This window comes from Aegilops tauschii, chromosome 3, assembly GCF_002575655.3.
Source record: "Aegilops tauschii subsp. strangulata cultivar AL8/78 chromosome 3, Aet v6.0, whole genome shotgun sequence".
Lineage (NCBI taxonomy): Eukaryota > Viridiplantae > Streptophyta > Magnoliopsida > Poales > Poaceae > Aegilops > Aegilops tauschii.
The window spans coordinates 546,257,169-546,401,347 of record NC_053037.3 but is presented as its reverse complement, the minus strand read 5'-3'; the positions used below and the strand labels follow the sequence as shown (position 1 = coordinate 546,401,347).

Below are 144,179 nucleotides of genomic sequence, written 5' to 3'. Positions count from 1 at the left end.
TTTGGATGCACCGGCGAAGTTTGCACCAACTCTCGAGGTGAGAAAGGGCAATGCACGGTACCGAAGAGGCTAGCAATGATGGAAGGGTGAGAGTGCGTATAATCTATGGACTCAACATTAGTCATAAAGAACTCACATACTTATTGCAACAATCTATTAGTCATCGAAACAAAGTACTACGCGCATGCTCCTAGGGGGATAGATTGGTAGGAAAAGACCATCGCTCGTCCCCGACCGCCACTCATAAGGAAGACAATCAATAAATAAATCATGCTCCGACTTCATCACATAACGGTTCACCATACGTGCATGCTACGGGAATCACAAACTTCAACACAAGTATTTCTACAATCCACAACTACCCACTAGCATGACTCTAATATCACCATCTTTATATCGCAAAACTATTGCAAGGAATCAAACATATCATATTCAGTGATCTACAAGTTTTATGTAGGATTTTATGACTAACCATGTGAATGACCAATTCCTGTCAACTCTCTAAATAGATATAAGTGAAGCAAGAGAGTTTAATTCTTTCTACAAAAGATATGCCCACGCTCTAACAGATATAAGTGAAATGTAAAGAGAAACATGCAATCCAAACTTCAAATGATATAAGTGAAGCACATGAAGCATTCTATAAAGCAATACTCAAAAGATATAAGTGAAGTGCAAAGAGCATTCTTATAAATCAACCAAGGACTATCTCATACCAGCATGGTGCATAAAAGAAAAATTAAAACTAAATGCAAAAGTCGCTCCAAGATTGCACATATCGCATGAACGAAACGAATCCGAAAACATACCGATACTTGTTGAAGAAAGAGGGGATGCCTTCCAGGGCATCCCCAAGCTTAGACGCTGGAGTCTCCTTGAATATTTACTTGGGGTGCCTTGGGCATCCCCAAGCTTGAGCTCTTGCCTCTCCTTATTCTCCTCACATCGAGACCTTCTCGATCATCGAACACTTCATCCACACAAAACTTCAACAGAAAACTTGGTAAGATCCGTTAGTATAATAAAGCAAATCACTACTCTAAGTACTGTTGCAAACCAATTCATATTTTGTTTTTGCATTGTGTATACTGTAGTATAACTTTTTCATGGCTTAATCCACTGATATAAATCAATAGTTTCATCAAAACAAGCAAACTATGCATCAAAAACAGAATCTGTCTAAAACAGAACAGTCTGTAATAATCAGAACATTCACCATACTTCTGATACTTGAAAAATTCTGCCAAAATTAGGAAAAATAAAAATCAGAACCATTTGACGTTCCAGTGAAAAATTAAAAATCGCGCACTACAGCCAAAGTTTCGGTCCTGCACCGCACAAACCAATAAGCATTGTAAACATCCTAAAGGCAAACCTTGACACATTATTTTTATAATACAATGGAATTGTACAAGGGGATAATTATTTTTATTGAAAAGTTTCTGTAATCAAGATTCACAAAGTTTCCCGTGAGCATGAACAAAGTTCAAGGCTAGCTCCCACTTTAACAATGCTCGTCTTTCTCACTTTCGCTCTTCTTTTTGAAAAAGTTTTAGGTTCCCCTCTTTATTTTTATTTTGTTTTTGAACTATATAAAAGCACACAACAGAAATAAATGACTCTCTAAAACTTCCGGGTTGTCTCCCTGGCAGTGCTTTCTTTAAAGCCATTAAGCTAGGCATATAGTGCTCAAGTAGTGAATCCACCCGGATCCCAAGGTATATCAAAGCCAATTTTAATTAGAAATGATTTGGCATTTAATAGTGAGCATAAAGCAACATATATCAAGCAATGACGAAGTCTAACTCTCTTCCTATGCATCGGCATGTCATAAAAGAACAATTCATGCACATATAGTAAAGGCCAATGCATAGTATAAACAGTTTCTTGCAATTTTATCGTGTTGGAAACATGGAGGGGCGGAGATGTAGTTCCTCTCTCATAATAATTACAAGTAGGAGCAGCAAGCACATGCATATTATATTCATCAAAATTATCATGTGCAACGGTAAAAGGCAACCCATCAATATAATCCTTAGTAAAAGCAAACTTCTCCGATATAGTGTAGTTTGGAGAATTCAAAAAGATAATAGGACTATTATGTGTGGGTGCAATAGCAACAATTTCATGTTTAACATAAGGAACTATAGCAAGTTCATCTCCATAAGCATCATTCATATTGGCATCATGGCCACAAGCATAGCAAGCATCACCAAAAAGGGATATTTCAAGAGAATCAACGGGATCATAACAATCATCATAGCAATGATCCTTCGGTAAGCATGAAGGGAAATTAAACAATGTATGAGTTGAAGAGTTACTCTCATTAGAAGGTGGGCACGGGTAGCTAATCCGCTCTTCCTCCTTTTGTTCTTCACTCTCCTCGTCATCTTTTTCATCCAATGAGCTCACAGTTTCATCAATTTCTTCTTCCATAGACTCCTGCAAAATATTAGTCTCTTCTTGGATGGCGGAGACTTTCTCAATAAATGCATCAATATCGGAATTGAATTCATAATTGGCATAGCAATATTTAAGGATAGCTAAATTTTCAGTGAAGGTCTAGAGTAAACTGCCTAGCTCAAAGATATAAGTGAAGCACATAGAGTATTCTAATAAATTCACGATTCGTGTGTGTCCCTCTCAAAAGATGTGTACATCAAGGATGATTGTGTTAAACTAAAAAGTAAAGACTCATATCATACAAGACGCTCCAAGCAAAACACATATCATGTGGTGAATAAAAATATAGCCTCAAGTAAATTTACCGATGGAACGAAGACGAAAGAGGGGATGCCGTCCGGGGCATCCCCAAGCTTAGATTCTTGGTTGTACTTGAATATTACCTTGGTGTGCCTTGGGCATCCCCAAGCTTAGGCTATTGCCACTCCTTATTCCATAGTCCATCAAATCTTTACCCAAAAATTGAAAACTTCACAACACAAAACTAAATAGAAAACTCATGAGATCCGTTAGTATAATAAAATAAATCACCACTTTAGGTACTATTGTGAACTCATTCTAAATTGACATTGGTGTAATATCTACTGTATTCCAACTTCTCCATGGTTCCTACCCCCTGATACTACCCATAGATTCATCAAAATAAGCAAACAACACATAGAAAATAGAATCTATCAAAAACAGAATAGTCTGTAGTAATCTGTAAACTTAGTATACTTCTGTAACCCCAATCAATCTTGTGTAAAACATTCAAGAATTTATCACGTTGCAGCAGCTCAAATCAATTATGTTACTGGGCGCAAAGGTTTCTGTTTTTCAGCAAGATCAAATCAACTATCACCATAGATCATCCCAAAGGTCTTACTTAGCTCAAACACTAATTAAAACACCAAAACACAATTACTACAGAGGTAATAATGTGTATTTATTGAAAAACAGAACCAAAAATAAAAAACATAAAAATAATTGGGTTGCCTCCCAACAAGCGCTATTGTTTAACGCCCCTAACTAGGCATAAAACATAGATCTAGGTATTGTCATCTTTGGTATTAAATCCAGAAGTAGCCCTCATAATAGATTCATATGGCAACTTAATATTCTTTCTTGGAAAGTGTTCCATGCCCTTCCTTAACGGAAATTGAAATCTAATGTTTCCTTCTTTCATATCAATAATTGGACCAATTGTTCTAAGGAAAGGTCTACCAAGACTAATAGGACACGTAGGGTTGCAATCTATATCAAGCACAATAAAATCTATGGGCACATAATTCCTATTTGCAACAATAAGAATATCATTAATCCTTCCCATAGGTTTCTTAATAGTGGAATCCGCTAGATGCAAATTCAAAGAACAATCATCAAGTTTATGGAAACCTAGCACATCACATAAAGTTTTCGGAATAGTGGAAACACTAGCACCCAAATCACACAAAGCATAGCACTCATAATCTTTAATTTTAATATTAATAGTAGCTTCCCACTCATCATAAAGCTTTCTAGGGGTCGAAACTTCCAACTCAAGTTTTTCTTCAAAAAAATTCATCATAGCATCAACGATATGTTTAGTAAAAGCTTTATTTTGATTATAAGCATGAGGTGAATTCAGCATGCATTGCAACAAGGAAATACAATATATCAAAGAACAATTATCATAATTAAAATCCTTGAAATCCAAAAGAGTGGGTTCATCGCTACTTAAAGTTTTGACCTCTCCAATCCCACTTTTATCAAAATTTTCATTAAGATCTTTAAACTCCGAATCATTGGGACGCCTTCTAGCTAAAGTTGACTCATCTCCAATCCCATCTTTATCAATATTTATATTAGAAAACAAAGATTCAATAGGAGTCACACCAATCACTTTAATATCTTCATCATTATTTTCGCAAAAACTAGAAAAACACGCTTTTACAAACCAATCTCGCTTAGCACGCATCCTAGCGGTTCTTTCTTTACACTCATCAATAGAAATTTTAATAGCTTTCAGGGATTCATTAATATCATGCTTGGGTGGCAGAGATCTAATTTTCAAAGAGTCAATCTCAAGAGAAATTCTATCAACGTTCCTAGCCAAATCATCAATCTTGAGCAATTTTTCTTCAACCATAGCATTGAAAACTTTTTGGGAATTAATGAAATATTTAATATTTTTCCCAAGATCTGAGGGTGTTTTAGTAATTCCCATAGGAATTGTTGTAGGAAGTACCATAATTATTAGAGGAATTACTAGGAAACGACCTAGGGTTGAAATTACCTCTATATGCGTTATTACCAAAATTGTTCCTACCAACAAAATTCACATCCATAGATTCATTATTATTCTCAATCAAAGTGGACAAAGGCATATCATTAGGATCAATAGGAGAACTCTTATTAGCAATCAATTTGATAAGTTCATCCATCTTTCCACTCAAACTGTTAATTTCTTCAATCGCATGCACTTTTTTACTAGTGGAAGATCTTTCGGTATGCCATTGAGAGTAATTAGCCATAATATTATCTAGGAGTTTAGTAGCTTCTACTGATGTAATTTCCATAAAAGTACCTCCCGCGGTGGAATCCAAAGATTCTAGAGGCAAAATTCAATCCGGCATAAATTTTTTGTATGATTATCCATAAACTTAAACCATTAGTAGGCATTTTCTTATCATCAATTTCATCCTCTCCCAAGATTGTGCAACATGTTCATGATCAAGTTGCTTAAAATTCATTATATCATTCCTAAGGGAGATAATCTTAGCGGGAGGAAAATATTTGGAAATAAAATCATCTTTACACTTATTCCATGAATCAATACTATTTTTAGGCAAAGATGAAAACCAAGTTTTAGCATGATCTCGTAGAGAGAACGGAAATAGCTTCAATTTAACAATATCATTATCCACATCTTTTTTCTTTTGCATATCACACAACTCAACGAAAGTATTTAGATGGGATGCGGCATATTCACTAGGAAGGCGGAAAATTGCTCTTTCATAACAAGATTCAACAAAGCAGCATTAATTTCGTAAGATTCTGCACTAATGGCGGGAGCAATCGGACTACTAATAAAATCATTATTATTAGTGTTCGAAAAGTCACATAACTTGGTATTTTCTCGAGACATCGTGACAAGCCAAGCAATCTAGCACACGAGCAAACAAAGAGCAAACGAAAAGACGAACGAAAGAAGGGCGAATAAAAAGGAAAATATTTTTGTGTTTTTCTGAAAACGTTTTAGAAGTGGGGGAGAGAAAAACGAGAGACAAATGGCAAATAATATAAGTGCAAGAGATGAGAGTTTATGGTGGGTACTTGGTAGGCTTGATGTAGAACCTCCCCGGCAACGGCGCCAGAAATTCTTCCTGCTACTTCTTGAGCTTGCGTTGATTTTTCCCTTGAAGAGGAAATGGTGATGCAACAAAGTAGAGATAAGTATTTCCCTCAGTTAAGAACCAAGGTATCAATCCAGTAGGAGGCACAAGCAAGTCTCCAATCTATGCACCTGCACAAACTAACAAACACTTGCACACAACGCGAAAAAGGGGTTGTCAAACCCTTCATGGCCACGAACGAGAGTGAGATCTAAAAGAGATAGGTATAAAATATAAATAAAAGAACAAACTAAAGTAAATATTAATAAATTGCAGCAAGGTATTTTTGGGTTTTTTGGTTTATAGATCCGAAAATATATGATGGAAAATAGACCTGGGGGCCATAGGTTTCACCAGAGGCTTCTCTCTTGAAAGAAAACATACGGTGGGTAAACAAATTACTGTCGAGCAATTGATAGAAAAACGCAAAGTTATGACGATATCCAAGGCAATGATTATGAATATAGGCATCACGTCTGTGTCAAGTAGACCGACTCCTGCCTGCATCTACTACTATTACTCCACACATCAACCGCTATCCAGCATGCATCTAGAGTGTTAAGTTCATAAGAACGGAGTAACGCCTTAAGTAAGGTGACATGATGTAGAGGGATAAACTCAAGCAATATCATGAAAACCCCATCTTTTTATCCTTGATGGCAACAATACAATACGTGCCTCGCTACCCATACTTTGTCACTGGGTGAGGACACCGCAAGATTGAACCCAAAACTAAGCACCTCTCCCGTTGCAAGAAGAACCAATCTAGTTGGCCAAACCAAACCGATAATTGGAAGAGAAATACAAAGATATTTAATCATGCATAAAAGAGTTCAGAGAAGACTCAAATAATATTCATAGATAATCTGATCATAAATCCACAATTCATCGGATCTCGACAAACACACCGCAAAAGAATATTACATCGGATAGAACTCCAAGAACATCGAGGAGAACATTGTATTGAAGATCAAAGAGAGAGAAGAAGCCATCTAGCTACTAGCTATGGACCCGTAGGTCTGTGGTAAACTACTCACGCTTCATCGGAAGGGCAGCAAGGTTGATGTAGATGCCCTTCGTGATCGAATCCCCCTCCGGCAGGGTGCCAGAAAAGGCCCCAAGATGGGATCTCACAGTAACAGAGGCTTGGGGCGGCGGAAAAGTATTTTGGTGGATGCTTCTGGTGGTTTGCAAATATTTGGGAATTTATAGTGCAAGAATTAGGGTTGGAGGACTCCCGAGGGGCCCACAAGCTCTCAGGGCGCCCCCCAGGGGCGCGCCTGGCAGGCTTGTGGCCTCCTCGGGCATCTTCTGACCCCTCTCCAAGCTCCGTGGATGTCTTCTGGTCCAAGAAAAATCATCGTAAAGTTTTATTCTGTTTGGACTCCGTTTGATATTCCTTTTCTGTAAAACTCAAAAACAAGGAAAAAACAGAAACTGGCACTGGGCTCTAGGTTAATAAGTTAGTCCCAAAAGTAATATAAAATAGCATATTGATGCATATAAAACATCCAAAACAGATAATAGCATGGAACAATAAAAAATTATAGATACGTTGGAGACGTATCAATGGACAATTGATGGGAGTGCTCAACACAAAGGAAGACTTTTGTGGATCCATGGCGAGGTTGGCATGACAACTAGAAGATGGTGGGGAAACGCGACAAGTCAACAAGGGAACAGATGACGGAGGCGACATCAGGACAGATGGTGCAAGCTCACACGAATGAAGGAAGGAAATAAAAGAGAGCGCATCGCAGTAGCCTTTTCTAAAACTTACATGGATAAGGCAATATTTTCAACCATGAGCATAAAAAAAGTACCATGAACCCAACCCTAATAAGACTAGTTGTATGGTTCACTATTTCCCTTTATCTCCTTCCTCATGCTTTGTCCTTGCGCCCACTTGAGAGTCACTAGGGCCTACCCGGCCCAATCCCCGTCCGATGACAATGCCGATCGACTTCAGGATCTCTTTGTGTATAGTATTGGGGTAATTGTGTTTGTTACGTTTGGCCTTGTGTTGTGGTCTCACTCTATGCCGATGGAATTCCTTCCATAGGAGCTCGCAGACAGTGACCGATGGTCATCGTTGTCGTCTTCTACTTTGCCTCCATGGTGGAGAAATGGGAGCGGCACCGAATCAGGTGGAATCCCCCTCAATGAGATCGCGATGGCCCATGGAGTAGCTTTTGTGTGATACGCATGCTCTTTCCTTATTGAAATGGTGACGGTTGGAGCAACACTGGAGAGCCCCAAATGGATTTGCTCCGCCGGTGCCTTGCCTCATCGGATCCGAACTTCCGATGATATTAGGACAATTCCCTTGTCTAGAGAAGACACTTCGACTTCTCTTCCAGTTGTAAGTTATTTCGATGAGGAGAAGTGGTGAAGATGATGCACATGGGGATAGTGTGTTCCATCGACAGTGGACTTGGAAAAACCATGGCGCCCATGGTGGCGGGTCAGTTCTCTTTGGCGATTCATTGAATCTTATGGCTGAAGGGAGGCCCCTCTTATTCCTCCCAGCCATGGTGGCACAGGAGGTCATGCAACTTTTGTGCAATATTTTCTCTTTGCCTCCTTGCATAAACCAAGGACTTGTTTTACAGAAAGGCCAAAGCGGAAGTATCCAATGGTCTCAGCTCCAATTGCACATGAACTGGATTTAAAAAAAATCAAAAGTATGAAAAAAGTTCAAGTTATGTAACAAACATGACTTAGCATAATATTCGTGTGAATTTTTTTGTGAAGGAATAACTTCCGCTAGCTTTCTCTTTCCTCCTTCACAAGAAAATATCCCAAACTTTCCTCTTCATCCTATCGGAGCCGCCGCCGGTCCACCCCATCTCTGATGGCCTTTGGGCCATGGAAGAGGATCTCGATGCCCCGCTGGTGGGAGGCACCCCATTCTCGTTCTTGTTAGGTTCAGTGTCTTGGTTGGGGCTGTGTGGCGACGGTGATGTCCCTCGGTAGGACTAATGTCTCCCATGTTCAATCCCCACCCCGATGATGTGTCTAGCATCGTTGGATGGCATGTGGAGGTGTGTCTCCATCGGATCTCGCGTGATTCGGTCGGTGCTGGTCTTCGGTGGATCTATTTGGATCCGGTGTTTGTTCGTCTTGGTTTTGGTGTTTACAAGTTTGATGCTTTTGACCTACGACTTTCTTCATCGACGATGGTTGTTGCTCTAGTGCGCTGATCCTACAGAGCCTTAGCTTGCTGCTCTAGTGCGCTGGTCCTACAGAGCCTTAGCACGACGACTTCCCGACTGTCTACTACAACAAGATTTGCCTGGCTCCAACGAGGGAGGGGCGATGACGGCGGTGCACCTTCGGCTCGCTCCAGTGCTTCCAAACGTCGCTAGGTGGTCCACGGATCTGGTTGTAATTTTTATTTACCTCTGAAGATGAATAGATTGAAAGTTTCTTACAAAAAAAGGAAAACAAACAAGTTGGTCCTATATAAAAGTTACTATTCACAATATTTTGACTTGCATTTTTTTGCGGAGAATACCATGAGAGTCATTCCTCCATGAAACTTTTCACACAAGTATTACGCTAGACCATTTTTATTACAGTACATAAAAGTTTCAGATTTTTTTGACTATTTTTCATTTTTAAATTGTTTTTTCGAATCGGATGCATTGGCCTCACGTTCCAAAGATCTGCATTCTAGGCCAAAGGCCATATATTACAAACACATCCTTACAGAAAATAAAAAATACATCCAATGTTTCTGTTGGATTTTAGTTGTAAGATGTCTTGTACCACCACTTTATAAGTACATGTTAAAGAAACAAACGAACCAACCTGTGGTTGAATAGTTAGAAGGACAATGGTATCCACATTCCAGCAGAGTTCAAGTCCTAGCCTTGACATTGATGCTCGCATTATTTCTGAATTTATTTTAGGCTTCCGGCAATGTTCGTTCAGTGGGAGAAGACGTTCCAGTCAACTGCGAGGCATCTGTGGTGACTTTGTAAAATCTCAAGATGCTATGCTGGCTCAATTGGTCGGAGGAGTTCATAAGGGTGAGCGTATGCTCGTGTATGTGAGCGACTTCAATTGTATTGTGTCAAAAAATAAAGACCAGGCGTTTTCCCTATGAACTAATGCACACACGCTTTACCCCTATAAAAAATACAAGCACCAATGTTTGGTCTAGAAGTTGAACCCTGATGTAATGAGATACCACAGTTTCGCTAACCATCTAGCTACATGTTGGTCCGCAGATTCTTAACAAACCAAACAACATTATGTTGGGGAACGTAGCAATAATTCAAAATTTTCCTACGAGTCACCAAGATCAATCTAGGAGATGCTAGCAACGAGAGAGAGGGAGTGCATCTTCATACCCTTCAAGATCGCTAAGCGGAAGCGTTACAAGAACGCGGTTGATGGAGTCGTACTCGCGGCGATTCAAATCGCGGAAGATCCGATCTAGCGCCGAACGGACGGCGCCTCCGCGTTCAACATCCGTACAGCCCGGGGACGTCTCCTCCTTCTTGATCCAGCAAGGGGAGAGGAGAAGTTGAGGGAGAACTCCAGCAGCACGACGGCGTGGTGGCAATGGAGCTCGTGGTTCTCCGGCAGAGCTTCGCTAAGCACTACGCAGGAGGAGGAGGAGTTGGAGGAGGAGAGGGCTGCGCCAGGCCAGGGGTGCGGCTGCCCTCCCACCCCTCCACTATATATAGGGGCAAGGGAGAGGGGGGCCGGCCCCTTAGATCCCATCTGGTGGGAGGGGCGGCGGCCAGGGAGGGTTGCTTGCCCCCCAAGTCAAGGGGGGCGCCCCCTCCAGGGTTTCCCCCAACCCTAGGCGCATGGGCCCTAGGGGGAGGTTGGTTCCCAGCCCACTTAGGGGCTGGTTCCCTTCCACCTACAGCCCATAAGGCCCTCCGGGGCAGGTGGACCCTCCCGGTGGACCCCCGGAACCCCTTCGGTGGCCCCAGTACAATACCGGCATACCCCCGAATACTTCCGGTGACCGTATGATGACTTCCCATATATAAATCTTTACCTCCGGACCATTCCTAAACTCCTCATGACGTCCGGGATCCTATCCGGGACTCCGAACAACCTTCGGTAACCACATACTATTTCCCATAACAACTCTAGCGTCACCGAACCTTAAGTGTGTAGACCCTACGGGTTCGGGAACCATGCAGACATGACCGAGACATCTCTCCGGCCAATAACCAATAGCGGGATCTGGATACCCATATTGGCTCCCACATGTTCCACGATGATCTCATCGGATGAACCACGATGTCGCGGATTCAATCAATCCCGTATACAATTCCCTTTGTCAATCGGTATGTTACTTGCCCGAGATTCGATCGTCGGTATCCCAATACCTCGTTCAATCTCGTTACCGGCAAGTCACTTTACTCGTTCCGTAATGCATGATCCCGTGACTAACTACTTAGTCACATTGAGCTCATTATGATGATGCATTACCGAGTGGGCCCAGAGATACCTCTCCGTCATACGGAGTGACAAATCCCAGTCTCGATTCGTGCCAACCCAACAGACACTTTCGGAGATACCTGTAATGTACCTTTATAGCCACCCAGTTACGTTGTGACGTTTGGTACACCTAAAGCATCCCTACGGTATCCGGGAGTTGCACAATCTCATGGTCTAAGGAAATGCTTGACATTAGAAAAGCTCTTAGCAAACGAACTACACGATCTTGTGCTATGCTTAGGATTGGGTCTTGTCCATCACATCATTCTCCTAATGATGTGATCCCGTTATCAATGACATCCAATGTCCATGGTCAGGAAACCATAACCATATATTGATCAACGAGCTAGTCAACTAGAGGCTTACTAGGGACATGTTGTGGTCTATGTATTCACACATGTATTACGGTTTCCAGTTAATACAATTATAGCATGAACAATAGACAATTATCATGAACAAGGAAATACAATAATAACCATTTTATTATTGCCTCTAGGGCATATTTCCAACAGTCTCCCACTTGCACTAGAGTCAATAATCTAGTTCACATCACTATGTGATTGTAATGAATCCAACACCCATGGGGTTTGTTCATATCTCGCTTGTGAGAGAGGTTATTAGTCAACGGGTCTGCAACATTCAGATCTGTGTGTGCTTTACAAATCTCTATGTCATCTTGTAGATGCAGCTACCACGCGCTACTTGGAGTTATTCCAAATAACTGCTCTACTATACGAATCCGGTTTACTACTCAGAGTCATCCGAATTAGTGTCAAAGTTTGCATCGACGTAACCCTTTACGACGAACTCCTTTTCCACCTCCATAATCGAGAAAATTCCTTAGTCCACTAGATACTAAGGATAAGTTCGACCGCTGTCATGTGATCCCTTCCTGGATCACTATTGTACCCCTTGACTAACTCATGGCAAGGCACACTTCAGGTGCGGTACACAGCATAGCATATTGTAGAGCCTACGTCTAAAGCATAGGGGACGACCTTCGTCCTTTCTCTCTCTTCTGCCGTGGTCAGGTCTTGAGTCTTACTCAATACTCACACCTTGTAACACAACCAAGAACTCCTTCTTTGCTGATCTATTTTGAACTCTTCAAAATCTTGTCACGGTATGTATTCATTTGAAAGTACTATTAAGCGTGTTTTGATCTATCCTTATAGATCTTGATGATCAATGTTCAAGTAGCTTAATCCAGTTTTTCCATTGAAAAACACTTTTCAAATAACCCTGGATGCTTTCCAGAAATTCTACATCATTTCTGATCAACAGTATGTTAATAACATATACTCATCAAAAATTCTATAGTGCTCCCACTCACTTCTTTGGAAATATAAATTTCTCATAAACTTTGTATAAACCCAAAATCTTTGATCATCTCATCAAAGCGTACATTCCAACTCCGAGATGCTTACTCCAGTCCTTAGAAGGATTGCTGGAGCTTTGCATACTTGTTAGCATCTTTCAGGATTGACAAAACCTTCTGGTTGTATCACATACAACCTTTCCTCAAGAAAATCATCGAGGAAACAATGTTTTGACATCCTATCTGCAAGATTTCATAAATAATGCAGTAACTGCTAATATAATTCCAACAGACTCTTAGCATCGCTACGAGTGAGAAAGTCTCATCGCAGTCAACTCCTTGAACTTGCCGGAAAACATCTTAACGACAAGTCGAGCTTTCTTAATGGTGACATTTACCATCATTGTCCGTCTTCCTTTTAAAATCCATCTGCACCCAACAGCCTTACTACCATCAAGTAGTTCTTCCAAAGTCTATACTTTGGTTTTATACATGGATCCTCTCTCGGATTTTATGGCCTCGAGCTATTCGTCAGAATCCGGGCCCACCATCGCTTCTCCATAGCTCGTAGGTTCATTGTTGTCTAGCAACATGACTTCCAAGACAGGATTACGTACCACTCTGAAGTAGTACGCATCCTTGTCGTCCTACGAGGTTTGGTAGTGACTTGATCCGAAGTTTCATGATCACTATCATAAGCTTCCACTTCAATTGGTGTAGGTGCCACAGGAACAACTTCCTGTGCCCTGCTACACACACTAGTTGAAGTGACAGTTCAATAACCTCATCAAGTCTCCACCATCCTCCCACTCAATTCTTTCGAGAGAAACTTTTCCTCGAGAAAGGACCCGTTTCTAGAAACAATCACTTTTGCTTCCGGATCTGAAATAGGAGGTATACCCAACTGTTTTGGGTATTCTATGAAGATGCATTTATCCACTTTGGGTTCGAGCTTATCAGCCTGAAACTTTTTCACATAAGCGTCGCAGCCCCAAACTTTTAAGAAACGACAGCTTAGGTTTCTCTAAACCATAGTTCATACGGTGTCGTCTCAACGGAATTGCGTGGTGCCCTATTTAAAGTGAATGCGGTTGTCTCTAATGCCTAACCCATAAACGATAGTGTAATTCGATAAGAGACATCATGGTATGCACCATATCCAATAGGGTGCAATTATGACGTTCGGGCACACCATCACACTATGGTGTTCCAAGCGGTATTAGTTGTGAAACAATTTCCACAATGTCTTAATTGTGTGCCAAACTCGTAACTCAGATATCTCTATGATCATATCATAGACATTTTATCCTCTTGTCACGACGATCTTCAACTTCACTCTGAAATTACTTGAACCTTTCAATAATTCAGACTTGTGTATCATCAAGTAAATATTCTCAGCATCTACTCAAATCATCTGTGAAGTAAGAACATAATGATATCCACTGTGTGCCTCAGCAGTCATTGGACTGCACACATCAAATGTATTACTTCCAACAAGTTGCTCTCTTGTTCTATCTCACTGAAAACGAGGCCTTTCAGTCATCTTGCCCATGTGGTATGATTTGCATGTCTCAAGTGATTCAAAATCAAGTGAGTCCAAACGATCCATCTGTATGGACTTTCTTCATGCATATATACTAATAGACATGGTTCGCATGTCTCAATCTTTTCAAAAACGAGTGAGTCCAAAGATCCATCAACATGGAGCTTCTTCATGCGTTCTATACCAATATGACTCAAGTGGCAGTGCCACAAGTATGTGGTACTATCATTACTATCTTATATCTTTTGGCATGAACATGTGTATCACTACGATCGAGATTCAATAAACCATTCATTTTAGGTGCAAGACCATTGAAGGTATCATTCAAATAGACAGAGTAACCATTATTCTCCTTCAATGAATAACCGTATTGCAATAAACATAATCCAATCATGTCTATGCTCAACGCAAACACCAAATAACAATTATTTAGGTTTAACACCAATCTCGATGGTAGAGGGAGCATGCGATGCTTGATCACATCAACCTTGGAAACACTTCCAACACATATCGTCATCTCACCTTTAGCTACTCTCCGTTTATTCCGTAGCCTTTTATTTCGAGTTACCAACACTTAGCAACTGAACCGGTATCTAATACCCTGGTGCTACTAGGAGTACTAGTAAAGTACACATTAATATAATGTATATCCAATATACTTCTGTCGACCTTGCCTGCCTTCTCATCTACTAAGTATCTAGGGTAGTTCTGCTTCAGTGACCGTTCCCCTCATTACAGAAGCACTTAGTCTCGGGTTTGGGTTCAACCTTGGGTTTCTTCACTAGAGCAGCAACTGATTTGCCGTTTCATGAAGTATCCCTTCTTTCCCTTGCCCTTCTTGAAACTAGTGGTTTTACTAACCATCAATAATTGATGCTCCTACTTGATTTCTACTTTCGCGGTGTCAAACATCGCGAGTCGCTCAAGGATCATCATGTCTATCCCTGATATGTTATAGTTCATCACGAAGCTCTAATAGCTTGGTGGCAGTGACTATGGAGAACCATCACTATCTCATCTGGAAGATTAACTCCCACTCTATTCAAGCGATTGTAGTACTCAGACAACCTGAGCACATGCTCAACGATTGAGCTTTTCTCCCTTAGTTTGCAGGCTTAAGAAACTTGTCAGAGGTCTCATACCTCTTGACGTGGGCACTAGTCTGAAATCCCAATTTCAGTCTTTGGAACATCTCATATGTTCTGCGACGTTTCAAAAACGTCTTTGGCGCCTCAATTCTAAACCGTTAGCATTACGCACTGAACTATCACGTAGTCATCAAAACGTGTATGTCAGATGTTCGCAACATCTACAAACGACGCTCGAGGTTCAGCACACCGAGCGGTGCATTAGGGACATAAGCCTTCTGTGCAGCAATGAGGACAATCCTCAGTTTACGGACCCAGTCCGCATAATTGCTACTATCAACTTTCAACTAACTTTTCTCTAGGAACATATCTTAAACAGTAGAACTAAAGCGTAAGCTATGACATAATTTGCAAAGACATTTTGACTATGTTCATGATAATTAAGTTCATCTAATCAAATTATTTAATGAACTCCCACTCAGATAGACATCCCTCTAGTCATCTAAGTGATACATGATCCGAGTCAACTAGGCCGTGTCCGATCATCACGTGAGACGGACTAGTCATCATCGGTGAACATCTCCATGTTGATCGTATCTACTATACGACTCATGTTTGACCTTTCGGTCTCTTGTGTTCCGAGGCCATGTCTGTACATGCTAGGCTCGTCAAGTCAACCTAAGTGTTTCACATGTGTAAATCTGGCTTACACCCGTTGTATGCGAACGTTAGAATCTATCACACCCGATCATCACGTGGTGCTTCGAAACAAAGAAACTTCACAACGGTGTACAGTTAGGGGGAACACGTCTCTTGAAATTTTAGTGAGCGATCATCTTATTTATGCTACCGTCGTTCTAAGCAAATAAGATGTAAACATGACAAACATCACATGCAAATCATAAAGTGACATGATATGGCCAATATCATCTTGCGCCTTTGATCTCCATCTTCGTGGCGCGGCATGATCACCTTCGTCACCGGCATGACACCATGATCTCCATCATCGTGTCTTCATGAATTTGTCTCGCCAACTATTACTTCTACTACTATGGCTAACGGTTAGCAATAAAGTAAAGTAATTACATGGCGTTTTCATTGACACGCAGGTCATACAATAAATTAAGACAACTCCTATGGCTCCTGCCGGTTGTCATACTCATCGACATGCAAGTCGTGATTCCTATTACAAGAACATGATCAATCTCATACATCACATATATAATTCATCACATCCTTTTGGCCATATCACATCACATAGCATACCCTGCAAAAACAAGTTAGACGTCCTCTAATTGTTGTTGCATGTTTTACGTGGCTGCTATGGGTTTCTAGCAAGAACGTTTCTTACCTACGCAAAAGCCACAACGGTGATATGCCAATTGCTATTTACCCTTCATAAGGACCCTCTTCATCGAATCCGATCCGACTAAAGTGGGAGAGACAGACACCCGCTAGCCACCTTATGCATCAAGTGCATGTCAGTCGGTGGAACCTGTCTCACGTAAGAGTACGTGTAAGGTCGGTCCGGGCCGCTTCATCCCACAATGCCGCCGAATCAAGATAAGACTAGTAACGGTAAGCAAATTGAAGAAATCATCGCCCACAACTACTTTGTGTTCTACTCGTGCATAGAATCTACGCATAGACCTAGCTCATGATGCCACTGTTGGGGAACGTAGCAATAATTCAAAATTTTCCTACGAGTCACCAAGATCAATCTAGGAGATGCTAGCAACGAGAGAGAGGGAGTGCATCTTCATACCCTTGAAGATCGCTAAGCGGAAGCGTTACAAGAACGCGGTTGATGGAGTCGTACTCGCGGCGATTCAAATCGCGGAAGATTCGATCTAGCGCCGAACGGACGGCGCCTCCGAGTTCAACACACGTACAGCCCGGGGACGTCTCCTCCTTCTTGATCCAGCAAGGGGAGAGGAGAAGTTGAGGGAGAACTCCAGCAGCACGACGGCGTGGTGGCAATGGAGCTCGTGGTTCTCCGGCAGAGCTTCGCTAAGCACTACGGAGGAGGAGGAGGAGTTGGAGGAGGAGAGGGCTGCGCCAGGCCAGGGGTGCGGCTGCCCTCCCACCCCTCCACTATATGTAGGGGAAAGGGAGAGGGGGGCCGGCCCCTTAGATCCCATCTGGTGGGAGGGGCGGCGGCCAGGGAGGCTGGCTTGCCCCCCAAGTCAAGGGGGGCGCCCCCTCCAGGGTTTCCCCCAACCCTAGGCGCATGGGCCCTAGGGGGAGGTTGGTGCCCAGCCCACTTAGGGGCTGGTTCCCTTGCACCTACAGCCCATAAGGCCCTTCGGGGCAGGTGGACCCTCCCGGTGGACCCCCGGAACCCCTTCGGTGGCCCCGGTACAATACCGGCATACCTCCGAATACTTCCGGTGACCGTATGATGACTTCCCATATATAAATCTTTACCTCCGGACCATTCCGGAACTCCTCGTGACGTCCGGGATCCTATCCGGGACTCTGAACAACCTTCGGTAACCACATACTATTTCCCATAACAACTCTAGCGTCACCGAACCTTAAGTGTGTAGACCCTACGGGTTCGGGAACCATGCAGACATGACCGAGACATCTCTCCGGCCAATAACCAATAGCGGGATCTGGATACCCATATTGGCTCCCACATGTTCCACGATGATCTCATCGGATGAACCACGATGTCGGGGATTCAATCATTCCCGTATACAATTCCCTTTGTCAATCGGTATGTTACTTGCCCGAGATTCGATCTTCGGTATCCCAATACCTCGTGTGAAAGCTGAATAAAACTGTTGCTTATTGATGATTTGGTGCGGCATACAAGAGTATATAAGAGGGTACAAACCGACTTGGGGTAGGGGTACAAAACTGACTTGGACTAGAAGTCGTATACCATAATGACTACTCTAACATCCCCCCGCAGTATCAACGGCAGGCTCGACGACGTTGAGACTGAAACAGATATCTTGAAACGGCTTAGTAGGCAGTGCCTTGGTGAAAATGTCAGCAAACTGAGCCGTAGAGGGAACATGAAGCACCCGAACCTGACCAAGAGCAACCTTTTCATGAACAAAATGAATATCAATCTCAATATGCTTTGTGCGTCGGTGTTGAACTGGATTGCTGGTCATGTAGAGTGCTGATATGTTGTCACAGTAGACAATAGTGGCCTGCTCAATAGGCCTATGTAGCTCGGAGAGTAACTGCCTAATCCAGATTGTATCTGCAACGGCATGTGCCACAGCGCGATACTCAGCCTCGGCCGACGAACGTGGGACTGTAACCTGTCTTTTCGAAGACCAAGAAATCAAATTGTTACCAAGAAAAACACAAAAACCGGAAGTGGACCTTCGAGTGTCAGGACAACCAGCCCAGTCTGCATCAGAGTATGCGGTAAGCGAGTTTGGAGAAGAATTATTGAGGTGGAGACCATGATTGAGAGTTCCTTTTAAATACCGAAGAATGCGTTTAACATGATTATAGTGAGGAACCCGGGGATCATGCATATAGAGACATGCTTGTTGAACAACAAAAGAGATTTCAGGACGAGTAATGGTGAGATATTGGAGAGTACCTGTTAGGCTACGATAGAGAGTAGGATCGGAAAAGGGTTCACCGGTAGCCAAAAGTTTAAAACTAGTATCGACAGGAGTGCGAGATGATTGACAGTCAAGCATACCAGCACGATTAAGAAGATCAAGAATATACTGGCGTTGGGAAAGAAAAAGGCTGGAGGAATCTCGAACAACAGCAATGCCTAAGAAATGATGAAGGAGTCCTAGGTCAGTCATAGCAAATTCAGATCTAAGAAGAGAGACAATATGATCTAAGAACTTTTGAGAGGAGGCGGTAAGAATGATATCATCTACATAGAGAAGTAAATAGGCAGTGTCAGAAGTTTGATGATACACAAAAAGAGAGGTGTCGGAGAGAGATGGAGTGAAGCCTATTGTTTGAATGAAGGAGGAGAAGCGTTGAAACCAAGCTCGTGGGGCCTGTTTAAGACCGTAGAGAGATTTCTGAAGAAGACATACATGAGTTGGAAAGGATGGATTTTCAAAACCTAGAGGTTGCTGGCAGTAGACAGTTTCTTGAAGGGAACCATGGAGGAAAGCATTTTTCACATCAAGTTGGTGAATGGGCCATGAAGAGGAGACAACAACACTAAGAACGGTGCGAATGGTGCTAGGTTTAACAACAGGAGAGAAGGTTTCTTCGTAATCAATTCCTTGTTGCTGAGAAAAGCCACGACAAACCCACCTGGCTTTATATCGTGAGAGGCTCCCATTGGAGTGGAACTTTTGGCGAAAAATCCATTTGCCAGAAACAATATTTGTATTGGGAGGACGAGGAACAAGTTGCCAGGTGTTGTTTTGAAGTAAAGCATTATATTCTTCTTGCATGGCAGCAGCCCAATTGGGATCAAGTAGAGCAGTTTTGTAATTCTTTGGAAGAGAAGTGAGAGATACGGAGGTATGAAGGTTTAGGCGGTCTTGGGGTTGATGAAATCCTGATTTGGCCCTAGTACGCATGCGATGATCATTAATCGGGGCTGCTGTAGGAATAGCACGAGGGGGTAAGGTGGTTACTGGTGAGTCCGGCGCAGCGGAAGAGTCGGACGAAGGAGTAGGGCTGGGTGGTGGAGTGGGAGTAGGGCTGGGTGGTGGAGTGGGAGGAGGGGCCGGGGGTGTTGGGGAGGGAGCAGGGGTCGGGGGTGTTGGGGACGTCTCGGGTGGGGTGAGTGTATGGTTGGATTGGCTATGGTGGGTGTTAATGGTGGTGGTGATAAGTTGTGTTCGGCAGGTAGGGGAGTATATAGTTGGAAAGGACGGGGAGAGGGGGTGTTTGCGGAGCTAGGGGTGTTGGATGGTGTAGTAGTGCGTTGTGAGAAAGGAAAAATGTGCTCAGCAAACGTGACATGACGAGAGACATGAACGTGTCCGGTGTGAAGGTCGAGACAGCGATAGCCTTTGTGCTCGTCAGAGAAGCCGAGAAAAGCACATGGGATAGAGCGTGGTGACAATTTATTTGCAGAAGTGGCGTAGGCATTGGGAAAACAGAGACAGCCGAAAACACGAACCGTGGAGTAGTCGGGGTGGGAAAGAAAGAGGGAATAATAGGGAGTAGTGTTGGGTTTAGTTTTAGAAGGTCGAATATTTAGAAGGAAGGTGGCCATGTGTAGGGCTTCAGCCCAAAACTTGGGAGGCATAGATGATTGAATGAGGAGAGTGCGAACTATATCATTGAGGGTGCGAAGAGAGCGTTCTGCTTTACCATTTTGAGGGGAGGTGTAGGGACATGAGAACCTAAGCAGGATGCCATGTTGTAAGAAGAAAGTACGATTTTTAATGTTATCAAACTCGCGACCATTGTCACATTGGATAAAGCGAATTGGGAGGAAGAAGTGAACAGACACATAGCGTTGAAAATTAAGGAAAAGAGAATGGACCTCGGATTTGTTGCGTAGAGGAAAAGTCCAGACAAAGTGGGTGAAATCATCTAGGATAACAAGGTAGTATTTAAAACCCGAAACACTTGCAATGGGAGAGGTCCATAAATCACAATGTATTAATTCAAAGGGATAAGTGCTCCAAGAACTAGAGGAACTAAAGGGAAGACGCACATGTTTGCCTAATTGACAAGACTCGCAAAACACAGAATTATGAGAGTCCCTATTACATGGTATGGTAAATTCACTAAGCATAGAAGCTAAGACGGCGGGGTTGGGATGGCCCAAGCAACGATGCCAGAGATCGACGGAGGCCAGCATGGATGTTGGAGGGGTGGCGGCAGGAACTCCATTAAGAGAATAAAGATCACCGGAGCTCTTGAAGCGAGCGATCTCGGCCTTGGTCAGGTAATCCTTCATAGATAGACCAAAAGGGTCAAATTCAGCCGAAACTAGATTGTCGCAAGTAAATTGGCGAACAGAGATAAGATTTTTAATGAGGGCGGGTGCAGCTAGAACATCGCGAAGTAAAAGAGGTTTGGTGGAAGAGGGAAGTTGAGCCTGACCAACACAATATATAGGAATAGATGATCCATCCCCAAGGATAATGGAAGGGAAAGGAGATTTAGTGCAAGAAGATAACCAATTACTAGATGCAGACATATGACTAGAGGCCCCTGAATCAAAGATCCAATCCGTACCTGAGTTTCCTTGTGCAGCAAAGTTATTCATGGCCTGGAGAAAGGCAGCTTGATCCCAGCTCGGCGTCGCAGGTGAGGGTGGCGTCGGAAGCAGTGCCGACGGATACGATGGTGAAGGCAGTAGGGCCGGCTGGGGAGTGTAGTAGGCATTGGCCGGCTGTGGTGGGGGTGGCGTCGGGAGCAGGGCCGACTGAGGTGTGTAGTAGGCGCCGCCGTCGGTGCTGTAATGACCATAAGGAGCATACGTCGGGGCGGCGTGATAGGCATTGGCCGGCTGTCGGGGGTTGAGAACCCCGGGAGCACCAATAGGCGGCCGAAGGCCGGGTTGCCAGGCACCTGAGTATGTCGGCGGAGCACCGAGGGTGGACGGAGCGGACCAGGACATGGGCCATGCTTGAACAAGCCCCGTCCAAGGATCATGAGGAGGCCGCCATGCAACCGCAGATGGAGCACTGGTGGGTGGTGCAGGACTCGGTGCTGGTGATGTCGTAGGCGGAACCGAACGAGTTGGCGGCGGCCTGTAGATAGGGTTTTTGCCGCGGTAGTTCGGACTAGGACGCCAGCCTGGGGGCGGTTCAACAAATGACGATGCGGACGGCCCGACGGCAGGAGCCGGCCTGGAAGGCGGCGCTGGTGTAGACGACAGAGGAGGACGAGCCGCAGCATGAAAGACCTTGGGGCGAGAGTCCTTGCGAGCTTGTGTTTCCGCCGCGAGTTGTAGCAAGGAACGTACTTCAGCGAAGGTAGGAGGGGGCCGTATCATCGGTATGAACGAGGCTTGCTTGTCAAAGTCTTCGCTGAGGCCGACGACGACGATATTGATTAGCTGTGAGTCGCTAACTGTATCGCCGAGTTCGCGGAGCTCATCGCCAATGATCTTAACGCGCTGGCAGAACAGGTTCACCGGGGCGTCTCCTTGCACCATATTGCGAAGCTCGGTGTGGAGAGCGTTTTTCCGAGCGTCGGTGTTCCTTTGGAAGAGCTGACGGAGGGAGTGCCAGATGCTGGCAGCGGTGGCGCCGTCGTGATCGAGCATGTTGAAGATCTCGGTGGTGATGCGGGTGTAGAACCACTGGACGATCGCGAGATCGTCTTTCAACCATTGCGGATCGTCGGGGCGGGGAAGACAGTTGGCGGCGACATGCGAGCGCAGGTTGCAGCGGCCGAGGTGGAGATCGAAGAGATGTCTCCAATGGTAGTAGTTGTGGGCGGCGAGATCAAGAACTATGGGGATGTAGGGGCTGACGTCGGAGATTGTGTCAGCAAGAGATATTGGTGCGGCGAGGATGGGTGCAGGGTAGTTTTGTGGAGCTATGGTGAGGGCCGAGAGAGAAGCGGCCGCGGCGTTGGCAGCCTTGGCGATGAGTGCGGCCCGGCGCTCGAAGTAGCCGGGCGGCGGCGGCGGTGGTGGCGTTGGCGGAGCCATACCCTAAATCCTGGGACCGGTATCTGATACCATGAAAGCTGAATAAAACTGTTGCTTATTGATGATTTGGTGCGGCATACAAGAGTATATAAGAGGGTACAAACCGACTTGGGGTAGGGGTACAAAACTGACTTGGACTAGAAGTCGTATACCATAATGACTACTCTAACAGTTACCGGCAAGTCACTTTACTCGTTCCGTAATGCATGATCCCGTGACTAACTACTTAGTCACATTGAGCTCATTATGATGATGCATTACCGAGTGGACCCAGAGATACCTCTCCGTCATACGGAGTGACAAATCCCAGTCTCGATTTGTGCCAACCCAACAGACACTTTCGGAGATACCTGTAATGTACCTTTATAGCCACCCAGTTACGTTGTGACGTTTGGTACACCCAAAGCATTTCTACGGTATCCGGGAGTTGCACAATCTCATGGTCTAAGGAAATGCTTGACATTAGAAAAGCTCTTAGCAAACGAACTACACGATCTTGTGCTATGCTTAGGATTGGGTCTTGTCCATCACATCATTCTCCTAATGATGTGATCCCGTTATCAATGACATCCAATGTCCATGGTCAGGAAACCATAACCATCTATTGATCAACGAGCTAGTCAACTAGAGGCTTACTAGGAACATGTTGTGGTCTATATATTCACACATGTATTACGGTTTTCAGTTAATACAATTATAGCATGAACAATAGACAATTATTATGAATAACCATTTTATTATTGCCTTTAGGGCATATTTCCAACACACTAGGCGGTCAACTCACATGCCACTGAGACCAGGCTCCGTCAAACCACACACGCCCATGACAGGCGCGTCCCGTGACGGGCACATCAGCTCGAAATGGAAGACTAGGAAGAGGATCAGAGGGATAATTAACAACCGGATCAGTGCAATACACGCCATCATATGGCATCTGGTCTACTCGCTTTGTCCACCACCAGTATTGTTTCTGTGCTATAAATTGATTGATATACGCTGTGTTGCACATGGCCTCGTGCTAGCTGCCGCTATTGTTCGTTTCCCGTTGTACGTAGTAGCAACATCGCATTTGTTCCCCCGGATCAAGTGCGAGCGAATCATTGACGACGAAAGGATAATGCGTAATTTTGCCGTGCTGTCTCCCTTGGCCGGTGCGGCCCTCCTCCAGAGATTGCGTTGGTTTCATTCCCTGGTCATGTCGTGTCATGTCATGTGCTTGATTCGTGTCTCTCGCCACTGAATCTTTGATCTGTAGGGTGCCACGTAGGTTAGCGAATGATGGAGACGTCGGGTGGCTTGAATGTCTGGGTTAAAACATAAAAGGTTGGACTAAAATCTTTTGGCTGATCACTGGCTTTTTATCGTAGGGATCGGATCTGATTCGTTCCGCAAACTACACTAGGCAGTGCGTCCTCCATGCACCTCAATCTTTTCGACAAACTGACTTTATTTGAGGTCACGTTTTTCAAGTCCCGAATTTCAGAGGTACGTCTTGCACGTTCGCGCATTGGATCTGGGATTCTATCATCCCTCTCAAAGATGGGATTTTTCTATGGCTCGCTTTTTGGGGCGACTCAACACACGGGACAATATGACAAAGAAGAGATGGTTTTCTGCTGCTTCTCATCCTGATTGTGATATCTGCCCGGCCACTGAATCCATCAGTCACATAGTTCTGTGTTGCGCGCCGGCTGATGCAGTTTGGAGCAAGTTGAATATGGCCAGTCATGCCTCCTGCTCCCCGGACATTCTGGAGTTTGTGCAACAACTACATTTCCGCTGGCCTTCTGTCAGGAAAGTGCATGTTCTTTTTGCTGCCTGTGCTGTTACGCTATGGCACACCAGAAATGACAGGGTTTTTCATCTCAACCGCTGGTCACCTTCTTACACCAGACAATATGCAGTCCAACTCTTATCCCTTTGGATGAATAGGGCTATGCGCACGAGGGATAAAGAGTCTCTAGTTTTCTGGGTGCATCAACTTAGTTTCTAGCATAGATACTTAACATATGCCATGTAATTTCTTCTAACACCCCCCCCCCCTCTGTTCTTCTTTTCGAAGGCAACTTATGGCCTCTGCATCACGGTGCGTAACATAAGTTTCATGTAATTGACCTTTTCGGTCATCAGGCTGTGGCCTGTTTTGAAATGCATAAGGTAGAACATGATCTATCTTTTATTTCAGAAAAAAAGTCCTGAAAACAACCTCATGCAGAAATGTAGGACTGCGTACAATAGATCGAAAGTGGTCGGACCCTTCCCTAGACCTTGTGCAAGCGGGAGCTACGTGCACCGAGCTGCCCTTTAATCTGGTTTTGTTTGACTGATTAAACATAGTACGTTGGGTTGAACAAATTGCAACTAAAACATACACCAAAGATCGATGAAAAAAGATTGAGAAATGTATCAAGGTTCTTCGAAGTCGGACAACACTAGCTACTTTTTACTTTTATATAGTACATCTCAACTTTTCCATGACTCGGATGGAAAGACTCCATGAGAAATATGTTTTGAGCTGCCCATGGTGATAGCCGTTGAACACTTCGTGGTCGAGGGCACACCCCTTACATGGCAAGTCATCGGACTGCGGATTCATCACCAAACTGTCGACGAAGAAGAGGGAACACACAAGACTGAAATGAGAGGACCCGTCATCGAAACTTACTTGACACCATCATCGCCACCGATGAGAAGGGACGAAGCGGCAACCGACAATTAGAGGGTCTTGAAGCCGTCAATCTGTGCAATAAAAACACCATGGGCTCTTCGGTGCCATGCATATCAGCCACGATGGTCACACCAGGATGGAGATCGAGACGTGAGACCTGTATTTTGTGCAGTGTCATCCGCACTGTCGAGACGCCCTCGCCAAGGGTACAAAAACCAAACATAACTAAAAGAGCTGAGGAGAATTGGCGAACACGAGAGGAACACACACAGATTGTCTCAAACCTCCTCTCATAGGTAGGGTTAGGACTCAACGAGCGCTTTCCCACATGCATCTCAACTTGTATCATTTGTTAATATTTTGGTTCTTCTCTCGCCCCCCCCCCCTCGAGAGGTGAAGCAGGGAAGGGAGAGAATGAAGGGGTAGGCTGGCTGTTGGTGAAAAACCTTGACACGTCTATCAACGACAACCAATAGCATGTCCCAAGGATAACCACATTGAATGGGTAATATGGCTTCCATATAGCTTAGATGGACACTCGATTGGAGCGCGGACACTAAGTAAAATTGTTGTGAATGGAGGAAACATAGGGTGAAGACAACATTGAAATATTTCTTGAAACTAAATTTTAAAACAATGGGCGAGCCAACAAGGAAACATAGGGTGGAGGTGGCGCGCCGGAGGGTGAACGAAGATTGAAGAAGTAAACTAGTTTATTTTATTTATTTTTCGACTTTTGAGCAAACTAGTCGGAAGAGGGCAAGTGCGCATCACAAATAGCTTAGTTAAAAAAAATTATTAGACGACGGATAAGAAGTATTTTCTCCCCTAAACCTAGACGGATAGGGCAAGCTTGGCTCTCCAGACTTCATCGGAGACCCCGTGGATTCGCCTTTCCAATGCCTGCCGCTTCAGTAGCCGGTGGCGGGGAGGAGAATCCTGGTGCCTCCGCTCTAGTTAATAGTTTAGGTTAGGTTTTTTTAGTACTTGCAGGTGTGGTGCTCGGGCTGATGGCGGCGCTTTTTCTTTGAATTTGTTTTCCGGGCTTCGATCCTCCTTGAGTTCGTCCCTTTGGACGTAGTCGACAGAGCACTGACGTAAATTCCTGCTGACTCCTTGGGACAGTGTCAGGTGCTTCTGATCTATACAAGGGTTAAGAGGCGACGTATGTGGCTCCAGGGCGCTGGTCCTTAGGGGCACGTGCACCAAGACTTTCCGATTGTCATCGACAAGGTCAAGCAGCTCAGGTAGAGGAGCGGCGACATCGGTGGCTCGTACTGGCGGCAGTAGTGATCGTCCGGTGGTCTCAAAAGTTCGATGTAATTTTATTATGTTTGAGCCTGATGAATTTTTTTATAATAGATTCGATCCTTTCCGGGAAAAAAAGACGACGGTTTAGAAAATATCTTTGTCATGACACGAGCTTTACCTTTTAACTAACAGCGAGACTGGAAAGTTGTACAATAAACCAAATAACAAGGTTTTGAGTTAGCGTCGAACGGTGAATTCACAATCACAAGGCGGCCACGTCAAAGCAAACACGCTCAGCATAGACACCGGAGAGCGGAGACACGCAGTCATATGACATATGGTCTCCTCCTCGCTAATCGACGACTGATAATACGCTGTTCGCACATGGCCCGGTGCTCGTGGTATTGTTTGCTCCTGCGTTTTTCTATATCGCATTTGCTCCCCCCACGCCGGATCAAGTGCGGGCAAAGTATCGACGACAACAGGATCCTGCGTAATTCGCTCTGTCGTCCCCGTTCCACTCCACAGATTGCGTTGGCTTCCTCTCGTTTCGTCTCCGTGGTCGTGTCGTGTCGTGCTCCTGCCATGTGTCCGCCTCGTGTCCGCGCCCTTTGGATCTCTGCACCCGCGCTTGGATGATTGGATCTCCGGGCAGAGTGACACGGCAAAGGTGAAAGATGCCCTGCAAGCCTCAAAGCAACATGAGACCAGGACAACGACGACTTTGGGGTTCAGTTGGACTGTAATGTAAAGGAAAAGGACAGGCTCTCGGTGTGAACAGCAGAACACGTCCACCAAGTGCACGGGTTCATTGCTAATGGTCTACTATACAAGAAGCTTCTGCAAAGCGGGGAACCTCGTTCAGAACTGCAGATCGGGTCAGCGATCCCAGCAAAAGACTAAAAAAAGAAAGGACAGACGACATTTCGTGCCATCACAAAGACATGTTGCATCTCCAATTCTCCATGGAACGTAAAAAAGGCACTAGTGGCGAGTCAATGAGATATGCAGGCGATGATGATGGTCCTGATCGATGCCGATGCTCCTCTGGAGCGTCCAAGCTTTTATATTTTAGTTTTCAGCTGCCCCTTTCGGTGCTCTAAAGTCACAGAACAAAACATGTATAAGGTATGCAAGTTTTAACTTGTTTTGTTTATAATATAGAGCAATGCTACACCAACCTAGCGATCCATACGTAATTAACGTAAAAGCTTACGTGGCCTTAGTTGGTTAGAGGAAGGGGGCGGCGGAAGGATTAGTTAGGGAAGTGTCGTAAGAGTGCGTACGCATTTTACGTAGGTGTAGCATTTTTGTATAATATATATAATCCCAACCACCCGGTGAAAGTTTCTCACGGGAAGCCTGACACCCCTCTAAAGTTTAGGGGTGTCCCGCCCAGGCAAATCCTATTTGACGCCCGCAGGTGTCAAAAGGACGAGCCTTCGCTGAAGCAAGTCGCCACTTGGGCCGTACCATGTACGGATTTGGTTCGTTGTTGTTTCCTTGTTTCTTGCGTTTTTTTCTTTTTCTTCTATGATTTTTTGCTTCCAGTTTTTTCACTGTTTTGACCGGGTTTCAGTTGTTTTGTTCCGTTTTTTTTATTTTTCAGCTCCTTTTTTCCTTTCATTTTCTTTTTTTACGTTTCCTTTTTTATTTTCAGTTTCTGTTCTTCTTCTCATTAATTTATATTATATAAAAAGCTCACCATGTGTTACAAAAATCTTCAACGTATTAAGAAAATGTTCATCGTATATTGTGAAATAGTTGACCTTGCACTATAAAAATGTTTATCATATATTACAAAAATGTTCATTGTATATTATTAAAGTGTTCAACGTATATTAGAAAATGTTCATTGTGTATTTAATTTTTTTATCATATATTAAGAAATTGTTCAACATATACTATAAAATGCCCATTTTAGTATTTTAAATTTGTTCAGTATATTTTAAAATTTGTTCAACGTATATTATAAAAATGTTGAACGTTTTTTAAAGGATTTACCGCTATATTTTCTACTTCAAGCTGGGTGCTGCATTAAAAATGTTAGAGGTAATTAGGTTGGCTGGCTAGCGTCAGTGGAATCTAGCTTGACGACGGAGGTTCAACCCCACGGATGTGTTTCATCTTTTTTCGAATTTTCGATCACATCGTGATGATTGTGCCGGCCCGTGTGTGCGTCGCTACAGCGAAGTCGCAACGATCGACGCACACGGGTGGCGTATAGAGGAGCTCTCCCCCACCCATATATCTTGTGTTCAGCGAGTCCGAGGGAACACTCACTGAAGAGAAGACAAAGATGGCCGGCCCAGGAGCGCGGGAGGCCACAACCTCCATTTTCTATTTTTGTACCTTTTCTACTTTCGTTTTTTGTTTTTATTTTACTTTTGTTTATGATTTAAAAAAATAAAAATATTTAAAAAATTCTAGGAAAAAAACATTTGAAAAATATTGACCAAGCATTTGAAAAATGTTAAATGTATATAGAGAAAATGATTATCACGTATACCAAATATATATATATATATATATATATATATATATATATATATATATATATATATATATATATATATATATATATATATATATATATATATATATATATGTGTGTGTGTGTGTGTGTGTGTGTGTGTGTGTGTGTGTGTGTGTGTGTGTGTGTGTGTTTAGAAAATTTGAACGTATATTTTAAAATGGTAGTCAAGCATTCGTTTTTTGAACAAGTATTTGAAAAATGTTGATCAAGCATTTGAAAAATGTTAAATGTGTATAGAAAGAAAATTGACCATCCAAATGTTGATTTGTTACTCATGTATATATAAAAAAATTTAATCTAGCATTTGAGAAAATTTTGAACAAGTATTTGAATTTTTTTGATCAAGCATTTGAAAAATATTAAATGTGTATAGAAAAAATGTTGACCATGTATTAAAAAATGATGCTATTTTTTATCATGTATATAAACAATGTAATCGAGCATTTGAAAAATAAATATTGAACAATTATTTGAAAAATGTTAATCAAGCATTCGGAAAATGTTAAATGTGTATAAGAAATGTTGACTATGTGTTTAAAAAATGTTAATATTGCGTTCAGGAAATTTTAATCAAGCATTTGAAACAATATTAAATGTGCATAGAAAAAAATGTTGACCTTGTATTACAAAATATATTTCATATTTGGAAAATGTTAATCAAGCATTTGAAAAAGTTTAAAAGCATGTACAGGAAAAATGTTGACCATGAATTCCAATAATATTAATATTGTATTTGAAAAATGTTAATGAAGCATTTATAAATGTTAAAACTGTGCATAGAAAAAATATTGACCATGTATTAGAAAAATGTTAAATTTGTATTGTAAAAATGTTGAACGTCTATTAGAAAAATGTTGTTGACATATAAAACAATGTACAATGAAAAGCAAAAGAAACAAAAAAAGAAAAAAAACAAAATAAACCTAAGGAAAAATAAAAAGAAAATAAAACCATATAAAAAATGAAGAAAGAATGAAAAAACGAAGAAGAAAAAAAGAAAGAAACAAAAGGAAACAAAAAAGCATTGGAAACCAAGAAAGAAAGAAAACCAAAGAATAAAAGAAGGAAAATGAGTAAGAGAAGAAAAAAACTGATAAAAACAATGAAAGAAACAAAGGAAAGTAAAAAAAGTCGGAGAAGAAATAAGAAAACCAAACAAAAAACAAAAGTACAGTGAAAAGGAAAAAACCCAGAGAAAACTGAATAAAAATGGAGGGGGAAAAGCAGTAAAAGCAGTAAAAGAAATGAACTAGTGTAAAAACCAGCTCTTTTCCGTTCTAATAGGTCGCGCCCTAGATATTACGCACCAACTTTGTCGTATTGGCTAGCAGTGCCTCGTAGCAATGAGGAGATCCCAGGATCGATCCCTCACGCGCACCCATTTTTAACTCTTTTTCCCCAAAAATATGCTCTAGTGGGTCGGCCCGTTACTGTAGCCTTGTAGCCTCGACACGAGAGATCCATCTATCTCGCTTAATGCGAGATATAGCTCCCGCATTCGTTTTGTAGCACCTCGCTAGACAAGTGGGCGAGAAGGCTGGGGGCCTTGATGCGAGAGATCCATCTGTCTCGCTTAATGCGAGATATAGCTCCCCCATTCGTTCTGTAGCACCTTGCTAGACAAGTGGGCGAGAAGGCTGGGGCAATATGAGATATGTGGGTCATGTACCTATAATGATATTATTATGTTTTGTGTGAAGCAGGGCCCACCACAATAGCTTGTCACTGGGCGTGTTGCCATATTGCCTGGGCAGGCACACCCTAACCAAATCCTTGAAAATTTAATAGTAATAGCATCTACAAACGGAGCCCCCGAATCCGTCCCAAACGCTCAAGCGGGCTACCAGGTCAGTGCCTAGACGTGAAATTGCAACCCAACCATACACACTACCAGGTCAATAGCAACCCCATACCCGATCCATATATGGGACGCCCGGATGCGCCCGTCATGTAGGACTGGCCGCTAGGGCCCACACACTTAACCGTGTAAACCAGCGGTCCGACGAGCGCCTCCTTTGTTCATTGGTGAGGATGCATTCATGGTTCCGCATGGCACTACCCCAGCGTGCCGCCCAAGGAACCAAGTCCGGCTATTCAAGCCGTACGGTGGCAGCCTAACCCTAATCCGCCCCATTTCTTCCGCCTTCTCCCCTCCGCCGCCAGCACTTCCAAACTGTCCGCCACTAGCCATGCTGAGGCGCTGATCACCACCTACGCCATGCTTACCCCAGAGCGCTGGCTACAACTGCTAGAGGAGATCTGGGCCAGGTGTGAGGCTCGGATCATAGTCAGCTTGTGTGACGCCCCCGATTTGATCGTACACTAATCATGCACGCAAATGTGTACGATCAAGATCAGGGACTCACGGGAAGATATCACAACACAACTCTAAAACATAAATAAGTCATACAAGCATCATAATACAAGCCAGGGGCCTCGAGGGCTCGAATACAAGTGCTCGATCATAGACGAGTCAGCGGAAGCAACAATATCTGAGTACAGACATAAGTTAAACAAGTTTGCCTTAAGAAGGCTAGCACAAACTGGGATACAGATCGAACGAGACGCAGGCCTCCTGCCTGGGATCCTCCTAACTACTCCTGGTCGTCGTCAGCGGGCTGCACGTAGTAGTAGGCACCTCCAGTGTCGTAGGAGTCGTCGTCGACGGTGGCGTCTGGCTCCTGGACTCCAGCATCTGGTTGCGACAACCAGGTAGAAAGGAAAGGGGGAAACGAGGGAGAGAAGCAACCGTGAGTACTCATCCAAAGTACTCGCAAGCAAGGAGCTACACTACATATGCATGGGTATATGTGTAAAGGGCCATATCGGTGGACTGAACTGCAGAAAGCCAGAATAAGAGGGGGATAGCTAGTCCTGTCGAAGACTACGCTTCTGGCAGCCTCCATCTTGCAGCATGTAGAAGAGAGTAGATTGAAGTCCTCCAAGTAGCATCGCATAGCATAATCCTACCCGGCGATCCCCTCCTCGTCGCCCTGTTAGAGAGCGATCACCGGGTTGTATCTGGCACTTGGAAGGGTGTATTTTATTAAGTATCCGGTTCTAGTTGTCATAAGGTCAAGGTACAACTCCGGGTCGTCCTTTTACCGAGGGACACGGCTATTCGAATAGATAAACTTCCCTGCAGGGGTGCACCACATAACCCAACACGCTCGATCCCATTTGGCCGGACACACTTTTCTGGGTCATGCCCGGCCTCGTAAGATCAACACGTCGCAGCCCCACCTAGGCTCAACAGAGAGGTCAGCACGCCGGTCTAAACCCTATGCGCGCAGGGGTTTGGGCCCATCGCCCTATGCACACGTGCACGTTGCGTACGCGGCCGAAAGCAGACCTAGCCCCCTTAATACAAGCGCGAGCTTACGGTCCAATGCGGCGCGCGCCACTCAGTCGCTGACGTCAAAAAGAGCTTCGGCTGATACCACGACGCCGGGATACCCATAACTACTCCCGCGTGGATGGTTAGTGCGTATAGACCAAATGGCCAGACTCAGATCAAATACCAAGAACTCGTTAAGCGTGTTATTTTGAAGTAACCGCGGACGCCGTCTAGGGCCAGGCCCACCTCTCGCCTAGGTGGTCTCAACCTGCCCTGTCGCTCCGCCACAAAGATCCACTTGCGGGTACTCCTACGAGCCGACCCGACTTTAGTCATCACATGTGTCATGTATATAGTATATAAGTATATACCCGTGATCACCGCCCAAGTGATCACGGCCCGATAGTATAGCACAGCAGACGGACAAGAATGTAGGACCACTGATGGAAAACTAGCATCCTATACTAAGCATGTAGGATTGCAGGTAAAGGTAACAATAGTAGAAACAAGGACAGGCTATGCATCAGGATAGGATTAACGGAAAGCAGTAACATGCTACACTACTCTAATGCAAGCAGTATAGAGAAGAATAGGCGATATCTGGTGATCAAGGGGGGGCTTGCCTGGTTGCTCTAGCAAGTAGGAGGGGTCGTCAACTCCGTAGTCGAACTGGGCAGCAGCAGCGTCGGTCTCGTAGTCTACCGGAGAGAAGAGAGGGGAAGAAACAGTAAATACAATGCAAACATAAGCATGACGATGCTTGGCATGACAATGAGCGGTGCTAGGTGTGCCCTAACGCGGCAGTAGGTGGTACCGGCGAAGGGGGGAACATCCAGGAAAGTATTCCCGATGTTTCGCGTTTTCGGACAGATGAAACGGAGGGGGAAAGTTGCGTGTTCAATAGGTTAGGGAGGTGTGGTGGACGAACGGGCTGCGTATCCGGATTTGTCTCGTCGTTCTGAGCAACTTTCATGTACAAAGTATTTTCATCTGAGCAACGGTTTATTTTATATTGATTTTAAAAGAATTTATTAATTTCTGGAATTTATTTAATTATTTAATATATACATTATCCGAAACAGTGTTGCGATGACATCAGCATGACATCATGCTGACGGCAGCAGTCATCTGGCACGTGGGTCCCACATGTCATAGACTGATTAGGGTAATTAGGGTTAACTAATTAATTAACTAATAATTAAACTAATTAATTAAATTAGATTAATCTAAACAGGGTTAATTAACTAATTAATTAACTAATTAATTAATTATTTTTATTTTATTTTTATTTTTACTTATTTATTAATTTTTATTAATTAATTTTATTTTTTTAAATCATTGATTTGTTCTGTGGGCTGGGCCCATGTGTCATAGGGCCCGGGGGGGGGCACTGGCTCAGTGGTCAGTGGCCCATAGGCCAAAGCGGTTCGGGCGCAACGAGCACCAGGAGTGGGTGCTCGCTCGCAGGGAGCGCGGCGGGGCGAGGCTAGTGTCCAGGACGGCCTGCCGGCGGCGGGCACGGCCGCGCGTGGAGGGGGAGGGACCGTGGCCGAGCCAGAAGGGCGCGAGCGCGTAGAGGGAGAGCGGGGGAGCGAAGAGGGCGCGGGGTGAGCAGGTGGGCGGCCACGCGCGAGGCGCGAACGACGCGGGCGTGCGTCGAGCGCGGCAAGGACGGCGAGGCCGGGGTGGACGAGGGAGTAGCGGGAAAACGCGGCGACGGGCGTGCACGGGGCGCAGGCGTGCGGTGGTCGCGGCGACGAGCACGCGCGCAGCACGGGAAGGCGGGCAGGCGTGAGGGAGAGGGGAGGAAGCGGGGCACGGCGTAGGGCTCGGGTGGAGCTGCGGGAGCACGCAGGCGAGCGAGTCCCGTCGAGGGCGACTCCGGCGTGGGGTCAGAGAGGGAGATGAGGGTGGCGCTCACAGGGGTTGCAGGGGACTGGGCAGCGGGGCTCAAGGTGGGGGACGGGGACGACGGCGACGAGGAGAAGCAGGCCGGTCGGGAGGAGGAGGCAGGCCGGCGAGGACGCGCTCCGGCGAGGTCCGGTGTCGGCGGTCGTCGCGGGGCGCGGTGGTCTCCTCCTCGATCCCGATCCAAATCGGGGGAGAGGGGGGAGATATTTCGTGTGGGGAGGGGAGTGTCGGTGGGGGGGTTCGGGGTCCAGGGGGGTTAAGGGAAAAGGGTGGGCTGGCCGGCTGGGCCTGGGGGGTTGGCCCAGTTGGGCCACGGTCAAGTGGGAGCGGGGCTCCTTTTCCCTTTTTTTGTTAGCTTTCTTTTCTTTTTATTTATTTTCTTTTCTGTTTTACATCATTTTAAAATATTTAGGCATTTTCTAAAAATGTGTTTACTTCACCATAATTAACTATGCCTTATTTGGCACCCACCGAACATTTTAGTTTTGACTTCTGAAAACTTTGGGTGTTTGCCACTATTTAGAATTTAAATTTTGGAACGGTTTCGAATCATTGTGAGGTTAGCAACAGTAATAGAGGTGACGTGGCATGATTAGCGTGGGATTACTGTAGCATGATTATCCGGGCGTTACAAATCTCCTCCACTACAAGAAATCTCGTCCCGAGATTTAGGAGGTAGATGGAAACAGTGCGGGGTATTCATCACGCAGGCGATCCTCGCGTTCCCAAGTGGCCTCATCTTCAGAATGGTGCGACCACTAGACTTTGAGAAACTTGATCGCCTTCTGACATGTGCGGCGTTCAGCTTGGTCGAGAATGCGGACCGGATGCTCCTTATAGGAGAGGTCCTGCTGCAATTCGAGCACTTCATGATCCACTGCTCGGATTGGGTCCTTGAAGCAACGGCGGAGCTGTGACACATGGAACACATCGTGAACCTGAGAAAGGTTCGGCGGTAGCTCCAGTTGGTATGCCACTTTTCCACGCCTTTCGAGAATAGTGAAAGGGCCAATATATCGAGGAGCTAGTTTGCCCTTGATTCCGAAGCGGTGAGCACCCTTCATTGGTGTGACTCGAAGATAAGCCTTTTCGCCAGGTTGATAGACCATGTCTTTATGATGACGGTCATACTGACTCTTCTGACGTGACTGAGCAGTCTTGAGATTCTCACGAATAATGCGGACTTGTTCTTCGGCATGTTGGATAATATCCGGACCGAAGAGTGGACGTTCCCCTGTTTCTGACCAGTTCAGAGGGGTTCGGCACTTTCGTCCATATAACACTTCGAAGGGGGCCATCTTCAGACTAGCTTGATAGCTATTATTATAAGAGAACTCAGCATACGGGAGAGATTCCTCCCATTTCTTGCCGAAGGAAATAACACAAGCTCGAAGCATGTCTTCGAGAACTTGGTTGACGCGTTCAAATTGCCCTTGCGACTGAGGATGAAATGCAGTACTGAATGACAGATGAGTTCCCATAGCTTCTTGGAAACTTGCCCAGAATCTTGAAGTGAATAAGCTGCCACGGTCTGAGCTGATAACCAATGGAATACCATGGAGTGAAACAATCCTGGACATATAGAGCGTTGCCAGCTGACTAGCAGTGATCGTTACTTTGACCGCCAGGAAATGTGCAACTTTGGAAAGCCGGTCAATGAAGACAAGAATAGCATCATTACCTTTCTGTGATTTGGGAAATCCAGTGACGAAGTCCATCTCAACATGGTCCCATTTCCATTCAGGAATAGAGATAGGTTGCAGAGTTCCAGCAGGCCTTTGATGTTCTGCTTTGATACGACGGCAAACGTCACACTCAGCAACATAACGAGCAATGTCTTGCTTCATATTAGACCACCAGAATCTCCGACGGATGTCTTGGTACATCTTTGTACTACCAGGATGGATACATAGAGGCGTATCATGAGCTTCTTTCATAACTTCCTGTGTCATATCCAGGTTTTTCTCTGCACATGGCACCATTAGGCGGCCCTTGAAATACAAAGTGCCATCATCAGCAATAGTGAAGAATGAGGGCTTTCCTTCAGCGAGGTAGCGCTTAATCTTATGGGCTTGAGAGTCATACTTCTGTAGCCTTCTAATGCTGTCCACGAGATCTGGTTTAGCAACTAGGGTATTGAGGGAACCCTGGGTAACAACGTGGAGGTTCATCTTGCCAAACTCCTTAGGAGGGGGAGCGAGTGCACCCGGAGGAACAATATGGAGGTTCAGCTTCCTGAATTCTTCAACAAGCGAGGGCTGAACTTTGTGAACCTGGAGGTGGTTGCAGTAAGACTTGCGGCTCAAGGCATCAACCATTACATTAGCCTTGCTTGGCGTATAGGAAATACCCAAGTCAAAGTCTGCAACAAGCTCCATCCATCTCTGCTGGCGGAGGTTCAGGTCCGGCTGAGTAAACAAATACTTCAGACTTTGGTGGTCAGTGAAGATCTCGCAACGATTACCAAGAAGGTAATGTCGCCACTGCTTCAGCGCATGAATGACAGCAGCAAGTTCGAGGTCGTGAACTGGGTAGTTCTCTTCGTGAGGGCGCAATTGTCGAGAGGCATAAGCAATCACTTTGCGGTCTTGCATTAGGACACAGCCTAATCCTTGACGGGAAGCATCGAAGTAAATGACGAAGTCCTTCTTAGTATCAGGTGGAGCTAGAACTGGGGCAGAAGTCAACTTGTCTTTGAGTGCCTGGAAACTTTCCTGACATTTGTCTGTCCATTGGAACTTGACGCCCTTATGCAACAGGTTAGTCAGAGGCCTGGCGATCTTGGAGAAGTTCTCGACGAATCGACGACAATAGCTGGCGAGACCGAGAAAACTTCTGACTTGCTTAACGTTCTTGGGAGGAGTCCAATCAAGGATAGCCTGGACTCGTTCAGGGTTGACGGCAATACCATTCTTAGAGATGACATGCCCAAGATAGGTTACTTCGGGTAGCCAGAATTCACATTTGGAGAACTTGGCATATAGTTGATGCTCTCGTAGCTTTTCCAGCACAAGTCGAAGATGTTCAACATGTTCTTTTTCATTCTTGGAAAATACCAGGATATCATCCAGATAAACCACGACGAACTTGTCGAGGTAATCCATGAATATATAGTTCATCAGACGAGAGAAGCTGGCTGGAGCATTGGTTAAACCGAAAGACATGACGGTGTACTCGTATGAACCATAGCGAGTCACGAAGGCGGTCTTTGGGATATCCTCTTCGCGAACACGGATCTGGTGGTAACCCAACCTCAAGTCGAGCTTAGAGAACACCGATGAACCAGCCAGTTGATCATACAAATCATTGATCCGAGGAAGAGGATACTTATTCTGAATGGTAGCTTGGTTTATAGGACGGTAGTCTTGAACTAATCGGTTTGTCCCATCCTTCTTCTTGACAAAGAGAGAAGGTGCTCCCCAAGGAGAGCAACTTGGGCGAATGAATCCTTTGCGAAGAGATTTTTCGATTTCCTCCTTAAGCTCAGGGAGTTCATGCGGCGGCATTTTGTAGGGTCGCTTGGCTATTGGAGTGGTGCCTGGTTTCAAGTCGATGATGAATTCGACAGCTCTAGCAGGGGGAATCCCTGGAAGTTCTTCAAGGAAGACGTCGAGGAATTCACGCACGACGGGAATGTTTTCAATGCCCTCGAGTGGTGCGGCGTTCAATGCATTCAATGCATAGAGCCTGGCCTCGGCATTTTGCACCAGGTGAGCTTGGTAAGCAACTATTTCATCTGAAGGGTGAAGTAGATGAACAGCCTTAGTGGCACAAACTATAGAAGCAATATGCGCTTTCAACCAATCCATCCCCAAAATGAGGTCGATGTTAGACGACTTCAGGATAATGGGAGAGGCATAGAATTCCAGCCCTTTGATTTCCACGGGGACGTCGATGCCAACCAGGGAGGTTTGACACTGTCCCACTGGGGTTTTGACCAATACCGAGGTGTTCATCTCCTCACATTTAACGTCGTGCTTGTATGCAAAATCTTCTGACATGAATGAATGCGATGCACCTGTATCAAATAAAACGGATGCTGGTACTGAATTTACGAGGAGTGTACCCATCACAGTAGCAGGCTGGTCTTGAGCTTCGTTCAGATCAACGTGGTTGGCATGAGCACGACCATAAGACTTAGCATTGTTGTTGCGGGGCTGGTTGTTACCATGGCCAGCTGCGGGAAGGGCAAGTTGATTCTGATTCTGATTGCAGTCCCTGGCACGGTGACCTGGTTGCCCACACTTGTAGCACAGACCATTATTGGGAGTGGGAACAGGAGCTTGGGATGGTGGAGCTGGAAGTCTTGACTGCCTAGATGGTGGTGGAGGCAGACGAGGTGCAGCATAGGTCTGCCTTGGGGCAGATGCATTTGGACGGTACATGCTATTCGGGATCCATATCTTACGCTTCTGTGAGGGCGGGCCCGAAGATGAGCCCGTGTCACGGTTGCGCCTGTGAGAGCTCTGGTATTCCTGCAGACCAATTTCGACATTGATGGCCTTGTTCACCAGGGTGGCGAAATCAGCAAAGTCATGCACTAGAAGTGCGAGCTTGATGTCAGCTTGAAGGCCATCTCGGAACTTCTCCTGTCTGCGTGCATCAGTTGCAATGTCCTCTTCAGCATAGCGAGACAAGTCCAGAAACTCCCGCTGATAAGCTTCAACAGTTTTGTTGCCTTGGGTGAGGTTGCAGAACTCACGCTTCTTCCGGTCCATGACTCCCTGAGGACTGAAGCGGGCACGGAAAGCTGCTTGGAAGTCTGGCCAGGTGATGATTGTTCCAGCTGGCAGAGTACGCCTGTGGCTGTCCCACCATTGAGCTGCGGGTCCCTTCAGAAAGAAGGAAGCAAAGTTGACATAGCTGGCAGGGGCTACATTGGCAGACTCCATCTCATAGGAGATGTCACGGAGCCAGTCATCAGCATCCAGAGGCTGAGTTGAGCTGCGGTACACAGTTGGATTGAGGCGCATGAATTCCTGCAGAGTTACTGGGGTTGGTTGCTGGTCCATATTGGGGCGAGGAAACTGAGCCATCATATTTTCCATGAATTGGCGGTTCAGTTCGAACTGTTGGATCATACCAGCCATGTACTCAGGTGGTGGTGGGGCATTGCCACCACTACCACGACCACCTGGTCTAACCATCCTGCTAATATATAACAGGGGTAGTTCAGCATTTGAGAAATTTGCAAAGACAAGAATCATTCATGATGAAACATGCATAATGAAAGGAGCACGATAGCTACTACATAGTAGTCGGCATAACTTACCAAAGGGGTCATGCATAGAGTTCAGTACACAGAGTTCAGTACATAGACTAAAACATCATAGGCGGCACACAGGCTCGCGGCGAATGCATCTAACACTAACAAGCAAGCCTACATCAGTCCCAAGAGGTACTGTGGAGGTAGGTGTAGCCTGAAAGCTGGTAGTGTCGCATCGGGAACTCCACGTCAGCAACCTGGGGTCCGCGAATACTCTGGTGCAGAACCTGACGCTCAGGTGGCAGAAGAGGTCCAAGTGCGGGAGAGTGGCCTCCCACATCTGGCCAGCCGACACCCTGGGGCATCACAGTCCTAGCTGGGTAGATCGCAGAACGGGGCAGCTCCCTAGATCGGACAAAGAGGTGCAGCAGCGTCAAAGCACGGTAAAGGTGCTGACGGGTGGTGTACAACTCGTGGCGAAGAGCTCGGTTAGCTCGATCCAGCCCATCCGCATGCAGAACCAGGTTCTGATGGTAGAAGGGCTCTCGGGTGACAGTGGAGTAGGCAGCAGTATAGTATCCCTCCGCACCAACATCAGATGCGATAGCAATGTGCCTGAAAGGGGAGGTGTCCAACTCCCGATACTCTCCACGAAGACGTGTCAGAGCAGCATAGGCAGCATCGTGGACAACCATATCGATGGTCACTCCAACACCATGAGCGGTGTGCAGCACAGTACTACCCAATGGCGACGTGGGCCCATAACCCACAGGTCCCAGGATCGAAACCTGGCTCTGATACCAACTTGTGACGCCCCCGATTTGACCGTACACTAATCATGCACGCAAATGTGTACGATCAAGATCAGGGACTCACGGGAAGATATCACAACACAACTGTAAAACATAAATAAGTCATACAAGCATCATAATACAAGCCAGGGGCCTCGAGGGCTCGAATACAAGTGCTCGATCATAGACAAGTCAGCGTAAGCAACAATATCTGAGTACAGACATAAGTTAAACAAGTTTGCCTTAAGAAGGCTAGCACAAACTGGGATACAGATCGAACAAGACGCAGGCCTCCTGCCTGGGATCCTCCTAACTACTCCTGGTCGTCGTCAGCGGGCTGCACGTAGTAGTAGGCACCTCCAGTGTCGTAGGAGTCATCGTTGACGGTGGCGTCTGGCTCCTGGACTCCAGCATCTGGTTGCGACAACCAGGTAGAAAGGAAAGGGGGAAAAGAGGGAGAGAAGCAACCGTGAGTACTCATCCAAAGTACTCACAAGCAAGGAGCTACACTACATATGCATGGGTATATGTGTAAAGGGCCATATCGGTGGACTGAACTGCAGAACGCCAGAATAAGAGGGGGATAGCTAGTCCTGTCGAAGACTACGCTTCTAGCAGCCTCCATCTTGCAGCATGTAGAAGAGAGTAGATTGAAGTCCTCCAAGTAGCATCGCATAGCATAATCCTACCCGGCGATCCCCTCCTCGTCGCCCTGTTAGAGAGCGATCACCGGGTTGTATCTGGCACTTGGAAGGGTGTATTTTATTAAGTATCCGGTTCTAGTTGTCACAAGGTCAAGGTACAACTCCGGGTCGTCCCTTTACGGAGGGACACGGCTATTCGAATAGATAAACTTCCCTGCAGGGGTGCACCACATAACCCAACACGCTCGATCCCATTTGGCCGGACACACTTTTCTGGGTCATGCCCGGCCTCGTAAGATCAACACGTCGCAGCCCCACCTAGGCTCAACAGAGAGGTCAGCACGCCGGTCTAAACCCTATGCGCGCAGGGGTCTGGGCCCATCGCCCTATGCACACCTGCACGTTGCGTACGCGGCCGGAAGCAGACCTAGCCCCCTTAATACAAGCGTGAGCTTACGGTCCAATGCGGCGCGCGCCACTCAGTCGCTGACATCAAAAAGAGCTTCGGCTGATACCACGACGCCGGGATACCCATAACTACTCCCGCGTGGATGGTTAGTGCGTATAGACCAAATGGCCAGACTCAGATCAAATACCAAGAACTCGTTAAGCGTGTTATTTTGAAGTAACCGCGGACGCCGTCCAGGGCCAGGCCCACCTCTCGCCTAGGTGGTCTCAACCTGCCCTGTCGCTCCGCCACAAAGATCCACTTGCGGGTACTCCTACGAGCCGACCCGACTTTAGTCATCACATGTGTCATGTATATAGTATATAAGTATATACCCGTGATCACCGCCCAAGTGATCACGGCCCGATAGTATAGCACAGCAGACGGACAAGAATGTAGGGCCACTGATGGAAAACTAGCATCCTATACTAAGCATGTAGGATTGCAGGTAAAGGTAACAACAGTAGAAACAAGGACAGGCTATGCATCAGGATAGGATTAACGGAAAGTAGTAACATGCTACACTACTCTAATGCAAGAAGTATAGAGAAGAATAGGCGATATCTGGTGATCAAGGGGGGGGCTTGCCTGGTTGCTCTGGCAAGTAGGAGGGGTCGTCAACTCCGTAGTCGAACTGGGCAGCAGCAGCGTCGGTCTCGTAGTCTACCGGAGAGAAGGGGGGGGGGGGGGAGAAACAGTAAATACAATGCAAACATAAGCATGACGATGCGTGGCATGACAATGAGCGGTGCTAGGTGTGCCCTAACGCGGCAGTAGGTGGTACCGGCGAAGGGGGGGAACATCCGGGAAAGTATTCCCGATGTTTCGCGTTTTCGGACAGATGAAACGGAGGCGGAAAGTTGCGTGTTCGATAGGTTAGGGAGGTGTGGTGGACGAACGGGCTGCGTATCCGGATTCGTCTCGTCGTTCTGAGAAACTTTCATGTACAAAGTATTTTCATCTGAGCAACGGTTTATTTTATATTGATTTTAAAAGAATTTATTAATTTTTGGAATTTATTTAATTATTTAATATATACATTATCCGAAACAGTGTTGCGATGACATCAGCATGACATCATGCTGACGTCAGCAGTCATCTGGCACGTGGGTCCCACATGTCATAGACTGATTAGGGTAATTAGGGTTAACTAATTAATTAACTAATAATTAAACTAATTAATTAAATTAGATTAATCTAAACAGGGTTAATTAATTAATTAATTAATTATTTTATTTTAATTTTTATTTTCTTTATTTATTTATTTATTAATGTTTATTAATTAATTTTATTTTTTTAAATCATTTTTTTGTTCTGTGGGCTGGGCCCATGTGTCATAGGGCCGGGGGGGGGGGGGGCACTGGCCCAGTGGTCAGTGGCCCATAGGCCAAAGCGGTTCGGGCGCAACGAGCGCCAGGAGTGGGCGCTCGCTCGCAGGGAGCGCGGCGGGGCGAGGCCAGTGGCCAGGACGGCCTGCCGGCGGCGGGCACGGCCGCGCGTGGAGGGGGAGGGGCCGTGGCCGAGCCAGAAGGGCGCGAGCGCGTGCGCGCGCGTGGGGGGAGAGCGGGGGGGGGGGGGGGGAGCGAAGGGGGCGCGGGGTGAGCAGGGGGGCGGCCACGCTCGAGGCGCGAACGGCGCGGGCGGGCGTCGAGCGCGGCAAGGACGGCGAGGCCGGGGTGGACGAGGGAGTAGCGGGACAACGCAGCGACGGGCGTGCACGGGGCGCAGGCGTGCGGTGGTCGCGGCGACGAGCGCGCGCGCAGCACGGGAAGGCGCGAGGGAGAGGGGAGGAAGCGGGGCACGGCGTAGGGCTCGGGTGGAGCTGCGGGAGCACGCGGGCGAGCGAGTCCCTTCGAGGGCGACTCCGGCGTGGGGTCAGAGAGGGAGATGAGGGTGGCGCTCACAGGGGTTGCAGGGGACTGGGCAGCGGGGCTCGAGGTGGGGGACGGGGACGACGGCGACGAGGAGAAGCAGGCCGGCGGGGAGGAGGAGGCACGCCGGCAAGGACGCGCTCCGGCGAGGTCCGGCGTCGGCGGTCGTCGCGGGGCGCGGTGGTCTCCTCCTCGATCCCGATCCAAATCAGGGGAGAGGGGGGAGATATTTCATGGGGGGGGGGAGGGGAGTGTCGGTGGGGGGGGGGGGGGGGTTTCGGGGTCCAGGGGGGTTAAGGGGAAAGGGTGGGCTGGCCGGCTGGGCGTGGGGGTTGGCCCAGTTGGGCCACGGTCAAGTGGGGGGGGGGGCTCCTTTTCCCTTTTTTTGTTAGCTTTCTTTTCTTTTTATTTATTTTCTTTTCTGTTTTACATCATTTTAAAATATTTAGGCATTTTCTAAAAATGTGTTTACTTCACCATAATTAACTATGCCTTATTTGGCACCCACCGAACATTTTTGTTTTGACTTCTGAAAACTTTGGGTGTTTGCCACTATTTAGAATTTAAATTTTGGAACGGTTTCGAATCATTGTGAGGTTAGCAACAGTAACAGAGGTGACGTGGCATGATTAGCGTGGGATTACTGTAGCATGATTATCCGGGCGTTACAGCTTGCCTTCGGATTCACCGCAAACATATGAGGTGGAGGATGAGAAGCCGGAGTCGGAGGAAAAGGCAGCCGTGAAGGAGGAGGAGCCGAAGCTGGAGGACGCCGCCATGGAGGAGGAGGCGGACAAGGAGGACACAAAGGATCCGACGCCTGCGGGTTTCTGCATGCCCGAGGCGCTGGCGGAGTACGAGGTGGCGCAGGCAGAGGAGGCGGCGGAGTAGCTAGCCATCCTCGAATCCACCCAATCAAAGGCAAGGGTGGAGGCTAACCGCCACTCCCTCCGCTAGGAATCTACGGAGATCAATGAGGTCTTTCTCGACATGGAGTCCAGCGAGGAACCGGAGGTGCGCCCGGCCCACGAGGCCGACGGCTCCGGCATGAACTTCATCAACATATCCGATGACAAGGATGTGTAGTGGTAGTACATAGATCTTGCCGTTGGATGGTTTTGTATGGAAATGCTATTCAAGAAATAGCTACTATGGTTGTTGGAGGTGCAATTTGGGGTATCACCGTCATTGTCCATCGAGACGCCCGACCGTGTCTGCGGGCATTTGGCAACCCATATTAGCTATTCGTGGTTGTAGATGCTCGAAGTGCTTAAAGTCAGGGATTGTTTGTAGTGGGAGGGTGACATATTAAGGGTGACGTAACAAATGGCCTCTCCTGCTCACGACCATCTCGCCTTGTTATAATTATGTACTTCTGAATTTCTTCTTCGATGGATCAATCTCACAATCAAATGCTTCTGGTGCTCCTAAATTTCTTCTTTGTAGATGGATCAATGTGGTAGTTCTTCTGAAAGGAGAGCCTGAGCTCCTGCTTCGAGTCGTTCTAGCAAACGAGGTGCGGCAGCCTTCGGAACGCGATGGCGTTCATGATGTGCGCCAGCTCCGAGTCATTCTTGCATACGAAGTGCGACAACCTTCTGAAGGCGTGCTGCTTTGGCATCCACGATGTGCGCCGGCAGGTATTTCCTGCCATCCCGTGGGTAGATGTGTGCTTTCCTCAATGCTTTTGTGCGAATTAAGACCTACCCAAGTGAGATAACTATGAAGTAAACCGAAAAATATTTATTTTTTGAAAAACACAGATCTTTATTCATTTGCAATAACAACTACATCGTTTATGAGGAGGGATACAATTTCACTCAAAGGCTCCTCAAACCAGTCAAAGGTTGGAGATAAATCTAGCTGACTTAGCAAGTTCATGGGAAACTTTATTGGCTTCCTATTACAGTGCTCGAATCTAGTAATGGGAAAATCACAAGCCAAAAATAACAATCGTCAGACACTGCCACCGCTGTACTCGCCGTCCGTCCTCCGTTGTTCATGGTTTCAATGACCTCCAAGTTATTTGAGTTAATAACGAGGCGGTTGCAACCCGCCCTTTGAGCAATGGATAGACCATATCTAAGTGCCAAAGTTTTAGCCGTCAGGACATCTGTGTGCCAATCAATTCTCCAATTCCCCCTGCAATGAATTTTCCTTTATCGTCCCTCAAAACAACACCAGCCATGCCCCTAAGCAGGTCGTGATCAAAAGACGCATCCACATTAAGTTTTACAAACCCCCTTGGAGGTTGGATCCAGCCCCCTCTTTTCATAGTAGCCTTCGGTGATATGGCCATAACATAGTTTAACATAATATAGCATGAATCCCCACATGAATCTTGTTAGCATCTTGGGTTTTCTTTTTATGGACCAATTTTCGCCTCTCCCACCATAAATACCAAGTTGTAATTGCAATCATCTCACGAACATTCCAAATACCCAAGATAGTCAGCTCATGTTCATGTATAGAAAGTAAAAATTCAAGGACCGCCTCACCAGCATAATCAACTTTGCAAGCTCTTTTAATGACCTGATCCAGTTCCAGCACTATGCAAATCTCCTTTGCTTTCTCACATTGAAATAACATATGCTTTGTATCTTCTGATCCAAAGGGACAAGAAGGTAGAGTGCCATGCAATTGAAGAGTGCCATGCAACATGCACCATATGAAAATTTTACCTTTGCCAGACAAAATAACTTTCAAATTTCACTCCAAATAGGATTTAATAGTTTTTTTGAGGGCTAAATAGGATTAATAGTTAGATCTCGATATCATCAGTTCTTCTAAGTTTCCTCCCGTGTTATTGTTCCCATTCCACAACATATGCTGATCGAACAGAAAATATTCCATTTTTTAATAGCTCCAAGCGACAAAATCCAACATATCATGTTGGGGAAGTGGAACTCCAAGGACCCGCTGTGCGTCAACTGGCCACAATGTTTGTGTAACCAGATTTTCGTCCCAATATTAGTAACAGAGACAATTAAATCAAATACCCTTGAGATCAAATTACTCCCTCTAGGTGTGATTACTTTTTTATTTGCACAATTCGGGATCCAAGCATCTCCCAAATATCAATACTGTGACCATTTCCAACACGCCATATATAACCATGATTTAGACAATTAACCCCCACCATAATACTTTGCCAAGTAAAATAGGAACCCTTCTTTAACTTTGTATTCAATAAATCGCCGCCAGGGGAATACTTACTCTCAACACGGTCGCACATAATGGCTCTGGATTCTCAAGAACTAGATGATACCCCGTGCGGTGCCGCGGAACTCTTAGGTAACATTAAGGGTTTTGTTGTCAAAATTAGAATACAATGCTAAATTGGCTAACAATTCCAAGAGCAACAATGTGATAAAAATGAGTAATTAGCCACTCGTAGTAGAGTAGGTTGCCTTGATTATCAGCCTTTGATCCTATTGGATTACCAATGCTTGATAACCAAGAGGTTATCTTAATTATCCAAGAGTGCCAGTTGTGTTATATGACATTGCACTATATAGAAATAAGATAGAGTAGGGGGGGGGGGAGGTAATTGAGGAATAGTCCTTCATTATAGTTTCACTGTTACATTTTTTTAGAAAAGGAGGATGACCCCCGGACTCTGCATCTGAGCGATGCATACGGCCACTTTATTAATTATTCTCACAAGACCTTACAAAGTCATACAACAGTAAGACTAAAGCCGCCGTCTAAGCAACAAACTGCCGCTACACCTATCCAGTTGATGAAGGGGCGCAGATAGCCTAGGCCTAATATCAAACAGACATCGCAGCCAAGCCTAACATCTAAGATGTGAGACCCCAACCTAGCCACTTGCCGGGTCTGGGGCACACACTGGTCCGGCGTGCTCTCAGAGGCCGCCGCCGCCAACTGCCACCGCTCCATCTTCAGAACTGTACTGATACATCAACCTTGCTCGGTCTAGCTATCGTCGACGCCACCACGGCGCCCAACGGCACCTCCTCCCTGCGCGCAAACAGCTGAGCACGCCGCGGTCGCCACTGATACACCTCAGCGCCATGCTGCCAAGTACCACCAGCCAACACAGCTTGAAGTCCTTGAAAGATCTATCGTGCGTAGCACCTGCCGACCAGGCATGACAAAGCATAGCACCTGTCGGTCAGGCATGACTTGACATCTCCACCGAAGCTCCGTGCAAGACGAAGCCGCTCCACCTCCTGCCTCTGACTTCCAGTGCTGCTCCACAAACGATGCTCCCAAGAGAGAAACGACACCGCAGTGCCGCCATCGTCCGATCTAGAACACTAGATCCTAGGGTTTCCCCCGGAGCAGCACGAGTGGGTCGACAGTAGTTACACGACGATGCCTTCATGAAGGTAACGGCGTAGACCGCCGCCATCGCCTGCCGTCGGCTCGGTTTTCACCGGCAACAATGTCTCCCCAACTCGCAGCCGGGACTAGATGATGGATCTCGAGATCCGATCACCAAGCTTCTGGCTGGCCACCGCCGACGAAGAAGATGACCACCACCACTGGCTACACCGGTCAGAACAGATCTGCCATGGGTGCTGCCAAGCAGTCCACCAGGCCCTCGACGCCGCCGCCGATCTAAAGCCAGATGACATGCCGCCGAAGACTGCATCACGCCGCCGCCCGATCCAGGCCAGCCGCCGCCCGTGGCCCGAGGCAGGGCTGACCGCCGCCGCCGTCGAAGCCAACACCGTCGCTTCTAGATCGGCCGCACCTCCATGCATGTTGGGGCCCCGCCACCCCTGAGACGCGGGAGGGAGGAAGAGCCCCCGCCACTGCTGTCGGCCTGCGGGCGCAAGCCGGTGGCATCCTCCGGTGGCGGCGGGAGGAGGGGAGGAGGATGGGCTAGGCCCCGGCGGCGGCTAGGGTTGGCGAGCCACCCGAGTCGCTTGAGCGGGGGGCGACGCGGGGGCGTTACGCGGGGGCGTTTCACGAGATGGTTATCTCTCGTGAGACCTGAGTTTGATCTCGCTAGCGCTCCATTTTTCCTTCTCTGTTTGTTTTAGTTAACTCTGCGTGAATGGACTCATTTTCACTGTTACATGTCGCAAGTAGATATTAGCACAAGACATTTATAATGCTATACACACTAAGAAAGATGCACGCTAATTGTTTTCCCTTCAAATTTCTTGATGTCACCGCACAACCCTGACAAAATGCAGCTTAGAAGCCTTAGCTCACAACCTTGCTCAACATCAGATAAATAGAATACAATGCTAAAGCATGAGCATGGATGTTTGGCTCTTTATATTTTCAAGAATAAATTTGCAGCTCCGACATGTAGATGTTGCATCCGTGTAGTTTTCATTTATATGTCCCTATATAGTTCCCAGGATGGTCAAGTAATAATCGAAATAAATGGTGCTGCGGTTGATTACCACCATCCTGCTGCAAAAAAAATCTCTCATGGCTTCGTGTAAATCAAATTATTTCGTGCAAATTAAAATTGAAATTGTTATAAATCATAGTGAAAAGGGTGTACTGATAAAATATACTTTAGCACAAAAATACTCCATAGGAAAAAGAAGGAATTAGAACAACAGCCCAGATGAACGCCTTTTCCTTGTACTGCGTGATTACCGTAAACATTAGGACCTGCTTCTAAAATACTGGATCGAACCTGGACATGCAAAGAGGTAATAACAATTAACGTAGAAAAGCAAGGAAATATATTTTGAACCTGAACATGCGAAGAGGTTATAAAATCCTGAATCAAACCTGAACATGCAAAGAGGTTATAAAATCCTGAACCTGAACCTGAACATAGGAAAAGGAATTATATTTTGAAGTGAAAGGAATGCCATAGCACACTTAAGGGAAAACAGAGAAGAGCTGTCAAGCAGCACGTAGTATCCCATCTCCAGGAGTGATGCCGGTGTTTGTCTGAAGGTTTGGTCAAAAGGAAGGACCTAGGAAAGAGCGCCTCTTCTTCCTCTTCCACGGCACGCCATGCCGAAAGCTTTGCCGAGCTCCACGCAAGAGCAAAGGGAGGAGGCACTGAGGGGATGCACGATAAGCAGTGGCAAGATTCTTGGTGCTGCTGCGATGAGGCAGGGTGGGTGCGGAACGCAGCCGCGGGCGGGCAAAGTCGATGCGGACGGTCGGAGTGGCCGGCCAGGCGAAGCCATTGTGGACACGCAGGAGGTGCCGCGGGCATGCAGATGCACCGTCCAAGCACGACATCATGGTCGGGGGAAGCCGAGGCGGGGCACCAAGGGGGCGCTGCGGGTGCCGGCGACGTGCGCCGGGCGTGTGGCGACGCCGTCCAGGAGCGGTGTGGTGGCGCGACATCCAGCAATATTGGCTAGCTTATGAGGTGACACACACCAGAAATTAACGGAGCTGGAGAAGGGATACCTAGTTGTGCTGATGACGACTGGAATGAAGAAGATGATAAGGAGGAGAAGAACCATCGGGTTCACAGATTGAAAAACCAAAAGGGGCCTGATTTGATGCTTTTGTTTATAACTTAACTAATAATCCCAAATTTGTACAAACTAAACAACGACCTTAATCTACATGTGTGCGTCAGAATACGAGAACGCAGAAGAAGCTTCGGTGAGGAGAGATTTTGTGGAACGGGGGCGGGGCAGCCATGATCTAAGACTTCAACGCCATGTCACCTGGTCGTCGTCCCGCATCGTTCCTTTCGTCACGGGAGGATAGTGTGACTATGCGAGTGCTGCTGGGTGGGGAATATTAAGGGGAGGGGAGGGGAGAAGAAGCGTGTTACAGGAAGACGGACAGATATCATGGAGAAGAGAAAGATGTAAGAACGTGGGTGTTTATTTGAGAATCACTGAGGAGACGAAGTGAACCTAGTATACGGAATACAAATAGAGTTGCTAATCAGAGATTGATTCCACTCATGTTGAAACCTAATGATTCACTGACTTTTTTGCCAAGGTGGAGGCTACATGTTGAGAGAACAATGACGTGGCATCATGATGATGTGGACGGTGCATGATGAGAGAATTGAGAGTAGTGGGAGCAACTTCTTAAGAATGGTAGATACGCCAAGCTTGTTTTGCCAACGTTGCCAGGTTGAAACAATGAATATCCCAAAATCCAACCCACCCTTGATTTTTTGGGTACATACATTTTCCACCAAGCCATCCAATGCATCCGCTTATGATTGTCCTCGCCCCCAACCAAAAATGAAACATCGTGATTCCCTTGCAATTTTTTTAGGAATTTTAAAGACGGACATCGCATAGGTGGGGATCACTTGTACAACAGATTCAGGAGGATTTCCTTCCCTCCGACAAATAAAAGTTTTTCTTTCCATCCACTTAACTTCATGATGATACGGTCAATCAAGTACTGACAACAGTTAGACTTGTCCATACCCACATTAGCCGGTAGCCCCAAATATTTATCATTCGGAGCTTCAGTAATAATATTGAGAGTGGTACAAAGCTGCTCCCTCATATCCACTCTTGTATTGGGGCTGAAAAGTATGCTTGATTTATCAACACTCACCATTTGCTCGGAGGTTGTACAATACGAATCTAGAATGGCTTTTGAAGCCTCGACATTGTGTATGTTGGCTTTCATCAGGATCAATGAGTCATCCGCAAATAGAAGATCCGTAATAGATGGAGCCTCTCTACATTCCTTCACACCTTCAAGTTTCCCACTCTCCTCCACATGTGACAAGAGAACGGTCAGACCCTCAGTACATAACAAAAATAAATAAGGAGATAACGTTCTCCTTGTCGTAATCCTTTGGACGGTTTAGAACTCTCAGTTTCTTCCATATTAAACCTAACCCGGTATTCAACGGTGGAAACACATTGCATAACAAAATTGACCCAACTCTCTTGGAAGCCCAATTTCAACATAATCTCCTGCAGGAAAAACCCACTCAACCTGGTCATAAGTTTTATGCATGTAAAGTTTGATGGACACAATCCTTCCTTTCCTTCCCTCTTATTTTTTTATTTTGTGAAAACATTCATAAGACACTAAAACATTATCAATAATCATTCTTCCAAGCACAAAAGCACTCTGAGTCGGGCCGATAATTTCTGGAAGAAAAACCTTCAAATGAGATGCCACTATTTTGACATAATCTTGTACAGAACATTACAAAGGCTAATTGGTCTGAACTGGGTTACCTTTTCTGGTGAGGTAACTATTAAGTAAACCACAAAATCTTCATCATAAACCAAATACTCCGAGAAGTCTAATTAAATAATCAAAAGTTCAAAACCCGTGCTCTACTATTAGCTCTAAGTAAGCCATCCAGTCTTAATTAATAAGCTAAAGAATTGGTAGGCTCGAGTCATAGTGGTGGATGCATAGAAAAGGTCGAGGTTCGTCTCGTCGCAAGGGTTCCCCATGCCCACCCATAACTTGGAGGCTCTGTCCAATCAAACCATATCCACCTCAACTTAAGAGCTTGCGCAAATTTTTCGGCATTGAGGACTCAAAGCCCACCTCTCTCATAAGGACGGCAAACCAAATTAAAATTGACTTTGCATTTCACAATCATGGTCTTGTCTGAGCCAGACCAAAGGAAGGTGCGTTGATGTTTTTTGGTGTTGTGGATGGTGCTCGGGGGAACAATGAGTAGCGTGATGTAGTAGATCACTTGGGAGGAAATCACAGCTTTCACAACGCCGTGCGGCCAATGGTAGTGATGTTATTTCCATCCCATGGAATGCACTTAACCGCCACCTTGTCTTCAAAGAATCAAAAGTACACTGTTCTAAGTTGCCACACCAAGCGGGGGAGGCCCAAATATCTCATCGGGAAGGAGGTTCTCTTGGCCGAAATTATTTGGAGGATTGCCCGGAGGTTAAGGTGGCCACATCTAATGGGAAAGACGAAACTCTTGAAGAAGTTGGTAGCAAGGACGGTAACCTCTCCAAAATAGCCCAAGATAAGGGAGACGTTATCAATACCACTCTTTATGGGAGCCGTGAACACCGCTGCATCGTCAGCGTAGAGCGAGGTTCTCACCGCGGCGCCACGACCCCAGACCATGGGAAGTAATCCGTTACTAGTAGCCAAGTTGAGGATGTGTTGAAGCGGGCCAATTGCAATAACGAAGAGGAGGAGCGAAAGCGGGTCCCCCTGATGAAGCCCCCTCCCATGCCAAATAGGAGGGTCAGTCACCCCATTCAAAAGGATCCGCGAGGTTTAAGTGGCCAGAAGCGCGATGACCCAATTACTAATTTCGCGTGAAGCCTTTTCTTTGTAGTAAGTCAAGGATGATCTTTGACATGCATGTATCATTCTGCTTATATCATTATGATTTTAATATATACATGCATGTATCATTATGCTTATATATCCGCCCCTGATCATGGCGAGGCCCAAACAAAAGCAGTATATGGGCTATCTTTGACATGGCAAGTAATGTGTTGTGGTTGTCATAAAAGGAGATAGTATTAACTTATTGCTCTAACATCAATAGAAGATGTTTGATATGTCAGCTTATATCTCAAAGGCAAAGTATAGAACACTGAATGAATATTAAAAAAATATGCAAAACATCAAAGCATGTACTCTTAATTAATGGATAAATATTTTGGTCGAACAATCGCATGCATAGTAAAGCATGTAAATAATTCACATTTTTAGAATTAATAGGAAGGCAATAACATAGTTTTTTTTGAATCGTTTGGATTGCTTACCACATGTGTCACGTGGTAGCAAAAACATAGTTTGAATTCCATGATCGAGAGATAGCATTGTCATAATTTTTTCTTAGTTCTACGCATGTACCACGAGCACTAATACTTAACTACAATAGTCAGCTAATGCTACGTATGTACTGTACCAAACAACTCCAACTGCGCAATACACACATACCTGAGAGCAGTCTAACAGTGACCTATTAATATTTTCGGCTCCACTTCACTGGACCAAACCACGTGGGAAATACATTATTCGAGGCATGGCCTTGATGCTAAAAAATTTCAGCCATGGCTGGTGTCGTTTGATTAACCGGTGCCTTTTCAACTACCGTTCATATGTATGTTGTAGCGTCTCCATCTTAAGTATTATACTGCCAGTTTAGCTTTAGTCGATGTTTAAGTGGACACTAACAATCATCCAATCTGATCACTAGACTTCATTTCAATATAAAGGGACATAATATCTTCCTCGGATGGCTGTAAAGTTGAAAAAAATTATGCCTTAGTCGGCTGAGAAATATTCACTCCCATTCTATTTCCATATAAGCTTTGGTGATCCAAGACGCAACATTTTTGGATCAACTCTTACACGAAACGACGACAAAAATGTAGGAAAACGTTCCATGGAGACGGTCTCCACGCCCACTCCTGTGCATACCCGACCTCAGCATCCGACGGCATCCAAGGGAGTAAGTTGTCATCAACCATCTTCAAAGTTAAAATTCACGACATGGCATGGAATAGTTCACATTATTATGCATTTATAAATCTCACAACAGTTATTGTAGTTGCCTTCCAATGATTGCTCATATCTCAAAACGAGAGCCAAGTCAATGAAAACAAAACAAAATGTTGCTAAAATATCAAAGCACGTAGCCTTTCACATTATTATTGAGGACATACATTTTGGTTGCACACACACACACACATACCTTTTTGGCTTCTGCATCGAGTGATGCACACAACCTTAGCAGTCACATAATCATGACAATAATCAAGATGTCAGAATGTAAGATTAGATCCTCTCAGCTTCTCCTCAACAATGCCATCCAGCTTCTCTGCCATCTCAATGGTCAAGTGGTTTGCCCAGTCACCAACCTTGGCAGTCCTAAAGAAGGAAGAATTCTCCATCGGCACCCTGCCAATCCTATCAGATACCCCGGATGAGTTGACTGGTATGCTTTTGAGCTTATCGAAGCTAAACAAGTGCACGACATCCTCCACGACCCCACATCGCACCTCCTCCTCCATGAAGGGAACACGGAGGAACTCGGCGAGCATCTTGACATGCTCGACCAGTTGGGCCATCATCTCATCATACTTCAAGAAGAGAACTCTATCGTTGTTTGATATGCTTTCCTTCCAGAACCCGAGATTATGTTCCCATATAGGCCCATACGAGGATTCCCCCTTGGAAAACAACTCAAATGCTTTATCTATGGAGTAGTTCGTGTTTACGTTATAGATGAAGTGCCATAAGGACACGAGCACATCCTTGGGACTGCGGCATAAGTACACAACTCGGGAACCGAGGGTCGCCACGCACGGAGGGAGCAACGTGACTGATACGTCTCCGTCGTATTTATAATTTTTGATTGTTCCATGCCAATATTCTACAACTTTTACATACTTTCGGCAACTTTTTATACTATTTTTGGGACTAACATATTGATCCAGTGCCCAGTGCCAGTTCATGTTTGTTGCATGTTTTTTGTTTTGCAGAAAACCCATATCAAACGGAGTCCAAACGGGATAAAAACTTACAGAGATTTTTTTTGGAATATATGTGAATTTTGGGAAGTGGAATCAACGCGAGACGATGCCCGAGGGGCCCATGAGGGTGAGGGGCGCGCCCTGGGTCCTCGTGGACACTCTGTAAGGCAGTTGCTGCCCTTCTTTCGCCGCAAGAAAGCTAATATCCGGATAGAAATCGTCTTAAAATTTCAGCCCAATCGGAGTTACGGTTCTCCGGGAATTTAAGAAACGGTGAAAGGGCAGAATCTGGAAGCGGAGAAACAGAAGGAAACAGAGAGAGATCCAATCTCGGAGGGGCTCCCGCCCCTCCGCCGCCATGGAAGCCAAGGATCAGAGGGGAAACCCTTCTCCCATCTAGGGGGAAGGTCAAGGAAGAAGAAGAAGAAGGGGGGCTCTCTCCCCCTCTCTCCCGGTGGCGCCGGAACGCCGCCGGGGCCATCATCGCGACAACGATCTACACCAACAACTTCACCTCTGTCATCACCAACTCTTCCCCCCTCTATGCAGTGCTGTACCCCCTCTTTTACCCGCTGTAATCTCTACTTAAACATGGTGCTCAACACTATATATTATTTCCCAATGATGTATGGCTATCCTATGATGTTTGAGTAGATCCGTTTTGTCCTATGGGTTAATTGATGATCGTGATTGGTTTGAGTTGCATGTTTTATTATTGGTGCTGTCCTATGGTGCTCTCCGTGTCGCGCAAGCGTGAGGGATCCCCGCTGTAGGGTTTGCAATATGTTCATGATTTGCTTATGGTGGGTGGCGTGAGTGACAGAAGCACAGACCCGAGTAAGTAGGTTGTTTGCGTATGGGAGTAAAGAGGACTTGATGCCTTATAATGCTATTGTTGGGTTTTACCTTAATGATATTTAGTAGTTGCGGATGCTTGCTAGAGTTCCAATCATAAGTGCATATGATCCAAGAAGAGAAAGTATGTTAGCTTATGCCTCTCCCTCAAATAAAATTGCAATAATGATTACCGGTCTAGTTATCGATTGCCTAAGGACAAATAACTTTCTCGTGATAAAAAGCTCTCTACTAAAACTAACTTAGTTGTGTCTTTATCTAAACAGCCCCTAGCTTTTATTTACGTGCTCTTTATTATCTTGCAAACCTAGCCTAGAACACCTACAAAGCACTTCTAGTTTCATACTTGTTTTAGGTAAAGCGAATGTTGAGCGTGCGTAGAGTTGTATCGGTGGTCGATAGAACTTGAGGGAATATTTGTTCTACCTTTAGCTCCTCGTTGGGTTCGACACTCGTACTTATCGAAAGAGGCTACAATTGATCCCCTATACTTGTGGGTTATCAAGACCTTTTTCTGGCGCCGTTGCCCGGGAGCCACAGTGTGGGGTGAATATTCTTGTGTGTGCTTGTTTGCTTTATCACTAAGTAGTTTATTTTCTATTCTAAGTTTTTCTCTATCTTTAGTTATGGATATGGAACACGAAATACCAAAAAAAATTAGGTGTACTTGCTACTCATGGAGATGGGGAACCTCCTAAAACCCTCGATGCTCATTATGTGAAAGATATTATGCACTACTTTAATAATCCTGAGAAAACCCCATTCAATTATATAATGGGAGACACGTTGGCTCAACGTGAATACTTTAGGGATTATCGCTGGACTCAAAAAGGGAAACTATTATGGGATCAAATTTATATGTTGCATTGGTATGCTCGGCAACTATGCTTGAGATATGATTATACTTGTTGCTCTAGGATGAAGGCTCCACACCTTCCCTTTTCATGCAAATTTAATGATAATGAAACCTTACTTCTTATGCTAGAGGTATATATGATTACTATGATGTGGAACGAATAGAAGAATTTGTTGCTTTTAAGGGTGCATGTGAAATTGAATCTTTGTTTAAAGAGTTTGAAGATTTTGATGATTCAGTTTATAGACCTGAAAATTTAGCTATCCTTAAATATTTCTATGAGAATTATAATACAATTATGATATTGATGAATTTATTGAGAAAATCTCCGCTGTCCGAGAAGAGACTAATATTTTGCAGGAGTCTATGGAAGAAGAAATTGATGAAACTGTGAGCTCATTGGATGAAAAAGATGATGAGGAGAGCGAAGAACAAAAGGAGGAAGAGCGGATTAGCTACCCGTGCCCACCTTCTAATGAGAGTAACCCTCCAACTCATACATTGTTTAATGTCCCTTCGTTCTTACCGAAGGATGAATGCCATGATAATTGCTATGATCCCGTTGATTCGTTTGAAATATCCCTTTTTGATGAACTTGATGCTTGCTATTCTTGTGGCCAAGATGCCAACATGAATTATGCTTATGGAGATGAACTTGATATTGTTCCTTATGTTAAACATGAAATTGTTGCTATTGCACCCACACATGATAGTCCTATTATCTTTTTGAATTCTCCAAACTACACTATATCGAAGAAGTTTGCACTTATTAAGGATTAGATTGATGGGTGGCCTTTTACTGTTGCACATGATAATTTTTATGAATATAATATGCATGTGCTTGCTGCTCCTACTCGTTTCCAACACGATAAAATTGCAAGAAACTTCTTATGCCATGCATTGGCCTTTACTTGATGTGCATGAATTGTTCTTGTATGACATGCCGATGCATAGGAAGAGTGTTAGACTTCATCATTGCTTGATATATGTTGCTTTGTGCTCACTACTAAATGCCAAATCATTGCTAATTCAATTTGGCTTTGATATACCTTGGGATCCGGGTGGATTCATTACTTGAGCACCTTATGCCTAGCTTAATGGCTTTAAAGAAAGCGCTGCCAGGGAGACAACCCGGAAGTTTTAGAGAGTCATTTATTCCTGTTGAGTGCTTTTATAGAGTTTAAAAACAAAAAAATAAAGAGGGGAACGCAAAACTTTTCAAAAAAGGAAGGTGAAAGTGAGAGAGACAAGCATTGTTGAAGTGGGGGAGCACCTTGAACTTTGTTCATGCTCATGGAAACTTTGTGAATCTTGATTACAGAAAGTTTTCAAAAAAAATAATTATCCCCTTGTACAATTCCATTGTATTATAAAAATAATGTGCCAAGAGTTGCCTTTAGGATGATTAGATTGCTTGTTGGTTTGTGCGGTGTAGAAACAGAAACTTTGGCTGTAGCGCGTGAATTTTCATTTTTTACTGGAATGTCAAACGTTTCTGAAACTTTTTGCATAGTCTTGCCATACAAATTGTTTACGTTGTCCTAATTTTTCAGAATTTTTGGAGTACCAGAAGTATGGTAGTGTTCAGATTACTACAGACTGTCCTGTTTAAGACAGATTCTGTTTTTGATGCATTATGTTGCTTGTTTTGATGAAACTATCGATCCTATCGGTGGTATAAGCCATGAAAAAATTATATTACAGTAGCTACAATGAAAAAACAAAATATGAATTGGTTTGCAACAGTATTTATAGTAGTGATTTGCTTTATTATACTAACGGATCTTACCGAGCTTTCTGTTGTGTTTTGTGTGGATGAAGTGATCAAAGATCGAGGAGGTCTCGATATGAGGAGAAGGAGGAGAGGCAAGAGCTCAAGCTTGGGGATGCCCAAGGCACCCCAAGTAAATATTCAAGGAGACTCAAGCGTCTAAGCTTGGGGATGCCCAGGAAGGCATCCCATCTTTCTTCAACAAGTATCGGTATGTTTTCGGTTTCGTTTCGTTCATGTGATATGTGCGAATCTTGGAGCGTCTTTTGCATTTAGTTTTCACTTTTCTTTGATGCACCATGCTGGTATGAGATAGTCCATGGTTGATTTATAGAATGCTCATTCCACTTCACTTATATCTTTTGAGTATGGCTTTATAGAATGCTTCATGTGCATCACATATATCATTTGAAGTTTGGATTACCTGTTTCCCTACACATAGAAAACCGCCATTTGTAGAATGCTCTTTTGCTTCACTTATATTTGTTAGATCTTGGGCATATCTTTTGTAGAAAGAACTAAACTCTCTTGCTTCACTTATATCTATTTAGAGAGATGACAGGAATTGGTCATTCACATGGTTAGTCATAAAATCCTACATAAAACTTGTAGATCACTGAATATGATATGTTTGATTCCTTGCAATAGTTTTGCGATATAAAGGTGGTGATATTAGAGTCATGCTAGTGAGTAATTGTGGATTCGTAGAAATACTTGTGTTAAAGTTTGTGATTACCGTAGCATGCACGTAAGGTGAACCGTTATGTGATGAAGTCGGAGCATGATTTATTTTTTGATTGTCATCCTTTGTGTGGAGGTCGGGATCGCGCGATGGTTAACTCCTACCAACCCTTCCCCTAGGAGCATGCATGTAGTACTTTGTTTCGATGGCTAATAATTTTTTGCAATAAGTATGTGAGTTCTTTATGACTAATGTTGAGTCCATGGATTATACGCACTCTCACCCTTCCATCATTGCTAGCCTCTTCGGTACCGTGCATTGCCCTTTCTCACCTCGAGAGTTGGTGCAAACTTCGCCGGTGCATCCAAACCCTGTGATATGATACGCTCTATCACACATAAGCCTCCTTATATCTTTCTCAAAACAGCCACCATACCTACCTATCATGGCATTTCCATAGCCATTCCGAGATATATTGCCATGCAACTTCCATCATCATCATATACATGACTTGACAATTCATTGTCATATTGCTTTGCATGATCTTAAGATAGCTAGCATGATGTTTTCATGGCTTGTCCGTTTTTCTGATGTCATTGCTACACTAGATCATTGCACATCCAGGTACACCGCCGGAGGCATTCATATAGAGTCATATCTTTGTTCTAGATATTGAGTTGTAATTCTTGAGTTGTAAGTAAATAGAAGTGTGATGATCATCATTATTAGAACATTTTCCCGTGTGAGGAAATAAAAAAGGCCAAAGAAGCCAATGAGAAAAAAGAGAGGCCAAAGAAGCCAAAAAAGAGAGAAAAAGAGAGAAGGGGCAATGCTACTATCCTTTACCACACTTGTGCTTCAAAGTAGCACCATGTTCTTCATAGAGAGAGTCTCCTATGCTTTCACTTTCATATACTAGTGGGAATTTTTCATTATAGAACTTGGCTTGTATATTCCGATGATGGGCTTCCTCAAATGCCCGAGGTCTTCATGAGCAAGCAAGTTGGATGCACACCCACTTAGTTTCCAGTTTGAGCTTTCATACACTTATAGCTCTTAGTGCATCCGTTGCATGGCAATCCCTACTCCTCACATTGACATCAATTGATGGGCATCTCCATAGCCCGTTGATTAGCCGCGTCGATGTGAGACTTTCTCCTTTTTGTCTTCTCTACACAACCTCCACCATCATATTCTATTCCACCTATAGTGCTATATCCATGGCTCACGCTCATGTATTGCGTGAAAGTTGAAAAAGTTTGAGAATACTAAAGTATGAAATAATTGCTTGGCTGAAACCGGGGTTGTGCATGATTTGAATATTTTGTGTGACGAAGATGGAGCATAGCCAGACCATATGATTTTGTAGGGATAACTTTCTTTGGCCATGTTATTTTGAAAAGACATGATTGCTTTATTAGTATGCTTGAAGTATTATTGTCTTAATGTCAAATGATAGACTATTGCTTTAAATCACTCGTGTCTTAATATTCATGCCATGATTAGATTACATGATCAAGATTATGCTAGGTAGCATTCCACATCAAAAATTATCTTTTTTATCATTTACCTACTCGAGGACGAGCAGGAATTAAGCTTGGGGATGCTGATACGTCTCCATCATATCTATAATTTTTGATTGTTCCATGCCAATATTCTACAACTTTTACATACTTTTGGCAACTTTTTATACTATTTTTGGGACTAACATATTGATCCAGTGCCCAGTGCCAGTTCCTGTTTGTTGCATGTTTTTGTTTCGCAGAAAATCCATATCAAACGGAGTCCAAACGGGATAAAAACTTACGGAGATTTTTTTTGGAATATATGTGAATTTTGGGAAGTGGAATCAACGCGAGACGATGCCCGAGGGGCCCATGAGGGTGAGGGGCGCGCCCCAGGGAGTAGGGCGTGCCCTGGGCCCTCGTGGCCACTCCATAAGGCCGTTGGCACCCTTCTTTCACTGCAAGAAAGCTAATATCCGGATAGAAATCGTGTTAAAATTTCAGCCCAATCGAAGTTACGGATCTCCGGGAATTTAAGAAACGGTGAAAGGGCAAAATCTGGAAGCGCAGAAACAGAAGGAAACAGAGAGAGATCCAATCTCAGAGGGGCTCCCGCCCCTCCGCCGCCATGGAAGCGAAGAACCAGAGGGGAAACCATTCTCCCATCTAGGGGGAAGGTCAAGGAAGAAGAAGAAGAAGGGGGGCTCTCCCCCCTCTCTCCCGGTGGCACCGGAACGCCGTCGGGGCCATCATCGCGACAATGATCTACACCAACAACTTCACCGCTGTCATCACCAACTCTTCCCCCCTCTATGCAGCGGTGTAACCCCTCTTTTACCCGCTGCAATCTCTACTTAAACATGATGCTCAACGATATATATTATTTCCCAATGATGTATGGCTATCCTATGATGTTTGAATAGATCCGTTTTGTCCTATGGGTTAATTGATGATCGTGATTGGTTTGAGTTGCATGTTTTATTATTGGTGTTGTCCTATGGTGCTCTCCGTGTCGCGCAAGCATGAGGATCCCCGCTGTAGGGTTTGCAATATGTTCATGATTTGCTTATGGTGGGTGGCGTGAGTGACAGAAGCACAGACCCAAGTAAGTAGGTTGTTTGCGTATGGGAGTAAAGAGGACTTGATGCCTTATAATGCTATGGCTGGGTTTTACCTTAATGATATTTAGTAGTTGCGGATGCTTGCTAGAGTTCCAATCATAAGTGCATATGATCCAAGAAGAGAAAGTATGTTAGCTTATGCCTCTCCCTCAAATAAAATTGCAATAATGATTACCGGTCTAGTTATCGATTGCCTAAGGACAAATAACTTTCTCGTGACAAAAAGCTCTCTACTAAAACCAACTTAGTTGTGTCTTTATCTAAAAAGCCCCTAGCTTTTATTTACGTGCTCTTTATTATCTTGCAAACCTAGCCTAGAACACCTACAAAGCACTTCTAGTTTCATACTTGTTTTAGGTAAAGCGAATGTTGAGCGTGCGTAGAGTTGTATCGGGGGTCGATAGAACTTGAGGGAATATTTGTTCTACCTTTAGCTCTTCGTTGGGTTCGACACTCTTACTTATTGAAAGAGGCTACAATTGATCCCCTATACTTGTGGGTTATCAGTGACCGGCATATGGGTGGAGAGGAGCCTTGGGGAGGGGAGCTTCTCGAGATCAGCGAGAGGGTGGAGCTGACGGTAGGGCATCTCGAGAAATGGCACGAGGTCCTGCGGGTGGTAGGTGAGCAGCGGGTGGTCGGCGCCGATGACGGTGTGGCGAAAGAGGTTGGTGATGGTGAAGGCGAGGGCCTTGAGCCAGGTGGTGCCGCACTTTGGGTACGTAACGAGGAGGATGTCATCGGGGCGCGCCTTGAACTGCCCCTGCACGATCTTGATGCTCTGCACGGCCGGGGGTCTCAGCTAGCGGCCTTGATACAGCACCCAGAAACCTTCTCGAGATCAGCGTTTTCGGCCGTTGGATTGCGCCCTCGGTCGATCTCGCCCGTTGGATCGAAAACAAGACCGCTGCAATAAACAATATGCGCCCCAGTCGTGCCACCACGCGTAAATAGCCTGCCCCGCCGGGGGCATTTTCGTCATTTCACTCACAGGGGGTATAAAAGGGTCGGCTCGCGTGGAGACCACCCTAGCCGGCTCCCCTCCCGGATGCCTCCTCTCCCTTCCCCTCCCATGCGCCTCCTCTCCTCCTTCCTAGCCGCCGCCCGACCTCCTCCTTCCACCCCTCCGGTCGGCTCCTCTCCCGCTCGCGCCGCCTCCTCCTCCCCACCAGCGCCTCCCTCTGCTCCTTCCCCGCCTTCGCCCGGCCTCCTCCTTCCACCCCTCCGATCGGGCACCGCCCAAACCCTAACGCCCCGCCCTGGGTCGTGCGCCACCTCCGCCGCCAGCAGGAGGGGGCCGCGGCGGCCGCCGCGCAGCCCGACAACCAGGAGCTCCCCGGCGAGCAGCCGTTCCCGTACTAGAAGAAGCTGAGGAATCCACTAAAGGAAATATGCCCTAGAGGCAATAATAAAGTTTTTATTTATATTTCCTTATATCATGATAAATGTTTATTATTCATGCTAGAATTGTATTAATCGGAAACTTAGTACATGTGTGAATACATAGACAAACATAGTGTCACTAGTATGCCTCTACTTAACTAGCTCGTTAATCAAAGATGGTTAAGTTTCCTAGCCATAGACATGAGTTGTTTGATGAACGGGATCACATCATTAGGGAATGATGTGATTGACTTGACCCATTCAGTTAGCTTAGCACTTGATCGTTTAGTATGTTGCTATTGCTTTCTTCATGACTTATACATGTTCCTATGACTATGAGATTATGCAACTCCCGAATACCGGAGGAACACTTTGTGTGCTATCAAACATCAAAACGTAACCGGGTGATTATAAAGATGCTCTACAGGTGTCTCCAATGGTGCTTGTTGAGTTGGCATAGATCGAGATTAGGATTTGTCACTCTGATCGTCCGAGAGGTATCTCTGGGCCCTCTCGGTAATGCACATCACTATAAGCCTTGCAAGCAATGTGACTAATGAGTCAGTCACGGGATGATGCATTATGGAACGAGTAAAGAGAGTTGCCGGTAACGAGATTGAACTAGGTATTGAGATACCGACGATCGAATCTCGGGCAAGTAACATACCGATGACAAAGGGAACAACGTATATTGTTATGCGGTTTGACCGATAAAGATCTTCGTAGAATGTGTGGGAGAAAATATGAGCATCCAGGTTCCGCTATTGGTTATTGACCGAAGACGTGTCTCGGTCATGTCTACATAGTTCTCGAACCCGTTGGGTCCGCACGCTTAACATTCGATGACGATCGATATTATGAGTTTATGTGTTTTGATGTACCGAAGGTAGTTCGGAGTCCCGTATGTGATCACGGACATGACGAGGAGTCTCAAAATGGTCGAAACATAAAGATTGATATATTGGACGGCTATATTCGGACACCGGAAGTGTTCCAGGTGATTTCGGATAAAACCAAGGTAAAGTAGCGTAAGTATTTCCCTCAGTTTTTGAGAACCAAGGTATCAATCCAGTAGGAGACCACTCTCGAGTCCCACGCACCTACACAAACAAATAAGAACCTCGCAACCAACACGATAAAGGGGTTGTCAATCCCTTCACGGTCACTTACGAGAGTGAGATCTGATAGATATGATAAGATAATATATTGGGTATTTTTATGATAAAGAGAAACAAAGATGCAAAGTAAAATAAACGGCAATAGAAATAGCTAAGAGTTGGAAGATTAATATGATGGAAAATAGACCCCGGGGCCATAGGTTTCACTAGTGGCTTCTCTCAAGATAGCATAAGTATTACGGTGGGTAAACGAATTACTGTCGAGCAATTGATAGAATTGAGCATAGTTATGAGAATATCTAGGTATGATAATGTATATAGGCATCACGTCCGTGACAAGTAGACCGAAACGATTCCGCATCTACTACTATTACTCCACACATCGACCGCTATCCAGCATGCATCTAGAGTATTAAGTTCATAAGAACAGAGTAATGCTTTAAGCAAGATGACATGATGTAGAGGGATAAACTCATGCAATATGATATAAACCCCATCTTTTTATCCTCGACGGCAACAATACAATACGTGCCTTGCTGCCCCTGCTGTCACTGGGAAAGGACACCACAAGATTGAACCCAAAGCTAAGCACTTCTCCCATTGTAAGAAAGATCAATCTAGTAGGCCAAACCAAACTGATAGTTCGAAGAGACTTGCAAAGATAACCAATCATACATAAAAGAATTCAGAGGAGATTCAAATATTGTTCATAGATAAACTTGATCATAAACCCACAATTCATCGGATCTCGACAAACACACCGCAAAAGAAGATTACATCGAATAGATCTCCAAGAAGATCGAGGAGAACTTTGTATTGAGATCCAAAGAGAGAGAAGAAGCCATCTAGCTAATAACTATGGACCCGAAGGTCTGAGGAAAACTACTCACACATCATCGGAGAGGCTATGGTGTTGATGTAGAAGCCCTCCGTGATCAATGCCCCCTCCAGCGGAGCGCCGGGAAAGGCCCCAAGATGGGATCTCACAGGTACAGAAGGTTGCGGCGGTGGAAATAGGGTTTTGGCTCCGTATATGATGTTACCAGGGTATATGGGTATATATAGGAGGAAGAAGTACGTCGGTGGAGCAACGAGGGGCCCACGAGGGTGGAGGGCGCGCCCAGGGGGGTAGGTGCCCCCCTACCTTGTGGCTTCCTCGTCTGTTGCTTGACGTCCACTCCAAGTCCTCTGGATCACGTTTGTTCCGAAAATCACGTTCCCGAAGGTTTCATTCCGTTTGGACTTCGTTTGATTTTCTTTTTCTGCGAAACACAGAAATTGGCAAAAAAACAGCAATTTGGGCTGGGCCTCCGGTTAATAGGTTAGTCCCAAAAATAATATAAAAGTGCATAAATAAGCCCATTAAACATCCAAAACAGAATATATAATAGCATGGAACAATCAAAAATTATAGATACGTTGGAGACGTATCAAGCATCCCCAAGCTTAATTCCTGCTCGTCCTCGAGTAGGTAAATGATAAAAACAGATTTTTGATGTGGAATGCTACTTAGCATAATTTTCAATGTAACTCTCTTAATTGTAGTATGAATATTTAGATCCGAAAGATTCAAGATAAAATTTAATATTGACATAAAAGTAATAATATTTCAAGCATACTAACTAAGCAATTATGTCTTCTCAAAATAACATGGCCAAAGAAAGTTCATCCCTACAAAATCATATAGGTTGGTCATGCTCCATTTTCGTCACACAAGAATGCTCCCATCATGGACAACCCCGATGACAAGCCAAGCAATTGTTTCATACTTTAGTAATCTCAAACTTTTTTCAACTTTCACGCAATACATGGGAGTGAGCCATGGATATAGCACTATGGGTGGAATAGAATATAATGATGGGGGTTATGTGGAGAAGACAAAAAAAGGAGAAAGTCTCACATCAACGCGGCTAATCAACAGGCTATGGAGATGCCCATCAATGGATGTTAATGTGAGGAGTAGGGATTGCCATGCAACGGATGCACTAGAGCTATAAATGTATGAAAGCTCAACAAAAGAAACTAAGTGGGTGTGCATCCAACTTGCTTGCTCACGAAGACCTAGGGCATTTGAGGAAGCCCATTGTTGGAATATACAAGCCAAGTTGTATAACGAAAAATTCCCACTAGTATATGAAAGTGACAAAACAAGAGACTATCTATCATAAGGATCATGGTGCTACTCGGAAGCACAAGTATGGAAAAAAGATAGTAGCATTGCCCCTTTTTTTCCTTTTTTGGGCCTTTTTGTTTTGGCCTTTCTCTTTTTTGGGGACAATGCACTATGAATGATGATCATCACACTTCTATTTATTTACAACTCAATGATTACAACTTGATACTAGAACAAAGTATGACTCTAGATGAATGCCTCCGACGGTGTACCGGGAAATGAATCAAGAGTGACATGTATGAAATAATATGCATGGTGGCTTTGCCACAAATACGATGTCAACTACATGATCATGCAAGGCAATATGACAATGATGAAACGTGTTATCATAAACGGAACGGTGGAAAGTTGCATGGCAATATATCTCGGAATGGCTATGGAAATTCCATAATAGGTAGGTATGGTGGCTGTTTTGAGGAAGATATAAGGAGGCTTATGCGTGATAAAGCATATTGTATCACGGGGTTTGGATGCACCGGCGAAGTTTGTACCAACTCTCAAGGTGAGAAAGGGCAATGCACGGTACCGAAGAGGCTAGCAATGATGGAAGGGTAAGAGTGCGTATAATCCATGGACTCAACATTAGTCATAAAGAACTCACATACTTATTGCAAAAATCTACAAGTCATCAAAAACCAAGCACTACGCACATGCTCCTAGGGGGATAGATTGGTAGGAAAAGACCATCGCTCGTCCTCGACCGCCACTCATAAGGAGGACAATCAAAGAACACCTCATGTTTCAAATTTGTTACACAACGTTTACCATACGTGCATGCTACGGGATTTGCAAACTTCAACACAAGTATTTCTTAAATTCATAACTACTCAACTAGCACAACTTTAATATCACTACCTCCATATCTCAAAACAATCATCAAGCATCAAACTTCTCTTAGTATTCAACACACTCATAAGAAAGTTTTTACTAATCTTGAATACCTAGCATATTAGGACTAATTTCACAATTAAAGCAAATTACCATGCTGTTTTGTAGGACTCTCAAAATAATATAAGTGAAGCATGAGAGAACAATAATTTCTATAAAACAAATCCACCACCGTGCTCTAAAAGATATAAGTGAAGCACTAGAGCAAAAACTATATAGCTAAAAAGATATAAGTGAAGCACATAGAGTATTCTAATAAATTCCGAATCATGTGTCTCTCTCAAAAGGTGTGTACAGCAAGGATGATTCTGGTAAACTAAAAAGCAAAGACTCAAATCATACAAGACGCTCCAAGCAAAACACATATCATGTGGTGAATAAAAATATAGTTCCAAGTAAAGTTACCGATGGACGAAGACGAAAGAGGGGATGCCTTCCGGGGCATCCCCAAGCTTTGGCTTTTTGCTTCCCTTATATTACCTTGGGGTGCCATGGGCATCCCCAAGCTTAGGCTCTTGCCACTCCTTGTTCCATAATCCATCAAATCTTTACCCAAAACTTGAAAACTTCACAACACAAAACTCAACAGAAAATCTCGTGAGCTCCGTTAGCGAAAGAAAACAAAACACCACTTCAAGGTACTGTATTGAACTCATTCTTTATTTATATTGGTGTTAAACCTACTGTATTCCAACTTCTCTATGGTTTATAAACTATTTTACTAGCCATAGATTCATCAAAATAAGCAAACAACACACGAAAAACAGAATATGTCAAAAACAGAACAGTCTGTAGTAATCTGTAACTAACGCAAACTTCTGGAACTCAGACAAATCTACCAAAATATGACGTCCTAGATAATTTGTTTATTGATCTACTGCAATTGGAATCAGTATTTTATCACGTTCTGGTGATTTTTAACAATTGTTTTCGTGAACAGAAAGTTTCTGGAATTTTCAGCAAGATCAAATAACTATCATCCAAGAAGATCCTATAGGTTTAACTTGGCACAAACACTAATTAAAACATAAAAACAAAACTAACCAGAGGCTAGATCAAATATTTATTGAATAAAAGCAAGTAAAATATTGGGTTGTCTCCCAACAAGCGCTTTTCTTTAAAGCCTTTTAGCTAGGCATAGATTTTTTATGATGCTCACAAGAAAGACAAGAATTGAAGCGGAAGAGAGCATCATAAAACACGTGACAAACACATCAAAGTCTAACATACTTCCTATGCATAGGCATATTATAAGTAAACAAATTTGCAAGGCAAGCAAAAACTAGCATATGCAAGGAAGAAGAAAGTGACGATAGCAATCTCAACATGACGAGAGGTAATTTAGTAAGATAAAAGTTTCTACAACCATATTTTCCTCTTTCATAATAATTACATGTAGGATCATAAGAAAATTCAACAATATAGCTATCACATAACATATTCTCTTCGTGATCCACATGCATGCAAAGTTGACACTCTTCTGAAATAGTGGGATTAACATTAACTAAAGTCATGACCTCTCCAAACCCACTTTTATCAAAAATTTCATAAGATTGAAAATTCTCCAAATATGTGGGATCTAAAGTTGACACTCTTCCAAACCCACTTTCAATATTATTGCAAACACTACTATCAATCTCATATTCATCATGGGGCTTAAATAAATTTTCAAGATCATAAGAAGAATCCCCCCAATCATGATCATTGCAACAAGTAGTAGACATAGCAAACTTAGCATCCCCAAGCTTAGGGTTTTGCATATTATAAGCACAATTGACATTAATAGAATTTATACTATCATTTGCAATCATGCTTTTTATTCAAAGATCCATCGTGAATCACTTTATAAAGCACTTCATCACAATTTTCAGATTCACGAATTTCAAGCAAAACCTCATAAAGATAATCTAGTGCACTCAACTCAGTAGCAATAGGTCCATCATAATTGGATCTCTTAAAGAGATTAGCAAGGGGATGAGGATCCATAAACTTTTATCAAGCGAAGATGCAAGCAAAAGGAAGGCACATGGTAACACAAGATCGAACAGAAGGAGGGCGAAGAAAACGGCAAAGGTGAAGTGGGGGAGAGGAAAACGAGAGGCAAATGGCAAATAATGTAATGCGAGGGATAAGAGTTTGTGATGGGTACTTGGTATGTCTTGACTTGTGCGTAGACTCCCCGGCAACGGCGCCAGAAATCCTTCTTGCTACCTCTTGAGCACTGCGTTGGTTTTCTCTTGAAGAGGAAAGGGTGATGCAGTAAAGTAGCGTAAGTATTTCCCTCGGTTTTTGAGAACCAAGGTATCAATCCAGTAGGAGACCACGCTCGAGTCCCACGCACCTACACAAACAAATAAGAACCTCGCAACCAACACGATAAAGGGGTTGTCAATCCCTTCACGGTCACTTACGAGAGTGAGATCTGATAGATATGATAAGATAATATTTTTGGTATTTTTATGATAAAGAGAAATAAAATGCAAAGTAAAATAAACGGCAATAGAAATAGCTAAGTGTTGGAAGATTAATATGATGGAAAATAGACCCGGGGGCCATAGGTTTCACTAGTGGATTCTCTCAAGATAGCATAAGTATTACGGTGGGTAAACGAATTACTGTCGAGCAATTGATAGAATTGAGCATAGTTATGAGAATATCTAGGTATGATCATGTATATAGGCATCACATCCGTGACAAGTAGACCAAAACGATTCTGCATCTACTACTATTACTCCACACATCGACCGCTATCCAGCATGCATCTAGATTATTAAGTTCATAAGAACAGAGTAATGCTTTAAGCAAGATGACATGATGTAGATGGATAAACTCATGCAATATGATATAAACCCCATCTTTTTATCCTCGATGGCAACAATACAATACGTGCCTTGCTGCCCCTGCTGTCACTCGGAAAGGACACCGCAAGATTGAACCCAAAGCTAAGCACTTCTCCCATTGCAAGAATGATCAATCTAGTAGGCCAAACCAAACTGATAATTCGAAGAGACTTGCAAAGATAACCAATCATACATAAAAGAATTCAGAGGAGATTCAAATATTGTTCATAGATAAACTTGACCATAAACCCACAATTCATCGGGTCTCGACAAACACACCGCAAAACAAGATTACATCGAATAGATCTCCAAGAAGATCGAGGAGAACTTTGTATTGAGATCCAAAGAGAGAGAATAAGCCATGTAGCTAAGAACTATGGACCCGAAGGTCTGAGGTAAACTACTCACACATCATCGGAGAGGCTATGGTGTTGATGTAGAAGCCCTCCGTGATCAATGCCCCCTCTGGCGGAGCGCCGGAAAAGGCCCCAAGATGGGATCTCATGGGTACAGAAGGTTGCGGTGGTGGAAATAGGGTTTTGGCTCCGTATATGATGTTTCCAGGGTACGTAGGTATATATAGGAGGAAGGAGTACATCGGTGGAGCAACGTGGGGCCCACGAGGGTGGAGGGTGCGCCCCCTACCTCGTGGCTTCCTCGTTTGTTGCTTGACGTCCACTCCAAGTCCTCTGGATCACGTTTGTTCCGAAAATCACGTTCCCGAAGGTTTCATTCCGTTTGGACTCCGTTTGATATTCTTTTTCTGCGAAACACTGAAATAGGCAAAAAAAACAGCAATTTGGGCTGGGCCTCCGGTTAATAGGTTAGTCCCAAAAATAATATAAAAGTGCATAAATAAGCCCATTAAACATCTAAAACAGAATATATAATAGCATGGAACAATAAAAAATTATAGATACGTTGGAGACGTATCACATGCCCCCTCCCCTTGAGTCTGAATTGGACTAGGAGGGGGGTGGCGCCCCCCCTTTCCTTCCCCTCTCTCACTCCTTCCTTCCCGCTCCTAGTAGGACTAGGAAAGGATGAATCCTACTCCTACTAGGAGGAGGATTCCTCCCCTCCTTGGCGCGCCCTAGGGCCGGCCGGCCTCCCCCCTTGCTCCTTTATATACGGGGGCAGGGGGCACCCTAGAACATACAACAGACATTGTCTTACCCGTGTGTGGTGCCCCCCTCCACCATAATCCACCTCGGTCATATCGTTGCAGTGCTTAGGCGAAGCCCTGCGCCAGTAACTTCATCAACACCGTCACCACACCGTCGTGCTGACAGAACTCTCCCTCGACCTCAACTGGATCAAGAGTTCGTGGGACGTCACCGAGCTAAACGTGTGCAGATCGCGGAGGTGCTGTACTTTCGGTGCTAGGATCGGATGGATCGCGAAGGCGTTTGACTACATCAGCCGCGTCACTTGACGCTTCCGCTTACGGTCTACGAGGGTACGTAGACAACACTCTCCCGCTTGTTGCTATCCACAAATAGATCTTGTGTGTGCGTAGGAATTTTTTTGAAATTACTGCGTTCCCCAACAATGGCATCCGAGTCAGGTTTATGCGTAGATGTTATATGCACGAGTAGAACACAAATGAGTTGTGGGCGATAATAGTCATACTGCTTACCAGAATGTCATACTTTGATTTGGCGGTATTGTTGGATGAAGCGGCCCGGACCGACATTACGCGTATGCTTACGCGAGACTGGTTCTACCGACGTGCTTCGCACACAGGTGGCTGGCGGGTGTCAGTTCTCAAACTTTAGTTGAATCGAGTGTGACTACGCCCGGTCCTTGTTGAAGGTTAAAACATCACACTTGACGAAAAATCATTGTGGTTTTTGATGCGTAGGTAAGAACGGTTCTTGCTCAGCCTGTAGCAGCCACGTAAAACTTGCAACTACAAAGTAGAGGACGTCTAACTTGTTTTTGCAGGGCATGTTGTGATGTGATATGGTTAAGACGTGATTATATAAATTGTTGTATGAGATGATCATGTTTTGTAACACAGTTATCGGCAACTGGCAGGAGCCATATGGTAGAACGTGAATCATATAGTAGATATGATCAACATAGTGATGTTCACGATTGAAAACCACTCCATCTCACGTGATGATCGGACATGGTTTAGTTGATTTGGATCACGCGATCACTTAGATGATTAGAGGGATGTCTATCTAAGTCGGAGTTCTTAAGTAATATGATTAATTGAACTTTAATTTATCATGAACTTAGTACCTGATAGTATTTTGCATGTCTATGTTGTTGTAGATCAATGGCCCATGCTACCGTTCCTTTGAATTTTAATGCGTTCCTTGAGAAAGCTAAGTTGAAAGACGATGGTAGCAATTACACGGACTGGGTCCGTAACTTGAGGATTATCCTCATAGCTATACAGAAGAATTACGTCCTGGAAGCACCGCTAGGTGCAAGACCCGTTGTAGGAGCAACACCGGACGTTGTGAACGTCTGGCAGAGCAAAGCTGATGACTACTCGATAGTTCAGTGTGCCATGCTTTACGGCTTAGAACCGGGACTTCAACGATGTTTTGAACGTTATGGAGCATATGAGATGTTCCAGGAGTTGAAGTTAATATTTCAAGCAAATGCCCGGACTGAGAGATATGAAGTCTCCAATAAGTTCTATAGCTGCAAGATGGAGGAGAATAGTTCTGTCAATGAACATATACTCAAAATGTCTGGGTATAACAACCACTTGATTCAGCTGGGAATTAATCTTCCTGATGATAGTGTCATTGACAGAATTCTTCAATCACTGCCACCAAGCTACAAGAGCTTCGTGATGAACTATAATATGCAAGGGATGAACAGGACAATTCCCGAGCTCTTCGCGATGCTGAAGGCTGCGGAGGTAGAAATCAGGAAGGAGCATCAAGTGTTGATGGTCAACAAGACCACCAGTTTCAAGAAAAAGGGTAAAGGGAAGAAGGGGAACTTCAAGAAGAACGACAAGCAAGTTGCTGCTCAAGTGAAGAAGCCCAAATCTGGATCTAAGCCTGAGACTGAGTGCTTCTACTGCAAAGGGACTGGTCACTGGAAGCGAAACTGCCCCAAGTATTTGGCGGATAAGAAGGATGGCAAGGTGAACAAAGGTACATATGATATACATGTTATTAATGTGTACCTTACTAATGCTCGCAGTAGTGCCTGGGTATTTGATACTGGTTCTGTTGCTAATATTTGCAACTCGAAACAGAGACTACGGATTAAGCAAAGATTGGCTAAGGACGAGGTGACGATGCGCGTGGGAAATGGTTCCAAAGTCGATGTGATCGCCGTCGGCACGCTACCTCTACATCTACCTTCGGGATTAGTTTTAGACCTGAATAATTGTTATTTGGTGCCATCGTTAAGCATGAACATTATATATGGATCTTGTTTGATGCTAGACGGTTATTCATTTAAATCCGAGAATAATGGTTGTTCTATTTATATGAATAATATCTTTTATGGTCATGCACCCTTGAAGAGTGGTCTATTTTTGTTGAATCTCGATAGTAGTGACACACATATTCATAATATTGAAGCCAAAAGATGCAGAGTTGATAATGATAGTGCAACTTATTTGTGGCACTGCCGTTTGGGTCATATTGGTGTAAAGCGCATGAAGAAACTCCATTCTGATGGACTTTTGGAATCACTTGATTATGAATCACTTGGTACTTGCGAACCATGCCTCATGGGCAAGATGACTAAAACTCCATTCTCCGGAACAATGGAGCGAGCAACGGATTTGTTGGAAATCATACATACTGATGTATGTGGTCCGATGAATATTGAGGCTCGCGGTGGGTATCGTTATTTTCTCACCTTCACAGATGATTTGAGCAGATATAGGTATATCTACTTGATGAAACATAAGTCTGAAACATTTGAAAAGTTCAAAGAATTTCAGAGTGAAGTGGAAAATCATAGTAACAAGAAAATAAAGTTTCTGTGATCTGATCATGGAGGAGAATATTTGAGTTACGAGTTTGGTCTTCATTTGAAACAATGCGGAATAGTTTCGCAACTCACGCCACCCGGAACACCACAACGTAATGGTGTGTCCGAACGTCGTAACCGCACTTTATTAGATATGGTGCGATCTATGATGTCTCTTACTGATTTACCGCTATCGTTCTGGGGTTATGCTTTAGAGACGGCTGCATTCAAGTTAAATAGGGCACCATCTAAATCCGTTGAGACGACACCTTATGGACTATGGTTTGGCAAGAAACCCAAGTTGTCGTTTCTTAAAGTTTGGGGCTGAGATGCTTATGTGAAAAAGCTTGAACCTGATAAGCTCGAACCCAACTCGGAGAAATGTGTCTTCATAGGATACCCAAAGGAGACTGTTGGGTACACCTTCTATCACAGATCCGAAGGCAAGACATTTGTTGCTAAGAATGGATCCTTTCTAGAGAAGGAGTTTGTCTCGAAAGAAGTGAGTGGGAGGAAAGTATAACTTGATGAGGTAACTGTACCTGCTCCCTTATTGGAAAGTAGTTCATCACAGAAATCAGTTCCTGTGATCCCTACACCAATTAGTAAGGAAGCTAATGATAATGATCATGAAACTTTAGATCAAGTTACTACCGAACCTCGTAGGTCAACCAGAGTAAGATCCGCACCAGAGTGGTACGATAATCCTGTTCTGGAGGTCATGTTACTTGACCATGACGAACCTATGAACTATGAGGAAGCGATGATGAGCCCAGATTCCGCGAAATGGCTTGAGGCCATGAAATCTAAGATGGGATCCATGTATGAGAACAAAGTGTGGACTTTGGTTGACTTGCCCGATGACCGTCAAGCCATCGAGAATAAATGGATCTTCAAGAAGAAGACTGACGCTGGCGGTAATGTTACTGTCTACAAAGCTCGACTTGTTGCGAAAGTTTTCGACAAGTTCAAGGAGTTGACTACGATGAGACCTTCTCTCCCGTAGCGATGCTTAAGTCTGTCCGAATCATGTTAGCAATTGCTGCATTTTATGATTATGAAATTTGGCAAATGGATGTAAAGACTGCATTCCTGAATGGATTTCTGGAAGAAGAGTTGTATATGATGCAACCCGAAGGTTTTATTGATCCAAAGGATGCTAACAAAGTGTGCAAGCTCCAGCGATTCATTTATGTACTGGTGCAAGCATCTCGGAGTTGGAATAAACGCTTTGATAGTGTGATCAAAGCATATGGTTTTATACAGACTTTTGGAGAAGCCTGTATTTACAAGAAAGTGAGTGGGAGCTCTGTAGCATTTCTAATATTATATGTGGATGACATATTGTTGATTGGAAATGATGTAGAATTTCTGGATAGCATAAAAGGATACTTGAACAAGAGTTTTTCAATGAAAGACCTCGGTGAAGCTGCTTATATATTGGGCATCAAGATCTATAGAGATAGATCGAGACGCTTAATTGGACTCTCACAAAGCACATACCTTGATAAAGTTTTGAAGAAGTTCAAAATGGATCAAGCAAAGAAAGGGTTCTTGCCTGTGTTACAAGGTGTGAAGTTGAGTCAGACTCAATGCCCGACCACTGCAGAAGATAGAGAGAAAATGAAAGTTGTTCCCTATGCTTTAGCCATTGGCACTATCATGTATGCAATGCTGTGTACCAGACCTGATGTGTGCCTTGCTATTAGTTTAGCAGGGAGGTACCAAAGTAATCCAGGAGTGGATCACTGGACAACGGTCAAGAACATCCTGAAATACCTGAAAAGGACTAAGGATATGTTTCTCGTTTAGGGAGGTGACAAAGAGCTCGTCGTAAATGGTTACATCGATGCAAGCTTTGACACTGATCCGGATGACTCTAAGTCACAAACCGGATACGTATTTATATTGAACGGTGGAGCTGTCAGTTGGTGCAGTTCTAAGCAAAGCATCGTGGCGGGATCTACATGTGAAGCGGAGTACATAGCTACTTCGGTAGCAGCAAATGAAGGAGTCTGGATGAAGGAGTTCATATCCGATCTAGGTGTCATACCTAGTGCATCGGGTCCAATGAAAATCTTTTGTGACAATACTGGTGCAATTGCCTTGGCAAAGGAATCCAGATTTCACAAGAGAACCAAGCACATCAAGAGACGCTTCAATTCCATCCGCGATCAAGTCAAGGAGGGAGACATAGAGATTTGCAAGATACGTATGGATCTGAATGTTGCAGACCCGTTGGCCAAGCCTCTCTCATGAGCAAAACATGATCAACACCAAGACTCCATGGGTGTTAGAATCATTACTGTGTAATCTAGATTATTGACTCTAGTGCAAGTGCGAGACTGAAGGAAATATGCCCTAGAGGCAATAATAGAGTTGTTATTTATATTTCCTTATATCATGATAAATGTTTACTATTCATGCTAGAATTGTATTAACCAAAAACTTAGTACATGTGTGAATACATAGACAAACATAGTGTCACTAGTATGCCTCTACTTAACTAGCTCATTAATCAAAGATGGTTAAGTTTCCTAGCCATAGACATGAGTTGTCATTTGATGAACGGGATCACATCATTAGAGAATGATGTGATTGACTTGACCCATTCAGTTAGCTTAGCACTTGATCGTTAGTATGTTTGTAACATCCCAAAATTCTAAATTTTGGAATGTTATAATAACAGATAGTTTGGATTGATTGTTTGATTGATTGACTGAAAGTGAGTGAATTCGAAATCTTTTGAAAGTTAAATGAGAGGGAATAAAAGGACTTTCCCAAACTTTCATTTTGCTTTTATGATCTCCAAGAATTCAAATTCTTTTCATCACAAAACCCTCGAGAGAAGATGACATGACTTCTTCCATTTATTTAAATGACAAGGGGGTATTGAAAATATTTGAATTTCATTTGAGAATATTCCCAATTCAGAAACTTTATGCAACTCAATGATTTTCACGAGAGAAGATAAAATGACTTCTTCATAATATATGAAATATGAGTTGGAAGTTTAAAAGGATCTAATTTAAAGTCCTTTTGGAAATTATTTTTAATTTGGAGTTATTTGAGTCTTATTCAAATTATTTTTCTCCAAAATAAAAATATACAGAAAATAGGGTAACATGATTCCCTACATCAGAAAATTGGAGAAAAATAAATTTGAAATCATTTTGGTATTTTTAAAATGATTTTTATTGGATTTTATTAAGGCAGTAGCACTGTTTGATTTATTAAAATTTGTGTGGATTTTATTTGACTTTACAAAAATGTTCATGCTGTAGGAAATCTTTTTCTGAAAATTTTGATATATAATATGCCTATTTACAATTTTATTGTTTGTTTTCGTTATACAGTTTTCCTTTCTGTTTCTAATATAAAAAACTGTACGTACGACCCATATTTATTTATCGCCCTTGCGCTGCATAATAACATCTGGCGTCCCATCGTTTTTTTCTCTCTCCTAAATGGGCCAGGCCTATAGTTTCATCCAAATTAGATGAAACCAGCGCCTATAGTTTCGTCTTGTTTTCACCTATCCAGTTAACCTGTCACGTCAACTTTTTAAAATTTTCAAATTTCGAAATTTGTTCAAATTCATATTCAAACTTCTTTTGTTCATAACTTAAGTTCCGTAACTCCGTTTGAGTTGATTCTTTTTGCAAAGCGAAGCTCTTGACCTAAACTTTCTGATAGGTCAAATCCATCTAATTTTGGTACTGTTAGAAATTGTTTTATGTTGCAAGAGTTATTTGCTTGGTTTTGAAGTTTTCCGAAGTATCTTCTTCGTTCTTCTCGATCTTTTGAGTGATTGCTTATGTGTGGTTACCATTGCTTGCTTATGATAGATTGACCGGAGTGTGACGAGTAGATCTATCTAGAGTATTGAGTGTGAATCATCTTCATCAACATTGCAGGCAAGTTCACACTTTGATCATACCTCTTTTACTACCCAGTTTTATTGCATTAGACAAATCCTCAAACATTGCATGGTTAGGATCTAATTAAATTGTGGGTATTGGGAAGTAGTTGAGGTAGTACCTATTACCTGTTTTATTATCAAACCCTTGGGAGTTACTTCTACGTTTGCTTATATTGCTATGCTATGCTAGTAGACGTGGATTGGGTTTGAGTGTATCCATGACAGATGTGAGATTGTTAATTAATGGTTCAACTTAAGGTGGCTACTTAACTAAACATCTGGGTGGATTGAGGCACCTGGAGAACCCAGTGTTGCCTGTATTTTTGGATATCCCGGAGTACCCGTGTGATCATCCTATGGACCGCCACCCAGACTCAAAGGGATCATAAGATTATTCATGCTAGAAACTTCCGTGTGCAGCCACAAGCTATTATGGGCTCTAGCATAGTTGAGTATGTTGCATGACCTCTTCTAGTGGTAGGCTAGCAGATGTAGGGGATGTAGGTGGTACTGTCTACCCAGGGTTAGAGTTAATGCTTCTGAAAGACTGTGTCTCGGTCATCCGTTTCTCAAACACCATGCAGTGCGAGAAATCCAATGGAGGAGATCGAGTCTTGTGGGGAAAAGTGCGCAAACCTCTGCAGAGTGTATAAACTAATCATGATTAGCCGTGTCCCCGGTTATGGACATCTTGAGTATCTAGTTCTTGGATTATCCCATTGATCTCATCATGTTACTTTAATTAATATTGTTGGGTTAATGATGATACTTAATTGGGATTGAGATGCTGTCAACCATCTCAATATTTCACAACCACCATGATAGTTAAATAAAATTTATTCCTTTGCAGTAGGGAAAAATTGGCTTTTCGCAAAAACATTATAACCATAGAGCTTTTCCACCAGCCATATATGCATGTAGTGATAGCCTTTGTTCATCATTTCTCTATGGTGTGATTTTGCCAGCATATTCCATGTGCTGACCCGTTTTCGGGCTGCAACGTTTCATGTTGCAGGATTCTTACGACGAGTAAGTGAAACGTTAGGGTTACGATTTCTACACTCAACTTTGCCGTTGGTCTTGATGGGAATCCACAACCTTGTTACTTCCGCTATTTGGATTGAGGTAATAGTATTTACGTTACTTTATACATGTGATTTACCTCTGTTATAAATCCTCGAGTACTGTGTGTGTCAGCATACCGATCCAGGGATGACACTTAAGCACAGAGACTTGATCCATTCGGGTCGGGTCGCTACAATGTTGCTACTGCTTTCTTCATGACTTATACATGTTCCTATGACTATGATATTATGCAACTCCCGAATACCGGAGGAACACTTTATGTGCTATCAAACGTCACAACGTAACTGGGTGATTATAAAGATGATCTACAGGTGTCTCTGATGGTGTTTGTTGAGTTTGCATAGATCGAGATTAGGATTTGTCACTTCGATTGTCGGAGAGGTATCTCGGGGCCCTCTCGGTAATGCACATCACTATAACCTTGCAAGCAATGTGACTAATGAGTTAGTCACGGGATGATGCATTACGAAACGAGTAAAGAGACTTGCCGGTAACGAGATTGAACTAGGTATTGAGATACCGACGATCGAATCACGGGCAAGTAACATACCGATGACAAAGGGAACACCGTATATTGTTATGCGGTTTGACTGATAAAGATCTTCGTAGAATGTGTGGGAGCCAATATGAGCATCCAGGTTCCGCCATTGGTTATTGACCGGAGACGTGTCTCGGTCATGTCTAGATAGTTCTCGAACCCGTAGGGTCCGCACGCTTAACGTTCGATGACGATCGGTATTATGAGTTTATGTGTTTTGATGTACCGAAGGTAGTTCGGAGTCCCGGATGTGATCACGGACATGACGAGGAGTCTCGAAGTGGTCGAGACATAAAGATTGATATATTGGACGGCTATATTCGGACACCGGAAGTGTTCCGGGTGATTTTGGATAAAACCGGAGTGCCGGAGGGTTACCGGAACCCCCCGGGGAACTAGTGGGCCTAGATGGGCCTTAGTGGAGAGAGAGAGAGAGGCGGCCAGGGCAGGCCGCGCGCCCCCTCCCCATTGAGTCCGAATTGGACTAGGAGGGGGGTGGCACCCCCCTTTCCTTCCCCTCTCCCACTCCTTCCTTCCCCCTCATAGCAGGACTAGGAAAGGAGGAATCCTACTCCTACTAGGAGGAGGATTCCTCCCCTCCTTGGCGCGCCCTAGGGCCGGCAGGCCTCCCCCCTTGCTCCATGATACGTCTCCAACGTATCTATAATTTTTGATTGCTCCATGCTATATTATCTTCTGTTTTGGACATTATTGGGCTTTATTATACACTTTTATATTATTTTTGGGACTAACCTATTAACCGGAGGCCCAGCCCAGAATTGCTGTTTTTTGCCTATTTCAGAGTTTCGCAGAAAAAGAATATCAAACGGAGTCCAAACGGAATGAAACCTTCGGGAACGTGATTTTCGGAATGAACGTGATCCAGAGGACTTGGACCCTACGTCAAGAAAGCTACCAGGAAGCCACGAGGTAGGGGGCGCGCCTACCCCCCTGGGCGCGCCCTCCACCCTCGTGGGCCCCATGTTGCTCCACCGACGTACTCCTTCCTCCTATATATACCTACGTACCCCAAACGATCAGATACAGAGCCAAAAACCCAATTCCACCGCCGCAACCTTCTGTACCCGTGAGATCCCATCTTGGGGCCTGTTCCGGAGCTCCGCCGGAGGGGGCATCGATCACGGAGGGCTTCTACATCAACACCATAGCCTCTCCGATGAAGTGTGAGTAGTTTACCTCAGACCTTCGGGTCCATAGTTATTAGCTAGATGGCTTCTTCTCTCTTTTTGGATCTCAATACAATGTTCTCCCCCTCTCTTGTGGAGATCTATTCGATGTAATCTTCTTTTGCAGTGTGTTTGTTGAGACCGATGAATTGTGGGTTTATGATCAAGTTTATCTATGAACAATATTTGAATCTTCTGAATTCTTTTATGTATGATTAGTTATCTTTGCAAGTCTCCTCGAATTATCAGTTTGGTTTGGCCTACTAGATTGATCTTTCTTGCAATGGGAGAAGTGCTTAGCTTTGGGTTCAATCTTGCGGTGTCCTTTCCCAGTGACAGTAGGGGCAGCAAGGCACGTATAGTATTGTTGCCATCGAGGATAACAAGATGGGGTTTATATCATATTGCATGAGTTTATCCCTCTACATCATGTCATCTTGCTTAAGGCGTTACTCAGTTCTTATGAACTTAATACTCTAGATGCATGCTGGATACCGGTCGATGTGTGGAGTAATAGTAGTAGATGCAGGTAGGAGTCGGTCTACTTATCTCGGACGTGATGCCTATATACATGATCATACCTAGATATTCTCATAACTATGCTCAATTCTGTCAATTTCTCAACAGTAATTTGTTAACCCACCGTAAAATACTTATGCTCTTGAGAGAAGCCACTAGTGAAACCTATGGCCCCCGGGTCTATTTTCCATTAATCTTCCAACAACAAGCTATTTCTTTTGCCGTTTTTATTTTGCTTTTATTTTACTTTGCATCTTTATCATAAAAATACCAAAAATATTATCTTATCATATCACACTCTCGTAAGTGACCGTGTAGGGATTGACAACCCCTTATCGCGTTGGTTGCGAGGATTTATTTGTTTGTGTAGGTGTGAGGGACTCGCGCGTAGCCTCCTACTGGATTGATACCTTGGTTCTCAAAAACTGAGGGAAATACTTATGCTACTTTGCTGCATCACCCTTTCCTCTTCAAGGGAAAACCAACGCAGTGCTCAAGAGGTAGCAAGAAGGATTTCTGGCGCCGTTGCCGGGGAGGTCTACGCAAAAGTCAACATACCAAGTACCCATCACAAACCCTTATCTCCCGCATTACATTATTTGCCATTTGCCTCTCGTTTTCCTCTCCCCCACTTCACCCTTGCCGTTTTATTCGCCCTCTCTTTTCCGTTCGCCTCTTTTTCGCTTGCTTCTTGTTAGCTCGTGTGTTGGATTGCTTGCTTGTCATGATGGCTCAAGATAATACCAAATTATGTGACTTTACCAATACCAACAATAATGATTTCCTTAGCACTCCGATTGCTCCTCTTACCGATACTGAATCTTGTGAAATCAATGCTGCCTTGTTGAATCTTGTTATGAAAGATCAATTCACCGGCCTTCCTAGTGAAGATGTCGCTACTCATCTAAATAGCTTTGTTGATTTGTGTGATATGCAAAAGAAGAAAGATGTTGACAATGATATTGTTAAATTGAAGCTATTTCCTTTTTCGCTTAGAGATCGTGCTAAAGCTTGGTTTTCGTCTTTGCCTAAAAATAGTATTGATTCTTGGAACAAGTGCAAGGATGCTTTTATCTCTAAGTATTTGCCACCCGCTAAGATTATCTCTCTTAGAAACGATATTATGAATTTTAAGCAACTTGATCATGAACATGTTGCACAAGCTTGGGAGAGGATGAAATTAATGATACGTAATTGCCCCACTCATGGTTTGAATTTGTGGATGATTATACAAAATTTTTATGCCAGATTGAATTTTGCTTCTAGAAATCTTTTAGATTCGGCTGCGGGAGGCACTTTTATGGAAATCACTTTAGGAGAAGCTACTAAACTCCTAGATAATATTATGGTTAATTATTCTCAATGGCACACTGAAAGATCTACTAATAAAAGAGTGCATGCGATAGAAGAAATTAATGTTTTGAGTGGAAAGATGGATGAACTTATGAAATTATTTGCTACTAAGAGTGTTTCTTCTGATCCTAATGATATGCCTTTGTCTACTTTGATTGAGAATAATAATGAATCTATGGATGTGAATTTTGTTGGTAGGAATAATTTTGGTAACAACGCGTATAGAGGAAACTTTAATCCTAGGCCTTATGCTAGTAATTCCTCTAATAATTATGGTAATTCCTACAACAATTCTTATGGAAACGTTAATAAGATGCCCTCTGAATTTGAGACTAGTGTTAAGGAATTTATGAATTCACAAAAGAATTTCAATGCTTTGCTTGAAGAAAAATTGCTTAAAGTTGATGAATTGGCTAGGAACGTTGGCAGAATTTCTCTTGATGTTGATTCTTTGAAACTTAGATCTATTCCACCAAAGCATGATACCAATGAGTCTCTCAAAGCCATGAGAATTTCCATTGATGAGTGCAAAGAAAGAACCGCTAGGATGCGTGCTAAGAAAGATTGCTTTATAAAAGCGTGTTTTTCTAATTTTTATGAAAACAAAGATGAAGATCTAAAAGTTATTGATGTGTCCCCTATTAAATCTTTGTTTTGCAATATGAATCTTAACAATGATGGGACTGAATATGATCCACCTTTACCTAGAAGGCGTTCCAGAAACTCGGAGTTTTTAGATCTTGATGCTAAAATTGATAAAAGTGGGATTGAAGAGATCAAAACACCTGATATTAATGAACCCACTATTTTGGATTTCAAGGAATTTAATTATGATAATTGCTCTTTGATAGATTGTATTTCCTTGTTGCAATCCGTGCTAAATTCTCCTCATGCTTATAGTCAAAATAAAGCTTTTACCAAACATATCGTTGATGCTTTGATGCAATCTTATGAAGAGAAACTTGAGTTGGAAGTTTCTATCCCTAGAAAACTCTATGATGAGTGGGAACCTACTATTAAAATTAAAATTAAAGATCATGAATGCTATGCTTTGTGTGATTTGGGTGCTAGTGTTTCCACGATTCCAAAAACTTTGTGTGATTTGCTAGGTTTCCGTGATTTTGATGATTGCTCTTTAAACTTGCACCTTGCGGATTCCACTATTAAGAAACCTATGGGAAGAATTAATGATGTTGTTATTGTTGCAAATAGGAACTATGTGTCCGTAGATTTTATCGTTCTTGACATAGATTGCAATCCTTCATGTCCTATTATTCTTGGTAGACCTTTCCTTAGAACGATTGGTGCAATTATTGATATGAAGGAAGGGAATATTAGATTCCAATTTCATTAAAGAAAGGCATGGAACACTTCCCTAGGAAGAAACTAAAATTACCATATGAATCTATCATGAGAGCCACTTATGGATTGCCCACCAAAGATGGCAATACCTAGATCTATCCTTGCTATTATGCCTAGCTAGGGGCGTTAAACGATAGCGCTTGTTGGGAGGCAACCCAATTTTATTTTTAGTTATTTGCTTTTTGCTTCTGTTTAGGAATAAATATTTGTTCTAGCCTCTGGTTAGATGTGTTTTTATGTTTTAATTAGTGTTTGTGCCAAGTTAAACCTATAGGATTTTCTTGGATGATAGTTATTTGATCTTGCTGAAAATTCCAGAAACTTTCTGTTCATGAAAATAATTGTTTAAAATCACCAGACGTGATAAAATATTAATTCCAATTGCTGCTGATCAATAAACAAATTGTCTAGGCCGTCCTATTTTGGCTGATTTTTTGGAGTTCTAGAAGTTTGCGTTAGTTACAGATTACTACAGACTGTTCTGTTTTTGACAAATTCTGTTTTTCGTGTGTTGTTTGCTTATTTTGATGAATCTATGGCTAGTAAAATACTTTATAAACCATAGAGAAGTTGGAATACAGTAGGTTTACCACCAATATATATAAATAATGAGTTCATTACAGTACCTTGAAGTGGTCTTTTTTTTTCTTTCGCTAACGGAGCTCATGAGATTTTCTGCTGAGTTTTGTGTTGTGAAGTTTTCAAGTTTTGGGTGAAAGATTTGATGGATTATGGAACAAGGAGTGGAAAGAGCCTAAGCTTGGGGATGCCCATGGCACCCCCAAGATAATCTAAGGACACCTAAAAGCCAAAGCTTGGGGATGCCCCGGAAGGCATCCCCTCTTTCGTCTACTTCCATCGGTAACTTTACTTGGAGTTATATTTTTATTCACCACATGATATGTGTTTTGCTTGGAGCGTCTTGTATGATTTGATTCTTTGCTTTTTAGTTTACCACAATCATATTTGCTGTACACACCTTTTGAGAGAGACATACATGATTCGGAAATTATTAGAATACTCTATGTGCTTCACTTATATCTTTTGAGTTATATAGTTTTTGCTCTAGTACTTCACTTATATCTTTTAGAGCACCGTGGTGGATTTGTTTTATAGAAACTATTGATCTCTCATGCTTCACTTATATTATTTTGAGAGTCTTAAATAGCATGATAATTTGCTTAAATAATCCTAATATGCTTGGTATTCAAGAATAGTAAAAACTTTCTTATGAGTGTTTTGAATACTAAGAGAAGTTTGATGCTTGATGATAGTTTTGAGACATGGAGGTAGTGATATTAAAGTTGTGCTAGTTGAGTAGTTGTGAATTTGAGAAATACTTGTGTTGAAGTTTTTGCAAGTCCCGTAGCATGCACGTATGGTAAACGTTATGTAACAAATTTGAAACATGAGGTGTTCTTTGATTTTCCTCCTTATGAGTGGCGGCCGGGGACGAGCGATGGTCTTTTCCTACCAATCCATCCCCCTAGGAGCATGCGCGTAGTGCTTGGTTTTTGATGACTTGTAGATTTTTGCAATAACTATGTGAGTTCTTTATGACTAATGTTGAGTCCATGGATTATACGCACTCTCACTTTTCCACCATTGCTAGCCTCTTCGGTACTGTGCATTGCCCTTTCTCATATTGAGAGTTGGTGCAAACTTCGCCGGTGCATCCAAACCCCGTGATATGATATGCTCTTTCACACATAAACCTCCTTATATCTTCCTCAAAACAGCCACCACACCTACCTATTATGGCATTTCCATAGCCATTCCGAGATATATTGCCATGCAACTTTCCACCATTCCGTTTATCATGACACATTCATCATTGTCATATTGCTTTGCATGATCATGTAGTTGACATAGTATTTGTGGCAAAGCCACCATTCATAATTCTTTCATACATGTCGCTCTTGGTTCATTGCATATCCCGGTACACCGCCGGAGGCATTCATATAGAGTCATACTTTGTTCTAGTATCGAGTTGTAAATAAATAGAAGTGCGATGATCATCATTTTCTAGAGCATTGTCCCAAGTGAGGAATAAAAAAAGAGAAGGCCATAAAAAAAGAGAAGGCCCCAAAAAAATGAGAGAAAAAGAGAGAATGGACAATGTTACTATCCTTTTACCACACTTTTGCGTAGCACCATGATCTTCATAATAGAGAGTCTCTTGTTTTGTCACTTTCATATACTAGTGGGATTTTTTCATTATAGAACTTGGCTTTTATATTCCAACAATGGGCCTCCTCAAGTGCCCTAGGTCTTCGTGAGCAAGCAAGTTGGATGCACACCCACTTAGTTTCTTTTGTTGAGCTTTCATATATTTATAGCTCTAGTGCATCTGTTGCATGGCAATCCCTACTCCTTGCATTAACATCAATCGATGGGCATCTCCATAGCTCATTGATTAGCCTCGTTGATGTGAGACTTTCTCCTTTTTTGTCTTCTCCACATAACCCCCATCATCATATTCTATTCCACCACAAGTGTTATGTCCATGGCTCACGCTCATGTATTGCGTGAAGGTTGAAAAAGTTTGAGATTACTAAAGTATGAAACAATTGCTTGGCTTGTCATCGGGGTTGTGCATGATGAGAGCATTCTTGTGTGACAAAAATGGAGCATGACTAAACTATATGATTTTGTAGGGATGAACTTTCTTTGCCCATGTTATTTTGAAAGGACATAATTGCTTAGTTAGTATGCTTGAAGTATTATTATTTTTATGTCAATATGAACTTTTATCTTGAATCTTTCGGATCTGAATATTCATACCACAATTAAGAAGAATTACATTGAAATTATGCCAAGTAGCATTCCACAAAAAAATTATGTTTTTATCATTTACCTACTCGAGGACGAGCAGGAATTAAGCTTGGGGATGCTTGATACGTCTCCAACGTATCTATAATTTTTGATTGCTCCATGCTATATTATCTTCTGTTTTGGACATTATTGGGCTTTATTATACACTTATTTTTGGGACTAACCTATTAACCGGAGGCCCATCCCAGAATTGCTGTTTTTTGCCTATTTCAGAGTTTCGCAGAAAAAGAATATCAAACGGAGTCCAAACGGAATGAAACCTTTGGGAACGTGATTTTCGGAACGAACGTGATCCAGAGGACTTGGACCCTACGTCAAGAAAGCTACCAGGAAGCCACGAGGTAGGGGGGCGCGCCTACCCCCCTGGGCGCGCCCTCCACCCTCGTGGGCCCCATGTTGCTCCACCGACGTACTCCTTCCTCCTATATATACCTACGTACCCCCAAACGATCAGATACGGAGCCAAAAACCCAATTCCACCGCCGCAACCTTCTGTACCCGTGAGATCCCATCTTGGGGCCTGTTCCGGAGCTCCGCCGGAGGGGGCATCGATCACGGAGGGCTTCTACATCAACACCATAGCCTCTCCGATGAAGTGTGAGTAGTTTACCTCAGACCTTCGGGTCCATAGTTATTAGCTAGATGGCTTCTTCTCTCTTCTTGGATCTCAATACAATGTTCTCCCCCTCTCTTGTGGAGATCTATTCGATGTAATCTTCTTTTGCGGTGTTTGTTGAGACCGATGAATTATGGGTTTATGATCAAGTTTATCTATGAACAATATTTGAATCTTCTAAATTCTTTTATGTATGATTGGTTATCTTTGCAAGTCTCTTCGAATTATCAGTTTGGTTTGGCCTACTAGATTGATCTTTCTTGCAATGGGAGAAGTGCTTAGCTTTGGGTTCAATCTTGCGGTGTCCTTTCCCAGTGACAGTAGGGGCAGCAAGGCACGTATAGTATTGTTGCCATCGAGGATAACAAGATGGGGTTTATATCATATTGCATGAGTTTATCCATCTACATCATGTCATCTTGCTTAAGGCGTTACTCTGTTCTTATGAACTTAATACTCTAGATGCATGCTGGATAGCGGTCGATGTGTGGAGTAATAGTAGTAGATGCAGGCAGGAGTCGGTCTACTTATCTCGGACGTGATGCCTATATACATGATCATACCTAGATATTCTCATAACTATGCTCAATTCTGTCAATTGCTCAACAGTAATTTGTTCACCCACCGTAAAATACTTATGCTTTTGAGAGAAGCCACTAGTGAAACCTATGGCCCCCGGGTCTATTTTCCATTAATCTTCCAACAACAAGCTATTTCTTTTGCCGTTTTTATTTTGCTTTTATTTTACTTTGCATCTTTATCATAAAAATACCAAAAATATTAACTTATCATATCTATCAGATCTCACTCTCGTAACTGACCGTGTAGGGATTGACAACCCCTTATCGCGTTGGTTGCGAGGATTTATTTGTTTGTGTAGGTGCGAGGGACTCGCGCGTAGCCTCCTACTGGATTGATACCTTGGTTCTCAAAAACTGAGGGAAATACTTATGCTACTTTGCTGCATCACCCTTTCCTCTTCAAGGGAAAACCAACGCTGTGCTCAAGAGGCAGCACTCCTTTATATACGGCGGTAGGGGGCACCCTAGAACATACAATAGACATTGTCTTAGCCGTGTGCGGTGCCCCCCTCCACCATAATCCACCTCGGTCATATCGTTGTAGTGCTTAGGCGAAGCCCTGCGCTGGTAACTTCATCAACACCGTCACCACACCGTCGTGCTGACGGAACTCTCCCTCGACCTCAAATGGATCAAGAGTTCGAGGGACGTCATCGAGCTGAACGTGTGTAGATCGCGGAGGTGCCGTACTTTCGGTGCTAGGATCGATTGGATCGCGAAGACGTTCGACTACATCAACCGCGTCACTTGACGCTTCCGCTTACGGTCTATGAGGGTACGTAGACAACACTCTCCCGCTCGTTGCTATGCATCACATAGATCTTGCATGTGTGTAGGAATTTTTTTAAAATTACTGCGTTCCCCAACATCCACATCTGCTACTGCTCGACCACGTCCAGATCGAGGGACACTTTTCTGCTCGCTACGGACGCTGCTGCTCTGATCTGACCACAGTGTCGGTGCTGCTCCTCCTCAAGGTCAAGGTGGGGACCCACCTTTGGTTCAATTTGCTCTTCCCCTTCTCACTGCTCTTGCCCCTCTCACAGATGTCCATGAGCTTAGTTTCTTCCTCATGCAGGCAGGCTGGGTAGGCTCCTCGTTGGCGTCGGCTTCCCCTTCCTGCCACTCCTCTCCTCTAATGGAGTTGACCTTTGCTGGAGCGGACAAGTTTGGATCCCCCTGCGCCTTTGGTGGTGGGCTAGGTAACCCCCCTCACCCCCATGCTCTCTCTCTTTCTGTAATGTATCCATGGCCATCTGTACGCATTTCAAGCAGGGGCCAAGCAGCTAGCAAAATACTGAGTACAAAGCTCCTTGTGTTTTACGAAAGGAAAAACAATAACATGACAAACAGCAAGTTGTTTCTCACTGAAAAACATCAGTTCAATTTGATAGTTTGACACTGATTTGCACTACTTGAGAAATTAGTAGTATTTACAAACTCAACTGGACATTATAAGAAACAAGAAAAATAACATGTCATAGAACCACTCCTTGATGTGTTTCCTTCTTCTTTGTGTGACTGTATTTTCAGTTATCAGTATCAGCTAGAGAATATGCATATAGTAGGAAAGAGGGGATCATAGGAGATGATCATTATTCATTTGCCTCCCAAAGAACATCACATTCTATTAATTCAGTGTCTGTTTTGTGTATTTGGATGCCTAATTTCAGCAGAAGTTGATACCCAGCTTCTTCGGACAAGTATTTGACTGTTCTTTCAGTTCTTCCCACACCCAAGTACAGTCTGAACTATCTAAATGTATGGTGATCTCTTATGCACCAAACAATTTTTTTTCATGATCGACTCTTTTTGTTACTAACGCAGTTTGTATGTTTAGCTGAAGACAAAGGCTATGTTTATATGGCTTTGACCTCTGCTTGCTGTAACCAAGCTGGATGATCCCAAATAATGTTAAGGCCGACCACATGCATACATCGTTTTAATTGACGTGGAATTGTTGGCTTACATTGTTATCCAAGTAGATTTTGTGTCAATTAGATAAAAAGTTCGAAAGATATATAGTAGTCTTAAGGTTGTCTGCTCCTAGAGATTACTGCAAAGTAGGTCTCTCGAAGGTATTATCATCTAATAGGTGAGATAATGATCTCCTCAAGCGTGCTAATGCTAAGCTAATTTAAAAGTGGAACTCAAAAATTCATCATCGGGTGTGTTGATCAGCTCAGTGATCATTCAGAGTTGCACTTATTTTCGATGGTTTTACAATGAAGGTTTAACTAAAGTTAGAAAGGTGTTTCGAAACCTGAATATTTTGTTTCCTTCCTGTTGTTATATGTATCGTCATTAATACTCATTTTCACATTGTTGGAGAAAGACTTTTGCTAAAGCCACCCGTAGGATTTCTAAAACCTGAAAGTATCATTAGTTGACCTTCCTAAAGTTATGTTTATTCAATGCTTTATGAGAGCATCGATTTTAGTTATCATGTGTGCTCATACATACACTTTACATTTTTTTCTTCACTCACATTTTAGTATCTTCCTCATTCAATATGTATAGTGGCCTTAAAAAGAATAACATGTCTTTAAAAGGCGATGACACACTCCACCTATGGATGTTCACGCAGAGAGAGATGAACAGGGTATGAGGATTTGTTTTGCAATCAAAGCAGAGAATCATGTGGAATTGGGTGTACTGGAATTGTGAAGGAAGAAAGGGCCATTGGACTGTATGGGAAGAATGGGATGCTGTCATTTGCTTCTCGACCATGTTGCCCCTGGTAAGCTCATTACTCTCCCTCCTCATTTGATTTGTATATGTTTGCTGCTAAAACAACAACCACCATCAATTAGCCTAGCAGGCCTCTATTCTGGTAGTTAATTGCTGCACTCAATTATCCTACTAAGTACTAACCAATGTCAGTTTTTTCTCTCATGTTGAGTGGGATTATTTTAGTTCATTAATATTTTTTGCAGGATGTTTGTTGTGAGCTGTCACTGTATGCATCTATTGGATGTCCTACTGCACATCTAGGCTTATTATTGTTCTATATTGCTTTTGCTCTGTGTAGGGATGCGGTTAGGGTTTGCTGCTGGATCGAGCGTTTTCCGTTGATGGTTTCCGTCTGCTCATGTTCATGACTGTCGGACTGGTGGGATCTGTCGTTGTTGTTGCTCATGGTTGTCTCGACGGTTTTGCTTTTGGTCTATGGTCCCATCACAGGTGCTTTTCTTTTCTCATCCCTTTGTTTATGCCTTCGAATGTACATGTTCTAATTTAGAATTCATCTTTTAGGCATGGGTTGTGGCTTACTAAGTCTAATGTTTGGTTTGGGTTTTCCTTTTTTATCTGGAGTTGGTCAGTTCATATGAAGCAAAATAAAGGGATGCAGTACCTTACAATGACACTCTGATTAATCAGGCAACATAAACTATTACATACTGTTGTGTAATGTATGACATGCCAGATTCACTTATCAGCATATATCTGTCTTTCTCTTCCTTATGCAGTAAACCTTCTGGTTGAATTAGCGTGTCCGATTTCTCTTGTGTGTGTATTTCAATTTGCCTTCCTGCCACAAAATTTCTCTGTAGCAGTGGTTGTATTGGAAACATCTCCTTCCAAAAAGTAAATGTTTTCACACCAAATATTTAATGTTTCTTCAGATAACCGATGCAATGAGTATGACTGTAGTCTTTCATAATTTATACTGAAAGACACTTTGTGAACTCTAAACTCAGAATCTTTTCTAAAGATGAATAGATGGTATTGCAATATATCTCCGCCTTTTTCCAACGGGTGCATGCCCATCCCCTGTTTATCCATTGTGTGTTTCTTTCATTAATCAAGAAACATCTTAATTTCATGGCGGGTATGTTGAAGAATATATGAATATATAAAAGCTTCCTTCTTTTGGATAATCTGGTTCCCTTTTGCTGGCCTATGGTACTTGCCTGCACATGTATGCATGATATTCACTACTGCTATTTTGGTACTGCAGTTCATAACTATGTTGACTATAATGCATGTTTCTAGGCGATGGAAAACCTAGCCTCCGCTTCGCCCCGTCTCAGCTCTCTATCTCTCTCTCCAAGCCGCTTGCACACGAATTCGCTTTGTTACACTATTTATTACTTTCTCTATATTATATCATCACTCATGCCTTACTACATGTTCTTTGAGTGATGAGTTAAATCTATCTTGATCTTCCATGTATTCTTATTTCAGCGCTAGAGATACTGTATGGAGCTGATATTCCTCAGAAACTTTTTTGTTTCGTCATATGAAGTTCCTGCAATCTGGGTTCTAATTCTACCCTCCTCCAGCCTGGATATGGTAAATGCTAACTAATTTTTTCGTATGAGATTGTGACATGCGTAAAGCTATTAAGATGACATGATTAATGCACTATTGTTGCTTCCTAATCAGTATTAAGCAGGCAGTTTCATCTTTTTGCTTTTATCTGAATATTGTGATGCCTAACACATCCATGCTTTAGTACCATTTTGAGTTTGATCATTGAATCTGAATTTTGTTTAGCAATAGTTTGTGATGGATTGGACCATTGGATTAGTATCCTTCAGCATTCGTTTTGTGTTAGAGCATCAGATAGACAGATTATGTCAAGATCGCTTCACACTTATTATCCATATTGGAAGTGTCGTAAAATCTGCCTGGAAAATACATGGCCTATAAATGATATAGTTGTTTGGGTCAGGAAATTTGGGTGATTTTGTTTGTGGTGCTCAAATTTTCACTACAACTTTTTAGTTCCATTCTTAGTTAAAACCTGCCTCGAATAGATAGATGGTGCATAGATGGATGATGAAAATGTTTCAGTCTGGATATTCCGCTTTGAAAAAATTGTCACGTACCAGGAAAGTTCTCTGTATATGTTGTCAAACTATTTATTTATTATATTGCAAGTGGAAGTGAAGCTTCTTATGAGGATATATAGTTTGTCCGCTGCTTGCTGCATGTGAAGATCCTTTCTTTTGTGGGGGGAGTTCTTATGGGCATAGATAATGAGTACCAACTATTGTACTCCCTCCGTCCCAAAATTCTTGTCTTGGATTTGTCTAAATACGGATGTATCAAGTCACATTTTAGTATTAGATACATCTGTATCCTGAAAATTAGTTGTCTACTATTGGTCTGAAAATCCTGCTACAAATTAGCTATCTTAACTCCAACCATTTATGTGGCTGTCAAAGTCAATATTTAGAGTATTTGAGCTTTGATTCAATGGCTAATTCCGACGATGATGTTAAAAGAAAGCACTGTGTTACATCCACCTGAGTTCTGAATGCTATTTCTACAATCAATTTTCTTGAACATAAAGTATTCTTATCATCAGTGAGCTTGCCGATAGTACATTCAAGCTATTATTATGATGGTTCTCCTATAGGAGAGGTTGTTTGCGTACCAGATATAATTGATCCTCTAGAAAACGAAATGGCCTTTCACTCTGAAAATACGATAATTTCCTGTCCGACTATGTTATTCCATGATAATAAATATGAACCAGGGTTAGACATTGTCCTTTGTTGGAATTTATATCTGAAATATCATGTTCTATCCATGGACAGCTGTATGTTGTTGTGTCGCGGGTCATATCGAAAAAATCCCTAAAATTACTTATGAAAGATAAAGATGGAAAGTGTATGGAGAGTCAGAACATTTCCCCCCCAAGGTTTATGCCTCAACTAGCCCTATAATAATTAGTACTCCCTCCGTCCGGAAATACTTGTCGGAGAAATGGAGGAAAATGGATGTATCTAGAACGAAATTGCGTCTAGATACATCCATTCCTCTAACAAGTATTTTCGGACGGAGGGAGTAGTAGCCTGCGTTGTATTGTCCTTAACAGTATATCCTCGGATACATAATTTCTTTTTTTCTTTTCTCTTTGGCTACTGAATTTTATTGCTATTCTTCTGCACGTATATGTGATGTGGTAGATTCTTTCTCTTCATGTTTTAAGAAATTACTTTAGGATACTTCATGTTTTATTGTTATTCTCTATGATCGTTAGGTTTCCATTGTGCATTGTTATCCTCTGTCATTAGATAGAGTCTTGTAGCCTGTTTTCCTGATATTTATTTGAATATGTTTTCTTTTACCCACAGATGAAGCCCATCCATCTGTCCGTTCTTCGTCAGGGTCACAAAGTCTTTGGGCCAAGATTCTTCCCTTTGTAAATATGAAAGCAGCGTGCATGATCTATTCACAGACTTGCTCTGCTGCTTTGTAGCCCGACTGATTCTGTCAACTCCATTGTGAATCTTCTCTTTATCTTAAGGTTGTACTCGCTGTGCTAGAATGATCAGATGATATAGTAAATACATCTTTCCTTTTTACAAGGTTCAGATCATAAGGAATGTCATGTCCTGTAAACCAAGTTCAGTACGTTGTCTATCAAATATATCCATGTTTCTTGTTCAAAATGTGATGCTCCAGTTCAGATAATCAGTGGTGCACATTTTGGCTGATATTTCTACTACAGAGCACTTTGTGGCGATGTAAAAGTGTCAGATGGGTTTCTTGTTTGAAGATACTTGCATTGTTGACTATTATAGCCTTTTTCTGTGTAACTTAAGAAGTGTTAACATATTTTTAAAATATTACTGTAATTTTGGAATCTGTTCACATGTGTCTGCACATCTATATGTCGCTCCTATTATATTCTTCACTCCATGTTATCTTGTATGATTGTATATGCTAAACCTGGGTTAATGCTGACTTAGCATTACCCGTTTGATACTGACTTAGCATTACCCGTTTGATGAAAACGTTAGGACCAACACCCTCGCGCGAAGGCGCGAACCCGATCTAGTTGGGTATGAGCAGATTGAGGCATCCAGGATGGTTATTTATCAAGGATTTTAGTGTTTAAACAACACAACATTCACTAACCAGTAGTAGCAATATAATAACATGTACGACGAGGTCTACTTGACTAGAGTGAGCACCAAGCGATCAAAAGGTGTAATACTTAACTGCAAAAGCCAAGCACACCAAAGGGATCAGATGGAGAGCCAAACAATTCCTCGTACGCAGTATGAAAAGGCTACAATGGGCGACGCCTGAGCAGCTGAGCATTTAGTGAACTGTAAATCAGTTTGAGTTCCACTTGCGTATACAAAATGGGACAATTGCATTTTTACCCTTAGTTGGTTCCTACCCACGGGTTTTGCCCTTACTTTTCGAGCTTGCTCAGTTTTGCCCTTATTTTTTCCGTCGTGGTCCCTCGAATGTCCTTTGACCGTTTGACCAAAACTTTGAAAATTCATTACTAATTCATATGAACTCAGAAAAATGCGAATAAGATATCAAAATGTTCAGATAAACATTACCTTTATGTGCATATCATTTGCATTCAGGACAAAAGCACCATTTAAACTACCTGAGGTAATTAATGTTATTAACATTATTAAAAATAAAAAGGTATAAACAATATTTTTTTTTCATGAATAAAAATTACATGCAAATGTAGGTGATGTTTTTTGAACATCAGATATCTTATTTGCATTTTTCTGAGTTCGTATCATCTTGTTATGAATGTTCTAACGACTTTGACCATTATTTGGAAACTTCATAACAAATTGATATGAACTCAGAAAAATGCAAATAAGATATCACGATGTTTAGAAACATCACCTACATCTGCATGCAATTTTTATTCATGAAAAAAATATATTGTTTATACCTTTTTATTTTCAATAATATTAATAACATTAATTACCTCAGGTAGTTTAAATGGTGCTTTTGTCCTGAATGCAAATGATATGCACATAAAGGTAATGTTTATCTGAACATTTTGATATCTTATTTGCATTTTTCTGAGTTCATATGAATTAGTTATGAATTTTCAAAGTTTTGGTCAAATGGTCAAAGGGCATTCGAGGGACCACGACAGAAAAAGTAAGGGCAAAACTGAGGAAGCTCGAAAAGTAAGGGCAAAACCCGTGGGTAGGAACCAACTAGGGGCAAAAATGAAATTATCCCATACAAAATTACTTGGGAACTTTTAACATGTTCCCTCTTTAATTTTTGAAAAGGAGGAAATCCTTCAACCTCTGCATCAGAGTGATGCATGCAGCCAATTTATTAAACCAAAGTATAGAAACAAGGTCTCAGGTCTAGTACTGGCTCACAAAAAGAGTCTAGAGATAACAAAAAGTAAAAAAAAAAAGGTGCCACGGCCGGCGAGAAAAATAGGCTACAATGACTAACCAACTAGCCTATTATTAGGTCCCCATACAAATTGATTTAAGCTAACCCGTGCTACCGTATCCCACCAGTTGCACCCAGGAACCAAATGCTCCCTGGAGTCTGCATGAGTGAGTAAGGACCACGTACGAATCCAGTAGTGGTTCTGTAGATAACCTGTAAAAAGTTGTTAAAAAATTTCTCGTTGAAGATTATATCATTTCTGCAGTTTCATATAGTCCAAAATAGTGCACATATCCCTATCCGAATAAGTCCCGCAATATTTAAATCCACTCCATGTAGCCATATCCCAAATAACGCGATGATGCTAATAGAAGGATTCACGTTGAAGGCTATATGAAGAATACGCCAAAGAAATTCGGCTATCGTACAGTCTAGAAAGACGTGAAAGTATATAATAAATTTGAATCATTGATTTCATTAAGTAGTGGATTTGAGACTAGCTCTTAGTGTGAAAAAGAAGCCTTTCGTAGCGTGACCTGTTGGGCCATCGATCGTCGTGAACCAAATGACGCCCGTTAGCCATACATAAATATGTACACCAATCCTTCCAACAGATCTTGGAGTTTTGAATCTCCTTGTGAATCCATATACCGCTGAAGAACCCCACATGCACGATATGCAAGCAGCACCTGAGCAGCTGGGCAGTGAGCTGTTCATACTTTGAGTTCCACTTTTACTAGACCAAACCATGTGGAAAATATATTACTCGAGGCAGGCCTTGATGCTCGGTTAGAAGTTTCAGCCGTGCTTGATGTCGTTTGATCGAACGTTGCTTTTTCTGTAGATATGTACTACGTTGTAGCATCTCCATCTTTAGTAGTACTTCCTCCGTTTTTATTTACTTTGCATATTAGCTTTGTTTTAGGTCAAACTTTCTAAATTTTGATCAAATTTATACAAAAAATAGTTAACACCCACTGTTGAGTATCTTTTTTTGTTTGAAAGGAGGTTATCCCCGGGCCTCTGCATCGGAAAGATGCATACTTTGTTGAGTATCGTGATTGTATTGAAAACATATGATAGATTAGGAAGTATTCTGACTTGTCTTGTACTTCAAGTAAATTATGTACTCCTATATATATGCCCACGAGGCTCAAGCAATAACCATCAATTCCACCAATCTCCCTCTATCCCTTCTAACATGGTATCAGCCTCTGGCTTTACAATACCCTTTTCTATATAATATTGTGCAACGTAAGGAGGATTATGTCGCCACAGTATTGAATTCAGTACCACTTAACATCCAATTTAGGAGATCTCTTGTAGGGGAACGTTGGAGTGCTTGGTTACACCTGGTCCGTAGGTTGATGGATGTTCAACTTTCAGACCAGGCGGATAAAATTAGTTGAAAGTTAACCACAAATGAATTATTCTATGTGAAATCCATGTATCTGGACTTAATTGACTCCGGGCCCTTGTCGAGGTCTTTGCACATATGGAAGATTAAAGTTCCACTCCGCATCAAGATCTTTATGTGGTTCGTCCACAAAGAAGTCATATTGACCAAAGATAATTTGATGAAAAGGAATTGGGTTGGTAACTCCAGGTGCTGTTTTTGTGATCAAAACGAAATGATTAAACACCTCTTTCTCGAGTGTCCACTTGCAAAATTGTTATGGCGATCTATTCATAACATCCAACCTCCAATGAGCATAAACACGTTATTTGGGACGTGACTTAATGGAGTAGACATACACATGGCTAAACATATTCGGATAGGGATATGTGCTTTATTATCGGAAATCCCTTTTGGAGCTCGGCCTCCAGTGAGGCCTCCAAATTCAAATTTGAAATTTCATCAAAATTCATATTTCAACATTTCAAAAAATTCTGAAAATAAATACAGATATACATGAAGGCATAACACACATGTGTGTAAATTTTCAGTTCAAAATACATTGAAATGAGGGCTGTGCAAAAAAGACAAATCTAGAGCTGTTTAACACATGATGCTATTCATCATTCCAGGCCATGAATTTGTCTTTTTTGTACAGGTCGCAACTCAAGGTATTTCATCATGAATTATTACATCCTTACGTACACGCATATTTTTTTCAGAATTTTTTGAACCATGAAAATTTGAATTTGAAATTTTCAAAAATAAAGGCCTCCATGGAGCTCGGCCTCCAAAATGCCTCTCTCCTTTATTATGGGTTATATGGAACACTAGAAATGATATGATTTTTAATGATACATCATTCACCAATTTTTTGCAGGTTATCTACAGAGCTACAGCCTGGATCCGTATGTGGTCATTACTCACTCATGCGGACTACAGGGGGCCTATGGTTATTGGGTGCAACCGCTAGGAGACGGTAGCACGGGCTATCTTCAGCCGATTTGGATGGCGAGTTAATAATAGGCTAGGTGTGTAGGCATCGCAGCCTATTCTTTATCGGCGGATGTGGCGCTTTATTGCCGGAGGTGGCACTTTGCATACTTATTTTCTCCTTTTTTTTCCTCGGATTTTGAACTTACTTGGATGTTTAGACTCTGTTTCGATTTTTAATAATATGGTTGCATGCATCAACTGATGCAGAGGCCGAAGGTATTCCTCCTTTTCCAAAAAGACATGGTATCAGCCTAATCGATCCAAACCCTAGGCGCCGCCCGCCGCTTCCGCCCCGCGGTCAGCCGCCATGACCGCCGCCGGGGGCCGCGCCGCCCGTACCTAGGGTTCGTCTGCCGTTGTGTTGACCGGCTGCCCTAGAGAGTCTTTTCCCCACGCCCTTGCTCCGGGTTTCTCTCTATCCCACCGGTCATCTTGATCGGCATTTTGATTTTCCGATCTAAATTGGACACGAGCACATCCTTGGGACTGCGGCATAGGTACACAACTCGGCAACCGAGGGTCGCTACGCACGGAGGCAGCAGCGTGACCGGCATATCGGTGGAGAGGAGCCTTGGGGAGGGGAGCTTCTCGAGATCAGTGAGAGGGTGGAGCTGACGGTAGGGCATCTCGAGAAATGGCACGAGGTCCTGAGGGTGGTGGGTGAGCAGCGGGTGGTCGTCGTCGGTGATTGCATGGCGAAAGCGGTCGGTGATGGTGAAGACAAGGGCCTTGATCCAAGTGGTGCCGCACTTTGGGTACGTGACGAGGAGGATGTCGTCGGGGCGCGCCTCGAACTGCTCCTGCACGATCTCTCTGCACAGCTAGGGGTCTCAGCCAGCAGCCTTGATACAGCACCCAGAAACCTTGCGTCTGTGGAACAATGCTCTCATCTCCTCCTCCCTCTAAGATGCTGGCGTTGTGGTTGCTCTCAGTTTGAGCTTCCGCCATGGCTAATCGTCGAGCTAAGTTGTGGGTGGTGGGTAATTGTGTTTGTGTATGAGCAGGTCGAGGCCACCAGGATGGGTATTTAGTATCATGGTTCATGGATTATATAATGTTGAGAAGCAAAACATTAAACTAACTCGCTGCACCAGGTAGCAGTGATATGATTCGATCGACTAACATGTAGTACGAGGTCTCGTCAGACTAAAAGTATTCAAAAGAGAGCCTTGGCTTAGTGGTTGGGTATGTGGTTGTGCAGCATAACGACCCGAGTTTAATTCCTAAAATTAATAGGTGATGCACATGGGTTTTTTCCCGTTTATTGAGAATCAAGCTTGGTGTGTGGTGGAACCACGCATCAAGAAATATCTTGATACTCATTTAAAAAATCATGAGGACCATAATTATCTTGGTACTCATACTAAAATGGCCGTATGCATCCCTGGTTGGTGCAGAGGTCGGGAAGTGAAAATCTGCTCTGAAGATGGACCAGTGGAAGATGGCGACGACGACACATATGAGTGCGTCAGACCTGTTTGTGCCCCGGACCCGGTAGATGGCTTGGTCGGGGCCTCCGGCTTTACATGTTAGGCTTAGGTGAGAGGTCTGGGTATGTGGCCCGGCTTGCACCCCTTCATCATATGGATAGGAGTAGCGACAGATGTTGCCAAAATAGCGGATTCAGATATATTGTTGTTTTACTTTGTAAGATCCTCGAGAATAATTAATAAAATGGCTGCATGCATCTCCCAGATACAGAGGCCGGGGTATCATCTTTTTCTATAAAAAAGGAAAGAAAGATGCAATACTTAACTGCGAATGCCAAGCAATATCGATCAGCACCAGGCGATCAAAAGGAGCATACCCAAGAGTGGGTTTTCTCTATGAACGGTAAATTTAGAAAAACAGAAAATAAAATTTAAAAAACGGAAACTTTTCGACATCAAATATGCTCAAACTTTGTAGGTGCTTGCAAGTTTTGATGTAGAAAAAACATTCGAGAAGCTCTACACAAGAAAAAGTTTTCAGTGCTCAAAGTTTTTAAGCACTTTTAGCACTGAAATCAGAAACTCGTGCCTACACTTTTCTCTACATGATATTTCGTTGTGAAAACTTGCAAGTACCTACGATGTTTGAGCATATTTGATGTTGCAAACCTTCAGTTGTTTTTCTGAATTTTGTTCTATTTTTAAGAATTTACTGTTTATAAAGGGTGTAGAGACACCCGAGAGCTATCACACCTTTCTCAATATGAAAACACAAGGCGACACCTGAGCTGCTGTGCTTCAGCGCATTCGGTGAGTTTTGAGCCGCGGTAGATGTCGTTCGATTATTCGACGTTCTCCCTACGTAAAATCCCATGTAGTACGTCCATGCTTAATTAGCACCACAGTACCACACTTTGTTTATGTTTTAATGAAGGTGGTGTTTGGTTCTCTAGTTCTAGAACTTTTTCTAGTCTAGGACTTTTTGAAAAAGACTCTTAAGAAGGTGCTTCTAAGGACTTTTAGCAAAAAGTCCCAAAAAAGTCCCCCTTGTTTGGTTTGCTAGGGATTTTTAGGGACTTTTTTTAGTCCCAACATAAAAAAGTCCCTGAAACCAAACACCCCCGAAGTCTTACTAGTTCAAGACGTGATGAACCCCTTTAAACGACGAAACGGAAACGACAGGCAGCACCGTGACCCAAATGATGCCGGTTGCTTGTGCGAGGTGGGATGCCAACGAAGACCAGTGTGAAAGGAAGCATATTTGTTTGAACTGTTGGGCCAGATCGTGAACCAAATGATGCCCGGTTGGGCCATCGAGAAGATAATACGGAGTAGGAGTAATATGTGCAGAATTCGCCAATCCTCACCGGCAGTCATGGAATTTTTAATCTTCTGCTAGAACAATGCTCATTGTGATTTATACGGATATAAATATTTTAGTACGCTGGCATGTGATATACCTATTAATAATAATGTGATTGTATAGATAAATGTTCATCAAATTCTGATCGTGAATTATCTTATATTTTGATTAGAAGTTTGGTGAGTAAATTAAAGTGAAATTGGTTAAGGTAAGTAAATTAAGGTGATTGATTATCATATACATGGAAGGTTGGACGAAGGGGTGGTGGGAATAAAGATGAAATGGGAACCTTACGTTCTTTTTAACTAGTGTATATATATATATATTGATTATCATACACTCCCTCTGTAAACTAATATAAAAGCATTTAGATTACTAAAGTAGTGATCTAAACACTCTTATATTTGTTTACGGAGAGAGTACATGGAAGGTTGGACGAAGGGGTGGTGGGAAGAACACCTCTTTGTCTAACCTTTCATGTATATGATAATCAATCACCTTAATTTACTTATCTTCTGAATCAATTTCACTTTAATTTACTTATCAAACTTCTAATCAAAATATAAGGTAATTCACGGGCAGAATTTGATGAATATTTATTTACACAGTCGCATTATTATTGACAGGTAAATCACAAGCTAATGTACTAGAATATTTATATCCCGTTGCAACACACGGGCATTGTTCTAATATAGTTATAGTATAGAGAGTAGAGATTCTTGTGATTGCAAGACAGTGCGGGGTTTTTATGGCTCACTTTTCTGCCGTATCAGGCTCATGATATTTGTTGGATGCGCGGTGCGGCGCACACGCGAGTTTTGCTAGTAGCATTGTTATTTTTTTCCTCTAAGTTTCACGCCTACAACTTTATTAGGGCATCTCCAACATGAACCTTTAAATCGCCGTAACCGTCCGCGCCGTACAGTCCGAGGTCCGCCGACGAGTCTAGACACACTATTTTTCCATATATCCGAGACAAACTGGGGGTTGCGGGTGTCTGGACTGCTGCCATGCCCACTTCTAATCGTCGTGGCCCACTAAAAACACCCTCTCCCGCGTTTTCCTTCCAACGCCCACGCAACGCATTCATGCTGGCCCATAGCATGCAGCGGCCGGCATATGCTGACCGTCGTGACCGGACATGTGGGCGGCGCTGACGGACGCAACCTCTCAGACGTCGCCACTTCAATGCGGACGCCGCATCCCAAGAAACCAACACCCGCCGTTGCACCGCATTGAAGCGGGCTGGCTGGCCCTTCGCGTGGCTCTACCGTGACTATTTAAGCCGTGTGCCCATGATGCACACATCCATACTGCATCTTCTCCGAGCCCTTCCTCCTCCTCCTTGTGATGCCGATCTGGTTCTTCGCGCCAGCAGACGGAAGTGGCGGCAGTTCTTTATCAGGCGGATCATGGCGCTACCGCCCTCGCTCTCCAGGCCCCTCAGCATCCACGATGGCCGGCTCCTCCAGCAAGGAGGAGATTGTCATTGTCATCTCCTCTGGTGACGAGGAGGACTAGGTACCACTGCAGGAGCAACAACAGCTACAACCGCAGTCCCACCTCATCGCGGAGGCCGCTCTAACGGACGAAGAATTCGTTTGTCGGACCTAGATCATGATGGAGTGATCGCTCCGTCATATGGGCCGGCGCCACCTTCGCCGCCGCGTGCGGTAAGGAGGAGCCGTCATCCCCGCCACACTACCGCGTTAAGTGGGAGACAGTGTGTCCTCTCCGGCAGGTGAAGGAGGAGCCCGCGTCCCCCCCCCCCCCCACGCAACCGTTGCGGCGTCTAGGTCGGATGTCGTGTCAAGGAGGAGCAACCATCCCCGCTGCGTAATCGCGGTGGCGGCATCCAGATCGGGCATCGCTTGAAGGACAAGACGGCCTCGCCGCTCCTGGCCACCCGTTACGCCCGTAATGACGGGGCTGCGTTGCTGGCCCCGCTGCAACCGTCGCGGGCAGTTTGTTAAGGACGAGCTGCCGCCCGCGATCACCAAGGCGCACAGCCGCATCCTCCACTCTCGGAGGCGGCGACGGCGATGATCCCTCAAGCTTGAGGGCCTTTGTGTCTGAGGAGGAGCGGGCGGTGCAACAATAGATGCGCTACGAGTGGCGCGACGCTGCCTGTCGCTCCACATTCGCTAAATCAGACGCGACACCGAAATCGTTCCGCAACGACCCAGACCTCGCCGCCGCCTGGGCCTTCGACCACTCCGTCACCACCGTGGAGATGGTCGTCAGGTGCCGTCACCGCGTTGACGGCGAGCTCGCCAAGATCGGCGAGGAATGGTCGCTTAGCGACTCCTTCACCAATGTCGGCAGGGGCAAGGCCGCCGCTAGGGCTCCGCGTGCACCGTCGGCATTGGCTGCGGTAGCCCTCCGCATGACGTAGGAGGAAGCAGAGCGGCTCCTTCGTGAGCGCCAGGCTGCGGCTGGACAGGGCTCCCGTGGGCCACCAGTTTGATGCTCCCGCTCAGTGCAAAGGTTTGGGGTGCTCGACATGGCCCAAGATGACATTTGGCAACTCAACTTCTGCTTGGTATATGGGTTCCTCCCTTGTCCGAGGTGCCACATGGGACTTGTTAGAATTAACCCGAGGCATATTGTTGATCTACCAAGGACCAAGCAAGCACACGAGGCACGATACCGAGATTTATTAACGAGGTTCAACATCATGGCTACATCCCTGGGGCCTAACTATGGGCACTCCTCCCCACAAGACCGCTACAATACCACACATCGGCCTCCTGGATGTCAGCACACGCTGCCGGCTCCCCCTACATGCATGTGCTATTATGGGCCTGTTTGGGACTGCTCTGCTTCACCAAAATTAGTTTCATTCCACGAAATTCACTTTGGAGCAGTTTCATACAGGAGTTGTAGCACTACCAAAGAGAATGTTTGGCTTCCATCTAGCTCCAGCTTCAGAAATGATAAATTTGGTGAAAAGGATCTATCTGATTGGATGAGGGGATAGAAACGAAGGGGTATCCACTTACTGGTGGCAGTGGTGGGTAATTTCCTCCCAACTCCAGTTTCTGGAGTTTTTTGGAGCACCCCCTGAAGAGCTTCATAAAAAACTGGGAGTTGTACCCCGGATTCTAGTTTTTTTGCGGAGCGGCATATCCAGGAGCTACCCCGTTTGGCTTGTGTTTTCTAGAGCGGAGCTGGATTTTAAGGAGCAGAGCAGTCCCAAACAGGCTCTATGTTGGCATATATTACATCGTGTGTCTACCCCACCCCCGCATTATATAAGACATCTGGGATACAAGTGTCCTACACTCCTACTCAAACGCATCTCTGTACCTTCAAATCCAAGTCCAACTATAACATACCTTGTACAAATATTCGACACAATTCCAACAAATACCACCTTAGCGAATATTCTCCGCCACCTTGGATTCATCCATGTGTCGAACCTTCATGTATATTAGACTTGAGATACACCATGACTACTGCGGCTACTCCCAGACTCCATTTGACTCCACCTGCAACTTGTAGCCCCTTCTTACCTACTGTCAACACTTGAGCCAAAATTAAGTTGTCTCATCCTTTTTCGGATTCTCTTTTACATATTTCACAACTATAGCATCTTGTCTCCTTCTGCATTTGTCACCCGCACTTTTCCATGTGCACTAAACACCATAGAATATACGGGCATGTACTCCCCAAGCTATTGACATTTAGAGTTTCCAACACTTTCGCAGATTCTCCATGGTCAACTCCCGTCCATCTCCAGATGCGCCCAACTTGATAGACACCGCCACAAACTTGAACCTGTCACTCGCCAACACTACTCCAGCATCTTCTCCACACTTACTCTAACCACAAGTCTGGACCATCAGTGTCATGATCTGTCATCGTGCCCCGTGCTTACCGCATGCCTCACCGCTATCACCGCGTCGAGCTTCTGTTATGCAGATCAAGTATCTTGGATAGCTATACAACAACATTTCAACCCCCAAGGTAGAGAACCATCGGTCATCGCCGATTGATGATGAGTTTCACATATCCCTCAAACCAGTTAGCCACAACCTAAACAACATGTTACTCGCTTTTTTCGGCTGAAACAGGCTTCGACTCTCCGTGCACTTACGCCGTAGCCCCTCCATAAGCACTGAGTGAAGTCTTCCATCATACTCCAACTCCACCTTCAACATGACTGCAATATGCCACCCCGCGCCCATTGACTTTAATCTCCCGTGTGTACACCACCTTGAATAAACCCGCACCATCGCCATGATGAAGTGCACAAGCCCTTAGACATGCGCCACCTGTTACCATGCCCGAAAGTCGCCCATCATCAGCATCACGCTCCTATGTCGTCATCACTGAAATCATTGCCATCTTTTATTTTGACCGACATCCCTGTCGATCCGCCAGATTGTCCATGCCACACGCCTTATATATGTGACCCAGTCGAACGTATCCGACTGCAACCATACTCCACCTTGCACCGTATCAGCCCAACACATCACTATGCATTGCTCGATGCCTTGTAAAACATGACCCCTGCATGACGCATTTTAGGCTTATATATCATCTCCAGCGAATTTCATCCATCGGATAATATTTCTATCTTAGCTATCTTGACTTCCCACAATGCCTTTCAAGCATCTCTACTGTACTATAAAATAATTTTTGCACTCATGCCGCAAAATGCCGTAGTACACAAAGCAAATCTTGAAAATCTGGTACTCTTGTGTGAACTTTGACAAATTCCAATCAGGCAACCTCCTAAATTGGCTCAAGCAGTTATTCTTCCATCGCACAACCTCCTAAATTGGCTCTGCGTAGGTAGTCTGGACTCTCGGCGGCATAGAATCAATGGAGATGGCCGACGTCCCTATCACTGCCCGCGCGACTCCCTACGCACTGCCCGACAACATGTGTTGCATGGACATGGTTCTAATTGTGTGGCTAGGTCCGTGCCAAGATGGATGTGTAGGTGGTGACAGCACATGGGATGTCGGCTAGGTGATGCTCTTTGAGTGCAAGGGCTCAAGGTCCAACTTCCATTAGTTTAACCGGGAAATGACGCCGTTCCCTTGTTGAAGTCATTGCATTGAGTTTACTCAAACTTCTCTCAAGGAGAAAGCCCATGATCTAGCCTCGGTGATAGTGTCCAGCGACAACGGTGCTCGGGCATCATTTTTGGATGGTCCATTATTGAGGCACCTATCCTTTTAGCTTGGGTTGCCATCAATGAAGGTTGTTGCTCTTGTTAGCTGTAGATGTTGCATTGGCCGTTTTTTCCTTCTCTTTTTTGCATTATTTAACTGTGTGCATCCTCAATGTCCCGAGTAGCTCTTGCAATCGTGTTGGTGGAAAGACTGGATGTGATTAATACCTTCTCAATGTTAATATATTCTCTTCACAAAAAACTGTTGCGCTGTCTCCATCTATAATTAATATTACATTGCCGGTTTATTGTTCATTTATTTTGTTCGATGCCAACAATCATCGATCACTAAAGTTCGTTCAAATATAAAGGGGAGAAATATCTTCATAAGATGGCTATAAATATTTTAGTAAGAAATAACTATTCCTAAAATCAATTAAGAAATAGGCTCCATTGTATTTCCATATAAGTGTTGTTGGTCCCCCATAGTAGTTGTCATCAACATAATCTTTAAACTTAAAATTTAACCACTAGTTCATATTACTACACATTTATAAATCTCATGACAATTGATGTCATTGCCTTTTACACATAAGTTTTCTTTATTTCTCAATACCTCAAAAGCACAGTAGAGTCAATTAATTTAGAACAAAAAAAAGCTTAGCAAATATAGAAGTACATAGTCTTTCACATTATTATTGAGAACACACATTTTGGTTGCACAAGCACACACATAGTTAAGCATGACAATGGGAATGTCAAAATGTGAGACCTGACCCTCTCAGCTTCTCCTCAACGATGTCATCCAGCTTCTTCGACATCTCTTCCGTCAAATGGTTTGCCCAGTCACCAACCTTCCCGGTCCTAAAGTAGGAAGAATTAGCCATTGGCAGCCCACCAATCCTATCAGTTTCTCCCGATGAGTTGATTGGTATGCTCTTGAGCTTATCAAAGCTACACAGGTGCACGACATCCTCCACGACTCCGTAGCTCACTTCCTGCTCGGTGAAGGGGGCACAGAGGAACTTGGCGAGCATCTTGACGTGCTTGACCGGTTCGGCCATCATATCATCATACTTCAAGAAAAGAACATTGTCGCTCTCCGCCGTGCATTTCTTCCAGAACCCAAGATTGTGTTCCCAGATAGGCCCGTACGGGGATACCCCGTCAGAAAACAACTCAAATGCCTGATCCATGGGTGTGGTGTAGTCCGCGCCTACCTTGTTGGTGAAGTGCCATAAGGACACGAACACGTCCTTGGGATTGCGGCACAGGTACACAACACGACAACCGAGGTTAGACACACACGGAGGTAGCAGTGTGATCGGCATGTGGGTGGCAAGAAGCCTAGGTGAGGTGAGCTTCTCAAGATCAGCGAGAGGGTGTAGCTGGCGGTAGGGCATCTCGAGAAACGACACTAGGTCTTGAGGGTGGTGGGTGAGCAGCGGGTGGTCCTCGCTGGTGGCGGCGTGGCGGAAACGGTTTGTGACCGTGAATGCGAGGGCCTTTAGCCAGGTGGTGCCGCACTTTGGGAACGTGACAAGGAAGGTGTCGTCGGGGCGAGCCTTGAAGCGCTCTTGCACGAGCATGACGCTTTGCACGTTGTGGGATCTCAGCCAACAGCCTTGATACAGGACCCAGCCTCCTCGCACCTCTGCAACATGGCTCTCTCCTCCTTCCTCCACGATGCTGGTATGGTTGCTCTCGCTTTGAGCTGCTGCCATGGCCAATTTTTTAGGTGAGCTGGGGTTGGTGGGTGATTTTGATTGTGAGCACGTCCAGATATAGCATGGGTATTTGTAAGGGGCTATAGACAAAGGGAAAACATTAAACTAGCTTGTCCGCCCTAGTATATAATCGTGTGCATGTACCGCGAGTTGTACTAGTTTAATTGCACATCACTGTCAAAGTGGGCGCCGAATATGCATACACAAGGCGACACTTGAGCAGTTGAGCTGTACATGATTAACTTGAGGGCAGTGAGCCAAACCAAACAAAGTAAAAAAAAAAAATGAATTATTCGGGGAGAGTGGATTTCTTGCTCCTGAGCTCCATGGAGCCCTGTTTCTGAAAACTTCAAAAATAATGTTTTAAAGTTTCAAAAAATTCTGAAAATAAATAGAGCTGAACATTTAGATGTATACTACATTTCTGTAAAAGGTTTCATGATCAAATACGCATTGGTGTGAGCTGTATAAAGAAAATCATAGACTTTTATAATGAATAGATTTCATGTGCTAGAAAGACATGTTTTCTTTTGTGTAGCTTGAACCAGAATGTATTTCTTCATGAAAATTTAAGGCGTGTACTACACATCCATAGGTTCATGTGTAATTGTTTTCAGATTTTTTTTAAAAAATCAAAATATGTTTTTGTATTTTTTAAATGAAATTTTACATGTGCTTTGATGTCGTTTCATTGACCGGTGTTCTTTCCACATTATGGATATGGCCTTCGTGGTGAAGAAAGGCGTTGGGTGGGTGGTCGTGTTGTTGTTACATGTCGCAACGTTGGTGTACTGGTGGTGTTTACATGAGCCCTACACGAACACCACAGTTACGGGCGAGTATGCCCATAACCCCTCACACAACGAAGCACACTCTTACAAACGAGCCCCACGAACGATCCCCGTAGCCCCAAGCCACCGCAACCCATCATTTCTAGGTTGCTTAGTAACTTAGTAGTTGCTCATTTAAATCTTCCATTCCTATGAACCGCAAGATTACTTGCGGGGATTTTACTCCTCACTTGCCACCATACCATGTTCATGGCTTATTGGACGCGTTGTGTAACACGTGCACATGCACATGTTTTTGCTAGAAGTTATAATTCCACAAATGACAAATAGCATTCACATTCCCTGAAAAACACTAATTGCATTGTCATAAACTTCCCTGAGGGCATCTCTACCAGATCCCCTATTCTAAAAGTCAAAAATCTTCTTTATCCCATTTTCCTAATTTATTTAGGGAATACTTTTGCTTAGCTAGCAGATTCCCTATCATAAAATTGTCATTTTGCCAATTCTTTAAAATGTTTACTCAAACAAATTAAACAAATTCATCATATTTCAATACAAACATAGAGAATTCGGATGCGACAAATCATAATTCAACTACGAACGGAAATTAAGTTTGTTGAATCCTTCAAACATAGCCATAATGTGTTCTAAAAGGCACGTTCATTCCAAATAAACATTAATACATGATGGACCAAAAGCCATCGTAGTTCAAATGGACCTCAATCACTCATGTCGTCACCGTCGGCAGCACCACTGCCGCCACCACCACACAACTTAGCCAAGATGTCCCCACGAGTGAACTCTTAATATTATCTTGCCTTGTCATCCATCCTGCTAGGATCCATCCACATGGTAGCATGTTCCTCAGCCAACCACTTGTTCCGTTGCTCCTCGACCACCATTGCAAGCTTTGCTCCTCAATCACAATATTTCCCTTTTTCTTTTTCTCACCCTCCAATTCAAACAATATTTTCTCCTCTAGTTCAATTTGTTTCTCCCTTCAGTAGCACCTTTCTATCCTCGGTTGTCATCTTTGCCTTCCAGTTCTCCTCTTCCATCAACTTCATCTCATAGAAACAAGCCATCTTCTCCTCCTTCTGTTCGGCCGCTAATGCCCTTTTCACCTCCACCATTGCAATCAACTTTTCTTTTTTATGTTGTGACACACCACTCTTCTTGACATTATTTCCATATTTTGATCCATCCGAAAACACATGAGTGGATAGGTTCTCTACCAAGTCATTATCGTCATCATTGGTGTTGAGCCTTTGCCTCTTTGTTGTGGCTTCAAAGTTCCTTCTCAATCCTTTCATACGGAAATAGTCTCATTGTTATTGTATTACATGTTGATCCTTTGCCAAAATTTATCCTTTATTTTGTCGGCACCGACCGTGGCATCGAGAGTGATGTTCACCCAAGATTCACACAAACATTTTCTTCCTCGGTCTTGTAGTTGCACGGCCTACACCCCTCTTCTTGTTTACTTGAGTTTCCCTCAACCTTCTCCACTACCTTGGCATTTCTCGTTTGGGTATGTCGCATTGACATGGCAATGTTATTGAGGCCAAAGTTGTGGCTTACATTAAATTCTTCCATTAAAGTGGTGGCATCATTCACACTACTAGCAAAAGGCTAATTAGTGGCGCATCTGTTTTAGCCATTAATGGCGCACTACAGGTGCGCCACTATCATCACGCCACTAGTAACTAATACTAATGGCGCATCCCTGGTGCGCCATTAGTATACCAGACAATAGTGGCGCACCAGGGAGTGCACCATTAGTATGTCAAACGGTGCGCCATTACTGTGCCTCTCAGGGGGCCATATTTACCTTCTGCTCTGGGTTACTAATGACGCATTACTAGATAGTGCGCCACTAGTGTGTTTATTGCAGTGCGCCACTAAAGTGCAGTGTGGTGCGCCACTAGTATGAATATTAGGAATTATTTTTTTTTCTTTTCTTATATTTGCACGGGTTACAAAATATATTACTGCACAGAATATAGACAGTACAACATATAAACATCAGATTTATCGAATACAATAGAAGATTAGTCTCCGAATACAATTCATCATATTAGTCTCCGAATTCAAAAGACTGAACAAAGTTAGAACATTACAAGTCTCGAGACCGCGAGTAGCGAGTTTGTCTTCACATTACAAGTCGATATCGATCATCTAAACTACCATCACATAGAAGAGAGCTGCGGTCATCACGATTAGCATCATCGCGATGAAGCTGGTCTTCATCCGGTTCCTCCTCCGCTCCCTCCTCTCTCCCGCTAGATAGCGCGCGTATCTAGCTTCCGCCTCCGCCCTAGTGGTGTACCCTTTGTAACTGTTACCGCTGAAATGGTGAACCTGTCTCCGACACTCCTCCCAGTCGTCGTAGACTCCGGGAACCTTACCCTTGTACACGACATACGACGGCATCTCTATGCACTAGCCAAACAAAACGTTAGTAGCAATTCACAGACAATACATAGGCAATATATAAGTATGCAACAAAAGGATGAGAAGAGAAAAGCAACACATTAATAGCATGATTCATGGTCCTACTAATAAATAGCATCGATTACATATAAGTTGAACGACTGTCCAAACCAAAGAGACATACAAGTTCATTAAAGTTTAATTACAACATGAGCTAATCGATATTTCAGAACTACATAGCATCACTACTTTCGACTCAACTTAGGGACCGGAGCATGGATGAAGCCGCCGTCTGTCGTGATGGTCATGAAATCGCGGGCGTTGTCAGCCTGCATTTGTAGCGTTGTTTCTATCTCACTGTTGTACGATTGATATCTGAGGTAGAACTGCCCCGAGGTACGAAGGACATCTTGATGGATGATTTCCGCAAACTCCGACTGGATGCGAAAGAATTCTTGTCTGATGTCCGCGTCCTGGATTGCCGACAAGCGTGCGGCCCAATCTTTGAGATTATTTGGTAGCAGAAGGTGATTATGGTCCCGTACGATCGCCCGCATGTGATGGAGGGCGTAGTAGGCATCCTTCTGACCGCCAGGCGGCTGCTTGACGCAGGGGAACGTCGTATTGTGGGTGAACACGTGCTTGTCGTACCTACGAATTGGCCTGCTGTAGGTGCCTCCAGATCTGGCGTAGCCGGGGAGAACATCATCAAGAACTTTCTTGATATTTGTGTAGTCTTTCTTCGACTGACGGTCCGAGTCGAAATACGTGGCCATGGAATATTTCGGGCTTAAGAGGATGAGTGTGCAATGTGTGTCACTGCACAAAACACAGAATGTTAGAAAAAAACGATCGAAATCTAAGAAATCATATGTTACGGGGCGGTGAGGGGATGACTTACTCGGGAAAGTAAGGCACGAGGAAGTTATCCTTATCTGGGTTTGCCAGAATGGCGCCTTCGAGGTATGAACTCGCGACTTGCCGGTCCCTAGCGCTGCCCATGATCTTGGCACGCATGTAGAATGGGTCGACTATAACGATGTCCGGGGTCTTGTCTCTAATGCTCTGCATCTCCATACTCAGCGAAAATAGCCGAACGAAGGTGTAGTGCAGCGGATGAAGGTTAAACATAGCGAAGATGTCATCAAACCGCAGGACGATCATACCCCCGATGGCGCTATCCACAAAGCCCTTGCCCTCTGGCACCTTGGCCATGAAAACCGGGTATGCCACATCATTCTCGGAGAGACACCGCTTCTCCAAAGAAAGAACACTGTCATGCAGACTCCGCATAGCACCGGTTGCAGCATTGAGCAGATTAGTCGGTAGCATCGGCCTACCCGCCACATGCACCCTCCTCGAGATATCCTTAGGTGAAGGTGGCCCGTCCTGAGCACGGATCGTACTCGGTGCCGGCTGGCTCGCACCCTTGTTAGTCTTTCTTTTTCGTCCCTTCTTCTTCTGCTGTAATGGGATCGAGTTCTGCTCAGAGACCGCCTTCTTGAGTGTGTTGGGGCTGATAATATTTCGCACCTCGGCTATCTGAGGCTCGGTGAAGGCGGCAGCTGGAGACGTCTCCTGAGAACTGAACGCCAGACGACGCCCGTTGCAATTGGGTTTCTCCGCGGTACCAGCTAGATCGCGATCGTCTTTTGCAGGGTTGGGTTCTTGAGAAGGAGGCCCCAAGAATTCGTCACCGTACCCATGTTTGTTGAAGTACTTATCGACGTTGGTAAATGTACCGTCGTCGTCGTCGTCGGGATCCTGTGCCATATGCATGTCCGGCATGTCCGGTAGCGTTGCGGCGGTCTTGCCATGGCTTGGTGCCGGCACGACTGGCGGTGTTGTCTGTGGAGTGGTGTCCCCCGCCCCCAAACGAATCTGGCTCTTCGGCCAAAGCAGGGGCCAGCTTAAGCAGGCGCTGAGGGTCATCACATCATCTTCGTCGGCCCCAGGGGGTCGAAACGGAGGTAACAAGTCGTCGCAGCCCCGCAGCACCCGAACCAGTTGAACCCTATACACGTTGGGTGGCATCGGATTACCGTGGAATAGGCGGTTGCCCGGTTGAACGATTCTGGCCTTGGCGACATCGATCAACTCGCCATCCACGAAGTGCAGGAGAGTGCATGGAACATCGGCGGTGCCCTGCGAAAACATGTAGGGCGTCAGGGATGCCCAGTCAAAGGCAAGGAGATGAAGTCATCGGCCGAGAGGCTTAATTAGTTACCATGATGGCGCCGAGCTCGGCTAATGTCGAGGCACCGCCAACGGCGGGCGTGCAAGTGACGGAGGGGCCGCTTGCTGCCGAGGTGCCGGCCAGCGTATTCTTCCCACACCCGGGTGCATTAAGCTGCATTGCCGGCGCCGCCGCGGGAGACACCAATGCCGCCTCCGCCGGAGACACCAATGGCGCCGCCGGCGCGTTGCGCGAGTTGCTGCCTGTGAAGCTGGGAATCGGGGGCGGCCCCTGTTGGCCGCCTGCCATCCACGCCTGCAGCCCAGAAACCAAGGTAGGTATAATGGCGGTGATCGTCGCTCCCAGTTGGTCTCGCACTTGCTCTTCGACCATCTCCGAAATCCGCGCCACTTGTGCCTTGAGTTGTTGAACCTCGCGCTCCTGGCTTTCCGAGCTGGTCTTTCTCTCCTTTCGCCCAGCGATATAGTATTCCGACCATTTCGTGGACAAGCCTTTGCCGGCCACACGACCAGCTGACGACGGCTTACTGAGCTTATCCTTGTTTTTCATTACGTTCAACGCCCTATTTAAAGGGGTGTCGAAAGGGGAGCTCTGAGACGACCCCGCGCTACTGCTTTCAGTGTCCTGCGGAAGGAACGTGAACCATTTAGAAATTTGGCTTCATTAATTAGAATGCAACCATATGGAGCTAATTACGCGGGGGTGTATTCCTTACCAGAACAAGCTCAAGCGCCTTGGTCTTCGGATCCGTGGTAAGCTCCTTGGTTACCGGGTCAATCTTGTACCGGGCCCTGACATAGTTCCTGGTCTGCTTGTCACGGTATTTCTCAAAGAGGGGCGATAGGCCTTGCTCGGCATGCTCCGCGTCCTCCTTGTCCCATATAGGTTCCGCCACTCTGTAACCGCCGGAACCGAGTTTGTGGGCCCCTAAGTTCAAGTCCCACATATCTTTCCCCCACTGACTTGATTCCACGGTTGCGTTGCTCTCGCACTTGATCTTGAACTCCCGGTAGTCATCTTCGCTGATCGAAGGATTTTTCTCCTTGATCTTCTCATAACTATCACCTTTTTCAATCATTCTCTTCACCGCGGCTCTCCAAGTAGCCAGGGCCGTGCTCATCTTCGTGAGGGCGGCACTGTTCACTTTATTCCCTGAGAGGCGTGTGTTTGCGAAGTCACCGGGGAACTTGTATCGTTCGTGCAGCTTTGTGAAGAGGAGGTTGCGCAAATTCCCTCGGTCACGATGCCTTAGGTTCTCGGTGTTGATCGAGACGGTGCTCCGGAGAATGCACCCGAGCTGTCCCGCGTACCCCTTGACTATTTCTTTGGGCGCCGTTGGATGCCCCTCGGAGGACACTTCAGTAAATTCCTCCTTGACGGTGCCGAGCACGTTCGGGCGCCGGTCCTTCCATTGCCTCTTCGGTTGGCTGCCATCTGTGCGTGCGATGCCATCTTCAGTGGTGGCATCCTCGGCGGAACCATCAGTGGTGTCATCCCCGACGCCACTAGGGGTTGTGTAATCAGGATCGGTGTCTTCCGCGGCGTCCTCATAGCGGTGAGGTTCTTCCTCCATCTCCTGGGACAGCTCCTAGAATGCCTTGCCCGAACCGCCGGCCTCATCGTTGTGGGCCATGTTTCGCTCTAAATAGGAAAAAAATTGGTCAAAAAGTTGGTTATTGTCATGGAACAAGATCTCTAAGTTGACCAAATAACCTAATTCTCGAGGAATGTCGCCAAAAAGTTGGTTATTGTCAAGGAACAATTGAGAGATGTTTGTGATATTGCCTAGGTGTTTTGGGATGGAACCTGTTAGTGTGTTGTTGCTAAGGTCCAAGTCCCTTCCTAACCCCCTTCTTCTTGTCTCCTCATTTAGGGTTTGTCGACACCGAGGCATCCTAAAAGCTAAGCTTTTATCATTTAGGGTTTGTCGACGCCGAGGCACCCTAAAAGCCTAAGCTTTCATCATTTAGGTTTTTATCGACACCGAGGCACCCTAAAAGCCAAGGTTTTATCATTTAGGGTTTGTCGACGCTGAGGCACCCTAAATGCTAAGTTAAGTTTTCATCATTTAGGGTTTATCGATGCCGAGGCACCCTAGGTTGACTGATATATATATATATAGGTATCTTCTATTAATATACCCTATCAAGAAAAGGGAAGGAGAATTCTAATACACGAAGAGACAGTAAACATATCACACTTCTATATGTATAACACAAGAGGCAGTTGATCCTACTTAATTAAGTACTAAGATACCACGGCCCATGCATTAGTCGCAAGTACCCCATATGTCCTATTTTTAGCAAAGTCATGCTAAAATTCACGGAAAATTTCAGCATGACCTTTGCTTAAAATAGGACATATGGAGTACCTGTATTTGCCGGAACGGAAGTTAATCGACATTCCATTAAACTCAAGGGCCTCTCGGGGTACCTGCAAAATCATCACGACACGATGGTCGGAGACAAAACCCAGCAAACTAGGAGAGTTACTGACGTGTTTACAGAAATTGTTTTCTGTAAAAGATGATCATCATCTTTACAAGTCTTTCTCAATGTGATCATCAGTGCATCACCTTCAGGCTAGCTCACATTATCTTGTCTAGAATTCAAGAGACCAAATTTTTTGATTATACTGAAACTTTTTAGAACAAAACTGATGTCATTCTAATAGAACATATTCCCAGTCATATACTTGGATGGCCTCATCAAGCTTATAATTCTTGTGAACCTAAATCTCATAATATAAATTATCATTAGCCGCATGCAACCTCTTTAGTTGACAACTGAAATCTACATGAGTGTGTGCACTACAGGAAGGGAACTATGCAATCAGGCCACACTTGTTATAACGCACTGTCAGCTTAAACAGGTCAACTTCCTCACCAATCTGCTATGCTGCAGGTACAGTTTAATCGTGTTGAACCAAAAAAATATTTCATCTAGTGATCAATGAATGGATAAATACTTGTACCAATCAGGGAAAAAACCTCTACTTTTTGCATATAACAAACCAAAAAAATCCTCTATTGGTCAGCGAGTGAAGAATTACAGGACTTCCTACAGTTGGAGCTATGAACATATGATCTCTTCAACAGGAGAAGAAAGTAAGAAACAAAATGAAATCAATGCGCGTTACAGAAGGGCCAAGACTGCCTAACAGTTCTGAACTCCTGCCAAAACTGAACACAACATATACCAAGGAAAATCAACACTTCTAGATTCATATCAGACTAACAGCCAACACTGCATAACAGTTCTAAACTTCTGCCAAAGCTGAACACAACATATACCAAGGAAAATCGACACTTATGAATTCATATCAGACCAAGAGCCAACACTTATGATTTGATTTGTCTGGGGCCATCTGTTTGCCACTTGTTGGACAGAACTAGCAGTGTAGTCTTTGGGTATGCTTGGACATCATAGTGTGCTGCCATATGTTTCAGTGGAAATCATAAGTTAACATCACTAAGAATGAAGACGTGCAGTATACATAAGCACTAAGAACTGAACTTGACCATAGTTCTTTGCAGCACAGTGGTAATAATCGGCACAATGCAGCGATATATATTCAGAGAAACGAAACAAGCAGCATAATAAGCACCAAGAACTGAACTTCAAGCAGTAAATCGGATCACACGCGTAGGCAGAGAGAGGGGGAGAAGAGAGGAGTGGTTGTGTAGACCGAAGATCTCCCTAAGATGGCCCTCGATGACGTTGCGGGGGAGGCGGCTGACGAGGAGGACGAGCAACAACTCGTCGGGGACCGGAGCAGGGGAGGGCTTCCTCGCGGGCGGAGGAGGGGGAGGCGAGGGTTTCTTGGGCGGCGGCGGCGGCGAGCGGCCCCTCCGCGCGGTGGACGAGCTGCGAGGAAACAGAGCAAGCAATCAGAAATGGGGCGAAGGGGGAGGCGAAGGGGGCAGCTCCAGCGGCGCAGCTGGGTCACCTGCGGCGGTCGGAGGAGGCCCTCGCTCGGCCGATTCCGTTCGGGGGAACCGAGCAAGGAGACAGGGGAGGGTGCGGGGGGTCGTCGGCGGCGGTGGAGCGGGGGAGGGTGCGGGGCGGCGGCGGCGGTGGAGCGGGGGAGGGTGCGGGGGGTCGGCGGCGGCGAGGGGGATCGAGATGGAGGGGGTTCTGGCGCGGGGGGCGAGGGGGAAAGGGATAGAGGGGGGGAAGGTTAGCAATGGCGCACCTCCCAGGGGTGCGCCATAAGTACATCCATAGCAATGGCGCACCACCGAGGGGTGCGCCATTAGTAAAAAAATTTATTATTATTTTTTGTTGCGTCTAATAATTCTTTAGAAAATGACAATCAAATTTGAAAACATTTATGAATGTGAAAAAATATCATCAAATTTGTTATTTGAAAATATTTATGAATATGAAAAAATATCATCAAATTTGTTATTTGAAAATATCATCAAATTTGTTATTTGAAAATATTTGAAAAAATATCATAAAAATTGGTATACCAATGGCGCACCTCCTAGGGGTGCGCCATAAGTACATTGATAGCAACTTTTTTTAAAATATCATAAATAGTAACTTTATTATTATTTTTAGTTGCATCTAATAATTTTTTAGAAAATGACAATCAAATTTGAAAACATTTATGAATGTGAAAAAATATCATCAAATTTGTTATTTTAAAATATTTATGAATATGAAAAAATATCATCAAATTTGTTATTTAAAAATATCATCAATATTTTTTTTGGATTTTTAGTTGCATTCATTTGTGAATTGGTAAAACATTTATGAATATGAAAAAATATCATCAAATTTGAAAAAATATCATGAATTCAAAAAGTGCCCATGAAATTTAAAAATATTCATGAGTTCAAAAAATATTAACAAATTCAATACTTTTTTGTGAGTTAGAAATTCAATACCATAATAAACATAAATAAATATTCATGAGGACTAGAACAGAAGAAATATCATTTCAATATGTCGAAATACAATCGAGAAACGAAGACTACGATTTAAATACAATCGATCTTAGCTAGCTATCTTTTCACAATCTTCTTGCCCTTCTTTTTCGCAAATGGAGTTTTTCTGTTGAACGGACGTCCTTTAGGTAGGGTGGTCCTGCTTCTTCTTGTGGTGTATGGTACTTCATCGTCGTCGTCATGTTCCATCTTCGGGTCGCTGTACTTGTCGAAGTCTTGCTCATTGGCGACTCCATCCATTCCGATGATCTTCCTTTTGCCTCTCCTCACGACAACACGACTGGGCTTTGACGGGTCGGTAATGAAGAAGCATTGGTCCACTTGGGAAGCCAGTACCCATGGCTCATTTTTCGCGGTGACGTTTGCGCCCGCGGTCTTGGATCTGGCTTCGGGTATAACCATGGTGGTGAAATACCGGTCTTATTTTAGGACGCTCTTGGCCCATCTGACACGGAACATCGGGACCTTCTCTCCAGCGTAGCTCAGCTCCCAGATCTCCTTGATCCTTCCGTAGTATCTGTCCTTGTCGTTACCGGTGTAGGATTCCATCGTTACCCTGGAGTTCTGATAACCATCGCTCTTCATGTCCTTTCCCTCGGTGTAGAATGTGTAGCCGTTGATATCGTACGCCTCATAGGTCATCAGATTGTGCTCGGCGCCCTGTGACAAGGCGAATATGAGTTTTTCTTCCGCGGAAGAATCCTCATGTAAAGGGTACGACAGAAGCTTCTCCTTGAACCAACGCGTGAAACATGAGTTGTGCTCTTTGATTATATCTCCGTCCGTCCTCTGTTGGCCTTGGTCATGTACGTCTTCTCAATAAAGGTTTTGTGCACTACCACCCAAGGATCGACCACGTCTATGTGTTGTAGCGCGACTAGGTTTGCTCTTTCAAAGTCGGCGAGTCGACCCTCGAAGTCGACATGCATTTCGCGGCGACCATCACGGTGACCCCATCCAGCGAGCCTGCCGAGGTGCCTGTTGACGGGCAGACCAACGGGGTTCTTGATGCCTAGATAATTCGTGCAGTAGGAGATGCACTCTTCGGTCAGAAAGCCCCTGGCTATGCTTCCCTCTGGACGTGACATGTTGCGGACGTATCCTTTGATGACACCATTCATCCTTTCGAACGGCATCATGCTGTGCAGGAACGTCGGCCCGAGTTGGATGATATCCTCCATGATATGGACCAGCAGATGCACCATAACATCAAAGAATGCGGGCGGGAAGTACATCTCAAGCTCGCATAGTATCACCACGATCTCTTCCTGTAGCCTTCTGAGTTGCCTCGCGCCAACCGACTTCCGAGAGATGACGTCGAAAAAGTTGCATAGGCCAAATAGCGTTTCACGGACATGCGCGTCCATGATCCCACGGATTGCAACTGGAAGTATCTGCGTCATCAGCACGTGACAGTCGTGAGACTTCATCCCACTGAACTTCTGCTTCGCTGAGTCTAGGTATCTTCTTATCTTCCCCGCGTAACCGTAAGGAAGTTTTACTCCTACGAGGCAGGTGAAAAACTGCTCGATCTCCTCCTGACTTAGAGTGAAGCACGCGGGAGGGTAGTCATTTTCGGTCTTCTTGGCCTTTTTGCCTTTGCGACGACTTTCCGTGTCCTGCTTCGCCTCATCATCATCATCATTAGCGTGAAGCTCCTCCCTGATGCCCATTGATTTCAAGTCTGCCCTTGCTTTCGGCCCATCTTTGGTCCTCTCTGGCATGTTGAGCAGGGTACCAAGCAGACTCTCGCACACGTTCTTCGTGATATGCATGACATCAAGGCTGTGAGGCACACGGTGGATCTTCCAGTACGGCAAGTCCCAGAAAACAGACCTCGTTTTCCATACCTTCAGCAGCGGCTCTGGCGCCTTTCGCTTCTTTCCCGGCTCTGGCGCCTTTTGCTTCTTTCCCGGCAGTGGGCAATCTTTCCAATTTTTCAACAGCTCGTCTATTTCCTCGCCGCTCCTCGTACGCGGGCGTCTTCGGGGTTCGGTTTCACCATCGAACAGATCCTTGCGTTTTCTCCATGAGTCATCGTCGCGAAGCCACCTTCGATGTCCCATGAACACGGTTTTCGAAGACCAGGGATCTCTATCTAGCTGGCAATACGTTGTGTCATCCATGCACCTGACGCATCCAGAAAATCACAGGCCAGGTGCTATGTGTGCTTCTCTGGCTGCCAAACGGATTGACTCCATCGGTGCTCGCGCTCAGCACGATGTTCCTTGGATAGTCCCCAAATTTTGGGTGTTCGAAGTTCAACGCTTGCCACTGGCTCGCATCCTTAGGGTGACTCAGCATCTTGTCTTTTTTATTTATCTCCGGATCATTTCTGTCATCTTCTCGCTTCTTCTCCTCCCTATCCGCGTGCCAACGCAGGAGCTTTGCTAGCTTAGGGTCCGCGAAATACCGCTGCAGACGAGTAGTGATTGGAAAGTACCACACCACTTTTCGAGGAGCTTTCTTCCTCTTCTTGTATCGAGTGACGCCGCACACCAGACATATGGTAGACTCCGCGTGCTCGTCCCGATAAATGATGCAATTGTTCATGCACACATGGTATTTCACGTGCGGTAAATCCAGAGGACACACGATTTTCTTCGCCTCCTCGAAACTGGTCGGGCACTTGTTCCCCTTGGGAAGACGTTCGTGCCAGAATGACATGTTCTCGTCGAAGCATGCGTCGGTCATTTTGTGTATTACCTTCATCTCCAGAGCCATGAGCGTTACTTTCAGGCGGGTATCCTCGGGCCTGCATCCTTCATACAATGGAGTAACCGCGTCTATCTCCAGTTGATCCAGCTTGGCTTTCTCTCGGGTGGCAGCTCTTGCGTTATCCGTCTGCTTGAGAAGCAGCTCTTGAATATGAGGGTCCTGCACCCAGCCCATCGATGGTCCATCGTCGTCTGCTCCGGCATCTTCATCTTCATGATCATGCCCTTCGTCTTGATCTTCCTCATCATCATGTCCGGCATCTTCTACATGATGACTGTGTACTGCATCACCGTCGTGATCATGTCCTGGAGATTCTTCGTCTTCTCGCCCGCCCTCGCCGCGGTGGTTGTCTTGCTGCCCTTCCTCATTTGTTGCCCGGCCCCCATGGACGACTTCATAGTCATCTTCATCACCTTGCCACCGATAGCCATCCATGAAATCACGCAAGAGCAGGTGGTCCCGCACCTGTCCGGAATCCGGATCCGTAATAAGGCTCTTCAGCTTGCATCTTCGACAGGGACATCTTATCTCCGTCTCGTTCTTTTGAAGCATCTCGGCCTTCGCGGAGCTCAAAAACCTATTCACGATGCCTTCGGTCATCGTGCGGACCATGGTCGCCTGCGGGGTAGAGCAAAACGATATTTTAGAACCAAGAAAAAATTTGGCATGACTTTGCCTAAAAATAGGACCAAAAAGAATGCATAGTGCCAAATTCTTGCCGAAACGGAAATGAATCAACATTCCGGCAAAATATTGGCAACTATCGCATTTCAAATACCGGTACCTGCAAACACAAACATATGCAACACCACAAACATACGTAGATCTAGGCCATAAAAAGTGCATGTGCCCGATGTTGGAGGGAGAGAAAAGTAGATCTACAACATAAAGAAAGCTTTCCCCTTACTTACCTATCAAAAAAGGTAATTTAACCATTTAATTTGGGTGAATCTATGATGCAAATGAGGTGAGGAGGAGGAGGCAGCCAAGACAAGCTTGGAGGAGGAGGTGGAGAGAATGAAGTGGGGAAAGTGAGTGTGGTAGGTGGCTGTCCAAAATATCTAGCTGCTCTCAGGTTACCAATGGCGCACCACATAATAATGCGCCATTAGTAACCCTGGTTACTAATGGCGCACCTGTTACGTGGTGCGCCATTACTAGTTTTGCAAAAAAAAATATAATTGTTAGTAGTGGCGCACCTTGGCTGTGGTGCGCCATTACTAGTTTGAACTAGTAATGGCGCACTGTACCCTGGTCGCCATTACTAGTTTAAAAAAAAGTAAAAAAATTGTTAGTACTGGCGCACAGAGTGTGTGGTGCGCCATTACTAGTTAAAACTAGTAATGGCGCACTTCGCCTTGGTGCGCCATTAATAGTTTTGGAAAAATAAAAAAAATTGTTAGTAATGACGCACCGTGTGTGTGGTGCGTCATTACTAATGAGGACACTAATGGCGCACATGTATCTGGTGCGCCACTGCTATATAGCAGTGGCGCACCACATACATGGTGCGTCATTAATGTCCATATTAGCTATTACCCTTTTCCTAGTAGTGTCAATTGCTCACTACAAAAGCAAAGAGAACCTAGCAATTAATATCAAATCATGCATCACTCTCTAAAGTAATTGCAAACCAAAAAGGAAAAAAAATACTCTCGAGCATATCCTCAAGAACATTGGCCTCGCTCGTGGTCTCGTCCGGATCCAAGCCATCCTCGGAAACCGGAGGTGAAAAGGGTGGTGGCATGGCAGCAGGAGACCGTGTAGTAGTAGTCGGCACTGCGCGAGGTCGAAGGGGAAGCGTCGGGAAGGTCATTGTCTCATTCTTCTTCACCGCCCCTGTCGTTTTGTCCTTCGCCTTAGCCGACGTTGCCGTTTATCAGCCGGCTCGAGAAAGGGTGATAGGTAGGTTGTGGTTGTGTGAGTGACAATAGTCATCAACGACGAACCTTTGTCGATGAAGTTTATCCCTTGTTGTCATCGTTTCGGTGTTGTGGCACCAAATTCTTCGTCGGTGATAGGTCTCCGGCACCGGCGGGGGTGGCCCAGGGTGCAACGGGGGAGTGTCTTTATGTTCCGCCGGTCATCGGGCCCGAGGACGACCAGTGTCGCGGCAAGGGGCGGCAGCGTCGGGGTTGGGCAGGAAAGCTGCGGCCGAGAGGGAGGGTGCGGAACTTTTCTTGAGAACGCCTACAGCTAGACTAAAACTAGGAGACTGTGGGATTTTTTTGGAGGGGGGAAGATTTAAGAAAATTTTAATTTTAGGGATCTGCTAGCAACCGCTCTTGTAGTAGTTTATTGGTTGAGCTGGGCGATTAGTTTTTTTTGGGACCATGAGGTGTTACGGTCCCCATAGCAGTTGCCATCAACTCGCATCACCTTTTGCACAAAAGTTTTGCTCGTATCTCAAAAGGCAACATAGTCAACGAGACAAAACAAAAGGTTAACAAAACATCACGTACATAGTCTTTCACATAATTATTGAGAACACACATTTTGGTTGCACAAGCATGCACATAGTTCAACATGACACCGAGATGTCAAAATGTGAGACCTGATCCTCTCAGCTTCTCCACAACAATGGCATCCAGCTTCTTTGACATCTCTTCCGCCAAGTGGTTTGCCCAGTCACCGACCTTCCCGGCCCTAAAGTAGGAAGAGTTCTCCATTGGCACCCCACCAATCCTATCAGTTACTCCCGATGAGTTGACCGGCATGCTCCTGAGCTTATCGAAGCTACACAGGTGCACAACACCCTCTACAACTCCACATCTCACCTCCTCCTCGGTGAAGGGGACACCGAGGAACTTGGCGAGCATCTTGACGTGCTTGACCGGTTCGGCCATCATCTCCTCATACTTCAAGAAAAGAACTTTGTCACTCTCTGCTATGCTTTTCTTCCAGAACTCAAGGTTGTGCTTCCAGATAGGCCCATACGGGGATAGCCCCTCGGAAAACGAATCAAATGCTCTATCAATGGTGTACTCCGTGTGTACCTTGCCGATAAACTGCCATAGGGACACGAACACATCCTTGGGATCGCGGAACAGGTACACAACACGGCAACCGAGCTTGGACACGCACGGAGGCAGCAGTGTGATCGGCATGTGGGTGGCGAGGAGCCTCGGAGAGGCGAGCTTCTCAAGGTCGGCGATAGGGTGGAGCTGGCGGTAGGGCATCTCGAGGAATGGCACGAGATCCTGAGGGTGGCGGGTGAGCAACGGGTGGGTGTCACTGGTGGCGGCATGGTCGAAGCGGTTTGTAACGGTGAAGGCAAGGGCCTTGAGCCAGGTGGTGCCGCACTTCGGGAACGTGGCGAGGAGGGTGTCGTCGGGGCGAGCCTTGAAGTGCTCTTGCACCATTGACGCTTTGCATGGCCCGGGGTCGCAGCCAGCAGCCTTGATACATGACATAGACTCCTCGCGCCTCCGCAACAAGGCTCTCTCCTCCTTCCTCCGTGCCGCCGCTGCGGTTGCTCTCGCTTTGAGCTTCTTCGGCCATGGCGATTTTTCGAGCTAAGTTGGGGTTGGTGATTGCTTGGTTATGACTTATAAACAGGTCGAGGCATCCAGATCAATGATTGGTATTTCTAAGAGGCCATATACAAAGGAAAAACGTTAAACTAACTTGGCTGCCCTGGTATTGAATTCTAGGCATGGACCACGAGCTCTACTAGTTAATATGTAAACACATGGCGACACACAGCTGAGCTGTACAGGACTAATTTGGGCGCCACCTAACCCAAGTTAGAAAATATATTATTTGAGGCACAGACTTGATACTCAGTTTAAATCATGCATGTGCATGTGTCAGCTAAACAACAAAACTGATAGAAGCGCAGCACCAACCTCTTTTTTCTGTATGGTTACCGTCAGTCAAACTAGGCATCAGTTTTGTCATCCAAGTGTATCTGTTAACATGATAATCTTTATCTAATATTAAAAAACGGAGACTTTCATGGTTCTTCATATGTCATTTTTTTATAACTGTTAATTTTATGTAAACCATAATTGATGGTTGAGATTTAAAAGCAGATATACATCATTCAGACTAAAAAATGCATAGCAAGATAGCACACACAAATAAGGCAGCCGACACGCTCGGCGGCCAGCACGTGGCCACGACACGCACGGCCGGCGACCAGCACACGTGGGAGACAACCAGCACATGGCCGTGGAACGCATGCCCAGCAGCCAGTAGACCAAGGCGATGGTGGAGTCGCAGTTGCAGGGCTATGGTTGCCGCGCACAGGCCCATCTCGCCGAAGTCGGAGCAGGCGCCGTCACCGCGGAGCTCGTCACCGAGATGGCTGCACGGACGACGTGTTCACGCCGGAGCATCCTAGCATGCTGGATGGTGCGAGCACGGTGGCTCTCGTCCGTACCCATCTGCGACACAGACGCGACACACACACACGAGCAAATCATGCACGTATACACGCAGCAGCAACATACGTGGGCGCCGGAACTCCTGTCCCTCGGGGCGGAGCGGCAGCAGCGCTCGTGGATGGCACCCGCGGCAGCAGCGGCCAGCATGCGCGGCTGCGGCCGGCTGTTCACGCCGTTGCCAGTGCAACGCACGGCACACCGGCCAGCACGCGGTGGCAGCCCGCTTGCTAGCTAGCACGCATGCATGCGACGGCTAGCTAGCTAGCACGCCATGGCCAGCAGCTTGCTTGGTCGTATGCCCGCGACAGCCAGCGGCTAGCACGAACGCCAGGAGCTACGCCTGCCAGGTCGGGAGCATCTGCGGCAGGGCGAGCAGGGTGCAGGTCGGGAGGCGGGGCGAGCAGGGTGCAGCCTGTTTGGCGAGATCCGCAGGTCGTCAGCCGAAGATGGCGGGCCGACTGGTGGTGCCGTGGGGCGAGGTTTCGGCGGTGTCCTGGTGGCGTCGGCTGCTCCGCGTCGGCAGGGATTGAGAGAAAAGGGATAAAGCGTCACTGAAGGTGGGGTTGGATGTGTTCTATGCCATCTCAACAAATCTAAGCTGTCATCATTATTTTTTTTGACGCGTCTAGGTAGCGCCTGGGCGCCTGGGAAGGTTACCGAGCGGCTGACCAAAAAGGTAACACTTGGTCCCCTCCACTGCCAAAAAAGGAAGGTCAGCAATTCCTCTCCCCCGCGCAAAAAAGGAGCTACCAACCGCCGGCCCCGCGCGCGACAGCTGGCCCTGGGGATCACGTGCACCCGTCCTTCCGTCCCTCCCCACCCCACACCATCTGCTTCTCCCCCACGAAAGGAGAAGAAATCCCCAAGGGGAAAAGCTCCATCGGCAGAAAAAGCCATGGCGGCTCCAAAAAATTAACAAGAGAGGGAGAGAGGGGAGAACAAAGGAACCATCGAAAGCTGTAAGAAAAGGAGGAGACAAAGATTGAACAACTTACCAGGAGGATAGAAAAACCAGGTGAGACATCTGCCTCCTTCTGATTTGCTTCTTCTTCCAATTCATCTTCACATGAACTGGCTAATTGCCCCTTTTAGCTGGTTACCTTGAACGAGCAATTCATGGAGAGAGTTGGGGAAGACTGGACAACACAAGGATTGCGTGGGGGGTGTTTGCACAGAATATGTGCAAATCAGTATGCTAGTTGGTGCAACTAAACAAGTTACAGAAGCCAACTGTATCCACACTCTATGCATTAAAAACTAGACTAAAAAACAAGAAAATTTGGTTGCGGGGGGAGTTGCACCAGATTAGGTGCAGCTTTATGTTGCTTTCGTGCATCTATATCAATTACAGCACCAGCACCTGTAGCCATAAAACATGTGCAAAGAAGTGTGCACACAAACATTTACTAATACATATCCATACATAAAAAGTTTTTCAAAAGTAAATAGTTCTGAGTTCAAACACTCCAATAAGAAAAACACAAATGAGGAAAACAAAAACTGTTCGGGTCAATACCTATACAAATATCTTTCAAATATAATTGCCAAACAATTGATGTAGTCATCATCTTTTGAAGTACGTTTCGAAGTATCAGCAGACCTGGCCTATTATGTTCAATTTGTAGTGATCTGCCATGTCATTTCCCCTCCTATGAGACCTGCACAATGTACATGGAAAAAAATCCTGAGAAAATCAAAATTGTGCAAGTTTTATGGTACTTTGTGCAACTTGAGTGCATCCTGTATGCAACTAGCATCCCTACTCTATGCAAAAACTGGTGAGTTGGGTGTTGGAAGTAAGGTTTCCCTGCCAAATATGACTATAGACACCTGACTGCCTGCCACACAGGGGGTATCTGCAAAAAGCTCCAAAAAAAGTTATTGTGACCAACCTAAAGTGACCAAGTGTGCAACTATGATGTGACTATATGCAACTATCATGGAGCTATCTGCAAATACCATACCCCTGTGCTTAGTGTGCAACTACCATATATCTCTGGTGACAACCTAAGCATAGCAATTGTGCAACTACCATATGTCTCCGTGCAACTATCAAATGTCTACACACCATTTCATAAATCATTTGTCGGCAAACCTAGGAAAAAGCATGTGTGCAAACAAATATAAAACATTTGATTAGAATGACAACTCACTTGAAGCTTGCCAAACACACTGGGAGATATCATGTCTTTCTTTATAATCTTCCTGATAAGATTCTTATCGAAAGCATTAGCTCGGACATCACATACACTTACTCTCACATCAAGATTGAGCGCATCGAGATAAAGGATCTGTCACACAAGGATCATCAAAAAACAAAAAACAAAAAGAACATGTTAGCAAACATGCAAGAAATGGGAAAATAAAAAAACCAACAGCAAGGTGGTTTTTGTGCAACTGGATAAGTAATGGGTGCCAACTCAAATACAGCATGAGCCATCTGACAACAAAAACTTGGTAGTTCTCTAAATAAACTGCACCAATACAACAAGAAAGCAACATAAAAAGTATGGACTCCATAAAAACTATGGACATCTGAACAATGTACACAAGAGGGAACATAAGAAAAATATAATAGGATTTACATGATGGACACGATTCAGGTAAATATATAACTTCAAGTAAAGAAACTGCCATCATCAAAAGAATAAGGTGCCACCTAATACAAACATTTTCATCTGCCAGGAAAAAGCAAAAAAAAGTAAAGAGCTGCCAACTACTACCAATTAAATGTGCAAAAGCAAGGCTAGAAGTTGCCAACTACTATTCATTACATATGCAACTGTTATTATTTTCATGGGAAAAAGAAGATGACCCAGCATAAATGATGCCAACTACATTCATTTTTAGATAAAATAAACTTCCATAAAAATTACTGCCAACAACATAAATGATGCCAGCTACATTCATTTTTCATGTGCATCAACAAAAAGGGGTGAGAACTACCATCTACTACCAATTTAATATTCTACTGGGAACATTTACAAAAGAAAAAAATGTATATGAATTATACCTCAGCAGCTGCTGTGGAGGATGAACCACCTACATCAGTTGCTGCGCCTTTCGCTTTGCATCTTTGACGTTTTATAATTCGGTACTAGTCACCACCCTCTGCCTACAAGCATGACACACAAGAAAAAAACAGGACAGCAAAAATTAGTGAGAAAATGAATAAACATCATTACAAATGTTAGTGCCTAGTTCTCATACTGAGGGAAAACACCTGTGTAGGCTAACCTAGATTCTTACCTCAGCTTCATCAAACTCATCCCCACCGCCGGAACTGCGAGAGATCCGCTGCGCAGCCCTTCTCCGTTTCCGCCGATTAGGCTGCACGACATTCCCCTCCATGTGACAAAAAACAATAGAACCAATTACTAAAAAAATGAACACAAGTGCATAACACAAAACATGCTTCCTCAAAAAAGTCTTCCTAAAAACAATAACATCACCAATTACCCCTCTTTTGCTTCTACCGGTTTCTCCTTCTGCATCCATTTTCACTGCAAAAACAGGTTATGCACAAAGAGCCAAAACATTCTGGTTGCACATATCATTTCTTTCAGTTGCACACTAAAGAGCATGTAGTTGCACACACTCACAAAGGCCCAAAAAAAGACAAAAAGGCAAAATGAGCCAACTGCATATTGTTTTGGTGCAACTCACACATATACACATGCCAACTGAATACAACTCAAATCGCGATTAAAGCAAAAAAGGACAAAAACACCAGAATCAACAAAGTGGATAAAAACCGCATCTAAAAGTGGATCAACCACTGTCGCAAAAAATGAGCGTACATAAAAAATGTGCGTACATAGTCAAACAACTAGTTGCACATATCAGTCCTTTTAATTGGCAAAACTGAAATAAGCCTATAGTTGCACATACTCACAGGGACAAAAGGGAGAAAAAGAGGTGCGCCAACTACATATTATTTTCATGCAACTCATAGAACTACACATGCCAACTGAAAAAAACATATAAGTTGCACATACTCACAGGGACAGAAGTGGGAAAAAGAGGTGCGCCAACTACATATTATTTTTGTGCAACTCATAGGACTACACATGCCAACTGAAAAAAACCTATAAGTTGCACATACTCACAGGGACAAAAGGGGGAAAAAGAGGTGCGCCAACTACATATTATTTTCGTGCAACTCATAGAACTACACATGCCAACTGAAAAAAAACTATAAGTTGCACATACTCACAGGGACAAAAGGGGGAAAAAGAGGTGCACCAACTACATATTATTTTCGTGCAACTCATAGAACAACACATGCCAACTGAAAAAAACATATAAGTTGCACATACTCACAGGGACAAACGGGTACGCCAACTGCATCTTATTTTGGTGCAACTCATTCATATACGCATGCCAACTGGATGCGCCTCGATGGCAATTATGCAGAAAAAATGCCAATGACCCCGAAATCGACAATGTGGATATACCACATCTACCAATTTATCGAACAAATCAAAGTGGGATCAAAAATGCACATATAGGGTTTGGGGTGAAAACGTCAAATCAACCTGTTTCGCCGAATCAAACTGACCAAAAACAGCACTGGATCCTCCCCTGTACCTACGTGATGAAGATGCGCCTGTCTGAGACGAGATCTAAGCTACAAACAACCGGAGGAAAAGTCACCGAGACAAAACTGTAGAACAAAATCATGGCAACCTACTGGGAACTACTAATCACCGCGCTATAGACACTACCTCCCCGCTGACAAGCATCAACAACCCCCGAGCATCCCCTAGGACGGAAAACGACAAGGGGGGAGATTGACGGAGGGCGAAGACCGTACCTGCCGGTGACGAGCAGCGGATGCAGCACGCCCCCTACACGGCCGAAATCCTCTGGGTCGAGGGTAGCGGCGCTCGACGGCGGAGAGGCGTCTGACCATGGCAGAAGATGAGCCGCGACGGCATCGGAGGTTGGAGACTGCTTCCTGTGGCGACTCATGGTGGTGGGAAATACATGATGCCTGCTGGGGTGGCGGTGGGCAGCCGCGACGGGAGCTCGGCGACGGCGAGTTGGAGTCGTCGAGGGGCGGCGCGAGGGAGGACGCGGGGTGCGCTGCGGCGGTGGTTAGTGGAGGAGAATGGTCGTGGGGCTCGGGACTGGATCAGATTTGTTTTTCCTTTTTTTTTCTCCAGCGGAGAGATGGACCGAGCGATGAGGTTGTCGTGGGCTGTCGCGTAGCGCGGCCGCTCGATCTCCCCAAATAGTGCGCGTGCACTATTAAGATTTCAGGTTTTTTTTGTCCATCCAGACGACATATGGTAGGAGGACGATGCTCCAAATGATATTTTTTTTAATAGTTGTGAATGTTTTTCTGATGTGTTTGCAACTTGGCATGAGAGGTGTCCGATTTATGCAGGTAGTTATTTTGGTCTAAATATTGACAAAGGATGACGCTTCCTCATTTGAAGAGGCTAAATTCTTTACCGTTGATAAGTTTCTGCATTTCGATGAATATCTGAGAAAAAAATCAAGGGTCTTTAATGAATTAATTTTGCCCACGAGAGGTTGTCTTGACATTGGACGTTCATCATGTCCCTCTTGCACAAACGCGGTTCATTGACATGTGTGCTCTTGACATCCTTAGATTGACAATATTTGGCTGCGCTGTGATCGGCTAAACATATAGTTCGTTGATTAGGGTGGAAAAGAGGATAAGTGGCCTCAAATAGAGGCTTAGAGCATCTCTAGCAGAAGATGGAGGTGTGGCGCCGCGAAGCCGACGCGCAAGACTCCGTGTTCATCGACTCACCTCCTCCGACGACGACGAGTGATCGCCGCCATGCCGCCGCATTGCCGCTGAACCCAGAGGGTTCCAGTGAGCCTCATTTTTGGCATTTAAGGTTAGGGTTAGGCCGACGCTTCGACAAATCTAGCCTATGTAAATCGATTAACTCATATATGAATTGATGATCAACTTCTATCTACTATTGTTTCTTCTTCATCTCACGCGCGAAACCTTTTTCCCAAAGTTTAAAGTTTAATATGCGGTTTCTGTTCTGACGCAACTAAATTCGTCCCTTTTAAGAGGGAAAACGGGAACCGTAAACCCCTTATAAGGGCTAGCCTTATAAGGGGTTTGCTAGAGATGCTCTTATTAGGTTAGGGTTGTTTCATAAAAAAAATCTCCCGTTGCAACGCACGGGCAAGTTTGCTAGTACTACTAATATCAGTCCAACAAACATGGTTTTTAAACAAACAAATATGGATAAAAATGGAACTCTACCAACTGCTCGAACACACACAAGCAAATACTCAATAGCAGTCAACAAAAAGCATTTTTACGAGTTAGCTGCTCTTTGGATAACAAAGTAAATACCCCTCTGTAAACAAACGTCTTATATTTGTTTACAGAGGAAGTACATAACACATCATGAATTCAAGACATTTGTGCAATGTTTTTCGTCTGTGAGCTGAACAACACATACATATTTCAAATTTGGGGAGTGCTTCGGTACAACACCCCACCCCCCCCCCCCCCCCCAAAACATATAATGGACAGGATGGTCATTTCACATTAGGTATAGGAATACCCATCCGACGTCGTACGTATGCGCGCGACGTCGTACGCCCGCCCGCGTATGCCGCACCCGTCGCTGTACGTCGCGCCCGTCGCCGTACGCCCGCCCGCGTATGCCGCACCCGTCGCCGTTGTACGCCCGCACGTCTCAGCATCGATAGTTATGGAAAAAAACGTCACGGGAGCCGCCGACGCCGGCCGTCGTAACCCTAAACCCTAAACGCATCCACGTCGTCTCCATGTCGCCGCCCATCTCCACGTCGCCGCCCATCTCCACGTAGTCGCCGCACGTCTCCACGTCGCCGCCCAAACAGGCCGCCACGCGTGCCCCGGCGCCGTTGCTGCTGCGCCGCGTTCCTTTGCCGTCGCCCAGATGGCCGCCCACCCGTGATCTCGGCCACCATCCTGACGCCGTCGACACCTGCCTCGGCCGGCCAGCAACGTCACGCCGTCAGCGCGTTGGTCATCGGACAAAATGGATCCAGCTGACATCCTCGCCGTCGTGCAAGAGGTTGGTTTGAGACGTCGTTGTGCTTGATGAACTACTTATTTTAGGGATGATGTTACACGATGTTCGATTGATCTTAGAATTTTCTTAAACATGTATAGATAGAGGAGGAGGGCGATTATGATGGCGATGATTACGGCGACGACAACGGAACCTCGTCACTGAATATGGATGAACCTGTTGAGGAGAACTACCTGAGTTTGGATGAATCTTATAGTGGCAATGTAAGTTTGATCAATATTGATAAAAACAATAAATACGATAAACCGCACGGACAATTACAAGTTTTTTTTTTCATCATGCAGCGACATGGCGATAATGATGATGATATGGGTATAGATGATTCATTTGCTGAAAGTGCACTCCGGGTATGTTTTAAAAACAACAGAAAAAGAAATGACATAATAACCGTATGAGCGCTTACATGTATTTTTTAAAAATGTGCACAGATGGACGAGGACGGGGACTTTGTGAGGAATATTGTGGACGATGAAAGTGACAAATCGCACGTTGATGCATCTCATGATGATAGCTCCAGCAAAGTAAGTTTTGAAACTCACATACATTACATATTAAAATAATAACTGACTGACATACATGGTTTCATGCCTTAATTTACAGGGAGATGTAGATGGTCCTAGCGGGAAGGATGAGCATGTTGTTGATGATCTGTTCAATTTTGACATCGGATTTGATGAATATCAGCAAGATTCATTGGACAGGCATTGGAAGGTCATGAGGAAGACGTTCAGGTCACTAGGAGAGGCTTACATTTTCTATAACCAGTATGCTAAGGAGCGTGGTTTCAGCGTAAGAAAGGACTCGCCGAAATTTTCGAAAGGTCCTGAGGGAACTATGCGCTTGAGAAAGTATCTGTGTGCGAAAGCTGGGAAACGACAGGCAAAACTTTGTACAATGGAAGGCAGGACCCGCTGGCTCAGAGCGGAGACTCGTTGCTTCTGCGATGCGCATATAACTTTGAAGCTTGATAAAGAGTGTGACGTTTGGTATGTCAGCAGTTTCAGTGATGATTAGAGTCATGTTCTAGCTAGACCAAATGAAGTCACGTTTCTTCGGTCTCCTAATCAGATAAAAGAATTTCAGAAAGCTGAGATCTTAACTATGGCAGGTGCTGGAATCAGGAAACATATGATTTATGATAATCTCGTCAGTAGGTACGGGTCATATGCAAAGGCTAGTTTTGGGAGGAAGAAGCTTTATAACATGTGTTATAGAGAAAAAATGAAGTTGCTTGCACAAGGTGATGCAGACACTGCCATTGGGATCATGATAACCAGAAGAGAGAGGGATCCAGATTTCTTCTTTGAGCACACCGTCGATGATGAAGGAAGGCTGAAAAACCTATTCTAGTGTGATTCTCAATCACGTCGAGACTATATTAACTACGGTGATGTGACCGTCTTCGACAGCACATACAGGATGAATAGATATGGCATGCCATTTATACCTTTTGTCGGTCTGAACAACCACCGTTGCACCACGGTATTCGGTTGTGCTCTTGTGTCTGACGAGACAGAAGATACATATGTCTGGGTGCTTCAGACGTTTTTGAGGGCTCACTGTCAGAAGAGGCCCAGGTCAGTAATTACTGATGGAGATGCAGCTATGATTAAAGCCATCAGAAAGGTACTTTCGGAGGTTTGGCATCGTCTTTGCTCGTGGCATATTGAGAAGAACATGCAGAAACACCTTCATCATAAGTCTCTAAAGGAGTTCGGGTCTCTACTTTATTATGCCACTTCAAAAAAAGTATTTGAGGAGAGATGGGCAGCGTTTACCGCCAAATGGCAGACGGAGAAAACAAAGACATGGTTACGTAGGATGTACAAGAAGAAAAGGCTTTGGGCTGCATCATATCTGTCTGGTGGGTTTTTCCTAGGTATGCGAAGTAACCAGGGAAGTGAGAGTCTGAATTCATGCCTTCACTTGCATCTAGACTCCGGTATGACTATCGTTGATATGATTGTGCACTATGAGAACTGCATAGTTCGTCTCCGTGAGAACGAGGCGCATGACGATTACACAAACTCACAGACATACCCAGTACCAGTATTGGACGAGTGTAAAGATATTGAGAAATCAGCTGCCCGTGAGTTCACTGCGGCAAACTTTTATATCTTACAGGAAGATATGAAGAAGGCACGGGAGCTTGAGGTCCTTGAGAGACTGAGAGGAGCAGACACTCACAGGTTCATACTGACATGGAAGGAAAATAGGGATATCAGATTCACTGTGGACTACACCCCAGGTAACTCCGAAGAAACCGTGAAGTGCAGTTGCAGAAGTATGGATCGCAAAGGACTTCCTTGCATACATATTCTTCACGTTTTGATTCAGCTATGCTTACGTTAGATACCTAAGTGTTTAGTACTGCGGAGGTTGAGCAAAATTGCAAGGGGTGGACTTCCCATGAAGCGCACTAGCGATCTGTTTGTGTGGGGATGGGCAGGTGCAGGGGAGAGAGCTAGGTACAGCGAGTTGACTATCTTATCTGCCGAAGCAACTCATAAAGCATGCTATAAACCATTTTTATTCGACAAGTTGAAGGCGACTCTGAGGGACATAATAGATAATGATTACACTGAGGATGAGGCTGGTGCGGAGAAAAAGTTTGTGAACGACGATGCATTTGAGCCTAACCAAGATCATGTTCTGGTTTGTGATCCTACAAAAAATTAACACCAAAGGCGCACCAAAACATAATGTTAAAGGCCGCGGTAAGGATGGTCCTGATGTCACTAAAAATGGGCGACCTAAAGCTTTTGATGAGAAAAGCAAACGTCAATGTGGCCAGTGCGGTCTTACGGGTCATTATAGGTCCACGTGCCCTCAAAATCCTAAGTACGATTTTTGTATGTTCATGAAATCTTATTGTTCAAACCAAATTTATTTGTTTATTATGAATTAACACATATCTTACTGTTTTGGTGTGTAGGAACTTTGCTTGAATTCGGGAGTATGGAAGATTGCTTCGCCGTTTGATTGAAGACAGTTTCTTGATGGATTGCTTCTATCTATGAGGTCATTTTTAATTGTTAGATTATGGTATATGAGACTTATTTTACTTTGTTGATGTCAGACTATTTGCTAAGATACCCACATAAGTATTTGTTGATGACAGACTATGTTATGTAAGAAGTATTTTTACTCTGTTTATTTTGATGTGTTCATTATGCACTGTAGTGTCGTCGCTGTTTAATGTTGTTTTTCTACACTGTCGCCGTCGCTTATAACAACATCGTTTTTTAGCTTTTTTTAAAAAAACAGCCCGACAAGTGCGCCGGCCAGTCTGACATTACACAGACCGGACCGACGGCACTGTCCCACAGGGCAGCGACGGACGGCGGTAGCATAGTGAGTAAATCAGAGGAGTACGACTACCTCTGTGGCGCCGGGTATTTAAGCAGGTCGTCGCGCGCTCCGTCGGGCGAGGTGGGACTAAACAAATGCGCTCATGTTCCCGTCGCCCCGCGGGGTACTTGGGCCGTCGTCTGTCCGGATGTAAAGTCTTATTGGGCCGGCCCACGCGGTTACGCGCATCGCTCCCGACACGGCGGCGGCGATGGAACGTTTAGTCCCACCTCGCCTGCCGAACGGCGTGTCGACCGGCTTATATACGGAACGTCGGCATTTCTGTTGAACTTCTCTACTAACTCGACAGTCACTGGGCCGTCTTGGCTGCCTTGTTGGCCCGTTTGCCGATGTGCAAAGGTATTCACCGGGCGGGCATTTTTTTAACATTATATAAACATGGACTGTTTAAGTCACACAAGTAGACGACGGTAGAAGCATTTTTTAACATCTGTTTTATTCAAACAAGTAGACGACGGCAGAAGTATGAATATGAGTAATTGAAAATTATAGACGACGGCATGAAGACAAAATAATAATCCGAATGTCATTCTCAACTTAAATATTCAAACAAGTAGTGTCTTCTTCATCACAAAATATCATAGTCAAAATAAATGAAAACATCATTTGAGCGTACAAAATTTTCTGTTACATAAATTTTGCCGCATTTATTTCTTCTTTGCAAGTCGGGTAACTTTGTCTTTCACATCGTTGAGTGTATTTCCCTCTGAAAAAATAAGCTGCGCAATCATTATGTCCCTCGATTTATCAACTGACCCATGTTACAACTTCATATTAGTCCAATCCGAATTGTATCACATAATGAATTCAATTAAATATAAGCATTTGAAATAAAACCATACCTGTGAAAAACGGCTTGTCCATTTGTCACCATCCCAGTATTGAAAGCATCGAAGGACAAATATTCCACATGAATTGCTGGTCCATACAAACAACGATTCATAAGTTCGCATTTCAGATAAGATATTAAAATAATGTGAAAGTATATACGCACCCATCTTCCTGTTGTGGCATATTATACGTTTTAATAGGCCAGGTAGACACATCCGGATAATTCACAGCACCGCTCGCATTCGCATCACGTATGTCATATCCAAATTGTTTTCTCTGTTCATATGATTGATAGCACGCAAAGGATTTAAGATAGTTAAATTATGAACTGATAGTTTCGATATGCCCATGTAAATTTAAACCGTACCAGCTCCTCAACTTTGTCTTTAACTTCACTGTCAAGTTCGCGTCCCATCAAAGAATCAAGAACCTGAAACTCTTCCTTCGGGCGATGCATGACGACCGAAACCCAGTAGGTATTTCCCTTATTAAGAGGAATATAAGTCTGCATCACAACAAATATACGATGTAATCAACACATATTGTTTTATTATTTAAAACCTGTAAATGCATACATTAAGCCAGTCGAACTTACCTTGTCTTTTTTAAAATACTCATTCGTGCATCTATTCACGGGTCCATTCTTCTTCTCCATAACTCGTTCTCATTTTTTCCTGGCTCGGTGTCTGGTCTAAATTCTAGTAACCAATTGACCAGCCAGGTCGGCATTATATGACGATCGTCACCAACAACTCCCAACAGATACGACGAATAAGAATTGATAACCTAAAAGTAATTTAAAAGATGTATAACAATTCCAATTTACAGTGAACAGTAATATAAAACACAACAATAACTTACATCACCGGTTATCCATTGATGGTTAAGAATCTTACAAGTCCTCTCTGCACTAAGACCTTCGCGCATGCCATCATTGAACATTTCCTTCTTTCTATGTTTTCCTGAATGCTCATAAGCACGGACAAACTTAACAGACGCTTTCACCACATCGTATTCATCACTAGAATTTTTGAAGACTTCTTTCTCGAATAGTTCTGCAGCACATAACTCTAATATGTTACTAAATCAATGATAAGTAGTAAGTTCAGCGCAAAGTCAATTAGAACGGCCTGAAAATTTATAAAACTAACTTGCTTTTGCAGAACGTTTTGCACGCTTAGTCGGTATAGTACGCACATAAGGAGACTTCACAAGGTTTGATACCTTGCGCTTCCGTTTACCAACAACCTCCTCTAGTACCTCATCTTGTCCAATAGAACCAACGGATCCACGTGATGCGATTTCATCTGTTCCTAAAGATGTAACGGATTTCTCATCCGATACCTCAGGAACTTCGATAGGATCATCTTTATCACCCTTGAAACTATCCAAATACTCACGTGTGCAATAATAAGGTATCTTTTCTTCAGAATCATTAAGATCATCTTCATCATCCTCTTGCACATTCTTTTTTGAGTTAAATACACTATGGGTGCCTAAACTTGTCTTGTGCGGTCAGTTTAGTACCTAAAGTTGTAAAATACACGAAAGTGGTGCTCAAACTTGTCCTGTCGTGCAAATACGGTGCCTCCTACCGTATCTGGGCGTTAAGACTGCCCACGTGGCATGCCAGCATGGCAGCGGCCCGCATGTAAGTGACTAGGAGCATTTTTTACAGCCAACCCCCTCAGATTTTATTTAACTACACATAATTGTATCGCATACGGATGTGGGTCTTAGCATGTCAGCGCAGGCGAGCGGATGAAAAGATAAGAAAGAAAGAAAACATGCCTATAGGGATTGGAGCACTGGACCACACGAGCACACACGCATCATATTTACCACCTCATCAACAACGGCCGTATGTGTAAATAACAGATACAACTCATTTTATAATAATAATACTGTGTGAAATAATAAAGAGATAATAATAAGAAAGAAGAAGGAAATTAGAAGTTCGCAGGAGCTCATGTGCCAGCCTTTTAAGCTGGCCAGTAAACCAATCAAGGTTTTTTTTGACAAATTTAGAGAAACGCCATCCTGTATACAATATGAATTACCAATTTTTTTGTGGTGTATATAAACATTTGTACTATTGTTTTTCTCAATACTGAATCTGGTGTGTGTGGTATGCATCTGTGCATACGTCAATAACACTTTATTTGTTTGGTGCACCTAAATTCTTCACTTGTTACCGTATGTAACAATCTCATTAACGTATAAACCATATTTACCCCATTAGAGCATCTATAGTTGGAATTTTCCTACGGTTTTTGTACCATTGATTTTTCCCCTTAGGTTTGTCCAGGTGAGACCTTGGAAGGTCGTGGTTCGAACAATACTGTTCACCCGTGGACCTCTTGATGCTACCAACGCGTGTGTGTGAGCTAACCAACAGATAAGACACCACTTGATGCCTTAATGAGATAATTTAATGAGGGAGATTTAGAAAATATGTCGTTGCATCTCAAAAAAAATGCTCAAGATGTTTTTGAAAAAATGTTTCACATTTATTATAAATTTGTAAACATGTTTTTGAAAGACTTTTGACATGCATTCAAAAAATTGACAACAAAAAAGTTCAACGTGTATTGAAAAAATTATTGTGTACAACTATTTTTACATTTCAACAAACACTTTTAACATGTTTTAGTACATTTCTAGAATTACTATTATTACACAATAATTTTTAATACACATTGAACAGTTATATTGTCAATTTTTTGTGATTGTGTATTTTAAAAATACAATGAAGATAGGCAATAATTGTCCGTGCTTGTGGTCTTGCATGAAGATACATAAATCAACACAAAAAAATAATATACATTGAACAGTAGATCCACATAAATTGTAGAAAAAATTCATTTTTACCTCTTCAAACTACACAATAATGAAAATAGAATAGATTATCAAAAAAAGAATATAGAATAAAGAATTTTTTCAATATAGAATATTGAATTAAAATACACAATATTTGCCTACTGATAATTATTGTATTTTTATATGGTAAAATTTCCATATCATGAAAACTAACCAGGAACTTGAAAAAAGAACATGAAGAAAATGTGTCCAGGGATTGCATGCACAGCAATATGCGGAATTGGTCTATATATGTTTCTGGCTAATACTATGATGCATTATTTAGATTGGCCTGGTGGCCATCTCGTGCCTACGTTATGCCCTAAGCAGTAGTTCCAGGATCCCCGTCCCTGCAATTTATTTTAGTGATTTCTCACTCTTTCATACTGGCACATGGGACTCGCATTTCAAATTTGAGAAGCCTTACTATGTATTCAAATAAAACATGAGGTGTTTTCTGTAAAAACAAAATCAATCTACTTGCATACGGTAGCCCATATGGCCGCATACGGGCGGAGGCACCGTATATGCGCAAGAGGACAAGTTACAGCACCACTTTTTTGTATTCTATAAGTTTAGGTACCAAACTGACCGCGACGGACAAGCTAAGGCACCCGTGGTGTATTTAACTCTTAACAAAACTAACTGGAATTTTCTTTACTGCTTTCCCTTGGTCCATACTCAAAAAACTAGAAACATCCACTCCTTCATTCTTCAAACCAAATATAGTGAACACATCATCAGGCCTCAGTGAAATCAACCCTTTCTTTCCGGCTGCCTCTTGGACCATGAATTTTTTAGTACTTGGATTGAAACCTTGAATCATAAGCGCAGGCAAATTATCACGCATCTTCACCGAAGGTATTCATAACATGCTCTCCATCTCCGTTTCGTAAAATGTGAATCGCTGACTTGGTGTAAACTTATTAACAAGACTAACCCTCTTTTCTACGGAACATGCAATCACGCCATCGATGTCCATTCTGCATATAATAATGTCTATGTGATGTTGCATGCAGCTGAGATGTTATATTATAATGAAACATATTCAAAGAAATACCTATCCTACAGCGACCAGTGTGGGCGGCGGCGGGCGCTGACGGCGATTAGTGCGGGTGACGGCGTGCGCTAACGGCGGGCGCTGACGACGACCAGTGTGCGTGACGACGGGCGCTGACGGCGACCAGTGCGGGCGACGGCGGGCGCTGACGGCGACCACTGCGGGTGACGGCGGGCGTTGACGGCGACCAGGGTGGGGTGACGGCGGGCGCTGGCGGTGACCAGTGGGGGTGACGGCGGGCGGGATCAGATCGGGTGCGTTGTCGACACGAACGAGGTCGAAAGTGCATGCACGACGTGATTGGGCACCGACGTCCGAGATTGTCGGGAATATTCCCTCAGATAGCGACGGTTCGTGGAGATATTTACGGCATCAGGCCCGCGGTGATCAGTTTGCAATCAATACATGCGGCGTGATATAACCGTCGGTCGTGCTTTAGTCCTACACCGGTCGAGATTTTTTAATTCATTTTTAATAAGCGTCTGCCTGTAATTAACTCTATTTGGAGGAGATGTAGGGTCAATAGAGTCAGCGCATCTCTCCTTCGCCACCGCCAAACGGGCCCATTTTTTTCCACGTGCTAAAGTGACCATGCAGGGCATGCACGCCCAATTTTTTCGCGTTTCCAGGTTGTATGGAATTTCTACGATTTTCCGGGCCGAAAACCCCTACAATACTGCCCGGACGTGACGCAACGTGCATTCGTTGTCGGGTTTCATTCATTTTTGGCGTGGGGTGCCCGGGTGGCGCCCCACACGCGCTGGCAAAAGTTGGGTGCATTCCGTGAAACCGCTCAGGGACTTGCTGTGGAAGGCGGTGGCTTCGGTATGGACGGAGGGGTCCCTCGGACGCACGTCTCTCCTTCGCATCCGCCAAACGTGTGACACCCAAAATTTTATTTGGATTTTTCAAAAAAAAAATTATTTGACTTGAGGGAGGTGATTTAAATTTTTCTTCAAAAGAACCCTCCCTTTCAAAATATTCTTTTTATGGCAAGAGTTTTATTTGGATTCACCCAAGACTTGTTTTTGGTCTTGGAGGTCCTTGCTTTTTATTTGGACTCAAACCAAAATGCTTTTCACTTGAGAAAAATGTCTTTTGAAGATTTCTTTGAAAATACTCTATAGCTCTTGGAATAATCCTTTACCACTTTCAACAAATCTCTCTTGCCATGGCCTTAGTGCAAATCCACTCTCCTAAACCTTCCCTCATCTTTGGATCATGATTTACATCAAATCCAGCAAGTTGGACCTCCCCATATAATTATTTTCCATTTAAATCTTATCAAAACAATTTCTGTCTTCTATTCTAGCCCTTGGAAATTTACAAAGGAGCTACCATTTCTGTTTTGATTTTTGCCCCCAAACCATTTCCCCTTCCTAGTCCTTTGAACCCTCAACCAAGATCCATGAAGATCCACTGGTCTTCAGTTCAAATTTTTCAAACTATACTTGCTGCAAGTTTGGACCAGATTTGTCAAATTTGATGAAATTCATTCAAATTCTTCTCCAAAAATTCTGAGGGAAATCAGGCAGCCTCTGGGTGCATTGAGAGGTCACCTCACCAAGTCCCAGCTCCAGAAAAAAAATTCTTCATGCCAAATCATTCTGTCAAACACCTGCAGAGCATTGTCAATGTCAAGTTCAGAGATTCAGAAATACAGTTCAGTGATCTACTGTCGTTTTCTTCAGAACATGTTGTCGATCTCGATAGTGCCGCGTTGGCGCCTTGCTCCCCGTCCCCTCCCCCTTGTTCCCGCACCGCACGAGCGCCTGGATGCTTGCGGGCGTCGGCGACGTGCTGGAGGAGGTGCGCCGCCCCGTGACCGACGCCAGCGGCGGCTTTGCGGCCGCCAGAGAGAGGCACAACGCAAACGGCGCCACCCAGCGCCGCCCAAGCCACCGGAGACCGCCGCGTGGCCACCCACTCCCCAGTGCGCGCTGCTACCCTCGTCGTGAACCGCTGGGCGCGGAGCGCGCTCTCTGCCGCCGTCGTGCCCGTGCGGCCACCCCACCATGGACCGGCGCCATTACGCCAAGACCGACCAGGATTAGCAGGGGAACGACACCAGTACATCTCACTGATGCTGCCTGGCCACTTAAGCTCCCTGCCAAGACACTGCCTCGCCGTAATTGCTCGCCGGAGCAACCCCGTTCACGGCCACCCCCTCGATCCGCCTATAAATAGGGGCCCCGAGCTCCAGCTAGTACCCACACCACCTCTGCACTCCACCAAGACCCTGCCTACCCACTGGAAGCGCCCCGAGGAAGTCTCCTTCCTCAGCTCCGGCCGCCGCGACCCGCCACGGGATCCAGCTCGATTCACTCCCGTGCGTGCACCTCTAACCCCCAACTCCTGCCAGTAGCTTCCCTATGCATCCACTCTCCTGACCCGCGCTTCAATTCGGAGTTTGCAGCACCCACCGGAGTTCTCCACCATCACCCGAGCCGCCGTCCGCCGGAGAAAGTGTCGCCGTCGACGTGGTGCTCTCCGTCGGTCGAGTCCACCACCCACCGACGCGGAAGGACACGCTGAAGCTCTTGGTACACTCCGATCTCCCTGTCTCGCCGTGGTTCGACGCCGGCGACCACCGCAGTCTTCGGGCGCCGGCGAGCTTTTTAAACCTGACATGTGGACCCCCCTGTCAGCCTCTATTCTTTTCTCCCTCGAAACGTTTTCTGTTGGCGCCTTCGGGCAAATACGTCTTCCCTGTGAGCTGGCGCGTTTCTTTCCGAAGCGTTTTCTGTTTTCTCAGTTAAGCACCTGGAACTTTTCTGTTTCATTACAGATGAGTCCCTGGACAGAAACCTTTATAACTTTTTAATAAAAAGTGATTTTTGAGTGATTCTTTTTCTGACAGTCTTAAAATTTTGTCTAGTTTTTTATGGGATTTATTTGGAAAAAATTTGGAACAACTTTTATGCACGCGTTGGTTTTCACGTTAGTATGCATTTTTCGTTATGCCGTAGGTTCCGGAAGAGGTGACGGAGCCGCGAACTTCGTCGAGCTAGACTCCGACTTCTCCGAACCAGGCAAGCATGTTTGAACCTTTGATATGATAGGTGTTTTGCATGTTTGCGTGTAAGTTTGTGCGTGGCATATGAGTGTCGGTGAGTACCTCGTTGCTTGTGAGGCAACTACCCGTATGTTCCGAAGTTGCGATGATCTCTGGTGAGAGATGGCCTAGTCATGTGGTGACATGAAGGGCAGCAAGGTGGTACTGTTGTAGCATACCAGCCTTGCGTCATCCGACAAATTTCGACATTAACGTGGACGGAGTCACATTATCGTCCCTTTCCCTTCCATGCTACCACATGTTTCTTTTGCCAGG

The 144,179-nt window shown here is 44.3% G+C and overlaps 1 protein-coding gene and 3 pseudogenes across 1 annotated transcript; 1 reads left to right on the top strand and 3 right to left on the bottom strand.

The window, feature by feature from the left end:
- Positions 1 to 54,128: 54,128 nt before the first annotated feature.
- LOC109755540 (cytosolic sulfotransferase 18-like) lies at positions 54,129 to 99,534 on the bottom strand (annotated as a pseudogene).
- A 7,567-nt stretch (positions 99,535 to 107,101) lies between these two features.
- On the bottom strand, positions 107,102 to 108,380 carry LOC109775656 (cytosolic sulfotransferase 15). Its single transcript, XM_020334369.3, has one exon. It carries the CDS (start codon positions 108,155 to 108,157, stop codon positions 107,192 to 107,194), a length of 966 nt encoding a protein of 321 aa, XP_020189958.1. The 5' UTR covers positions 108,158 to 108,380; the 3' UTR covers positions 107,102 to 107,191.
- Positions 108,381 to 123,646: 15,266 nt separating this feature from the next.
- LOC109775657 (cytosolic sulfotransferase 15-like) lies at positions 123,647 to 124,812 on the bottom strand (annotated as a pseudogene).
- Positions 124,813 to 132,228: 7,416 nt separating this feature from the next.
- On the top strand, positions 132,229 to 134,076 carry LOC141020654 (protein FAR1-RELATED SEQUENCE 5-like; annotated as a pseudogene).
- Positions 134,077 to 144,179: the final 10,103 nt, after the last annotated feature.

Bases quoted from the DNA above. Each gene is read 5' to 3' on its own strand.
- LOC109775656 (XM_020334369.3), bottom strand. From the start codon at position 108,157: ATGGCAGCAGCTCAAAGCGAGAGCAACCATACCAGCATCGTGGAGGAA.